This window comes from Hyperolius riggenbachi, chromosome 5 (assembly GCF_040937935.1).
Source record: "Hyperolius riggenbachi isolate aHypRig1 chromosome 5, aHypRig1.pri, whole genome shotgun sequence".
NCBI lineage: Eukaryota > Metazoa > Chordata > Amphibia > Anura > Hyperoliidae > Hyperolius > Hyperolius riggenbachi.
This window is the reverse complement of record NC_090650.1, coordinates 84,696,869-84,841,047: the sequence shown is the minus strand read 5'-3', so window position 1 is coordinate 84,841,047 and position 144,179 is coordinate 84,696,869. Positions and strand designations below refer to the sequence as shown.

The window sequence follows — 144,179 nt, the reverse complement described above, 5'->3', positions numbered from 1 at the left end:
TCGCGGTAAAATCACTTGCGCAAAGTGCTCCCGTTTTGCCTTTTTAGATGTGAACGGGGCCTAAGATCGATTTTTACCATTAAAAATACTCTTATTTTCTCAGTTCATAGTGAAAAAGCGGGGCTGATTGCAGGTAAACGGCGAGGGACTTACACATGCCTATGGGGTTGGTGGAAGCCCCGGGTAAATATGGATTATTGCATTTTATTCAGCTCTGGTACACTTTAACCCATTCGCGTTCCGTCGTTTTCACGTCAGAAATGTTCACCTCCCATTCATTAGCCTATAACTTTATCACTACTTATCACAATGCACTGATCTATATCTTGTTTTTTCCGCCACCAATTAGGCTTTCTTTGGGGGGTACATTTTGCTAAGAAGTACACAAAGAGAATGCTGTGCACCTTCCTTTTGTATGTTTATTCCTTCCATCCTTCAGCCAACAACCAGCGTAAATGACATATAGAAAGACAGTGCTGTCAAACCTGGATCGATGGGGGTGCCGAGGTGAGCAGGGAAGAGGTGACCGGGGGATGTATGGACAGCACTACAGCCGTTTCACGCCGTCTGGCGCTTGTTCACGTGCGTGTGTCCGATCATGAACATTTTGCTAAGAGCCACTTTACTGTAAATGCATTTTAACAGGAAGAATAAGAAAAAAAAATGGAAAAATTCATTATTTCTCAGTTTTCAGCCATTATAGTTTTAAAATAATACATGCCTCCATAATTAAAACACTCGTATTGTATTTGCCCATATGTCCCGGTTATTACACAGTTAAAATTATGTCCCTATCACAATGTATGGCGACAATATTTTATTTGGAAATAAAGGTGCATTTTTTCCATTTTGCCTCTATCACTATTTAAAAGTTTAAAATAAAAAAATAAAAAAAAAAAATATAGAAATATTTCATCTTTACATTGATATTTAAAAAGTTTAGACCCTTAGGTAAATATTTACATGGTTTTTTTTGTTTTTTATTGTAATGTTTTTTTTTTATAGTAAACATTTTATTTGGGTAGTTTTGGGAGGGTGGGAGGTAAACAATAGATTTGTAATATAAATGTGTGTTAATTTTATTTTTTTTTCTTTCAGGTGTAGTATTACTTTTTGGCCACAAGATGGCGGCCATGAGTTTGTTTACATGACGTCACTAAGCGTAGCACACGCTTAGAGTGACGCATCGGGGAGGGAACAGCCAGAAAAAGCACAGCTTCCGAGAGAAGCTGTCGCTTTTTCAGCAGGGGAGAGGAATCCGTGATCGGGCACCATAGCCCGATACACTGATTCCGTGGCTACCGAATCCGCGGCCGGGAGTGCGCGTGCACACGCGCGGTAGCGCGCATGGTCCCTGGGCGTAGAAACTATGTCCAGGAACCAAAATAGGTTAACCACTTGAGGACCAACGCTTTACCCCCCTTAAGGACTAGCGCTATATTCTGTGATCTGTGCTGGGTGGGCTCTGCAGCCCCCAGCACAGATCAGGTAGCAGGCAGAGCGACCAGATCGCCCCCCTTTTTTCCCCCCTATGGGGATGATGTGCAGGGGGGGGTCTGATCGCTCCTGCCTGCGGTTTGCGGGGGGGGGGGCACCTCAAAGCCCCCCTCCGCGGCGACATTCCCTCCCTCTCCTACCTCCCTTCCCCGGAGATCAGAGGCTGCACAGGAACGGATCTGTCCTGTGCAGCCTCTAACAGGCTCCTGCCTGTCATGTGACAGCGATCCCCGGCCGCTGATTGGCCGGGGATCACTGATCTGGTACAACGCTGCTACTGTTAGCAGCGTTGTACGAATGTAAACAAAGCAGATTATTTCCGCTTGTGTTTACATTTAGCCTGCGAGCCGCGATCGGCGGCCCGCAGGTTATTCACGGAGCCCCCCGCCGTGAATTGACAGGAAGCAGCCGCTCGCGCGAGCGGCTGCTTTCTTATTAATTAGCCTGCAGCCGGCAACGCAGAACTGCGTCGCTGGTCCTGCAGCTGCCACTTTGCCGACGCGCGGTATGAGTGCGCGGTCGGCAAGTGGTTAAGCAACTGATAATTTGCCCAGTCTGTCTGAGCAGAACACAAGATTAAAGGCCCATTCACGCTCAACCAAACTACCTGAATGTCATCCGATTTTGGTCTGTTGGACAAGCGACTGATAACAGGAGGTTTACCCGATCTATCCAGCAGATAAACTCGCACGACTGTCGGGCTGATATGGTGCAGTTGACCACGTGTGTACAACGTTGTTTGAACAATGTACTTATTTTTAATGTGGCCATATTGTGCAGTCCGTCGTTTCACTTGCACGTGCAGTATGTAAATGAGTTGGTCGTTCAGTTGGTTAGTGTGCAGAAAATACTTAAGTTGTTAACAAAAAAGTTTGTCGTGGGGTCGGTCATGCATTTTGTTGGATGTGTGTACGTACCTTGAGACAATAGACCAGGCATGGGCAATCTTGGCCCTCCAGCTGTTGAGGAACTACAAGTCCCACAATGCATTGCAGGAGTCTGACAGCCACAGTCGTGACTCAAAGGCAAATGTATTGTGGGATTTGTAGTTCCTTAACAGCTGGAGGGCCATGTTTGCCCATGCCTGCAATAGACAGATAGTTGCTGCTGTGTAATGCCTGGTACACACAATGCAATTATCTTGTCAGATCGATTTTGAGATCAATACCGACATGCCTGAGATTATCAGATGAGAAATTTCCTGCCGATTTGATGGGAAAATTGCATCATATGTTCCAGGCATAAAGGTAGCACACACAATGGTCAACAGATATGCCCAAAAGATAGACGCTAGATCACTCTCTGACTGAAATGCAATGGAGGGGGGGGGGGGGGTCAATTTCTGGCACACATCACAAATACATTTTGAATAGATTTCAGCAACTTGTATGCAGATGGCCAATAGAGAATGCTGGAATTTATTTTAGTTGGGCGAGGTTAAGTAGCAGCCCAGTATTCTTCCCAGGCTCTTTGAGCTGGGTGCTCCACCTTGGCTGCCATCGGCTTGCCTCCTCATTCTCCTCCTGTGCTGTAAGCAGAGTTGTGCAGAGAAGAACCAACCCTACATTGCCCCTTCCTGCCCCACCCATCTACATTTTCATGCCACACAGTTGGAAAAAAATTCTGGGGAGACCACTGCAGCCGTGAAATCAAAAAGTGAGGCTAGGAACACACCAGTCAGAAACAATAGCGTTTTTGCCACCAATGAAAGTCTATGGGCCACATGTAAAATATGTGCATTTTACTTTTTTTTTTATATATATACCGTATATACTCACATATAAGCCGACCAGCGTATAAGCCGAGGTACCCACTTTTCCCTCATAAACCAGGAAAAAGTGATTGACTCGCATATAAGCTCCCTACCCAGTATAGCCCCTTCAACAGTAGCTTGATGCGCCCCCAGTGCAAGTCAGCCCCTCTCCCCATAGCCAGATGTGTCCCAAGAAAGATAAAGCTGTGTCCCTGTTCAATGCCCCGCTAACACATTGCTGGCATGCTCCGCTCCACAAGCCAGGGGACACAGGTAGTCTTGAGCAGCGCACTCTGCACACCATGTTGCAGGGGATGGGGAGCACAGAAACAGCAGGGAGCCAGCTGGCAAGAGCAGGATCACTAGTGCACAATACTTACGCTCTTCTGGCAGTAACAAAAACTGCTCCACCAACCATTCTGCTCCACTGACTCGTATATAAGCCGAAGGGGTAACTTTTCAGCACATTTTTTGTGCTGAAAAATTAGGCTTATGTGCGAGTATATAATATATAAAACGCACAAACGCATGTAAAACGCACATTATGTATTTCAGCGGAGGTGCAGAGGACTTCCTGGAGCAAAAAAAGCATCAGACCTGGAAGCTCTTCCACAGGAGGCAGGATCACAAGCAAATGGCGAGATCTTGGGAATTGATTAACAACAGCCAGCTTAATTTGTAATAGGGTATAAAATGGCCATCACTGTATGGCTGGCAGATGAATGTGCTGCATGCAGGGTTTTAATAAATAACCATACCGACTAATGACCTGTGTTCCAAAGGGTAGCATTATTAATTGTACAATAATGGAAAGGGTGAGGTCATTCTTCAAACAAATGCAACTCTCCAAATAACGTAATAGAATGAGCTTAGAATTTGTCATTTTTTTTAAGTTGGGTTGCAGCAGGAATCAGTGAGGGAAGGAGAGCTACAAAGTCAAACATGAGGGGAATGGAAGATCACATGACCTGGAGAGCAGCACCACAGAAGAGAGACCACACAACATGCCTGATTAATGTATGACAAACTACATGGTGGGGATATGCTGAAAACAAAAAGCCGAAGGTTCTTCAAAAACAGAATTTCAGCTTTAGTATAACAAAAGGGAGAGGAAATCAAATACTCACCCAGGAAGGTTCCCAATGATCCTCTTCATTCTGCAGGTGTCATTTGTGTCGCACCCCTGTAGAAGCGGTAGCACTCTTACAAGTCAGCCACTGCATCCTGTGCCTTAAGAGTGATAAGAGGATACAGGTAATGGCTCTGATGGACAATCCATCAGGGCTGTAGAGGCAGAGTCATGGAGTCTGAAGCAATGATTGGGCACCTGGAGACTGCCAATCCTACCTAATAATATGCAAATGTCTCTGCATACCATGTCTGTGTCAGTGCTTTTCCCATTATGCGCATGTGCAGGGATGCAGAGACACTGCCGAGAGCTGGGGGAATGACACGCAGCAGAGGAGGATGGGTCCAGAAGGGGGGCTGGCGTGTGCATGCGCGTGAAAGGAAGAGAGAGAGTAGTCAGGGGGGAGGGGCTCCCACAGCCTAGCGCCCTTTTTTTTTTTTTTTAAGCGGGCCTTAGGCTTAGCGCCGAATTGTAATAAAATACATTATGTTAAAATTTGCTGTTTCACAAGTAGTTAAATAAAATACTGGTGTAACAATAAAACCCAGTGCATAGGCTATTACAGCTGTAATATGATTAAACAAGTTTCAGAACGCACTGCTGCGCTACGCATTAGTGAACCCAACAGACAGTGCTGTGTATGTTATCTACTTGCGTATCGCACGCCGATGCATGTAGTGGAAATCAGATCAATAATGCGGCAGTGTGTTAAAGCCCCAAGTACTGGTTTATTTACTTTGGTTTACCACGATGCTGTTAGGGAATAAAATTAGCATCTGCCAATGAAAATTCATTTTTCTTTTCCCCAGTGCCACCCAGGAAGCCAACTCTAGTAAGATTTTCAAGTGAGCAAGGTTCACATGAGCAGAAAAAGCAAATAGAGGTTTTCCTCACCCTTCATAGGCTGTCCATATCTGTAAGCTGCCAGCATGTCCCGGACATTAGTGTGGTGCACTAATAACATGTTAAAGTTGGTACACACATGCCATTAGTGTCTCCAGGGCAACACTGTGGAGACTGATAGCCATACTGGCACGTCACAGTGGGCAGGGTAAAGGAGGGGAACAATGCACTAATGAGATTATGCAGTACTATAGATTGTTCTAAGTACTGGGGCAGCGTTATGCCTCAGATGAGTTTCATGTAGCAGGTGTATGAGGCTTTAGATGCACATTGACATAGTAATACAGTATCATTATGGTGTTATGTGAGGAAGCAAGGGGTCACATGCCTGATGGATGATAATGGCAGGAAGATAAAAAGAAGCAGTGTTCTCCCCAGAATTTTTTTTCCAGCCGGGTGGCATGAAAAAGTAGGCGGGTGGGGCTATGTGAGAGAATGCAGGGCCGGTGCTTCTGTGTGCAACTCTTCTTACAGCATAGGAGGAGGTGAACTGATGACAGCCGGGTACAGCACCTGACTAAAAGGGCCTGGGGAGAACACTGAGAAGCATGTGCAGAAGACAGGATGTATAAGGAAGTGCGACAACAAAGAACTCCCTAAATAAACATGGCTGCACCCACAAGGGCTTGAGGCAGTGGAAGAATGCCAAGAATGTGCTAGAAATGATGGCTGGCTGCACGTGTGGGCTATGGAGATGGGCAAGATAAGGTGCCGAATAAGAACATCTTTATCTAGGACACACAGGCAAGTGTGTAAAGACCACTAGCCTAAAGCCCCCTACACACACTGGATAAACCTCTGCTGAGTGGATAGTTTTAGGCCCTCCCAGTTAGAAATGTAGAATTTGTACAGCTGCCTCACAACATGTTTTGGCGATTGTGGTAGATTGCTAAATGACTATTAACGAATCATAGTCTTTTCTGTCCCCTGCACCACAGCAGGCCAATTTCTTATTTGCTGCACAGAATTCCTCTTCCCCTCTCCACAGAACAGCATACATCAGGGGTCCCCAACCTTTTCCGGCCCGGGACCGCTTTCCGACCAAATGTTTCTCCGGAGACCCGGGGGGGGGGGGGGGGTTGTTGGGGAGAAGGCGCAGGAAGGGGGTGCTAGTGGATAGTGTCGTGCGCGGCGGGTTACGGGGGAGGGGGGGCGGCGGTATGCAGCGGCATAGCTAGTATAGTTTCCCCAGTATAGGGAGTACAGTTGCCCCAGTATGGCTAATGTAGCGCCCCAGTATGGCTAATACAGCGCCCCAGTATGGCTAATACAGCGCCCCAGTATGGCTAATACAGCGCCCCAGTATGGCTAATACAGCGCCCCAGTATGGCTAATACAGCGCCCCAGTATGGCTAGTACAGCGCCCCAGTATGGCTAGTATAGTGCCCCAGTATAACTAGTATAGTGCCCCAGTATAACTAGTATAGTGCCCCAGTATAACTAGTATAGTGCCCAGTATAACTAGTATAGTGCCCAGTATAGCTAGTATAGTGCCCAGTATGGGTAGGTAGTGCCCCAGTATAGCTTGTAGTAGTAGCGGGGGGGGGGGGGGGGGGGTAGAAAGAGGACAGACCCGCGGCGCAGCTGCAAACGCCCCACGGACCGGCAGTGGGTCGCGGTCCAGGGGTTGGGGACCCCTGGCATACATCACTCTATATAGCCAAGTAGCATGTCTGTACTATTCCCCAAATATTCACCTTAAAGCAAACCTGAACTGAAAATTACAAGCAAAAACAAACATACACACGTCATACTTGCCTCCCGCATAGTCTACTCATCAATCTCTTTCTCCTCTCCTGTGTCCTGTTTGTCCACTGGGATCAATGTAAATCTCCATCCTTCATTTTGAAAATGGCTATTTCCCCATAACAGCTTCCTGGTCAGCACACTGTTAAAGAGATTCTGTAACGAAAAAAGTTCCCCTGGGGGATACTAACTTCAGTAGGGGGAAGCCTCTGGACCCCATCGAGACTTTCCCCGTCGTCCTGTGTCCCACGGTGGTCTCGCTGCAGCCCACGGAATGCACAGGCGACAACTGTCGGACTGTGCAATATTTACCTTTTCTGTCTCCAGCGGGGGCGCAGTTGCGGCTCTTCCCCCAGAGATAGGCGAAAAAAGCCGATCTCCGTCGGGTCCGCTCTACTGCGCAGGGGCAGGAGACTTGCGCCTGCGCAGTAGAGCAGCCCAACAGCGATCGGCTATTTCCGCCTATCTCCGAGCAGAGAGCCGATACTGCGCCTGCGCTGGAGCCGGGAAGGTAGATATTTACATCGCTGTTGTTCGGGGAGCTTTATCGCCGCCACCGTGGGACACTAGAGGACAGGGGAAGCCTCAATAGGATCCGGAGGCTTCCCCCACCCAAGGCGAGTACCCCCAGGGGAAATTTTTTCGTTACAGATTTTCTTTAAACTGTAACACTGTCCACTTGAGCCATTATCCACTTGAGCCACTTGAAACAAACATTACCTTGCACATCAGTTGTCCTTTCAGTTATAACTGACGGCAACTGATATATTTCAGTTCTGACAAAATGTTGTCAGAACTGAAAGGAATCATTGGAAGAAGAAAATGGTGAGCTTTTGAGTGGAACTGATGGTGAGGTAAGTATGTAATACTAATTTGCAGCTACACCATGTGTTTATTTTAAAGGACAACTGTAGGAAGGTTGCCATGTTTTTTTTTTCCTTTTGTGCAATACCAGTTGCCTGGCTGTCCTGCTGATCCTCTGTATCTAATACTTTTAGCCATAGACCCTGAACAAGCATAGAGCAGATCAGATGATTCAGACTTTAATGTCGGAACTGACAAGATTAGCTGCATGCTGGTTCCCGGTGTTATGCAGACATTACTGCATCCAAATATATCAACAGGGCTGCCAGGCATCTAGTATTGCACAAAAGTGGAAAAAAACATAGCAGCCTCCCTACAGTTGTCCTTTAAATACATTTTTCCTGGTTCAGGTTCACTTTAAAGACCGATTCACAATCATGAAGGGTAAATGAAAGGGAGTGTACCCATCAAGCATGAGTCTACATTACATAAACTAAGTTTAGATATACAATTTTTATAAATAGATAGGTTCACAGTGCTGCATTACGTCATAACGCAGGTTGTTCAACGTAGAAAATACATTATGAAGTAAATGCATCGGACAGAATGCATGCGGCGCAATGTGAGTCAACAGCCTGTGGTATAATGCAGATTCTGCTTTGCGTTTGTGCAAATATATGCACTGACGCACTCTATACTTGTCTATGGTAACGCTGACATGTGTTAATAGTTGCGTTGCTAGTTGCGTTGCATCACACTATTTTATAGTAGTCATTAAATATGCGCACATCTGTTTTTTTTCTTTTAATGCAGAGCTTTATACTTTCAAATGCGTGAAACACACATCTATGGAGCAATTTTCCCTTCTCATTCCTCTGTTACACTGCATGCCACCGCAACTACATTACATCCTACTTTGAATAGCATTTTAACTCCGCTGTGTGGCAATGCATTGCGCTTCTCCACTGTGAACCTATCCTGAGGAGGCTGCCCCAGTACCTAGTTTACTAGGACACCAAGTATATTCTACCTCATCCATGTAATAGAAGGCTGAATTCACAGTGGTCAGTTGCATAATGCACATGTTAAAATAAACGTGAACTGCAATGGAGACTAGGCATATACTTTAATACAAAGCCTGCATGTGGCGTTAGAATAACGCCATCAGTTACAACGCAGAGGTGTGAACAACCTGATAGGATTATAAGGGCAGTGAGTTGACATGCAGAATTATTCTGCAACGCAACTGATGCACTGTAAAGAAGGCCTGGGGGGGTAGCAGATTTTGAATACTATGGACAGATTGTGTAGATAAGCTCTCACACTCTATGGAAGTGGTATAATTGGCCAATCAAGGCTGGATTTGTTTACAGACTTTGGCATGAACAGCAAATAGCAGTACACACCACTGTCTCTCCCTGAATTATAGGAAATAAACCACAATGGCCTCGATTCATAAAGCATTTCCGCATGAGGAAATGCAGAAAGCCGCTCGCTTTACCGACCACACAGCAAAATATGTATTCATAAAGGCTTTTTCCGCATGAAAAGCCGACATCCACGAGCAGAGTGATCAATCACCGCCTTGCGCGGTGATTATCACAGCAAAAGTAACAAATGTCAATTCATAAAGATTAGAGGTAGCGGTATGCGGACGGGTATTACCGCTACCTCTGATGTGGCGAGAAGCGTGCGGAATCCGTTGCAGTGAATGGGACAGACCTCCCAAGCAGCTGCAGAGAGAACACCGCACGGAGGGATTCCGCCTGCTTCTCCGGCTTCCGCATGTCTCCCGACAGCCTAACGCCTGCCTACAGCGGAGTATCTCCGCACGCCTGTCACAACAGGAAACATTTTTATGAATTAACACCCTGAAGGCGGAAATACCGACAGCGGTGTTTCCCCGCTCCACTTTCCCCGCTCGCAGGCTCTTTTATGAATCGAGGCCAATGCCATTGCTGGTTGGAAATATTGGAGGCTGAGTGGTTACATGAAAAATAAGCAATTAAGATAAATATTGCCGCTACTTCAGACAACAGTTTGGCGGTGAGGAGCCGAAGCCTGGGGATGGCCTTTAAAGAGAACCCGAGGTGGGTTTGAAGAAAATTATCTGCATACAGATGCTGGATCTGCCTATACAGCCCAGCCTCTGTTGCTATCTCAAACCCCCCTAAGGTCCCCCTGCACTCTGCAATCCCTCATAAATCACAGACGAGCTGCTGACAAACAGCTGGTCAGAGCTGGCTGTGTTTATCTCTATAGTGTCAGTCTGCTGCTCTCCCCGCCTCCTGCAGAACTCCAGTCCCCACCTGCATCCCTTGCCTCCCTGCTGATTGGAGGGAAGGGACGGGGGCAGGGACCGGAGCTATGCAGGAGGCGGAGGAGCAGCTGAGACTGACACTACAGATGTAAACACAGCCTCACAGCACGGCTGTGATTTATGAGGGATTGCAGAGTGCAGGGGGGGACCTTAGGGGGGTTTGGGATAGCAACAGAGGCTGGGCTGTATAGGCAGATCCAGCCTCTGTATGCAGATAACATTCTTTAAACACACCTCGGGTTCTCTTTAAAGTGGATAAAAACACTTTAGCAATACGCAAAGAACTCATGCTGGGAATACACAATGAGATTTTGCAGTAGATTTACTGTCCAATCGTTTTTCCAATCAATTTTGCGATCAATTTCCATTCACTTCTATGAGAAATCTATCAGAAAAATGATCGCAAAAATCAGATCAGACCTGTGGGAAATTATGGAACCATCTATCTGCCAAAAAATGTCATAGTGTATTCCCAGCATCAGATTACATTAGTGCCTGCATCTCTACTAAGCAGATGTTGGAGGTTTGACAAATCTTGCCTCTCACCCCATCTATTTGTGCTCCATCTGCTGTATTCGTGAAGAGGCCAGAGGATGATATCAGTGGTATCACGCTCAAGGTGGCCACACACCATACAATTTTTTAAATATATGTTCAATTCAAGATTTGCAATCAATTTTTATGACTGATTGTGACATTTCAAAAATATGACCAACATACCACACGTGATCAATTTTGCCCCAATTATAATAAAAATGATTAAAAACTGAGAAAATTGGTAGGGTATGTATATTAATTCACACACACACACACAACCTCTGAATATGTTTTGATGTTCATATAGTTATGTTTTGACATTGAATTGTTTGTGAACATGAGTGATACTCACAAAACCTGCCTTACACTATGTCCTCTGACACTTTGTTTTCAGCTGTATGCTCCTTTTTGATTGGCCTGATGAAGCGGGATTGAGCCCGTGAAACGCGTTGCCTATTTTACTGTGGAGTATAAATAAATTGTTGTTTGACTGTTGATGCCACAGTCCTTCCTTTGTTTGCTTTGTCTGCATGGATGGGATAGGCTCACCACTGCCCCATCGGTTTTAAGCTCATTTAAGTGACTTTTATTCTATTGGCGCCTCTGGAAAGCTTACACACACACACACACACACACACACACACACACACACACACAGAAAAACTGAAGAAAATTTTCCAGCATACCAGATCGATAAAACAAACAAAAAAAAAAAAAGTTATTGTTTTAGGCTAGTTACACACCAGGACGTTGCGTTTAGGGGACATTATAGGGCACATAACATGCCCCTAACGCAACGCCTGGTGCTCTCTGGTGTGGAAGTTGGAGTGAGCCGCATTGTGCAGCTCACTCTGGCGTTCGTGATGCGTACTCTTGAACGCATGCGGCATCACGTGGTCCCGCCCGGCCAATCGCCGCACAGAGCGGCCGCTCCAGGAAGTAAACACTGCACGTCACTGAGTGCAGTGAATATTAATTAGCCATGTGCCTGGCCGCTCTCCCCTCCTCCCCAACATGACTGAGTATGTGCAAACAGTCTAACATGGCTTAGCCGCGTAGAACGCACAGCATGCAGCACTTTGCTGCGTTACAATGTAATGCAACGTGGGCAGTGTGAACAGCCCACTTGTGTTACATTGCTGTGCGTTGGGGGAGCGTTACAGGCGCACTAACGTGCGCCTGTAACGTCCCTGTGTGCAAGAAGCCTTATCGAATTGCCGTAAAATTGGATCATTTTAGTGCATCGTGTGTGTGTGTGTGGCCACCATTACAGTTAATGGGATCCACTGAGACTCAGAGGCAGATTGTTTGAACAAGCACCAAACACAAGGACTGGTCTCAAAATCCTAGAATGTAACAGTGAGTAAAGCTAGCCAAACACCGATTTTTACCTGTAGATTCAATCACACTAATCAAAACTGCCAGTCATCAAAGATGCAACGAGCTGAACCGATCGTAATTTCCATTGATTTGTGGCAAAAATGGATTGAAATGACAATTGGACGGTTAATATCAGTGGGACGTGACGGTAGATTGACGGCCCATAGCCTTGCACTGTATCAAATAGGGGTTTGATCCCTCTCGGATCAGATGTACATCAGAGAGCGACTTATCTGTTTGCTACAATGGGTAGAAATCTAAACAGGCATGGCTACTTTTACACTATTTGTACAGGGAAATAGTAAAGGAATAAAAGTTTGTCAAAAGCCTAGTCCCGGTTATCCAGGACTCAACCAACAAGCACAAATCTCTGGCAGTACTCAGTGGTGAAGACCAACTTCTTATGCTGGGAATACACGGTTCGTTTTAAAGGTTATTAGATAGTTCGATAGATCATTTCCAACATGTCCAATCTCCCTTTCGATCCTTTCGCCGCTCGATTTCAGATAGAAGTGAATGGAAAAAGATAAGAAAAACGCGCTGAAGATAAAAGAATCATCTGCAGAATCGAGCAGCAAAAAAAAAAAAAAAAAACGAGAGGAGAATCGAGCTCCAGAAAGGAACCGTGTATTCCCAGCATTAAGCAGTTTGTGGGCTTTGCTGAGCTTACACTGGGTTCCATAGCTCTCCTAAGGATAATAGCCTTTCAGTTACTGTATTTTAATATTTAAAGGGAGTCTGAAGCGATTTTAAAAACAAAAAAAACATACCCAAGGAGAGGAAAGGCTCTGGGTCCTATAGAGCCTTCCCGTTCTCACGGTCCCCGCAGGTTCCCCTGTTAGTCTACAATCGATCACACTTATCCGGCATCAGCCGATCCCTGCTGGATAGCTGAGACCCCTTATTCATCTATTTTTCATATTTTATCATTGCTCTTTTCAGCACTACTGCAGGGTACCGTAACTGAACCACAGATGAAGTTTTTGTACTTACAGTTTAAGCTCTGTAGTGGAGAATTACTGTTGTATGCACTGTAATAGGAATGTGAGCTAAGAACGTATATAAACAAGAGTCCATGCTGAATACTTGAGAAGCTTACAACTCAGACTATTTGGCAAACATCTGTTATGTCAAAAAGTACATAACATATGTGAAGAGTCATTGTAAAAACACATTACATCTCAAGAGATGAGAACCTTAAGAGGTCACCAGCTGTGTTTTAATGCTAGAGTTTTACTCCTTATAACATTGGGGGGGGGGAATAAAGTAAGGAAATAGAAATGCAGTAGGTTGTTGAGTCAATTCAGAAGCATTCCACAATAGCCTTCTAGTAATCAGTAAAGCAGTATTTTTCTGCACACAAAGCCTCGTAGTTATCATTGCCAAGTTTAATTTAGGACTAGTCTACATGGATCTTTGAAATCAATGGGTTCACTGCCTGATAGAGTATAGGGCTGGCTGGCAGTGGCATGGTGCTTGAACAACCCTTTTTATAAACAAGAGTGGATGGCAACTGCCTGCCAAAAATCATGTACAGCGTTTATTCACCCATGGTAACCACACTGCCTGTCAACCACTATCACACATAGGGCTGTGGTGTCAGTACAAAAATCATCTGACTTCAGTTTATGAAACCACCGACTGCAGGTACCCAAAATTGCTCCGACTCCTCTGTAGTTATCGGCTGCCTTGGCCGGGTTTAATCTAGCATGTGTACGTAACTGAACTCATTACGGACTTGTCACAGTCCAATACAACTCCTCTCCATCTCAAACACTCCTCCACTTTTATTGTCATAATGTCAACCTCAGCATACATCGCACCACCACACTGCCCCTTATTTTCTTCGTCTGAACAAGTGTCTAAACCACCACCCTGTGCCCAATAGGAGTAATGTAGGACAATTATCTGGTGCTGAATCTACCCACTCCATCAGCACAACCTGATACATTTCTCAGAAGGAAGTGGCAAGTTTACTTAAAATGATCTGCTAAAAGTCTATGATCAGCAACATTTGACAGTTCATCTCCTGGATCTAAATCTTTATTTCGCCAAGCACCACTGGGTCGTGCCCGGAATTGGGCTTGGCACATACAGGGTACAAGTATAGGATAGGACACCAAAATACAGAATATATCAGAAGGAACAGAACACATGCTGAGAAAAAACAAAAAAGACCAAATTACTTACGGTAACGTCTTTTCCAGTAGTCGCGAAGACAGCACCCCTAATGAGACTTGTCTCCCTCCAACACACGGACAGGAATCTGCAAAAGATTTAAATTTGCATAATAGGCGGCCCCAGTATATAAGGCATTAGTCATCAATTACCTTCAGTTCTATACAAAAGACACGGACACCGTAATAATGCTCATATAATCTTTAATCTCTTTTTTCTTTTTTTTTTTTTTTTTTTTACCCAGGGTGGGTTGTAGGGGTGCTGTCTTCGCGACTACTGGAAAAGACGTTACCGTAAGTAATTTGGTCTTTCCCAGTACGTCAGCTCAGACAGCACCCCTAATGAGACGATATACACGATATATAAATTCAGGGAGGGACTACAGCCTGCAGAACTTTTCTGCCAAAGGATAGGTCAGAATTAGCCAAAACATTAAGCCTATAGTGCTTCACGAACGTGTTCTGGCTGGACCAGGTTGCTGCCCTGCATATCTGCTCTATCGAGGCTCCTGCCCTCTCTGCCCATGAAGTTGATACAGCTCTCGTGGAATGTGCTTTTACTGGGAAGGACAGCCGCCTGCCCTGTATTTGATAAGCTTCAGTAATCGCTTGTTTGATCCATCTTGCAAGCGTTGGTTTAGAAGCTTTACTTCCCCTGGCATTCCCTGAGAAGATTACAAACATTGCCTCGGTCTTCCTCCAGGATTTAGTCCTTTCCAGGTATTGAAGCAAGCATCTTCGAACATCTAAACAATGAAGCGTCCTTTCTTTGTCATTCGCTGGATTATCACAAAAGGAAGGAATGAACAATTCTTGCGATCTGTGAAACTTAGATACTACTTTAGGCAAAAAGGCAATGTCCAATCGCAGGGTGATCCTATCCTCTGAGACCACACAATACGGCTCTTTTATGGATAGGGCCTGCAACTCTCCCAATCTTCTTGCGGTTGTGATTGCCAAGAGGAATGATGTCTTTAAGGATAAAAACTTATCAGATGCTTGTTCTAAAGGTTCAAATGGAGGTTTACATAAACCTTGCAACACAATATTCAAGTCCCAAGGAGGTATCCTTGTTCTCACCACAGGCTTAATTCTCTTTAATGCCTCAAAGAAACGTATAACCAACTCCTCCTGGGCTAATCTTCTCTCCAGGAAAACGCTCAGAGCAGACGTCTGGACTTTTAGGGTGCTGGTACTGAGCCCCTTCTGGAACCCAGATTGTAAAAATTCCAGGACTGAAGCCAGGGAATTGTTGACCATTGATCTCTCAACACACCACTCATTAAAGATCTTCCAGGTTTTCTGATAGATCTGACGAGTCACCTTCTTCCTACTCTGGATTAAAGTGCCAGCCAATTCATCTGAGAAACCTCTTGCCTTTAACAATCCCCATTCAGGTTCCATGCCGTAAGATGCAGAAGCTCCGGATTTTGATGAAAGAATGGCCCCTGAGACAGAAGCTCCGGATGAGGAGGAAGATTGATTGGTTCTGATACCCTCAAGGCTTGAAGTAACGTGAACCAGGGTCTTTTTGGCCAGAATGGCGCAATCAGAATAACACGTGCTTGGTCCTGTATAATCTTGTTCAAAACCCTGGATAACAGCGGTATTGGAGGAAACGCATACATCAAATGGAAGCCCCAATTCACTGAGAAGGCGTCCACTGCCCAAGGATTGTCCTTCGGGTGGAGGGAACAGAATTTCCGACACCTGGCATTCTCCTTCCTTGCGAATAAGTCTATCTCCGGACATCCCCAATGAGATGTAATTTCCCGAAGAATCTGAGGATTGACTGACCATTCGTTCTGATCCAAAGCTTCCCGACTTAACAAGTCTGCCAGGTGATTTGAGGTCCCTTTCAAGTGGACTGCCCTCAACGATTCCAGATTTGCTTCCGCCCATCTGAGAATGCGACCCGATTGGCACCACAGCAGGTGACTCCTTGTTCCTCCTTGACGGTTCACATAAGCCACCACACTGCTGTTGTCTGATCTTATTAGAACATGATGGCCCTGGATCTGGCTGCTGAAAAACTGTAAGGCCTGCCATACTGCTTCGAGCTCCCTGCTGTTGGAGGAGCTTGATTTCATCTGGTTTGACCACTGACCCTGAGCTGGTCGAAAGTCCATGTGGGCCCCCCATCCCCACGCACTGGCATCCGTCGTTATCGTCGTCTGAGATGGATAATTCCAGAGACGACCCACGGATAGATGCTTCTTGATCTGCCACCACATCAAGGATACCTTGATACTGTGAGGAATCATCACCGCCTTGTCTAGGGAACTTGATCTCCTGTTCCAGTTCTTTAGAATCCACACTTGTAATTCCCTTGAGTGCAGCTGGCCCCACTGAACTGCCGGGAATGAGGCTGTTAAGTGACCCAATGTGGCCATGGCCCTTCTCAGCGAGACTGATCTTGATTTCTGAAAAGAAAGAACAGTATTTAGTATAGAAGAAATCTTCTTATCAGTCAGAAAAATTCTTTCATTAACAGTGTCAATGTTGAACCCTAGATATTCCATAGATTGACAAGGGGTCAGAGAGGATTTCTCCCAGTTGACAAGCCAACCCAGGGACTGAAGGAATGAGAGACATGAGTCCAAATGGGCATACAGTAACCTCTCAGAGGAACCCCAAAGCAATAAGTCATCCAAATAGGCAATAACATTAACAGACTTCAGTCTTAGAACTGCTAAGACCTCTGACATGACTTTAGTAAACAACCAGGGCGCAGAGGATAGCCCGAAAGGAAGAGCATTAAATTGAAAATGTCTTACCTTTCCGTCCAACTGGACTGCAAATCTGAGGAATTGCTGAGAGGAGAGATGAATGGGAATATGCAGGTACGCATCTTTCAGATCCAGAGATGCAAGGAAACTGTCCTTCTGTAAAAGATGAATCACAGAAATAATGTTGTTCATTCTGAACTTCCTGTACTTTACTGACTTGTTTAGACCTTTTAAGTTGAGAATGAAGCGAAAGCCTCCTTGTGACTTTGGAACAAGAAATACTGGAGAGTAAAACCCCCGGCCCCTTTGACATGAGGGGACCTCCCGAATTACCCTTTTGAGAAGCAAGGATTTTACTTCGGCCTGAAGGGCTAGTTGTTTTGTATGTCCTAATGGCAGAGGAGTGACAAAGAACTTTTGGGGAGGTAACATTTCGAACTCTATTCTGTATCCTTCCAGGACAATGTGCAGAAGCCATGGGTTTGTGAAGTACTGATGCCATATTTCGTAAAAGTGGGCTAACCTCCCTCCCACTGGAAGCCTGATGTCATTGTTTTGTAGTCTTGCTAGTTGAGGGGGGATTGGGCTTCCCTCTCTGGTTTCTGTAAGGAGCCCACCTCTTTCTGGAGGTGGTGGGGCGCTCATTGGATTCTGACTTTGGGGGCCCCCGAAAGGACCGTTTGTATTGAAAGGACCTTCTCTTAGTGGGGAAGTTTTTCTTAGTGTCAGCGGTTCTATCTAAGGTCTCATCAAGTTTTGACCCAAACAAAAGACCCCCTTCACAGGGAATACCACAAAGTCTTGATTTAGAGGAATTATCACCCCCCCAAGTCTTTACCCAAACCCCTCTTCTAGCGGAATTTACTAAAGCAGTTGTTCTTGCAGTTAATTTCACAGTGTCATCAGCAGCATCAGTGAGATAGTCCGTAGCATTAAACAGATTTGGGAAATCATTAAGTATCTCCTCTCTCGGTACACCTGAGGCAATCTTGGATTGTACATCCAAGAGCCATGTTTTCAAAGATCTCCCTACTGCGGTGGAAGCCACTGCCGGCTTAAATGTTAATGACGATGATTCCCAGGCTCTACGAAGGATATTGTCCATCTTCTTGTCAATGGGATCCCTAAGATTGCCAAAATCTTCAAACAACAAGTCAGTCTTCCTTGAAACCCTTGATAATGACGGATCTAGCTTAGGCGGAGGTCCCCAAAAAACCTGGTCATCCGGACTAAAAGGATAGCGACTAGACATAGATCTAGGCCAAAAGGCTCTTCTCTCAGGACTATCCCATTCTCTCTTAATCACGGACTTCAGAGAGGAATGGACAGGAATAAATTGAGATTGGGGATCCGTCAAACTTTCATACATCTGATCAAGGGCTGTCAAGGATCTCTGCTCAGCCTTTATACCCATTGTTTTATGCATGGCAGCAATAAAGTCTTTCATAAGCTCAGGAGAGAAGGCAAACCTATGTGGTCTGCTTCCCTTAATCACTGTCTCCTCCTCAGAAATTTCCTCAAATGCAGAAATCTCTCCTTCTGAAAGTTCAGATTCACCCAAATCTTCCCCCGACCTCTTTCTCTTAGTTCCCAGAGGAATAGGAAGGGCGGCACCTGATCCAGCTGGCGACATAGCAGCAGCAGGAGGATTCGTAACAACTATTCCAGACATGCTTGCAATAGGATCCCCAGGCAACACAACAGGCACAGTAGAAATATTAGAGGTAGAAGCAGTGCTCATAGCCGAATCCTTTATCTCCTTAATAGCAGAAGACATCTCTGCTCTCATCCAGCCCATTAAGTCTTTAAACACAGCAGGAGACTCATTCTTTACAATCTTATCAGTGCAATATTGGCATAATTTCTTAGAGGAGGTAGAAGAGATGCGATTGTTGCAGATAGCACATTTCTTCTCAACCTTGGTGTCTGTGCGCTTGTCCTGACTGGAGTGCGCACTCGATTTATCAGATCTTTTGGGCTAAAACACAAACAAACAAATCTAAATTAGCCAAGAACCCCCATGAAATAAGTCATAGAAAAAACTAGCTAAGCAGTGTGCATATAACCACTTGCCAGAGGGGTTTCGGAGCCAGACTCCACAGATAATGCTGGAGAGGGTCCTACAGCGTCCTCCATGATCCCAGCTTACAACACATCTGAGACCAGGATTTGAGAGGCTAAAATACCTGCTCCTGAAGAATTTGCATAATCCCCAGCTGAAGCAGCTCACCGCCGCGGCCCCTGCCGCCTGCTGCACTTCCGGGTCACGTGGGACGCCAGCGTCGTGACCACTTCCGGATTTCCGCATCGGAAGTTTCCATTGCGTGCCCCTGCACGCATAAAGACGCCGCCTTCCTAGGAGAAGCCTCCTAAGTGCTGCCAGGCTCCACACCGCTCCCCCTGAAGCGGACTGCCCAGGAAAACCTCCGCAACAGAGCCCCAGCCGCCTGACTAGATGGCTCCCTGGAGACCTCTCACTCCTTCACGTCCGGACAGGAAACTAGAACTGAAGGTAATTGATGACTAATGCCTTATATACTGGGGCCGCCTATTATGCAAATTTAAATCTTTTGCAGATTCCTGTCCGTGTGTTGGAGGGAGACAAGTCTCATTAGGGGTGCTGTCTGAGCTGACGTACTGGGAAACACATACGTTTCAACAAGGACACAAGGAAAGAGGAGGAGCAAATTAATCTGGAATTCAGAGCGGACAGGAAATTTTTACAAGCCAGTTTCATGTGATTCAACAATCACAGCTAAACTAGAAAGAAAACAAAAAAATAAGCTCTAGTTGTCACTGCAATGGAGCGGAAACTGGAAATGTAGGCACCCGCAAGCAGCGGAAGTTTGGGCGACGCCATAGGTGCCCAATGAAACATTGTTAAACAGGGGACTCCCGAATTGTACAGAGCGCAATAATTTCCCCTGCTTAGTAACATTTCAATGGGCGCTTATGGCATCAACCTTTCCACTGTATTTGCAGCAGCAGGGATGGTTAAGGTTATCCGTGTGGGGTGGTGAAAATACCCCTCAACTGGATATTTAACATACTTTTAATCCTGATTTACGTGTAGTGCAGTGACATATGTCAGGACACCATCCGCACCCCCTGTGGCCCCCAATATGCTCAGCCATGATCTCCAACTAAGCAGAACGTTGAATATGGGCGGGGAGGAAGTGGCATTTCCCCTGCCTTAGCCCATCCCTAAGAACGCCCCCATTAATAGTTCCCAATATCACTATGTGTAACAGCACATCGCAAGAGAGCTGAGATTAAGGCTTAGAACGAAGCTGTATCATATCATGTTGTGCATAATATAGCAGCCATTTGAATGTGTATCACAAGGAAGTCATATTTTTTCATTTGTATGTCTGCTGTGCACTATAGCATATATGCATGTCTGTTAAAAAGCCAGCTGGCTTTGGGGTATAACTGGGCACCAGGCTGGAGGAAGCTGCTAATTTGATTGTCTGTGTGGCAGTGTAAAGTACATTTGCATTCAGTTTCCTCTGGACACTGCGGCCTCCAGCAAGGAAACAGATAATTAGATAACGACCCACTCTTTTGCCCTGAATCTGCTGAAAAGTTGTTGCATTGCTTTGAACTTTGTATGCATATAAACAGCTACCTGTGTTCTCAATATACAATCGGACTGACAATCTGAAAAGTTCAAAAGTGGGACAGAAAACCCATGAAATTTGCATGTCACCGCAAGCCCAGATGTGACAGGGGGCTCTGCAGAAGGTGTTGTCACAATCTGTGGAAATTGCATTAATTTTGGGACTGAACATTAAGTGCCCCGGGCAACAAATCGGCCTATAAGAGCCAGCATAGAACACTCAAACCTTGTAGTTCCCTGGAGATAGCAAAGGAGCTAGAACTGCCATGGTCCAACCAGAACTGCGTGCTCCTCACAAACAACGCTCTGATCTGTACGCTGTTAACGTTTTATATCCGTTTTTATTTTGTTTATGAGCAAACTGTCTTGTTGTGTGTCTTTATAATTTTTGTTTTATTAAATCTTTTGTATATTTACCTTTCTGCACTGTTCCACTTTTTTCTGGAATATTAAATATTTATTTAATAAGTTACACTTCTGATGTACTACCAAAAACTCAGTCTTGGAGAGACTGCAGTGTAATTTGCGTTACAAGTTCAGTGTCTGAATTGTGCCTTGCTACTGTGTGATTGTATTGTGTGTGTGGCGTTCCCGTATTTTGGCCTAAGCGCAAAGCTGACCCAAATACGAAAACGCTGGACTGAGTACAGACCACTCGACAGCAGAGTGGGAATTGTTGAAGTGTCTAGCAGCAGCTAGTGGTGGCAGTGAGAAGTGGGGTGACAGCCTTGTGTTAGCTTGAATAAGGCTGCTTCCCCTTGTGATCTGGTCAAACCCCTGGTCGAGAACTATTCCTGCAGGCGTGCTGTGGGGCCGGTTCCTGACAGTCCATTATCGTTTTTTGCTCAATCTCCCTAAGCCCACAAGTCACAGCTTCCTATGCTGTGTGCCATTGCACTCAGTGATTATGGGAACCATCAGTGGGGAGATGAAATGCTACTTCCACAGTGCTCATATTGATGTTGATATTGATGTTCTGCTCAGTTCAAGATTATAGCTGAACCACAGGGGGCGCTGGAAGGTGCGGCTGGTGCTGTGACATATGTCACAGCACCACACGTAAATCAGGATTAAAAGTATGTTAAATAATATCCAGTTCTGGGGTACTATAAGGTTAGCCGTGCTGGGGAGGTGGTTAAAGAGACTCCGTAACAAAAATTGCATCCTGTTTTTTATCATCCTACAAGTTCCAAAAGCTATTCTAATGTGTTCTGGCTTACTGCAGCACGTTCTACTATCACCATCTCTGTAATAAATCAACTTATCTCTCTCTTGTCAGACTTGTCAGCCTGTGTCTGGAAGGCTGCCAAGTTCTTCAGTGTTGTGGTTCTGTGATGCATCTCCCCCCTCCAGGCCCCTCTCTGCACACTGCTGTGTGTTATTTAGATTAGTGCAGCTTCTCTCTGCTCTATTATCTTTTACAAGCTGGATAAATCCTCCTCTGAGCTGGCTGGGCTTTCACATACTGAGGAATTACATACAGGCAGAGCTGTCTGCACTCTGCAGGAAGAAACAGCCTGACACTTCAGTGGAAGATAGCTGCAGGGGGAAAGAAACACACACATCTCTTGAGATTCAAAAGGAAGGGTGTATACAGCCTGCTTGTGTATGAATGTATTTTCTATGTGTGGACATACTGTACATCAACCTACTTCCTGTTTTGGTGGCCATTTTGTTTGTTTATAAACAAACTTTTTAAAACTGTTTTTAACCACTTTTAATGCGGCGGGGAGCGGCAAAATTGTGACAAAGGGTAATAGGAGATGTCCCCTAACGCACTGGTATGTTTACTTTTGTGCGATTTTAACAATACAGATTCTCTTTAAGGTTATGCATCATTAGTCTGAGGGTTCAGTGAGCTAATAGGCTTAGGTTTAGCTGTAGTCAAATATTGGTATTTAGTACCAATATTTTAGTATCCTCCCCCCCCCCCCCCCCTTAACAGTAGAATGTAGGTAAATTCACTGATATTCTACCATCGGCTTTTCAAGGCGCCCATATTTCCAGGTGCCCTTTTTTGACATATGCAGCCTTGATTACCTGACTTTTGTCCAAAATTGTATGGAACGGTTTAATAAGGTTAATAAAGGGGTTCTTTCGCAAATAAGGAAAAAAATAAAAAGTGGTTTATGCATAAACTATCAAACATCCTTCTAAAATAGTGTAAAAAGTTTTTTTTTTAAATGAATGGTTTTATCAATACAACATGTAATGTAAACAGTGACGTTTGAAGGACTGGGAGGCTAATCCATATGTTAGGGGTGTTTTTGTTTTTTTTAACTTTCATTTACAACCATAACTGCTGCCTACATAGTTTTCAGGGGTATAACCCCCTTCTAGCAGGTATCACCATTGTAGCCCTAACAGCTATAACAGCTGAGCTCTGCTGAGCTGCTCAATGTGTTTACATTGTTGCTAGGCAACCAGACCCAGTGCAGAGACTCGTTTTGTGAAGAGAGTCATAAGCTGCTGGTAGAATCAGTCCCATCTACACCATGATTATTTGTCAGATTCGATTCAATTTGATTCGATTCAATTTGATTTGATTCAATATGACATGTCTGATTCATGATTCAATTAAATTTGAATCAAATTGAATCGAATCATGAATCGGACATGTCAGATTGAATCAAATCAATGAATCAAATCATATTGAATCGAATCTGACAAAGAATCATATGGTGTAGATGGGACTGATTCTCCCAGGAGCTTATGACTCTTTTCACAAACAAGTCTCTGCATCGGGGTCTGGTTGCCTAGCAACAATTTAAACACATTCAGCGGCTCAGCAGAGCTCAGTGGTTAGGGCTATAACAGCGATTTCTGCTAGAAGTGGGTTATACCACTGAAAACTAAGTAGTCAGCAGTTATGGTTGTAAAGAGAAAGTAAAAAAAAAGAAAAAAAAAAAAAAAGAAAACACCCCTAACCAATGGATTAGCCTCCCAGCCTTCATCCCTCACTATGTACAATACATGTTGTATTGATGAAACCATTCATTTTTAAAAAAAAAACTTTTTACACTATTTTAGAAGGATGTTTAATAGTTTATGCATAAACCACTTTTTATTTTTTCCCTCATTCACGAAAGAACCCCTTTAAATATTTTCAAACCAACACAGTTAAACATTGCATCACTATTAGAAGGAAAATTAAGTTCAACCTATACTCTGCAGCTGTAACATTTTCTAGGTCATCCGTTGTGAAACACTTCGCACCTCCATATTTAGTTACAATTCCTAGAGACACTTCTAAGAAAGCATATGAGAACTCCAGGCAAACCGCTATACATACATCTTGCTTACATTACATGGCCAAAAGTATCTGGACGAGTCCAATGAATGGATTTGGTTATTTCAGCCACACCCATTAATTGCAAGGGCATAAGAACAACAACACTGGCGAGCAATCTTCTTACACTTTTACAGTAAAACGAGTCATAAGTAATATGTGTTTAAAGTGAGTGTAAAGGCTGGAAAGAAAAAAAAAAAAGGAAAAGGGCAGATACTTACCTATGGAGAGGGAATACTCTGGATCCTGTAAAGCCTTTCCAGTCCTTTTTTTGCTTCCCTCGTTCCAGCGTTGTCACCGCTGTTATGTGTACTCCGCCAACTGGTTGAATACACGTCTGTGAGCTCGGGAGGCTTCGGACGCACTCGTGTCACCGAGTGCTTCTAACAGGAGGCTCGGTACTGCACTTGGGGGGGGCTTTACAGCTCACTTTAAAGCCCACCACAGAATATCAGATGGGCTTCAGATCAGGTAGATAGGCAATACCTCACGTCCACAATCAGTGCGAGAGGTCCCATCTTTGGACAGCTGTAACCTATTAGCTGCCCTATGCGCATTATCTTGAGATAGTTAATGCGCGCCAGGGCATCTAACAGCACATACCGTTTAGTTGCCCAATGCAGCTATGCAGAGAGACACAGGGCTTTTTCCATTACCCCTCTTCCACCACCAGGCAGCGCTGCAACGCTGACACCATCCCCTGGATTATGATCACATCATACCACATGATCGGAACTCCAAAGAGGATGCTGGGAGTGCAGCACTGCAGTTGGAGGAGAGGAGAAGCCGATCCAGCCATCCCTTATCAGGCAAGTATGACAGCTCCCTGCGCTGCTCTGCACACCCTGCCAGACTGGAGAAGGCAAACCTCCCTGGCAAGAAGAAAAAAGAAAAAGCTTGAGTCCCCAGGGAGAAAGGGGCTAACATAACAAAAAAAAAAAAAAAACAACTCAACACTATTATACCTCATGGATATCGGTCATTTTCTCTGGCAGGGAGCACCATTCATATCTGCTGACATCTAAAAATCAACTGAATGTCCATCAACCCTCTCTTTCAGCTGCCACTACTGCTCAACGCAATATAAAGCTATTGGGAATGCCACTAGAGCTCCAAATATGCCTACACCCCACCAATAGTCATCTGAAATCAATCCGCTCTGCCAAATCAACACTTCAGTCATAATATCGATTGGTTGTACCCTATCTTGCAAAAAATTTTAAATCCTGCATCAATGCAGAATTATTTGCATCTCATTAACCATCCGTCGTTAATATCTGAAGCTTAATCTGTTAAAACTGTTTGTAATGCCTGGTACACACCATGCAATCTCCCATCAGATAGATGGTTCGAAAGATCATTTCCGACAGATCCAATCAGATTTCTGATCGTTTTACTGATCGATTTTCTGATCACTTCTATGCAAATCGATCAGTAATCAGATAGGACCTGTCGGAAATTATCTATTTGACCCATCTATCGGATAGGAAATTGCATGGTGTCCTAGGATGCCACGTTTCCAATAAATCAGTTAAAATTTCTGGCCTTATCAATCAGTTTTCCCACCATGAAGTGGAAACACCCAAGAGCAACAATGGGCAATTGAAACTCTATGGAGGGGGCGGAGGGCCAATTGGTAAGCATACAATGGAGAGGTCGTGGGTGAATAGGAGAACAATGTCCCCAAGTTGATTCACCTCATGGAAGCCTCGCCAAAGTATCAGAGGGGGATCAGAAGCCACTGTACATGGGTGTTTGGCAGTGGCAGTCCCGACTGAGTAAAAAAAACTATATTGAGAATCAATATGAGCACAAGCACTGTTCATTATAGACACCTTAAACTTGATTTCTCAGGCTGAGCAGCTGTAATCAGACAAAGTTACCATGCAACATGCTAAGCACCATATGGAGTGATGGAAAGCTCATGATACTGAACTAATGGAGTAGCTGCAATGGAGTTTCTGGAAGTGATAAATCATGCCTAACTCTCTGGCAATCTGCTAATGAACACACACTGGCAAATGATGCCACTTGCCTGGGTGCATGCATGGTGTTAACTGGAACGTTAGGCAGTAGATAATGGTCTGGGCTGTGTATTCATGCTTTTGGCCAGGTCTGTACTAAACAAAGGGATATTTTAAAGGATACCGGAGGTGACATGATGAGATAGACGTGTAATGTACAGTGCTTAGCACACAAATAACTATGCTGTGTTCCTTTTTTTCTTTCTCTGCCTGAAAAAGAGTTACCGTAGACATCAGCTATGTAAGTGGCAGTTACTATCTAGGTCAAGACTACAGTGTGACCCTCACTGATAAATTACAACTATAATGCTGGGTACACACAATAAGTTTTTCCGCTCGATTCGCTTATCTTCCGCTCGTTTTTCCTATCTTTTTCCATCCACTTCTATGAGAACTCGACCCTAAAAATGATTGGAAGGAATATTGGACATGTCGGAAATTATCTATTGAACCCATTTATCAATCGGAAAAAGGTATGGTGCGCCCCAAGCATTAAACACTTTCTTAGCAGGAAATGGCTTCTGAGAGCAGGAAAGAGATAAAAAGGATCAATAGTTCATAGACTTTAGCTCTGGCATACTTCAATGAATATGTCATTGAGCAAAAACAATAAAAACTTGATGTAGATTTAAATATAAAATAAAAAAAAAAACTGTGGAATATATTAAAAATGTCATTTTTAGGAGAATAAAGATAAATACAATTGTTTATGTCAGTAGATTTTCACCTTGGGTGTGCTGTAAAGTAGAATAAGTCAAAGAAAGAAAGTGATAAAGAATGTAGCAAAGCTAACGGACAAGTCATTCTTAAAGAGACACTGAAGCGAGAAAAAAAAAATATGATATAGTGAATTGGTTGTGTACTATGAATAATTAGAAGATTAGCAGCAAAGAAAATATTATCAGGTATATAGTGTTTTTTCTAACATTGCATCATTCTATAATATGTGCAAATTACACAACACTCAGCATTCAAAATGATTCTTTCAGAGCAGTCTGTGAACTAATGACCTCTCCTCTGGCAGAGAAAAAGTAAATAGTTCAGGAACAGTTGAGATAATAAAAGTCAGAAAACAGCCCTCTCCACGACTTTGAAAGTCGTAGAGCTTAATGGTTTTTTTGCATAGAGATAACAACTGGAGTTTCTTAACTCTTCCTGTACTGTAAACAATTAGACTGATGTATCTGATCTTAATGTTTTATTTCTTAGCTGTACTACACATACAAATCATAATATAAATTTTTTTCGCTTCAATGTCTCTTTAAAAAGTCTTATTAAATTACATGAAGATATTGAACATAAACCTCTCTCTCTGATGGGCTATAACTGACAAACGGAGAACCAAAACAATTTCCAGTGCAAGTGTTTACAGCCACTGCTCCTAAATGATTTATGGGGCTGCTGTTATTTAAAGGCCCACTAAAGCGAAAAATTACAGAACTGACAGGTTTTGGACTAGTCCATCTCGTCATGGGTTATTCTCAGGGTTTTCAAAAGCATTTCCTGAACGGCGGTTTGACTGCCAAAATTGTAAGACACCAGCCAGTCTCCCTACTCATTTGCACACTATTTCAGTCAGTCAGAATGACTTACTTAGCAACTGCCATTCAGGAAATGCTTTTGAAAACAAACAAAACCCTCAGAATGCCCCATGAGGGGGTGGACTAGTCCAAAACCTGTCAGTTTGGCAACTTTGCAACATGCAGCAGCCCCATTCATCACCATCTTTGTCCTTCAATCTAAGTACTCTTTCAACACAAGTTCCATTTCAGCTGCACAGAACAGAAGTCTTGTCTTTGCGTTTTCTTCTGCAAAACATATGAATTTTTTTTTCTTTGAATACAGACTGCACCCTAAAGTCTGAACACCTGTTTTCCCCCATGGAGTACAGTGAAGTAGAGTAAGTTTTGAGATTATCAATATATGAAGAAGAGATGAGGAGAAGCAGGTGGCTCACACAGCACTCAAAGCACAAAAGCAATCAGCCCAGAAATTCCACAGTGCACAAGACCAGAAGATACAGTCATCAAACTAATAGCCACACAATCATATTGACCATCGAACATCTGATGACTTGATGTACCCTTAGTTGCAAGACTAATAGAACTGCATTAGAAAGTTAGTTTTTACGCTGCGAAAGATGTCGGGGCTATATAAATACTAAATAATAATAATAGCATTTATTCAGTGTTAAAGCGTTAACCCTTTAGCATACATCAGCTGAAACAAAATAAGTACAGAATTATTGGCAAGTTCACATCCCACACTGACCAGCTGCGTGTGGTCATCTTCCAGTACTCGCGTAGCAAGGACTGTGGACAGAGGTTTATATGCAGGGTTGTACAGTTGTTAGGCTCCCTGCACACTGCAAATCCGTTTTCCGTTTCCGATTCCGTTTCCGATTTTCCTTGAATACATTCAACAGAAAAACGGATCAAAAAACGCAGCATGCAGTTAAGATTAAAAATCTGAATCGGAATCGGATGTAAAAACAGATTAAAAATCTGAATCTGAATCTGATTTGCTTGCAGTGTGCAAGAGGCCTAAGGCTTCTTGCACACTGCATGCGATTCCGATTCAGATTCCGCTTTTTAATCAGTTTTTACATCAGATTCAGATTCCGATTTGCAGTGTGCAGGGAGAAAACTGCAAATCTGAGGCTCCCTGCACACTGCAAATCCGTTTTCCGATTCCGATTCCGATTCCGTTTCCGATTCCGATTCCGATTCCGTTTCCGATTTTTCTTGAATACATTCAACAGAAAAACGGATCAAAAAACGCAGCATGCAGTTAAGATTAAAAATCTGAATCGGAATCGGATGTAAAAACAGATTAAAAATCTGAATCTGAATCTGATTTGCTTGCAGTGTGCAAGAGGCCTGAATCTGAAGTAAAAACAGATTAAAAAGCGGAATCTGAATCTGAATCGCTTGCAGTGTGCAAGAGGCCTTACAAATATCATCCGACGACTCAGTTTATAAATCCACCAACTCCAGGTACCCAAAATTGCTCAGACTCTTCGACTTCGATTCCTTAGTCGGATTCTTACTCTCTGTGGAGTTGATACAAAAATCATCAAACTCCGACTGCATTGAAACCACCAGGTTCCCAAAATTGTTCTGACTCCACAGCCCTGGGTATATGGGATGCATGCAACCATTCACAACGGCCCCTGCTCTTGCAGAAGCTCAAAGTCTGGCATCGTTTTTACAATCACACAGTGTCAGCCTGGTCAGATACCAGCATGGTTTTGGGCTGCGAGAGAAGTCCTGCACTACAAGGAAACAATCCCCTTATATTATACTATCTACATCGCAATCAAAATCATTTATATTAATGGGTACTTGAATGCAAATGCCATCCATCCCCCAATTCTTGTATGATCTCACTGCATGTATCACTATAGGAACTCATTAATGAATAACCATCAAGTTTGAGAGTCTAAAACTACGTACACACATGCGACAACGTGAACGACGAACGAACTTTTAATTGACGAAAGAACGACCTAAGTAAAGTTAGTGTTTAAATGTGTGTAACGATCCGATCGTTAGAACGTACGTTACATCACGTAAAGCAACTATTGCACTTGCGCATAAAAATGAAAAGTTGCATGGAAAAATAGCGAAATGCGCATGTCAAGCCTAGTACGAACGACCGTTTTCCAACAATGTACTACTTTTTTTTTGAAACATATTTTATTTGTTTTTTGCAGAGTTTAATGACAAACAGTCGGTAGGGTTTACATGTTCCCTACATCAGTTAGAAACCTGAGGCACCAGGTCAAGTTGTATAAAGTTTACATTACTTGCTTTAACAGTGAAGGTGCCTGATATTTACCTATCTAAAACCATAAACTCCCCCCTCCCCCTCCCGCTAAACAAGGAGAAAAACTCCCCCCCCCCCCCCCTTCCCCCTCCCTTGGTCAATCCTTTTTAGAAGGTTTATCATTAGGGTGTGTTTTAGTTGAGTTCCAAAAATTTTTTTTTTTTGTCGTGGTTTGTCTTGTACGAGAGTCCAGAGGATGTCTTTACTTTAATTTGTGATTTCCAGTCTCCCCAACGTGCCTTGTAGTTGGGCAGTGCAATACCAGTCAGTGTATTTGAAGTGATCCATGAGGTTGTTCTTTTCGGTTGAGGTAAAAGTGGCTAAGATGAAGGGTTTCCAGGTTTTGAAAAGGTGTTTGGTTCGCTTTTCCTTGTGTACCAAGGCATCTAGCTTGTCTAGGTTGAACAGGTGTGTTAATTCTTCCTTGACATCCCATATGGAGGGGTGTGCTGCGTGTATCCATTTATTGAAGATCACTTTTCTAGAGGCAATAAGGACAATGTGCGGGAATGTGCCTATGCCCTTGGCTGGGGTACTTTCACCCTCATCACATGCCTTAGGGGCTTCGTAGTAATTAAATAGCAATAGGGCCGGGTCTAGCTGGAGTTTCTGCTTGCATGTTTGTTGTATGTAGTCCAAAACTTTCAGCCAAAATGTTTTGATGTGTGGGCATGACCATACACAGTGTACTATGTCTGCATTTGGTAATTGGCATTTGGGGCATTTTGGGGTATAATGTGGTGGAGGTCTGGCATATTTAATGTTGAAAGCGTATTTCGCTCTATGGATGAATTTGAGGTGCGATTCTCTCCACTTTTCTCCTATCATCAGCTTTCTAAAGGTGCCTAGTCCTGATACTATTTTTGTTGCCATGTTTGGGTCTGACAGGTCCTTGTTCCACGCCTGGAACGAGGAGCATGTCTGTGCGGAGTTGTCCTGGCTTTGTAGGGAGGTTTGTAATTGCGATAAGGATACCCTGGTTAAGTGTGGGGCTATGAAGGTGTCAAAGGCAGTTAAGTTCACTAAGCTAGAGAGGTCTTTTAGCTTGCTGGATATAAAGGCTCTCATTTGCCCGAAGTACAGAAAATGATGAGGGGGGAGGGAGAATTTTGTTCTAGCTTCAGAGAATGTTAATATTTTGTTTCTTCTTAGTTGTATGAGCTGGCCTAACTTTATCAATCCCCTCCTCTCCCAGTCCAGAAATCCCCTGTGTGTTAGGCTAGGGGGAAACCCAGGACTGCCCCAAAAGGGCATGTATTTTGTGACCTGGTAGGGGGTTTTAAATTTTTTGCAGACCTCTTTCCAGGTGATTATTGTATCTCGCATCGTTTCGCTGTAACAATGTACTACTTTTGCTAACGATCGTCGTTGGAAAAAAATCCGCCAAGCTAGATCGTTTGTTTTTAACGATCTAGCTCGTCCGTCGTTAGACTTAATGGTCGTTGGCTGCTTTTTTTTTTAAACGATCGTCGTTTGAAACGATCGGGGAATGATCGTTTCAAACGACTATAGTCGCATGTGTGTACACACCTTTAGGGAGTCGGGATCTTCACACAAATTAATCTCCATAAACATGGGTGTAATAACTAGAAGACTATTGTATGCTTTTATCTTCCAGCACTAAGAGCTGGTGCACACTAGAGAGGTTCTGAAGCCTTTTTTTAAACCGCTTGCAGGGGGAAAACCGCTTGGCTAATGAAAATGGATGAGATGGTGCACAGCAGAGAGGCTTGTTTTTTCCACAAACGCAAACTAGGGGGCTGCAGCATTTTTTAGATTTCTGAGGCGTTTCTGCCTCAATGTTAAAGGGAATGTCCAAGCAAAATAAAAAAATGAGTTTCACTTACCTGGGGCTTCTACCAGCCCCATGCAGCCACCCTGTGCCCTCGTAGTCACTCACTGCTGCTCCAGTCCCCCCGCTGGCAGCTTGCCGACCTCGGAGGTCGGGGGCCGCATTGCGTACATTTTTACGCATTCCCGCTAGTGCAGGAACATTAACACATACATTTTTACGCGTTACTGGTTCAATGCGTAAAAATTTACGCATTGAACCAGTAACGCGTAAAAATGTATGTGTTAATGTTCCTGCACTAGCGGGAATGCGTAAAAATGTATGCAATGCGGCCCCCGACCTCCGAGGTCGGCAAGCTGCCAACGGGGGACTGGAGCAGCAGTAAATGACTACGAGGGCACAGGATGGCTGCATGGGGCTGGTAGAAGCCCCAGGTAAGTGAAACTCATTTTTTTTATTTTGCTTGAACCTTCCCTTTAAGTATAGGAAAGTGGAAAACCGCTCTGAAAAACGCTAGATCAGAGCGGTTTTCCAAGCGTTTTTTTTAAAGAAGCTGTTCAGTAACAGCTTTACTGTAACAAAATATGACATCTGCTACACAAAAACACTCAAAAAAAACGCTAGGCAGGTTTAGAAAATCTCTCTACACATGCCTAGAATCGCTCTGAAAATCTGCTTCAAAAACCTCTAGCGTTTTGCGGATCTGCTAGAGGTTATTGGTGTGCACTGGCCCATAGATAGCATTGACTTACTACACAGAGATTTATGGAAAACATAATACTGTAAGACATAAAAATAGACAAAAATGTTTAGAGCACCATACAAGGTACACTTCACAGGCAGATAAAGAATCTGATGGTACTGAAGTATTAAGCCGCATCTACACGCGTAGATGCGGCGGCGATCCGGCGGCTTCCGCGTCCCCGCACGTGCCCGCCGCGTCACCGCTTGTGCCGGATTCGATTCCCCGCTTGTCCCCGCCGGCGCCGCTTATCTTCCGCTCGATTCCCTGCCATTGTCCCCTCGCGGGGAGCAAGCAGGGAATCGGCGGAAGCAAGATCCGTCCTGTCGGATCTTATCAATCGAGCCGCATCAGCGGCTTGATTGATAAGCCCCATCGCGGCCGCATCTACGCGTGAGGATGCGGCTTTACTACCAATAAGCCCCTGATGGTGGTTCCTACATAAAATTACTGTAAAACTGACCCTGAACTCAGAAACTCCTCTCTGCTCTAAAACATAAGTGACAGCATAATAACCTTTAAAGAAAAAAACATTTCTTTGTTACAGCTGATACAAATCCTGCAATAAATATGCAGTCTGTCTGCTTCCTGCTTTGATGGAAGCAGACATAGGGTTAAAATCTTGTGATTACCAATTAGCTGCTCTGAAGTGGCAGTCAGCTGACACAGCTGAGAGATCAAATTATGGTGGCGATTAGTCACAGATGAGGGGGAATTAAACAGGCTAAACTCTCTAAATACATACAGAGTGCATTTCTCTACATTTTCCTTATATCCTTTGCAAATGTTCAAGTCCACTTTAAAGGGACACTTAAGCCAGGAATAAAAAAAATCAAATTTACTTGCCTGGGGCTTCTACCAGCCCCCTGCAGCCGTCCCATGCCCTCACAGTCACTCACGGATTCTCCGGTCCCTCGCCGCCAGCTAGTTTCGTTTTTGCTGACAGGGAGTCGGTGGGCTTTCTTCACCTACGCAGGCCTCGCCACGCATATCCTTCGTCATGTTCTTGTCCTGCACAGGCGCAGGACGCTATTGCGGACGGGAACGCTAAGAAAAATACCCGTGGCCAAGCCTGTCGGGCCTGTCAGCAAAAACTAAACTAGCTGGCGGTGGGAGACCGGAGTCACCGTGAGTGACTGAGGGCACAGAACGGCTGAAGGGGGCTGGTAGAAGCCCCAGGCAAGTAAAACTGATTTTTTTTATTCCTGGCTTAAGTGTCCCTTTAAGTAAGCTTGCAGTCTGATATTAATCTCACAATCACACAAAGGCTACTGCCCAAACATCTTATTGCTAGAGATGAACAGTTTTCATTTTCTCACTTTTATTTAAATCTAAGAGAACCTGAATTAACTGTAACTGTGTAGTCTGTATAGAAGTAGTCAGACTCCAGAGCTAATGATTAAATGACGGTGTGATTAATTTTAAAAGTTGTCAGTTAATTATCAGCTTTTGAATCTTATTAACCCCACAGAACTTTCCTGTTAAGCCCCCCGCTATTTCTTGTAATTGATCCAAAAAAAAAAGCTGACAAGATGAATTTAAGATCGCACTTCTCATCAGTATGAGTTTTGGGTTGTGAAAAGAATCTGAAGCAGCCAAGAGATGCTGAGGAAAACCGAACACAAACTTGTACTGTATTCCTAATGCCATAAAAACCCAGAACGGTACAGCTACACTATATGCTAACAACCATTATACCATGTTTGTCGTGCTACCTCTCTGGGCACCTTATACCACCCCAGCTACTTCGGTGTATATATACACACATAATCTCCTGCCTCACCCTTTACACATACGTATAGGAGTTCATTGATGAATATGCATAAGGCTTGATCACCCACTGTGTATCTCAGTACACGTGAATCAACATCACCACCGCAATAACTGGAAGGCTTCAGAATAGCAACCACACCAAATGGTTTGATCAGCCATATGCTCGCTGATCATGGCATACTGCCAGATCACACCTGTGACACCCCTTGTGCAAGGACAGAACAAAAAAACCCATTTTCCAGCAGTGGGATCCCATGCTGACCCCTAACCCTGCTAACCTGTTGTGTGTTACAGCACACTACCTGTCACACCCCATACAGTCCTGCCATTTACACATAGCCTAACACAGGCCATCAATCTGCTACAGCAGCTTATGGTAGCCATACATCTAGTGATTTTTATTCAATCGGCAACGCAATTGACCTTATTGGACAATCAACTTCAGTGTGGTTGATCTAAAGTAAATAAAACTAGTGGCCTACATACTAAAGGCGATATCCTATGCGATTCACATCCACTATTTAATCTGACCATTATAATAGTATTGAATGGTCGATCGTACAGCCAAATTGCTAGATGTCTTACTACACCAGACATACAGCTTGCCTCTTGCAGGCAATAGGAAGTACATAGAACAAAATGTTAGGGTGGGAGGGAAGAATAAGAAGGCTTTCCAGCCATGTGTAAAAGAACAGCAGCTGTAATTGTATCCATTTGTTGAAAGCTGTAAATGAGCAGGCCAGGCAAGGATTGGAGAGATTAGGACTCCCTCTAGGGCACTGGGATCCAGCTTTACTTCAGCTGTAGAGGGGATTAGACCTCAGCAGGGCATGCTGCTACTTGTAGTCCCCCAGCCCTGAGCATGTACCACACCTCAGTACTCACCAATGACCTCCTGCAGCTCATAGTCATCCCTGTTGATGGACCATGGCAGGGAGCTGGGCTCCGGCTCTGTCATGTCGCTGGCCTCCGCAGAGGGGTGGTGGTTGGATGGATATCTGTCGGGCTCAGCTGTGGCTGTGTGTGGCTTTGCAGAAGGGGCTGGTAATCCACGTCCAGAGGAAGCTCGGCTGCCAGAGGATGAGGGCGATTCCCGGAGGTCGCTATGTGCTCTCCCCCTCCCCAGTGTCTCACTCTCACTTCTTCCCCAGCACTCACATTGCCAAACTTTGCCTTTCCCTTGCCCGGCCTGCCGTACCCAGGGCCGCGTGACGTCACTGCGCGCCGGCGTCCTCTCCCCGCCGCCATGTTGTGTGGGGCAGGCAGCGACATACGTCAGAGCGTAGAGTAGCGTGGCGGTCCTAAAGCCGGATGGACTCTGCAAAATTTGGAAATTACCGCTGGCGGTAATTTAGTGGTAAAAATCTAGTATTCTATTTGGTTAGCTGTACAGTTCCATTCCAGACAGGTAAAACTGATAGAGAACTGAAACTAAACTGACAGGACTCACTGGAACAGAACTGTGAACAGTTTGGCCTCGATTCATAAAGCATTCCCGCATTCGGAAATGCTGAAAACTGCTCACTTTACCGACCACACAGCAAAATCTGTATTCATAAAGGCTTTTTCCGCATAAAAAGCCGACATTCGTGAGCAGAGTGATCAATCACCGCCTTGCGCGGTGATTATCATAGCAAAAGTAACAAATGTCAATTCATAAAGATTAGAGGTAGCGGTATGCGGACGGGTATTACCGCTACCTCTGATGTGGCGAGAAGCGTGCGGAATACATTGGAGTGAATGGGACAGACCTCCCAAGCAGCTGCAGAGAGAACACCGCACGAGGGACTCCGCCTGCTTCCCCTGTTTCCGCATGTCTCCCGACAGCCTTACGCCTGCCTACAGCGGAATATCTCCGCACGCCTGACACATCTAGCAAAATTTTTATGAATTACCACCCTGAAGGCGGAAATACCGACAGCGGTGTTTCCCCGCTCGACGTTACCTTCCCGACAGCACTTTTATGAATCGAGGCCTTTATGTGTGAACCTAGCCTAAAATGGACAGAACCACCAATAAAAAGGCGTCAGTGAGGACTACGCCTGGTAGAACATATTGCTTTTTTGTACACATTCTCCAAAATTTTCCACGTTTTCCGCATGCGGGTATTGTGGGAAAAAAAGTGCTGAAACACGCGTAACCAGGCATTAAACTTGCAATAAATATGTAGAAAAAAAGTTGCATTAAAAAATTGTCCTCCCAAAAAATTCCAGAAAACACAGCCATTTAAATCAATGGGAAGCGAAATATGTCACCTGCTACTTGTAGGTTAGAAAAAATCGGTACTTAACGCAGAAATAATGCGCCTTATTTTATTGTGAATTTGGATGTTTTGCAGAAATTACCAACTTTTGCGGTAATGTTCTGTGTCATTTGCGCACTTTTACCCCACATTTTCCACATGTGGAAAAAAAGTGGAAAGTTTTGTGAATGTTAACATGGTGTTATTTTCGTCGCAAATTTCACGTAAGCAGTTTACCGCATGCGGAAAATGATTGAGAATAGAGTCCATTGTACTTGTGAATCCAGTCCTAGAAAACATATGCAAACTGATACAAAACTGACAGGACTGGCATGGAACCGTACACTGGTGTTGTGCTCTACGAGTACTGAAGTCACTGCCAAGGGAGAATAGCGACAGGGCCGGATCTAGACTGTTGCTGCCTGAGGCAAACTTGTGTGGATGCGACCACCCTCCACACACACAGACGATTTGGAATGATCGCACAGCACCCGACAATTTACTCTAATTCAATTACTGTTCTCACATGACATGGTGAAGCTCAACACTGTCTGTGAGTCTTGTGCTCTTCTTTTTTTGCGCATCCTGGCACTTACCTGCGCGCTGCAATTGTATATAAAGCGCTCTTGCAGAGCGATTCTTTTTTCTCACTTCCTGACGTCAGTCAGGAAGTGAACTCTTTCCCCCGGAAATTAATAAATACAATGTATTTATTCATGAAAGCGCTGGGGAAATCGCTATACAAAGCGTTTTTTCAAGCGCTTTGCAATTTCCCTATACCTTTCATTGAGGCAACGTTTTGGCGAGTGGATCGTAATTGAACCGCTAAGATGTGAACACTCTCATAGGGAATCATTGCACAAGCGCTTTTAGGGCGGTTTTGAAAATCGCCTGCGCTTAAAAAAAGGCAAAAACGAAGGTATGAATAAGCCCTTACTGATGATACAAAAAAGTAAAATCCACGTGGCACATGTGTGACGCCACACAAGCGCCATTGCTATACGCGGAAGCCATGTGAGACACGAATTAAGGAAGCCGGAGGAGCTGGACACTTGCAGCGGCCGGATAGGTGATTTTAATGCATGGGCACCTGGGGGGCACATTATCATTTGGGGGGCAAGTGGGCGGGGATTTGGTTGCGTTCGTCCCTCATCCTGATATCGCTTACTGTTACCGCCATGCACCTGATCTACCACATTGGTCTGAGATTTTCCAGGTTGCTCGATCAATATGTTGATCAGGCATGCTTGTTGCGGCACTAATTTTCATCCGATGCATTACCTAATCCTTTTACCTTTTTATAGCCTAATGACTTGTGTGAGTTATCTCTGGTACAACTAATGGTGGCCACTAACGATCCAACCTTTTTCATCCAATCTTACCAGATCTATGTAGTATAAGGGTAAATTGAGTTAATATACTAAATGGATACTTCAGGCAGTTACCTTATATTACATAGAAATGGTAAGATTGGATGAAAAAGATTGGATCATTAGTGGCCACCATATGGGGTGAGATACCATGTTATCACTTCTACAGGGGTGCTATCCATCATCCTATGCATATATATTCATGGTGCAAAAATGATGAATTGTTATTGCTTTAGACACTTTCAGAGGTGTAACTATAAACCATTGCCCCCCTAGCACACTTTGGATGGGGCAACTTTACCCCCCCCCCCCCCCCCCCCCAGTGAAGACCTTTACACCCAGGGACCCAGGCCCGGTCCGCCTATGATACCAAGTAGTGTGGCAACTTCCTCAGGCGGCAGAAGTCTGGGGGCAGCACCAGGCAGAAACAGGAAGTGAAGAGAGTGCCTGGCTAACCTATACTGGGGCAACTGTTCCTAGCTACCAATACTGGGGGCACCTATACCTGGCTACTTACCTATACTGAGGGTGTTTTTGAGGGGCTCACCGCAGGTATAACATGCGGTGCAAATTGTCGGTTGCTGTGCAATTATTCCAATTCGGAGGGGAAGGGGGGGCATCCTCACCAGTTTGCCTCGGGCAGCAAAAAGCCTAGAACCAGCCCTGCAGGGACCCCTCTGCTGGAGGTCACGTAACGTGTGACCACCATGACTCCACCCATAACAAGTGTGCAATTGTATTAGACCTTTCCTTCCCCCATTCACCCCACAGTAATGATTATGCAACCCAATATTGCCATGTCCACCAAATATAGCCATTTATCCCGATACTGCCACTTTTCCATGTATGGCTATGATGGCCTCATTAATGCATGCACCTCTTTTATAGCCATGCTCCCAATATAGCTATGCTCCACCCCAGCAGCTAACCATGCCAACACCATTGAAGGAAAACTGAAACCAGAGGGATATGGAGGCTGCCATATTTATTTCCTTTTAAACAACACCAGTTGCCTGGCTGCCTTGCTGATCCTCTGCCTCTAATACTTTCAGCCATAGAACCTGAACAAGCATGCAGCAGATTAGGTGTTCCTGACATTATTGTCAGATCTGACAAGATTAGCTGCATGCTTGTTCCTGGTGTTATTCAGACACTATATTGAGCCAAATAGATCAACAGGGCTGCCAGGCAAGTGGCATTGGCAGTCTCCATATCCTTCTTACTTCAATTGTCCTGTAACGAGAACCTGAGGTGGATCTTCGGGGGGCAGATGGGACACAGAGCCATGTCCTCTGCCTAATGACATGGCTCTGTGTCCTCCAACTGCCGTTCTCTTTCCCCCCCCCCCCCCCCCGCAGCGCTATAGCCCCCGAGTTTAGCGACAAGATTTGTCGCTAACTTGGAGGTAAGCACAGGGGAGAGGAATTTCCTGTTTAGAAAGCCCGTCAGGGGCGTTCCTGCAAGGTTACCTGAGCTGCCATTGGGCAGCTCTCTCTCCCTGGTACCGCCCCCTGCCACTCCCCCGCCTCCCTGCACGGTATGAGAGACACAGTGCAGCGTCGTGAAAGTGGGCCAGTGCAGCCCACGGGAGTGGCTGTTTTTGCGGCTATCTGATCCGCTCAGCCCCGCGGATCAGATAGCCTACTTTTTTTCCCGTTTTTCAGGCCGCTTCGGGCTCTCTTTAAGAGTAATGCAGAGGTGCAGGTTGCCGTTATAGCTGTCTGTCTCAGCACACACTGCAGAGTCCTCACTCTCCCTTCTGCTTCACTCTCACAGAGGATATTTTCTTTGTGATAATTGTCTTGATTTTGCAATAATACATAATATGTAATAAAGCACATGTTGCAAATACAGTACTTCATCAATCTGGTGACTGTTAAGCATTATTTTTTAGTAGTGCGAAAAATACCTGGGAAAGGGCCTGTTTCCACTACACGCAGATTGGATGCAGAATGGATGCAGAAAAACTGACTCCAATGAATGCCTATGGGAAAATCTGCAGCAGAAGAATGGCGTTTAGTGGAAACAGGCCCATAGGCATTCATTGGAGTCAGTTTTTCTGTATCCATTCTGCATCCAATCTGCGTGTAGTGAAAATAGGCCCAAAGTCTCCTTTTATGTATTGTATAACTATGTAATATGTTGGCACCGCGGGCGTAATAATAGCCCTTGCAACCCCCGCAAGGGGGCCCAGAAGCTAAGGGGCCTGCTTCTGTGCTTACAAGCAGAACAGCAGCAGTCGAGCATTATACTTTACCTGCTTCCTGGCAGCAGGAGCGGCCCTTCTCACTCCTCTCTTCAGTGTAGCCATGTGCCGTACAGCCTATCACCTTGCGGCTCCCAAAGCCTGTCACATGACATGCAAAAACAGAAGCTGCAGGGTGATACGATGTACGGCGCAGAGGAGAGATGACGACACAGCACGCTACAGTGTAGCTTCTAGTGGGAGTAGTGGGGAGTGGAACAATGAGCTCGGACGTCACTGTTGTCGTGTGCCAGATCTTTGTGTGATACCAGTGGACACCTGTACACACGGTTGACTCTTGACCATCATTCATCATTCTAGCGTGTGTACCTAGCTTTAGAATATTAATCTTTAGGTTACTACTAAAGAGTCAGGTTTGCATTGAGCAACCCACCTTTGCTTTGGTTGTACCACGCTGTGCACTCCTCCTGCCCCAAGATTATGTAATGCTGGGGTGTCCTGTAGTCATAGAATTGTTTCTCAATCAGACCTTTTTTCTCTGGACTAGAACATGAGTAGTCATGTTGGTGGATAGCTTTAGATTAGAATATAAGAAGTCAAAACCATGTGTTTTCCCTGCATACCTCAGGGACTATTCCCACCTTAATTTCCAGTTTGTGTGACAACACTTGGACAATCTGCAGCATACTAGGAAGTGAATACAAACATGCTGTTTAGCTTGATCATAGATAAGATAAGATAAAACAAAGGTTATTTTTTGCTATGGCGTTGTAAAGCTAAATACACACTTGAGATAAAAGTCTTTGGAAAAGGAAAGATCACAAACCAATTTTACCCCCTTCCATGTAGTATGAGAGCTATACCTACAGTACACAGTCTATTCTATTAAGGTGCCCATACACTCGTCAGATTGGCAGCAGATAGATAAGAAATGCATCTGATGATCTATCTGATGCGTTTTTAGAACATTTTTTACCAGGATAGAATTCCAATAGATTTCAGTTTGAAATCTATTGAAATTTGATCTGATGGCATTTTTTTTGCCATCAGATTTCCATTAAGGCCAATGCAAACTGATAAGCAATCTCATCAGATCGACCTAAATTTTCCACCCTGCCAGTTCGATGGAAATCCATTGAAATCGATCGAAATCGGCCATCGATCGGTCGATTGGCCAACCGATTTGCAAACGATCAATCGATCGATCTATCGGGATCGATCGGTCGGCCAGAAAATCGGCTGAGTGTATGGGCCCCTTTAAGCTAAACTCCCCATCAGATAAAAATATTTGCAAGATGCTGCACACATGCAAAAGATCAGTTCTTCCAAATTCATAGTCTATGATATCTGCAGATCTCATACACACCTTGTTTAACGGACAATCATCTGCAAATCAGATTCACTAGGATGGATCTTCAGACCTGCAGAATTATGTCTGATCTGCAGATTATTTATTTATTTATTTATTGTATTTATAAAGCGCTAACATATTACGCAGCGATGAACATTAGTTTAGGTTACAGACAATATTTAGGGGTGACATATAGCAAAATGACAATACAGGAATACAAGAACGACCAGATCATGCAGCACAGTATGAGTACAAGGTAATGCTTAGTCAGTCACTGTAGGGGAGCATGGAGATTAGGCAAGTTAGGTTCACTCAGATGATAGCATGGGCTCACAGTAATGAAGGTGCATGATCAGGTAGGACACAACAGGAGGAGGACCCTGCCCAAAGGCTTACAATTTAGAGGGAGAGGTAAGGACACGAAAGGTAGGGGACCAGAGTTCAGCTGTGGGTTTAGAGCACTTGTGAGGGGTAGTAGGCCAGAGTGAAGAGGTGAGTTTTGAGGGCCTTATTGAAGATGTTGAAGGAGGGGCTGCCCTAATGGGTGGAGGTAGGGAGTTCCATAGTGTTGGAGCAGCTCTTGAGAAGTACTGGAGGCGTGCATGGGACTGGGTGATGCGGGGGGCGGTCAGGCGAAGTTCATTGGAAGAGCGGAGTGAGTGGCTAGGTGTGTACCTCTGAGTAAGATCGGAAATGTAGGTTGGACAGGTTTTGTGGACAGATTTGTAGGTCAGACACAGTATCTTGAATCTGATTCTGGACTGGACAGGAAGCCAGTGGAGGGATTCAAGGAGGGGATGTGGTAGAGCGATGGGAGCAGTGGATAATTCTGGCTGCAGCATTCATGATGGACTGCAGCGGGGCTATCCGGGTCATAGGGAGACCAGACAGAAGGGCATTGCAGTAGTCAAGTCGGGAAATTATAGGGGCATGGATGAGGAATTTGGTGGTGGCAGAGGTCAGGAAAGGGTGAATCTTACAGATGTTACAAAGGTGGAAGTTGCAGGACTTTGTGTGGTTTTGGATGTGGGGAGTGGAGAGTGCGGAGTCCAGGGTGACACCCAGACAGCGGGCTTGAGAGGTAGGGTAAAGGATAGTGTGGTTAACAGTGACATGCACATCTGGGAGGTTCATGGATGGCCGGGGTGGGAAGATCATAAATTCCGTAGTTTCAGGGACCTAGCGGACATCCAGGAGGAGATGGCTGATAGGCAGGAGGAGACCTTGTCCATGGTAGTGGTGGATATGTCAGGGGTGTGAAGGTAGATCTGGGTGTCATCTGCATACAGAAGATAGTTAATCTGTGTGACAATACTTAGACAACCAATCTACATCGAAGGCACCAGGAGAGTCAAAAGAGTGCCCAGCGTCTGCCTTCTGGGCACTACCATCTCCAAGGACCTGGAAGGCAACCCAGAGGAAAGCCCAGCAGAGGCTATTCTTCCTCCACCAACTGAAGAAGTTTAGCATGGACCAAGAGCTGCTGATGAACTTTTACACTGCCACCATTGAGTCCATCCTCTGTTCATCCATTCTAGTCTGATTTGCCTGCTCTTCCACCAGAGACAGATACAAACTTCAGGGAGTCATCAGGGTGGTAGAGAGAATGATTGGAAGACCTCTACCCTCACTTGAACTCCTCCACAACTCCAGACTATGCTCCAGGGCACTGAGGATTGCCTGCGACCCCTCCCACTCTGGTCACCACTTTTTCAGTCACTCTCTTTAGGCCACAGGTTTCGGGCTATCGCCACCAGAACTTGAGACATAGGAACTTAATTTTATGTACTTTGTACTTAATTTTAACTTGCACCAATGTAAATATTCATTAATCTGCACTCCTGTCTTATCCATTGACCTATGTGACACGGTTAGAACTGTACCGTTTACTTAAACTTCATTTGCACTCATGTTCTTAATTAATTTGTAATCCTGCTTATCCTGCTTATGCTTGTTCTGTTATCTATATTTCCTATCCCTTCTCTGAGCAATTGTATGTGCCAACCCCAATTCTGGGCACGACTCATTTGTGTTTGGCCTATAAAAATATTTCTGATTCTGATTAAACAAGGTGTGTATGAGATCTGCAGATATCATAGACTATAATTGCAATTTACAGGAACTGATCTTTTGCAGGGACTGATTTTTTTGCAGATACTGATTTTTTGCATGTGTATAGCATCTCTGTGTGCAGCATCTTGCAAAGATTTTTATCTGATGGGGAGTTCAGCTCAATAGAACAGACTGTGTAGGTATGGCTCTCATACTACATGGAAGGGGGTAAAATTGGTCTGTGATCTTTCTTTTTCCAAAGACTTTTATCTCAAGTGTGTGCTTTAATCTATTTACATCTGTGCAGGAGGCAGTCTGGCATTCATGAAGATGTCACTGACACTGGCAACTACACACTCAGTGCAAATATATAAACAAGGACAGTAGGTAGTAGACTGGTGCTGGGAATACACCATGAGCTTTTTCGGTCGATAGATGGCTCAATAATTTCCGACAGGCCTGATCAGAATCAGAATCAGAATCATTTTATTTCGCCAAGCATGAGGGGTCATGCCCGGAATTGTTTTTGGCACCATACAAATAGCTCAGGAAGAGTACATAGAGAGAGACAGGTATCAGATATATTAACATTACATTGCAACACATCGCATTCCCAGAGTGTCACTGAGGTGTCTAGTAGTTAGTCTTGTGGGCTGGTCAGCTGAGCGACCTCACCGCTCGTTGATGCTTGCTTTGATGGTAGAATGTGGAGGGAGTTAAGGAGGCTAACTGCCGAGGGGAAGAACGAGTTCCTGTGTCTCGTGGTTTTAGTGGAGATGGCTCGTAGCCTCAGTCCCAAGGGCAGAATGCTGAAGTAGCGGTGGCCTGGGTGAGAGGGATCATTTGCAATCCTCAATGCCCTAGTTTTTAGTCTTTTGTTGTGCAGTAGGGCAAGTGAGTGGAGGGGGCACCCAATGATCCTCTCTGCTGACCTGATGACCCTCTGTAGTTTGTCCCTATCATTTACAGTGGCGCCAGTATACCACACCAAGATGGAAGAGCAAAGGATCGACTCAATGGTGGCGGAGTAAAAGCTGGTTAGGATTTCTTGAGTCATGCCAAACTTTCTCAGCTGGCGGAGGAAGAAGAGTCTCTGTTGTGCTTTCCGTTGGGTGGCAGTGATGTTGGGCTTCCAGCTGAGGCTGCTGGAGATGGTGGAACCCAGAAGCCAGGCGCAGGGTACTCTGGTTACCTCATTGCCGTCAATGTAGATTGGAGGTGGGGTGGGAGCAGACTTCCCGAGGTCGATGATTAACTCAACGGTCTTTGCAGTGTTTAGCACCAGCCTGTTCTCCTTGCTCCAGTTGCAGATTATCTCCACCTGCTGACGGTACTCCTAGACATTATCCTTGGTGACAAGGCCAACGATGGTGGTGTCGTCAGCGAACTTGATGACCTTGACAGAGTCTGCCTCAGACCTGCAATTGTTCGTGCAAATGATCTGATTTCGATAATTTTTCTGATCGATTTTCTCATAAAAGTGAATGGAAATCAATCAGAAAAACAATTGAAACATCGATTGGTGAATCGATCGGCAAGTATATCTGCCAAAAAAACTCATCGCGTTTTCCCAGCATAAAAGCTCTCAGTGCACTACCCTAAAACCTGTTTTTGTTTATTTTGTTCTGTTGTTTCTGCCTAATGCTAGGTACACACGATGCAATTTTCTGACAGATTTACTGTCAGATCGACTATTTCCAACATGTCCGATCTGATTTACAATCGATTTCCCATAGAAGTGATCGGAAAATCGATCTGAAATAAGATTGGACAAGTTGGAAATAGTCGATCTGACAGTAAATCTGTCAGAAAATTGCATCCTGTGTACCTAGCATAATTGTTTATATGGCTTTTTAATTTTTGTTATACTTTGTATAAGACTAATTAAATGTGGCTTTGGGTGTGGTGGTAGCGTTGGTTCCCCGTTTCGCACATGGCTTTTTGGTAAAGTGAGGTGGCAGTATGGGCATGAAAGAGTTGGCAGCTGGCCCCTGGACAACTACCAAACCCTAGGCACCTGTCTAAGGTTTTTCTGTTGCAGGATGATTTCAATTGGTCGGCAAACCAAAAGGAAGCTCTATGTTTCCTAGTCACGGGGAGGAGTGGGGCCTTGACGAACCAGGGCAGCGGCGCCATATTTCTATGGAACAGGTTACTGTTTTACTTATAGCAGGAAGCCTAGAGGGAAAGGACACTGCTTGTTGCACTGTAGTTGCGGAAAATGCAGCAGGTCAGCATTTTGCATTTGCGGTCCGGTGCCCGTGTCGTGCATTTGCGCTCCATTTGACAGTGTAAACGCATCCTATTGATAACATAGGATGCATTTATAGTAGATTTTTGCATTTAGCTAGCTGTGCTAAACGTAGAATTTTTCCCTTTATGCCCCTTTCACACTTACCTAGGATTCCTGCATTGTGTTCCTCTCTGTTGCCACAAGGGGTCGCAAAAGCAATGCAAGGCTATGGAGCCGTGCACACTTATTGCGGCCCCTTGCAGTGCACCAGAAGTGTCTGATTGTCCGCTTGCCCAACGCAGAGACAGTGTGTTACCACCGGACTTCCACGATGGCGGAAGCAATGTAAGTCAATGGGCGACGCATACCTCTTAAAAAGGACGACGGGAGTGACGGGAATCCCGGGGGGGGGAGAGAGTGATGCTATGCATATGACCCTGTCGGAGTACTCTGCCACAGGATCATATGTTTGTATTTTTTGCATTGCGATGCAGGGGGCGGGGCATCGCACCACACACTTTAAGTGTGAAACCGGCCTTAATGTGAACAGAGCCTGGCACAGTAGCAAATGTAAGAAAGCAACAACAAACATTGAGGGCAAGCACCATCAATCAACAATGTTGAGCATAATATAGTAAAATAAATATAGGGTGTGCAGAAAGGATCGAAATACAGCATGTAATACCAGAAAAGACAAGAGATCCTATACAAAACACACCACATCACGATAATAGATTGTATATATGTTTTATTGGTACAAAAAAGGAAGAAGCTAAAACCATTTAAAAACATCAAGTAGGGAACATATTATAATGAATACAATGCCAGTAGCAACAATGACAACATATAACAAGCTCAGAACTCCAGTATGTCTTATGTTCAGAATGGTGACGTAATGGTTAGAACTCTTGCCTTGAGGCACCAGAATATCTGCAGGTATCCTGCAGCTCACAGCACTGCCCCTTTCTTTCCCTGCTACACTTGACTTTGGATGGAGCAGCAGTGTGTGTACAGTCTGGGGAACTTAAAGAGACTCTGTAACATGAAAAACATCCCCTGGGGGGTACTCACCTCGGGTGGGGGAAGCCTCGGGATCCTAATGAGGCTTCCCACGCCGTCCTCTGTCCCACGGGGGTCTCGCCGCAGCCCTCCGAACAGCCGGCGACTGTGCCGACTGTCAGTTCAATATTTACCTTTGCTGGCTCCAGCGGGGGCGCTGTGGCGACTTTCGGCACGGAAATAGATGGAAATACCCGATCTCCGTCGGGTCCGCTCTACTGCGCAGGCGCCGGAAACTTGCGCCTGCGCAGTAGAGCAGACCCGACGGCGATCGGGTATTTCCGCCTACTTCGGCGCCGACAGCCATCAGAGCGCCTGCGCAGGAGCCAGGAAGGTAAATATTGCGTCACCGCTGTACGGAGGGCTACAGCGAGACCCCCGAGGGACGCAGGACGGCGTGGGAAGCCTCATTAGGATCCTGAGGCTTCCCCCACCCGAGGTGAGTACCCCCCAGGGGCCGTTTTGTCGTTACAGTTCCTCTTTAAAGAGACACTGAAGCGAAAAAAATATATGATATAATGAATTAGTTGTGTACTATGAATAATTACTAGAAGATTAGCAGCAAAGAAAATATTCTCATATTTTTATTTTCAGGTATATAGTGTTTTTTCTAACATTGCATCATTCTCTAATATGTGCAGATTACACAACACTCTGCATTCACAATGTTTCTTTCAGAGCAGTCTGTGAACTAATGACCTCTCCTCTGGCAGAGAAAAAGAAATTTGTTCACTAACAGTTGAGATAATAAAAGTCAGAAGACAGCACGCTCCACGACTTTGAAAGTCGTAGAGCTTAATGGTTTTTTTTGCATAGAGATAACAACTGAAGTTTCTTAACTCTTCCTGTACTGGAAACAATTAGACTGATGTATCTGATCTTAATGTTTTCTTTCTTAGCTGTACTACACATACAAATCATAATATCATCATTTTTTTTTCGCTTCAGTGTCTTTAGGTTTGAGCACAGCTCTGTGCCCTGCTGTGTGAATGCTTCACTTTCCCCTTCATTAGCAATGTCGGCTGTCCTCATTATTATCTGTATCCAAACTGCTCCTGATCGATCCTGTTGTCGATCGGGAGCAGATCAGACATTTTGGAAATAATTGTCAGATCCTGTCAGTCAGATGGGAAATTGCATTATGTGTACCCAGCATGATGATCTACCATATTATTATACTGTATTGTGCGTGGCTGAGGGAGACCTTTCAGAAATTCCCCCCCCCCCCTTGAAAATCCTGGGGTTTGCCCCTGGTAAGGGAGCTTACAGAGAGGAGAGCAAGACCCATTCCCCAGCATGCTGTCTCCAACGCCAACCTGCAGCATGCACCCAAATGCCTGTAGCAGTGGCCATGGTGGCACAGCTAAGCGATTTGAGGCCAGGGGGCTTAACCTCCTTGGCGGTAACACCGTGTGTGACACGGGGTAAGCCGCCGGAGGCAGAGGCGTAGCTAGGGTTTTCAGCGCCAGGGGACAAAGACTATTAATGCGCCCCCTAAGGTGAAGGGTCGTGACCAAATGTGGGCGTGGTTATGGGTGCTCCACATTTGGTCACGCCCCTTCAAATGTACATGGAGGTTAGCAGGCTCACGCTCACCCACCCTCCCTCAGTATGTACCTTCCAGCATGTTCCAAGACAAATTCAGCAATCATGAGCCCCCCCCATCAAGACAAATTCCGCAATCATGAGCAAACATGAGGCCCCCAACATGACCAACTCAGCAATCATGAGGCCCCCAACAAGACAAATTTAGCAATCCTGAGGCCCCCAACAAGACAAATTCAGCAATCATGAGGCCCCTAACAAGACAAATTCAGCAATCATGAGGCCCCTAACAAGACAAATTCAGCGATCTTGAGGCCCCCAACAAATCATGAGGCCCCCAATAAGACAAATTCAGTAACCATGAGGCCCCCAACAAGACAAATTCAGCAGTCATGAGGCACATAAATAGACAGCATTTCACATAAATAGGCAGAATGCCCCCTTAATATGGTAGACACCTCTCACCTGGCAGCAGTTCCCCAAAATGCACTCAATCTGACAGCAGTGCTTCCCCCAAAATAGATAGCCCCAGGTCTATAGGTGTCCCCAGAATAGGTGGCCAGCAGTAGAGATGTCCCCAGAACAGGTAGCCAGGGGTAGAGATGTCCACAGAACAGGTAGTCAGGGGTATATGTGCCCAGTATATGTAGGCAGGGGTATGTGTCCCCAGTATATGTAGCCAGAGGTATATGTGCCCAGTATATGTAGCCAGGGGTATATATGCCCAGTATATGTAGCCAGGGGTATATGTACCCAGTATATGTAGTTAGGGGTATATGTGCCCAGTATATGTAGGCAGGGGTATATGTGCCCAGAGTAGATAGCCAGGGGTATATGTGCCCAGAGTAGGTAGCCAGGGGTATATGCCCAGTATATGTAGTTAGGAGTATATGTGCCCAGTATATGTAGGCAGGGGTATATGTGCCCAGAGTAGGTAGCCAGGGGTATATGTGCCCTGAGTAGGTAGCCAGGGGTATATGCCCAGTATATGTAGGCAGGGGTATATGTGCCCAGAGTAGGTAGCCAGGGGTATATGAGCCCAGAGTAGGTAGCCAGGGGTATATGTGCCCAGAGTAGGTAGCCAGGGGTATATGCCCAGTATATGTAGTTAGGGGTATATGTGCCCAGTATATGTAGGCAGGGGTATATGTGCCCAGAGTAGGTAGCCAGGGGTATATGTGCCCAGAGTAGGTAGCCAGGGGTATATGTGCCCAGAGTAGGTAGCCAGGGGTATATGCCCAGTATATGTAGTTAGGGGTATATGTGCCCAATATATGTAGGCAGGGGTATATGTGCCAAGAGTAGATAACCAGGGGTATATGTGCCCAGAGTAGGTAGCCACGGGTATATGCCCAGTATATGTAGTTAGGAGTATATGTGCCCAGTATATGTAGGCAGGGGTATATGTGCCCAGAGTAGGTAGCCAGGGGTATATGTGCCCTGAGTAGGTAGCCAGGGGTATATGTGACCAGAGTAGGTAGCCAGGGGTATATGTGCCCAGAGTAGGTAGCCAGGGGTATATGTGCCCAGAGTAGGTAGCCAGGGGTATATGCCCAGTATATGTAGGCAGGGGTATATGTGCCCATAGTAGGTAGCCAGGGGTATATGTGTCCTGAGTAGGTAGCCAGGGGTATATGTGCCCAGAGTAGGTAGCCAGGGGTATATGTGCCCAGAGTAGGTAGCCAGGGGTATATGTGCCCAGAGTAGGTAGCCAGGGGTATATGCCCAGTATATGTAGTTAGGGGTATATGTGCCCAATATATGTAGGCAGGGGTATATGTGCCCAGAGTAGGTAGGCAGGGGTATATGTGCCCAGAGTAGGTAGGCAGGGGTATATGTGCCCTGAGTAGGTAGCCAGGGGTAAATGTGCCCAGAGTAGGTAGCCAGGGGTATATGTGCCCAGAGTAGGTAGCCAGGGGTATATGTGCCCAGAGTAGGTAGCCAGGGGTATATGTGCCCAGAGTAGGTAGCCAGGGGTATGTGCCCAATATATGTAGGCAGGGGTATATGTGCCCAGAGTAGGTAGCCAGGGGTATATGTGCCCAGAGTAGGTAGCCAGGGGTATATGCCCAGTATATGTAGTTAGGGGTATATGTGCCCAATATATGTAGGCAGGGGTATATGTGCCCAGAGTAGGTAGCCAGGGGTATATGTGCCCAGAGTAGGTAGCCAGGGATATATGTCCAGTATATGTAGGCAGGGGTATATGTGCCCAGAGTAGGTAGCCAGGTCAGGTGTCCCCCTCCCCAGCAGGAGGGGAGCAGCGCAGAGAAGAGCTGCTCTCCCTCCCTCGCTGTCCCCTCCAATGTCCGGGTGGCTGGCAGCGGCGGGCGGAACTTACCTCCGTCTCGTCTCAGCGCCGGATGGATCTGCCACTACTCTGGTCTGATCCAGACCAGAGCTGCGGCTGCGCACCCGAACTTCCGGCCAGCACTGGAGCGAGACGGAGGTGAGTTCCGCCCGCCGCTGCCAGCCCAGCCACCCGGACATTGGAGGGGACAGCGAGGGAGGGAGAGAGCACCTAAGGTGAGGGAAGGAGGGGGGATATGGCCCCCCTTCCCCACCGTACGCACAGCTCTCCCTCTTCTCTGCGCTGCTCCCCTCACCCGCCGGAAAAAAACAAAAAACAAAAAAAAAAACCCGCAGCTCAGCCAGGCGGAGGGTGCCCTTGGGGACCAGGCGCCCCGGGGCACTTGTCCTACCCCGACCCCCCCTAGCTCCGCGCCTGGCCGGAGGGTGTCGCTCGGGCCCTGCTGGGCCGATTTACATAATTTTTTTTCAAACACGTGTTTGGTCTGATCCCCGCCGCCGATGCGCCGCTACCCGCCGTGGAAACAGGCCCCCCCCCCCGCATACCCCTTGCGCAGCCTGGCCAATCGCGGCCAGGCTGCTCTATGGGGTGGATCGGGATTCCCTGTGACGTCACGACGTCGGCGACTTCGATGACGTCACTCCGTTGGTTGCCATGGCGACGGGGAAGCCCTCAAGGAAATCCGGTTCAGAACGGGATTTCCTTATGGGGAAGCGGCGCTGGCGGCGATCGGTAGGTACGGGGGGGACGCCGCAGGGAGGGGGGAAGCATGTAGCTAGCGCTAGGCTAGCTACATGCTAAAAAAAATAAATAATAATTTGAAATAAACACTCCCGCAGCCGCGCAGTCGCATTTATCATACCGCCAGGGAGGTTAACAGTTACTCATTTCAGAAGGCAACCCTCTGCCAGTTGGTGCAAGAGCAATGTGGGTATTCCTATACAAATTTAAGATGTTTTTATTGGTGACCGCATGTGCACATTGGTGTAGTCACTAATTGCTTGCTCAGGAGCCCCATTAGAGTTCACTGCACAATCATTTTAGACACACATCTAGAAACCTCCTGGTTGATTTGGATGTTGAGTTCTTCTCGGTAGTGTAACCAATGTTTACTCTCATATTGATGCTGCCCACAGTTATTTGGTTGGTTCATCTAAAGTTTCCGTCCATCTTCTCATGGTATATTTTAATCACATCAGCCCCTGAACAGTGCATAAACTCTGCTCCAGGATGCTGCCACTAGGGATGGTTGCTGGGTTCCGCGGAATTGTAAATTCCGTGATTCCGGACGGAATTTGGTCAATTCCGATTCCGATGGTCGAAATTGCTATAGCTATAACGGAATTCCGCAGAAAATTTTAAAATTCCGCGGAATTCAAATTTATTTCCTCACCTAACTAATTTCTCCCTCCTCTCTCCTCCCGGAGGGAGGAGGGTCTCATCTTCTAGGGAATTGTACTATTTCAAAAGCCAGTTTACATACCGTGGCTGGGAATTGAACCCAGGTCTCAGTGTGTGGTAGGTAACTCACTTAACCACTATACCTCCAACAACACTACATGCTGAAGCCAGCCTAGCATGTACCATTATGATCAATCCAAGAGAAAAATTAGCTTTCTTAAGGATTTGTAGCATGTCAAAAGCCAACTCACATTGGCCGGGAATTGAACCCAGGTCTAGTGCTATCCTAAACATTATACCACCAACAACACACTACGGTATGTAAGATGGCTTTTGAAATAGTACAATTCTGTGGATTAAGCAAGCTAATTTTTCTCTTGGATTGATCATAATGGTACATGCTAGGCTGGCTTTAGCATGTAGTGTTGTTGGTGGTATAGTGGTTACGTGAGTTACCTACCACACGCTCAGACCTGGGTTCAATTCCCAGCCATGGCATGTAAGCTGGCTTTTGAAATAGTACAATTCCCTGGAAGATGAGACAGAGGAGGAGGAGGAGAGAGAAAAGGACCAGTTAAAAAGGTCTATGGGCTATAATATAGGACAAAGTAACTGTAGCGACTTTTTCAAATTTCCGACGGAATCCGTAATTCCGCGGAATTTCGTACAAATCCGGCGGGATTTTCATAGTGACGGAATTTAACACTGACGGAATCCGTGATTTCCGGCAGAACTGAATTTGCTCTTTCCGATAATCCCTAGCTGCCACCATTGGTTATGTAGCTGATGACCAGGCCTTTCTCAATGTCTGATAAATCCAGATTTTTTTCCCTATGATTGCTATACTGGCAGCTTGCTGACATTCCATTGCTTATTCAGGGGTGTCAAACTCAATAATGTGAGGGGCCAAAATCTAAAAGATAGTCTAAGCCAAGCTGTCTCAAATAAAGTGGCCTAACTATGGTGACCGGCGGAAGGGAAGGGGAGGGGGAGGAAGTGGTGGTGTTTGGAGATGTGTGTGTTCCCGCTCCTTCCCTGCTCCTCCCCTTCTTCAGAGTGGGGCAGTGTAATGGTTTAATATTTACCTGCTCCAGTGCTGTATTGGGTCTCCTGACAGCCATGCGCTCTGGGCTGCATACATCTGCCTCCAAGTGCATCTCATATAATCGGAAGCTTGAGTTGCTGGGAAGAATAGAAAAGACACGACCCAGCACTGGAGCAGATACATATTACACTGCTGTGTGTGTGGTGTGGTGTGTGTGTGTTTTTTACCAGCCACACAAGGGGAGTTGGATGAAAGGAGGGGGCCTTATGCTAATTTTGCAGGGGTCCCTTGGGTTGTTGCTGTACCCTGGCTCAAACTGACAGTGTTTTATCTAGAAACACAGTCATCCTTGTCATCCACTGGACAGGAACGAAGTGTTCTAGCCGAAATCACCATCGCAGTTTCTGCTGCATTTTTGGATCGTTTGCTTTCTGATGCTAAAAATAAAAACGCTGCAAAATTGCTTTTGAATAGCTTTTAAAAGTGATTTTGTAGCAACATTGTGGACGATTTCATGTGCTAAATAAAGTTTTAAAGTGAACCTGAGATGAGAGCCATACTTACCTGGTGGTTATGCGCCTGCGCAGTACAGACCCGATGACGTCGGCTACACCACGTGACCTGCACCGTGGAGCTTACATGAAGCCGACCCGGCTTCTTCAGCTGAGGACACCGGCAGTGAGCGGAGCTTCGGCGAGGGCACAGGACGGCTGCCAGGGGCTGGAGGAAGCCCCAGGTAAGTGGATTTGGATTTTTCTTTTACCTTGGATGTATCCCTTAAGCCAGCTCAGTCTCTCGCTGTTTACCCGGGTGGCTCCGGTCATCCTCAATACCGCCTGAAAGCCTGGCCGATTCACGTTTCATCGCGCATGCCCAGCCAGGCACGCTCCCCCATGAAGTAGTTGTGCAAGCGCAGAACAATCCCAGCCGCGTAAGCACAATGGGGGAGCGTGCCTGGCCGGGCTTTGGGGCAGTATTGCCGGTGACAGGAGCCACCCAGGGAGACAGCGAGGGGCTAAGCGGCCTCAAGGGGGCTACAGGAAGCCCCAGGTAAGTATGGAACCTGAGATGGCTTTCATCTCAGGTACACTTTAAGTACCTGCTGGGTTTTCCGTCAATTTCAGCTGCTTAGCCCTGCCCCCTGCACAGTAGGGCAGCAGCGCTACTCTATTTGGGAACAGAGAAGCGCCTATGACCTGTTGTACAAGGGAGCAGGGCTCAGCCCTGGCGGAAATTCACATTAGGAGACCCGGCAGTTACTTCAAACTCTTTTTAAACACAAAATAATAATTAGGAACCACTAATCGGAAGCACTATACAATTTCTGGCAGTAGATTGTACAGCACTTCAAATCGCAGTGGAAAACGCTGCACAAAGTGCATGCGCAATTGCAAGTGCAAGAACAATCTCTAGTGGGCCCCAGATCTCAGGTGAATTATCAGTGGAATGGAGTGGAGTGTTATGTGTGTTTAATGTAATTTGTACAATTCATTCTTAGGTCTAGTTAAAAGGTTATTATGGTTTACTTTAGGACCAGGGAGGTATTATTACTTTCTGCTGAGACACCTATTTATTTTAGACACAATCCTACCTATATCTGACAAAAAATATTTCAGCATAGTTTTACGGGAGGCTGTAAAGATAAGCTGTCTTCAAGTCACATTCAAAACTGGGGAGTCTAATAATATAAGTTTATTAACACTCCCACTAATCTGCCAAATAAGGAGAAAGTTCATAACACAAGGCACAGGAAGAGCCAACCTCATCAAACCCAACGATCAGGCCATTCCGACTTTCCATTTCTTTCCTGATTCCCCCCTCTAGTGGTTAAAAGCGATACTGCAACACTTGGGCCTATTTTCCACGGACTGTTGATAGGCAGTGAAATGCCTCTCAAACTCTTACAACTGGTCACTGCTGCCTGGTAACTGCTTGTTGCTGCCTGGTACCTGCTTGCTGAGCACACAGTTCAACTGTCTGTGGAAAAGAGGCCTTACTTGGTTAGCAAATCTAATATGAAAATAGACTTGTTTATTTAACTTACAGCGCTGACATCTTCCACAACACTTTACACAGCATATATTCTTGTCACTAAATGTCCTAATGTCCCATTTCTCATTCATTACGTTGTCTACCAATTCTGTCTTATTCATTATAATTGTAATTATCTGTATTACTATGTACCCCATGTTTGTTCTTACTCTGTACAGCACCACAGAATATGTTGGCGCTTTATAAATCAATAATAATAATGTCATATGTCCCTATCATAGTCTATGGCCAAATTGGGGAAAGCCAATTAACATATTCCCAGAGGAAAAACACAGGGAGTTCATGCAAACTCCATGCACATAGAGTCCTGGCCCAAATTCAAACCAGGAACCCAGCACTGGAAAAATTGTATCTGAAGAACTAATCTTATATACAACTTTCCTCATTTCTTTTCGCTTTAGGGGTTGAAAATCTACGTCTGAAATGACATGGCTGATATTTATTCAACTCCCAAATTGAGAAAAGATGACGCCATAATGTACTATACCTTACTACACTTCTTATAATTGCAAAGCCACACAGAAGTTCTATGACCCTTAATTCATTTTCATGAGACAGCCTGCAGTGTAACTGCTTAGATAAAGCACTGGTTTATGAATCTTTACTATTTAAAAAAAAACCAAAAAAACTGAGATTAATTAGGATTGGCGGTATATCTGCACACGTTTATATCATCATGGCCACAGGTCACTTCATGTATGCAAGCTTGGGTTACAAGACATATATGAAGGGATAAACCAATATCCATTTAATTAGTGAAGAACATGCTACAGTATGTGGTCATTCAGGACTATGCGCAAATTACTGTAATTATGATTAAATCCCTCAGGCAACACATATTGCATTCTACCACATTGCCATAAATAAAAACTGCATTCGCAGACATTGTTTTTTGGAAGCGAGGTAGTGATTCCCCTTACAGGATTGTGTCAGTTTTAACCACTTAATGACAAGCTGACTTATAAAAACGTCCTGCTAGAGCCTCTTAATAGCTCCAGGACATCTTTGTAAGTCAGACAGTGCTGCTGCCGCTGTGTGCGTCCACGTGCATGCGTGCACTCCCCTGTGGGTGCACGTGCGCACTCCCGTGTCTGTACGTGCCTTCCTGTGCACGTGAAAATAGTGATAAAAAAAACACCAAAGAAAAAAAACACACCTTTATTTCCAAATACTATATTGTCACCATACTTTGTACTAGGGCCATCATTGAAATCTTATAACCAGGACAAATAGGAAGATAAAATGTGTGGGTTTTATGCACAGTAGCAGTGTTTACATTAAAAAAATATAGGGGATGAAATTGGAGAAATAGTGTATTTTTTCCTTGTTTTTCTCATGGGAAAGGGGGTATCAGCTACTGATTTGGATGAAGTTCAATCCTTGGTCACGGTTTCTCTTTAAATGGACTGAAACTCTGTTCTAGGCAAGGTGGATTTCCTAGTGCAGCATGAGGATGAACTGGATGAGCTATCAAATTAGCAGGTAGAAAAAAGGAAATCCAGCACTGTCATGCTATATTATTGGCAGTGTTCATAAAGTGGCCTCGGAAGAAGTTAGGTGGCCCCCCTGCGAAACAGTCGTTAGGCTGTGTGTACCCCCTGGCCTCCACTGGTGGACCTCTCTCTCCTCATCCATGTGCCAGCCAGCAATGATCAGTACCATGACTATTTATTCAATTATAGGAATGTGTTGAACATTTGCACTCGTCAGTTTATGAATGCTGGCAATAAAATAGCATGATTTCCTTGTTTCTGCCTGCTAATTTAAAATGATCCCGAGCCAAAGCTTGAGATCAAAATCATATACTCCCTTTAAGAGAGGGAAGCATTAAGGAGCCTATTGAGGCTTTCCTGGCTTCTCAGATGTCCCCCGTCGCTGAGCGCGGCTCCCCTCCAGATCATGGCCGCGCAGTAGTACAGACTCGGAGCCCACGGCTCTGCCTTATTGTGCATGTGCGTACGCGCGGGCTCGCGTCGCCACCATACAGGTAGAAGAGCTGTGCGGCCTCGATCATCTCAGGGGGACCGTGCTCAGTGACGGGGGACATTAGAATACAGAAGGAAGGCTCAATAGGATCCTGAGGCTTCCTTCTCTTTAGGTAAGTATCTAATTTTGTTCCCAAGCTTCGACTCGGTACACTTTGAGGCCTCTTTTCCACAGACTGTTGAACTGTGTGCTCAGCAAGCAGTTACCAGACAGTAACAAGCAGTTACTAGGCAGCAGTGAGCAGTTGTGAGAGACATTTCACTGCCTAACAATCCGTGGTAAAGAGGCCTAATGCAGTGTGGCCGGCGGACGTGGAGATCTCAGCCATCTAGTACTGGCTTTCTATTTTCATCTTTCCATCCAAAGATTCCTCAGGATTTCCTGAAGTAATTAATTATACAGCAAAAAACTCCCACAAAAAAGAGTTTACACCAGGCCTCGCTTTGTCATGTATCAAAAAACTTTATTGTAGAAAAATTTACAGCAATCACAAACTGACTCAGAAGAAATCTAATAAAATCTTAAAAACACTCGGATCCCAAGGATTAGCTCAGCAGTCCCTGCATCCACACATACTTCACATCCAACCATCCATGGCATTCATCCAGTGAGAATTAGCGCTAAATGCATAAAGTGTGGCCACACATCTCTGGGGAACCTAATTGCTTCACTGTTTGCTTTAAGGAGCCACTTCTGTCAGTACAGCTTGTCTAATGGCCCATACTCACGAGGGACTTTTGTCGCCTCAACACGCGGCGCGCGCGTGTTGCGGCGACAGGTCGCCCGTGAGTATGGGCCGTCGCACACGCGCGCACCCCGAACTGTCGCCCGCCGCTCATGTCGCCATGCGATTGAAACTTTCAATCGCATGGCGACAGTCGCCGCTGCCCCCCCGCCGCAACTGTCGCTAGTCCGCGTGAGTACGCGGACTAGCGACAGCAACCTCCATGTAGGTATATGGAGCTTCCGGCGGGGGGAGGAGGAACGTCAGCGACAGCTTCCGCCTTGCCGCTGGTCCCTCTTCCGCGTGTGTACGCGGAGGGACCTGGCGAGAAGCTGTCGCCGGCCTGTCGCCCACACGCTCACGTGTGCTGGCGACAGGCCACATTTCTCGCCCGTGAGTATGGGCCATTAGCCTCATCCTACACTAACCTACACTGCCAGTGTTTAATTGGGTCATATGGACAATTCCAAAACGAATGTTAATGCAAGCTGTGCAGATCTTGAGGGATATAGTCCATTGCATGCAGGTTTGCAAAAGTCACAGTTTAGCCAGATAGTAGCATTGCGCAGCACAACAGTCCATCAATCATCAGCTGAGAGTGCAGTTTACAGAATCAGTAGGTTGACAGGTAGTTAGAGCACAAGCGTGTGTAAAGCCAGCAAAGCATCAGCAGCATGACAGCATGACATATACTCCATCTTGTTAAACGGGGATTTGCGCCCCTATGTCTTACGTGTCCCAGTCGGCTTGTGTTGGACCTGAGCTTGTGAACTTGTCAGCATACAAGGTTCGCATCCGCTATACCATCTCACTGGTAATAGTGAAGAGCCACTCGCGCTCGGTCAGCGCACCCGCATAGCAGCGGTGACGGTGGTGGAAACGCTCTCGGAGCGGTGTAGAATCAAACCAATGGACGAGGCCGGCCTCCTGTGGCTCCTCCCACCTACATGTTTCGCCCAATGGGCTTCATCAGGGTGTGGCTTAAGGAGAAGAGGGCTGGTCAGTCCTTTTTATATTCAGGCAGCGATCACCTGACCTGTTCAGAAGCGCCATCTTTGTTACTGGCAGAGATGCCCAGACTTCAGTAATGCCTTTATACATGCTTTCCGCAGGTTTCAGGGTATGTAGCAAACTTCACATATATGATATGATAGAAGGATGACCCATATCTATACTTTATATTTTCTTTTCAGGATTTTTTTGTATTTATACCTATATTTATATTGTGACTTCCAGGCTCGATTGGAAATAGGAATGACAGCGCTACAATGCCTAGATCTGCATTCATACCTGGATTCATACACCCTGACACATTTAGCCGGATCTGTGTATAAATACATTTAAAGCAATGTTCCCTTTCAAATCAGGGAATGTTTTCATCCCATATGTCTCTGGCTCGCTCCCGTCACCACCTCCAATTGGCTATGCAGCAGGTAGGGCACAGACATTATTCCATGTTATGCGCGGTGTGTACACTACCTATGGGGCCATATATATTGCCAGCGGATTTGCATAGATACAGAGAAGGCAAAAAGTATACATATATCCAAAACAGAAGAAGATAAATTAGATTCAATTAAAATTGAAACTAGCGCACACAACACCCGTCTATATATGGAGTGGGACACATTACATTTTACATCAGGCTAATATGGGTCCAGGTAGACTGAAAAATTTATCTCAGAGTTAAGGCCATTGGGAGAAAGTGTGCCCAATTTATATATCCACATAGTCTCCTTACGGAGAAGTTCCCTCTCTATACTCACTTTTCTTGCTCCTTTAGCTATAGATGTCAAGACTTTAACCAGGCTACCCTTGAAGTTTCCCCCATGATGTTGTTGATAATGGTCTCTCAACGGTCCATTATTCTCTTCATTCTTATTTTTAACATTCGACATATGCTCTAATCTAGTTTTGAACATTCTAGTAGTCATTCCAATATAATGTAGGCCACAGGGGCAGGTCACCATGTATACCACCCCCGTGGTCTCACAATTCATAAAGGTTCCAATCTTGAATTCCCGCTCATGTCTAGCATCCCAAAAAGTATCTGTCTTATGTACAAATGGACATACTTTGCACCTCCCACACCTGTGCATGCCTTTTGGAGGGGGAACAGATGCCAACCAAGTTCTTCTATCTTCTACCTGTTTTGTATTTTTAAATTCAGAAGTTACAAGTTGATCTTTTAAATTTCTCGCCCGTCTAGCTGTCATCATGGGTGCGGGGCCCACAATCTCTGCTATTTCAGATGATGCCAACAGTATTGGCCAAGCTTTCGTCAGCAGGGTTCGTAGAGTATTCCAATGGGACCCATACTGAGTAATTATTCTTTCCCCGCTAGGGGTATTTGATCCATCCCTCTTGCCAGATACGAGTAGGGTCTCGCGTTGGCGATCCCTTGCCTTTTGTAGGCATCTCCTAAGTACCCTGTGTGGGTACCCTCGTTCTCTTAGTCGTGAATATAATTCACGTGATTCTTGTGCGAATTCAATCTCAGATGAACAGTTCCTCCTTAAACGGAGGAACTGTCCATAGGGGATGTTTCTTACCAGGTGGCTGGGATGATGGCTGGTGGCGTGGAGTATGGTATTACCGGCCGTCGGTTTTCTGTATGTAGAACTACTTAGAACTTCGTTCCTGACCGCAATTTTAAGGTCCAGAAACGGGATCTCCTGTTCATCACAGACATACGTCAGCCTGATATTTTTATCATTATTATTCAATTCTTGTATGAATTCTTCTAGTTCTTCTCTACTGCCCTTCCACACCACCAGCACATCATCTATGAATCTAATCCACATCGCGACGTGGCGCCGGAATGTATTAAGTATATATACGTCCCTCCTCTCCCAGAATCCTAGATGGAGGCACGCGTACGCCGGCGCACACGCCGCTCCCATCGATGTCCCAGCCACCTGGCGATAAAACACACCTCCAAAAAGAAAATAGTTTTCTGTCAGGACCAGCCGTAGCATATCCATTATGAACCAATTGTGGTCAGTCTGAGCTGGGTAGGCCTCATCGAGGAAAAAGGATATCGCCTCGAGGCCCACCTGATGGGGAATCGACGTGTACAAAGACTCCACGTTTATCCCCACCAGGAGGGCCCCCGGGGGTACCCGCAAGCCAGAGATGACTCTTAGGACATCCCTGGTATCTTGCACATATGACGGAAGGCTCTGTACAAGCCTCTTCAATTTTTGGTCCACAAACTGTCCAATTCTTTCTGTTGGTCCTCCATTCCCCGATAAAATCGGGCGACCCGGAGGTTTTTCCTTGTTTTTATGGAGTTTGGGAATTAGGTATAAAGTGGGTCTAACATATTCCTCGATTTTCAAAAATTCGAGTTCTGCCTTTGACAGGAGGCCTTGTCTAAATGCTCCTTCCATTTTGTCATTGATTTTATCAATCAAGGGGGGAAATGGGTCCCGCTCAAGACGCTGATATACTGATCCATCATCGAGATGTCGATGCATCTCCCTTAGATAGTCATCTTCACTCCACAGGACCACATTTCCCCCCTTGTCACTTGGTTTTATGACAATACCCTTCGCCTCTTTTAGCTCCTGCAATGCTAGTTTTTCTTCCTTTGTTAGATTTTGTATTACCTTGGGGTTCAAATCTATGGTCTTTAAATCATTCGCTAATGTCTCTAAGAAGACCGATAGATATTTATTTGAGTTAAGGGGAGGCATGAATTTCGACTTTTTCTTTAATTTAGTCCGTAACGTCACATCTGTCACTGCTGTCATTCCAACCCCCAGCTCTTCATCTACATGTCCTTCATCCCATAAACTCTCCAATGCCACTAGAGCCTCGCGTTCTTCTAAACTCAGACAGTCATACTGATATTCATCATCTATATTTCCTTCCATTTGTTTTTTATCTTTGAACATTAATTTTAGATGGACTCTCCTCAAAAATAGGAGAATATCCTTATAGATGATGAACTCATCTCCTCTCTGAACGGGAGCAAAAGTAAGTCCCTTAGAGAGGAGCGATATATGTCGAGGCTCTAACGTGAAATTGGACAGATTGACCACATTGACTCCCAGCTGTTTCTGTTCTATTTGTTCTGGCTCCGCCCTCTCCTCGGCATCTCCCTCCCTGCTGCTCCCCTTATCTCCACCTCTCTTCGACTGGACCCCTTGGCTCCTTTGACTATACCTTTGTCTCTGTCCTGGTCTTCGCTTTCTTCGTCCTCCTCCTCGTCCATCTCGTCCACATCCAAAAAAGTCACCTGTTTGTCACTATCTTCATCACTACTCTGTGTATTATTTTTGTTTTTATTATCATTTTTAGGGTCTTTTTTAAGATCTTTTTTAGGGGGTGGGGCTGGGCGTCTTGGTCGACTGCCACTTCCCCTCCGCCTTGACTTGGACCGACCTCGTTTGGGTCTGAGAGATGGATCAAAGACTGTTGCTAAATTCCATTCTGTCAAATCTTTCTGAAATTTCGATTGTTTCATCTTCTTGATTGTAAATTGAGCCTTTTCTATGTATATCTTTAGATTATTATTGAGTTTCTCGAAGTCTGGATCATCTTTATGTGCATCTAATTGAACACCACTCATTTCAACCTCTTCTGATAGCTCCTCCAATTGCACCTTTTCCTCCTCTATAAACAGTCTCACAATATGGAGACCTCTCTGCAAACAGTCCTCAGACCAGATTTTCTTAAATCTTTCTGTCAATAGGTTATCTGTCGGTACTATTCTCTCACGTATTCCATGAGGGATAATCTTAGCTTTATGATAGGACTGCAAAAAAGATACATTCCATCTTCTCTTTAACTGTTTCTCTACCAAGTGGCGGTGCCCTTTGAAAAGCTGCCAGAGTGGTTCTTTATCTCTGATTGTCTTTTTATCCCCAGTAACCCCCTTTTCCGAGAAAGCACATTCAATTTCCTCCTGTAGCAGATCAGGTATCCTATACGCCATCTTTCCTCATTGACTAGTTACCACTCCTCTCCACAATTGACATTAAAAACACTGATCTCTTGGTCAGCTTGAGATTTGCTGTTTATATAAATTGAGCGGCCCCAGTAAATTGGATACCAAAAAAAATTTGGGGAGACCTTACATATGGGTTTCTAAAACCCTACCTTATTTGTATACTTATATTAGACATAGGTCTTCACATGACCAATCAATTGATTATCTATCTGCACCACACATGAACCACACTGTGTGCGCAGATGTATCAATTGCTTGCGGGCCTTAAACTCAGATACCTAGATCTGCAAAAAACTCCCACAAAAAAGAGTTTACACCAGGCCTCGCTTTGTCATGTATCAAAAAACTTTATTGTAGAAAAATTTACAGCAATCACAAACTGACTCAGAAGAAATCTAATAAAATCTTAAAAACACTCGGATCCCAAGGATTAGCTCAGCAGTCCCTGCATCCACACATACTTCACATCCAACCATCCATGGCATTCATCCAGTGAGAATTAGCGCTAAATGCATAAAGTGTGGCCACACATCTCTGGGGAACCTAATTGCTTCACTGTTTGCTTTAAGGAGCCACTTCTGTCAGTACAGCTTGTCTAAGCCTCATCCTACACTAACCTACACTGCCAGTGTTTAATTGGGTCATATGGACAATTCCAAAACGAATGTTAATGCAAGCTGTGCAGATCTTGAGGGATATAGTCCATTGCATGCAGGTTTGCAAAAGTCACAGTTTAGCCAGATAGTAGCATTGCGCAGCACAACAGTCCATCAATCATCAGCTGAGAGTGCAGTTTACAGAATCAGTAGGTTGACAGGTAGTTAGAGCACAAGCGTGTGTAAAGCCAGCAAAGCATCAGCAGCATGACAGCATGACATATACTCCATCTTGTTAAACGGGGATTTGCGCCCCTATGTCTTACGTGTCCCAGTCGGCTTGTGTTGGACCTGAGCTTGTGAACTTGTCAGCATACAAGGTTCGCATCCGCTATACCATCTCACTGGTAATAGTGAAGAGCCATTCGCGCTCGGTCAGCGCACCCGCATAGCAGCGGTGACGGTGGTGGAAACGCTCTCGGAGCGGTGTGGAATCAAAGCAATGGACGAGGCCGGCCTCCTGTGGCTCCTCCCACCTACATGTTTCGCCCAATGGGCTTCATCAGGGTGTGGCTTAAGGAGAAGAGGGCTGGTCAGTCCTTTTTATATTCAGGCAGCGATCACCTGACCTGTTCAGAAGCGCCATCTTTGTTACTGGCAGAGATGCCCAGACTTCAGTAATGCCTTTATACATGCTTTCCGCAGGTTTCAGGGTATGTAGCAAACTTCACATATATGATATGATAGAAGGATGACCCATATCTATACTTTATATTTTCTTTTCAGGATTTTTTTAATTAATTATACAAGCAGGTGGCTCATGCTATGCTCGTGCACATGACAGAAGTAAACGCACCCTCCTGTCACACGTTTCCGTCATGCCGCCACACAAGTTTCCTCCATCCCACCATCCAGGGTGGCTGGACACAGCACTGTTTACACACAACGCATCTGAATACCCATAACCAGGCATGGCACAGCTATAGTGAATCGGATGCAAATTCGCAACAGCACAGGTGCGGCGTCCGATTGGAAAATGGATGCGGCATCCCTGTGGCAGACCCCCCCCCCATCTATATAACGCACCATTTGCAACTAATTGCACCACCTTTGACACAGGAGGAGATCAGGATCCAAACCCTGCTGCTGGAACCAGTTACCTATTCAGTAAGGAGTCCTTGGGCAAGACTCTCTAACATTGCAGTGTGGCCTACTAAGCATGCCCAAAGTGGCTGCAGCACTCAAATACTTGAGTACAAATGTTAACATTATTATTTGTGACCTTCAGTGCAGACACTGCACTGCAGCAACTCTAAATAGTGCTGGTCTCATGAATAATCACGAGTGCTTACTCGTGATTCAAATGAGGCTTAATTGCCACAGGTGTGCGGCTGGATGATAAAGGGTTATTTACCCATAATGCCACCGTCCTGCCTGCGCTTCAAACAGCTTGCACGCGTCCTATTGGTCACGTTGCAAGCCTCACTACGTGCACTTCCTCCAAGCCGGAAGGAGGAAGTGCGCAGTGGTAAGGCTTGCAACGCATCCAATAGGACGTGTGCAAGCTGTTTGAAGCGCAGGCAGGACGGTGGCATTATGGGTAAATAACCGTCATCATCCAAGCGCACACCTGTGGCAATTAAGCCTCATTTGAATCACGAGTAAGCACTCGTGATTACTCATGAGCCCATCCCTGACTCTAAAACACCAAGCAGGCATAACCTGATAAAATTTTACTGGCAATTTTTATCCTGACTAAAATCCTCTAAATTTGAAAACAAAACAAAGTATCTCTTACGGTATATTAAAAAATGTATTTAGTAAAATAATCACATACGCACCATATGAAAAAAAAGAAATGGGTGCCCTATAGAAAGGCAACGTTCTTTGTATTTTCCTTAAAAATGACAACATACAAGTAAAAAAGATGAAAGAAAACTCAGCAAAGAACATACAAAACAGTTTAAAAACAAAACAAAACATAGAAGTGGTGAGAACATGGATTGCGTGATATAAACATGAGCTTCTGTGATTGGTCAGGCCCCTGGATTACAGTGATATCACCCTCCATATAAAATGAATGTGTAGCAGGAACGCAGTAGCTGCAAGTGGTGGATTAACAGCTCACAGTAGCATAATGTTAAAATAAACCTGAAGGGAAAAAAGTGTCCTAATTTTGAGTACTTACCTCAAGAGAGAAGAACCTCTGGATCCTCCAGAGACTTTTCCTGTCGCCCTCCTCCTTGCCGTTCCAGCGCTGAGACCCCTGCTAGCCCGTCAACAAGGCCTTGTTGATAGAGAATGCCTGCGTAGTGCAGGTGAGCTCTGTGGAACTTCAGGGGTTCTAGCACTGGAATGGAAGGATGGGAAGCCTCTCCTGAGGTAGTCCTAAAATTCTACCTAAGGATCTACCAGCTTCTCTCCAATATGTGAGGCCAACAGATTGTATAGATTAAAGGGCCAACAGCCTGCCTAGAACCATCCAGTGCGCCATTCTGAGCAACATGAGAAACCAGTAGGTTTGTGTAACAGTGAAGTCATTCACTAATAAGGGCCTGTCAAGTGTCCACACTCAGGCCTCTTGCACACTACATGCAATTCCGATTTTTTTATATGGTCCAATTTGTGCTTCCAATTAAATAAAGTTCTGCATGCTGCTACGTTTTTTTTAATTGGAATCAAAAATAGAATTGAAAAAAAATAAATAAAAAAAAAATCAGAATCACATGTAGTAAACTGTTAAAAATGCAGATTAAACGCATGTGCAAACATTCTATGTTGTGTGAGAGAAAAGCATTGTGGGAATCAACACAATACATTGCATTTTGATGCATTTTTTTAAATGCACACATTGAATAATTATGTGCATTTAAAAAATTGCATTATAATCGCAACTTTCATTAATAAACCCATTGTTTAATTCATTGTTTTCATTGGCTGCCAAGGGAAATTAGTCAATATTAATATTAACTCTGCTCCTGTCTTTATACCCAACAATCCCTTTCCCAATTGCTTCATGCATAACAGGAATAAAAGTGTATTTACAAGCTGACCTGAATCATGTATCTATGCTAGGAAAAGGAAACTGAGGATCCCTGAAATCAGAATAAAGTTCATTCAGACCAATGAGCTACATCCTGTCAATGTAAATCACCGCTTTGTAGATCCCCCATAAATGAGTAATGCTGGGTACACACGATGCAATTTCCTGTCCAACTGACGGGTAATCAGAGAGGAAGTTGCATCATATGTACATGTCCAAATTGCTCCTGATAGATAACGCAATAGATTTTCCCGTGATAACTTCGAAAAATCTATCCCGTTATTGAACAGGAGCAGATTGGACATGACAGAAATAATCGTCCGATTCCCTTTGATCGGAAATAGCATCGTGTGTATGCAGCATAACAGTCCCATAAACCCAAATTAAGGGATGAAGTCCACCATTTCTACAGCACAATGAAGGGGGCGGCACTGAGCGGCAGATATAAGGAGCAGCTCACTTTCACTCTGACCAAGCCCATGAAGTGGCTGCTATATAACCACTTCAGGAGCCAAGGCACAGTCTCTCATTTCTTCACAGCCCTGATGAGCTTGTCCCAGAACCAGCCCTGAATGTGGGGGTTTGCGGAGTCTTCAGAGCCCTGGCGAGCCTGTCCCAGAACCAGCTCTGTATGTGGGGGTTTGTATAGTCACACACAGTAATGAAGCGGAGGATGCTGGGAAACGGTTTCCTCATAGGTTTGTGTTTCACTGGAATAAGTCTTCTCTCACGAGCACCTGCACAGAGAAGAAATATATGATTAAGCAATGTGAAATCTTCCAGCATTGGAGATCTAAGCACAGCGTTGCCTATGAAATTGAAAATTAACTTTAGAAATGCAATAATATAATGCTTATGGATTACTGAGAATAACTGCTTCATATACATACATCTGCAGTTGAATAGCTAGTGGAGGGACTGTGTAGTCTGCCGAAAGGCAGTCCTTGCATCTCTTCAGTCTAGGAAACCGCTTCGGAAAACGGAATCACAGCCTTCCGACGAAACGCCGCAATAATCAGCCCCTCCCACTGTTCTGTCCCCGTCACAGGTTCCTCTCTCTGCCGTCCCTATGACGGCAGAACGCTGTGCGCTGGTCAGGGGCTGCTTTCATTGGCTCCTGACCCTGTCAATCAATGTAAGCCAATGGGATTGGCTTACAGTGATGACAGGGCCAGGAGCCAATGAAAACAGCACCTGACCAGTTCACAGAGCTCTTCTATTATACTGACGGCAGGGCAAGTATACTGCGGCAGGGAGAAAACGGCGAGATCTCAACTGCGTCCGTCCGCAAATGGTTAATATGCCAAATTTTGTAAGTGTTTGGACTTCTGTAGCACCTGCTCTGCATTTATAGAGTTTGGGGGGTTATTTTTTACATAAAACATGAAACATGTTAGCAGCAGGTTATATTTTTGATGGAGGAGAAACACCATGCAATTCAAGAATGTTATACATACCCGGTTGAAGACTAAGAGCAAATTTGGTCTGGAAATCACACTCTGGGCTGTCCAAATAGTCGTCAGATATGACCACCACCATCTTCCTACACCTGCAACACACACATTGCACACATCTGTTAAAGTGACACTGAAGCAAAAAAACAAAACAAAAAAACACAACAACTTATGGTATAATGAATTGAATTTGTAATACGGATAATTAATGGAACATTAGTAGCAAAGAAGAGTCATTTTTACTTTCAGTTATACAGATTTATTTTTAACATTGCATCATTCTCTAATATTTGTAGTTTAAAAACTACGCTCTGTATTTTAAACTATGAAACAGAGCAGAAGTAATGACCCTTTGAACTCTCCTGCAGTAAAACCTTAATCAAATAAGATGCTTCATATCTGCTGCTACGTGGGCCTCCCCCTTCACAAATATGGCACTGTTCACACCACACACCGTAAATACTGTAAAATGCTTCCAAGTGAATTTTGAGGTGGAAGAGACAAGCAGTTTACTTCACTAACACTGAATGGGGCCATGCTACTACACCACAGACAGCAGTTGTGCTGAGCAGTGTGCACCAGTCAGCACCACGCTACAGGTGAACCGCCCTTTCAAGTAAACCATAGACCTCGATATACAAAGATTTGATACACACCGCTGCTTCCTCTAGCCCCATAAGCACACGAGTCCCTCGCTGTCATCCCACGGTCTGCCGTAATCAGCCCCGATAACTGGTTCAGTCGCGTCAGTTGGGTCTTCTGTGCATGGGCGGACCTCCTGGACATGCGCAGTAGACCCGAACTGACACGACTGAGCTTGTTACCGGGGCTGATTGCGGCTTAACGGAGGACCATGGGAGGACGGTGAGGGACTCGGCGCTGCTTATGAGGCTGGAGGAAGCCCCGGGGAAGTAAAAAAATTATTTGTATATCGAGGTCTCTGGTACACTTTAAAGCAGAATTACACACTGTTGAATGTGTTTAGATGACTCCGATTTTGATTTATAAACTGTAATTCTATATGCACATGGAATAGTAAGAGGTAACATGGCTGGCACCGCATAACAAAGTGAAACTGCAGGCAATTCATTTTCTTTTCTAAAGGTAAATATGTACAGTATCATTTACACTGATCAATGTGATTACTTTGAGAATTTGCTGCAATTCTGAGTTTAGTTGGCCTTAAAAAAAAGATGAAGTGAGATGTAAAAAAAACAGTGCACATCAGGCTTCTTACTCAGGAGCGTAGCAATAGGGGGTGCAGAGGTAGCGACCGCATCGGGGCCCTTGGGCCAGAGGGGCCCCGAAGGGCCCTCCCTCAACTACAGTATTAGCTCTCTATTGGTCCTTTGCTCATAATTATCACTTCTATAGATACTGTGAATGGTGGTAATCACTAACAAACTGCTCCCCATCCCCTTCTTGCACCTCTGACACTGTAGTTGCCATTGGCAGGTTTTGGTGCGCAGTGGCAATTGTTATGTATAGAGTGCTTGGGGGGGCCCCACTGTAAAACTTGCATCAGGGCCCACAGCACCTTAGCTACGCCACTGTTCTTACTTCTCTACTCCCTTCTAAAATAAATGACAAAATAACGTTGCCAGAAATTTCTTTTCCATGTAGTCTTTGTCCCATATTAGTAATGCAGGTAATGGGACCATGGAGTGATGCATATGAAGGCAGAAGAATGTCACAGATTTTGTGCAGAGCTAGGAAGGCCCATGTTTACCTACCTTTTTTCTATGAGCTCACTTGTTATGGACCACAGACATGTACCAGGGAGGACGTCTCTGTCAAACACGCACAGCTTCAGGTTATGTTTAGTCTGCTCCAGCCGACAGATCATTTCCTGCACAAAGCTTATGTCCTGGGCACAATAGCAGATGAAGGCATCAAACTGCTCTGGCAGATAGCCTGCAGGTAAACAGGAGAGATGAAGCTATGAAAGCAAGAATAGGTTCCAATGCAGTCTGGAAACAGGATAGCAGAGGAAGGAGCTTGTAGTTTTGGGAAAACAATGCAAAATACACGATTGTCTGCTTACATTTTAAACCACTATTTGTTAAACTCCAGTCCAGTAAGGCAAGGTTCACACTTGCCAGATTTGCATGCAAATTCAAACTACAAGTGGGAGTGTAAGTCAATGTCAAAGTCGATTGTTTACAATAAAATGTAAGTTTCACATGCGGGGAAAACAACTCCCAACCTGCAGCATAATTTTGCATAGTGTGTTTTTTTATTGACAATCATTGAGCTACTGTGGCAAAACACATGCGTTGTAACGCAAATGAAGGGGATTAGTGTCCGAAAAAACTCGTATGGAAAAAACACATGTTTTTCCCACACAGGCAGGTGTGAAGATGGCAAAACACGTATTGATTTCTTCCCACCAATTTCCAACACTTTGGCTAAACCTAAGGCCGGTTTCACACTGCAAACTTTGATTACAAATTTGATGCACCACACCGCCCCAGTGTAAAAGTGCCCACAGGCTAGGTTCACAGTGGGAAGTTACAGCCTCAGCTATGTAGAGGGAAGGCTCTGGATCACATAGAGCACAGGTATCGAAACTCTAGTCCTCGAAGGTCATATCCATATGGAATGAGGATTGTGTTCTACATGATGGACCACATCTTTCCTGATTCTGTTCCATCAAATAACTTGAGCTGTGCCAAAAATGTGTGAGAATCTTGAAGGCTGGAGTTCAGCATCCCTGACATAGCGCCTTCTCAGTCCTCTCCCCGTGCTCTCGGTCCACCATTGGCACCCCGTGAAAAAGTTATTCAACCACCTCGTCGAAAGGCGATTTCAGGAGTCCTCGTGGAGGCTTCGGATGTACTCGTGTCCCTGAGTACTTCTGAAGAGGAGTCGGCTCGCACCAGTCTTCGGAAGCTCTTGGGAACACCGAGTGCATTCGACGTCTTTAGAAAGACACCCAAAGGTGACAAATTTGAGCAAGGGACAGCGGGGGAACAAGGGCACAGAGAGAGGACAGGAATCCTGTATGGGATCCAGAGCTTTCCCTCGACATTGGTGAGTATCTAACTTTTTTTTCCAGTTTGGCTTCATTTTGTTTTTCTTTGTTTATTGTTTAGGTAGCTTCGCATTTCCTTTACATACCACATAAAACACACTATTATAAGCAGGCTTATGTTTTGTTTTATGATGAGCAACAATGCAGAAAACGATAAAGTAATGATCTACAGCTGCTTTATATATTGGCTTCTCTAAGGAAGCATAAAAAATTCAAAAATTACAGAGCCTCTCCTGTCCGGAACATGGTTTGATTATCCATCTCTGAAAGAACACAACAAAGCTATATGATCAGTGCTGCAACTCTGCTCCCCAGCAGCTACCCAAGATTTATGCAGAAAGCAGCGCAAGCATTAATGTTGTTTATTTTACCAGTCATCAGAGTGATTGTCCGCCAATCATACTGATTAAGTATTTCTAATGAAGTCATCATTGAGTACCTGAAGGGTCGTCACGCAGTGTGATATCCTTTCCCCAGCTGCTGTCCACTGTCCCATCTTGTACTGGTGATGGCTGGCTTTGCTCTTTTTGCTTTTTCAAATACTTCTTACAGTCTTTTTCTGAAATATGGATAACACCACAATTACACAATTAACAATAACAAAAATTGCTGCATTGCTTTAGCAGCGCAAACTACATGACAGCACTGCGAGCTAAATAAACGGAGGCACGCTACACGAGGTTGTGCAGTGTAGCCTGCCTTCCTTAGTTACGTAAGCTCCTTTAAATGCCTCCCTAGTAACTTTGTTAATTACCCTAGTAGCAGCCACGCTAGTGAAGTATTGTGGTCGCAATATTTCACAACAGCGACAGGCATTTAAAGGAGCGCGTGTTGCTATGTAAGCAACGTACGTAACTAAGGAGCATGCCTCCCTTTATTTAGCTTGTGGTACGGTCATGTAGCTTGCGCCGCTATGGCAGCGCAGCTTCATAAATCAGCCACATCGTGTTCATTTACCATGCCACCAATCAGGTGGGAGTGCTGTCACCACACCGGCCAATCACAGCCGCCCGCTAACTGGTGCCGATGGTCTCCTGAGCCAATCACTGCAATGAATCAGTAGCAGTCACATCTGATAAGTCATGGCTACTGATCGAGTGTAGTGATTGGCCCAATGACGGTGCTGTGGTCCTGCCCACGAAACCATCGGCACCAGTTAACAAAAGGAGCAGCGGGATGTGACTGGCCGGTCTGGTGCCAGCACACCCACCTGATTGGTCGCGTGCCAAAGCTTCACCTCTGACTGGCCAAGGTGACAGCGAGTGTAGTGTGTGCGGACCTCTTATCTGTGGTGGTGTTGTAACATGGTACTTTCAGTGTACTGTATACTTCATGGTATAGGCCACATCGCACTTCTAATGAGTGATGAAAGACATATAGTGGGAAAGTAGCCTAACTCTACTCAAAAGTGTTTCCAACAGATGGCAAAAAGTTATGTTCACAATGAAGACCTGGCTTAAAGTGAAACTCCAACCAAGAATTGAACTTTATCCCAAATCCGTAGCTGATACCCCCTTTTACATGAGAAATCTATTCCTTTTCACAAACAGACCATCAGGGGGCTCTGTATGACTGATATTGTGGTAAAACCCCTCCCACAAGAAGCTCTGAGGAACGTGGTACTCCTTGCAATTTCCTGTCTGTGAACCTTGTTGCATTGTGGGAAATAGCAGTTTACAGCTGTTTCCAACTGCCGAAAAAAAGCATGCAGCAGCTACGTCATCTGCCAACAGTAAAAATGTCACCATGTAATAAATGTCAGAATGTAAATCAGGGATTTAAAAGTTTTTACAATGGGTAAACACTGACTAAATCATTTATACATAATTATTGTAAAAATGAAGCACTTTTTTATTACATTATTTTCACTGGAGTTCCTCTTTAAGGACCATTTATACCTATCAAAGAAGTAACATCTTTAAGATCATCCCTTTCAATCTTCTCCAGCAGCCTCAGCAGCTCCCCGACAGTGGCCTGTGAGTGCTTTTTCTGCCAGTCTTCCAGGAGGGTGAAGGTCGGGTTAGGAAATCTCTCGAAGTTCCGTATCTCCAGATAGTCATAATCCATTTCCTCTGCCAATTTAGTCCAGTTGTAAGCCACTGTTGCATCAGGGTTAAGATATAAAGACAGCCTCTGCCTGGTACTGTAGTTCAAAGCAATGAGTGGAATTGAATTGAAGCAAATATCAGCCTGATCTGATGAGGAAGCCATGTTTCCAGGCTCAGCGCACCTACAAATCCTTCTGGAAGGGCCCGTTGCCTTCAGCCCAGTCTGTACTGTACAGTAGATAATTAGCGGTGTTCACTAAATTCTCAACATTAGCTCCTTCTTCAAGAAGAATGCCTGGGAAAAATGTAGTAAGAACAAAGAAATCAAACCTAATCAGAACACTGTATGCAGAAAACAAATCTGTGAACAGCAGTTAAGTACACAACATTACATGCCTGTCTGGAGGAAACACCAGACCTCACAGTTCTCATACTGCTACTGAAAGCACAGGGATGGCAGCAAGGAATAGCAAAAACTGGAGACACCTTGTTAAAAAACAGCACCCCCATAATTGGTAATGTTAAAAGCTGCGATTAACGGCTATAAACAGTAATTTGGGTGCCCAAGTTTTATAGCCACTATTTACTGTTTACAGTTGTTAATCACGGCTTTTAACATTTCCGCCGACAGCAACAAAAATCTTGGGGATTAGGAGGCGGGTTCTGTTAAGAGTGTGGGGAGGTCCTTAGGGGTAAAGGTTAGGCAATAGGGGGGGTTAAGGTTAGGCACCAGCGTAGATTAAGGTTAGGTACCACGGGGGCAGGGGAGGGTTAGGATTTGGCACCACTGGGTGAGGGGAGAGTTATGGTGAGGCACCACCGGGGGGTCTTAGGGTTAGGCAACGGTAGAGGAAGGGTTCTGTGTGAGAGCATGTTTAGGTTATGTCATAGTAAAATATTGGTAAAGATTACCTATATTTTACTATTGTAATTTAGTAGTAAAATATTGGTAATTTTAACCAATATTCTACAAACCGCTATCTCCGGCTTCCATTTTACATATGCATGGAAATAGTACGGAGTGGGAGTGACACAGGTCCTTCTAAAAAAAATTGCATATTGTGATAAAGTTCATGATTCATCACACACAACTGAAGTAGTTCAAGTCTTTTATTGTTTTAATATTGATGATTTTGGCATACAGCTCATGAAAACCCAAAATTCCTATCTCAAAAAATTAGCATATCATGAAAAGGTTCTCTAAACGAGCTATTAACCTAATCATCTGAATCAACTAATTAACTCTAAACACCTGCAAAAGATTCCTGAGGCTTTTAAAAACTCCCAGCCTGGTTCATTACTCAAAACCGCAATCATGGGTAAGACTGCCGACCTGACTGCTGTCCAGAAGGCCATCATTGACACCCTCAAGCAAGAGGGTAAGACACAGAAAGACATTTCTGAACGAATAGGCTGTTCCCAGAGTGCTGTATCAAGGCACCTCAGTGGGAAGTCTGTGGGAAGGAAAAAGTGTGGCAGAAAACGCTGCACAATGAGAAGAGGGGACCGGACCCTGAGGAAGATTGTGGAGAAGGACCGATTCCAGACCTTGGGGGACCTGCGGAAGCAGTGGACTGAGTCTGGAGTAGAAACATCCAGAGCCACCGTGTACAGGCGTGTGCAGGAAATGGGCTACAGGTGCCGCATTCCCCAGTTCAAGCCACTTTTGAACCAGAAACAGCGGCAGGAGTGCCTGACCTGGGCTACAGGGAAGCAGCACTGGACTATTGCTCAGTGGTCCAAAGTACTTTTTTTGGATGAAAGCAACTTTTACATGTCATTCGGAAATCAAGGTGCCATAGTCTGGAGGAAGCCTGGGGAGAGGGAAATGCCAAAATGCCTGAAGTCCAGTGTCAAGTACCCACAGTCAGTGATGGTCTGGGGTGCCATGTCAGCTGCTGGTGTTGGTCCACTGTGTTTTATCAAGGGCAGGGTCAATGCAGCTAGCTATCAGGAGATTTTGGAGCACTTCATGCTTCCATCTGCTAAAAAGCTTTATGGAGATGAAGATTTCATTTTTCAGCAAGACCTGGCACCTGCACACAGTGCCAAAACCACTGGTAAATGGTTTACTGACCATGGTATTACTGTGCTCAATTGGCCTGCCAACTCTCCTGACCTGAACCCCATAGAGAATCTGTGGGATATTGTGAAGAGAAAGTTGAGAGACGCAAGACCCAACACTCCGTCATCATGAAAACCTTTGAAAGCATGGTTCTGCCCCTCCTAAAACGTTCCACTGAGGCACAGCTGGACCCATTCCAGTTTGCATACAGAGCGAACAGGTCCACCGATGACGCCATAAACATCTGCTTGGAGCTCGTTAACGAACACCTTGACAAACCAAACTCCTACGCTAGGATCCTCCTACTCGACTTCAGCTCGGCGTTTAATACCATCAGCCCCCAAATACTCCAGGATAACTTGGTTGGCCTCGGTGTCCACCCCACCCTACGCCATTGGATCACAGACTTCTTGAGCAACAGATCCCAGGCCGTCAAGCTGGACACTATCATCTCGCAGCCAAGGACCACCAACACAGGTGCCCCTCAAGGATGTGTCCTGTCCCCATTCTTATTCTCCCTATACACCAACAATTGCAGGTCCACGGGGGACTCTGTCAAAGTCATCAAGTTTGCTGATGATACAACAATAGTGGGCCTCATCTCCGGAAATGACGAGCAAGAATACCGCAAGCAGGTTGACAAAATCTGCCTCTGGTGCAGGGAAAATGGCCTAGTCCTCAATACTGCAAAAACAGTAGAGATGATCGTGGACTTTAGAAAACGTGCGGCCACCCCTCCTCCAATCTGCATCGATGGTACGGAAGTGGAAAGGGTTCCCTGCACACGCCTTCTAGGCACTACAATCTCCAAGGACCTTACTTGGAAAGCCAACACGTCCTCCACTCAGAGGAAAGCCCAGCAGAGGCTATTCTTCCTACGGCAACTGAAGAAGTTCGGGATGGCCCGGGAGCTTCTGACGAACTTCTACACAGCCACAATTGAATCTGTCCTCTGCACCTCCATCCTTGTCTGGTACGCTGGCGCCTCCGCCAGCGACAGGCACAAACTACAGAGGGTCATAAGATCAGCTGAAAAAATCATCGGGAAATCACTCCCCCCACTAGACCAACTCTACAACTCCAGACTTTGCTCCAGAGCTCTGAGGATCGTCAATGACCCGTCCCACCCAGGCTTCCGCTTCTTCCAGCGGCTCCCCCTGGGCCGGAGATTCCGATCCATCTACACCAGGACTGAAAGACACAGGAATAGCTTCTTTCCCTCAGCTGTAAACTCTTTGAACTCTACGAACTTCTTACCTGCCCCATTCAAGTAGCATTCGGTAGCACGCGACATGACTGCACTGCCGCACATCTTACACCTTACATACTTGAGCTCTAACTTGTGTCAACATGTATGGTTAATCGATGTATCTGTATTGTTTACTGTATTGTTTTTTGTACTGTATTATATTGTATGTCTTATTCCACACATAGCCCTGTACATGCCAAAACCAATTCCGGGTTCGACCCAGTCGTGCTTGGCGAAATAAATGATTCTGATTCTGGATGAGCTTAAGGCCGCTATTGATGCATCCTGGGCCTCCATAACACCTGAGCAGTGCCACAGGCTGATTGCCTCCATGCCACGCCGCATTGAAGCAGTCATTTCTGCAAAAGGATTCCCGACCAAGTATTGAGTGCATAACTGAACATAATTATATGAAGATTGACTTTTTTTGTTTTAAAAACACTTTTCTTTTATTGGTCGGATGAAATATGCTAATTTTTTGAGATAGGAATTTGGGGTTTTCATGAGCTGTATGCCAAAATCATCAATATTAAAACAATAAAAGGCGTGAACTACTTTAGTTGTGTATAATGAATCTAAAATTTATGAAAGTCTAATGTTAATCAGTACATTACAGAAAATAATGAACTTTATCACAATATGCTAAATTTGAGAAGTGTGTGTGTGTGTGTGTGTGAGAAATATCAGGAATAACAATAAAAAACAGATTTACTTACCGTTGCCCGGGGTCCCCTCCATAGCAGCTGCCAATCCGGGGAGGTCAGTGGCTATTGTGCCTGCGCCGCTTGCATTCACACACCTGTCACCAGGAGCGTTCTGAATACTGCCATCGACTGGAGTGTGACCGCGGGTCGGCAGCTGCTACAGAGGTGAGGGACACACAAGCTTCCAGGGGCTGGAGGAAGCCCCAAGTAAATTTGTTTTTTTATTATTTTGCCTGACATTTCCTTTAAGGAGACAATATTTTTGAGGGTTTTGCTGCCTCATACAACAGACAGTTTTCTGCTTCACACACACACACACACACACTTTTCAAAAAGGGCAGTACATGCTGGTCAGCTGAGCAAGCCTAAAGCCCCATCTACACGATACGATTCTTTATACGATTTGATTACGATTCTATTTACGATCCGAGTAAATCCAACATGTCCGATCAGGATTCGATTCGATTCAATTCGATTTGCCATTGCAAAACAATGGCAAATCGAATTGAATCGAATCGAATCCTGATCGGACATGTTGGATTTAATCGGATCGTAAACAGAATCGTAATCGAATCGTATAAAGAATCGTATCGTCTAGATGGGGCTTAAAGCTAGCCATTTATGTTGATAACAGCTCAATCTGACCAGCAAGCCATCAGACCAACTGAGTAGTGGTAACAGATTTTACAACACTATTCCTGATCTCAATTACCTTTAAAAAAAATCTGATCAAGAATTGACTTAACCGCTAGCTTTGTGCAATACAATGCAGTGTGGCCATCAATCGCTCACATCCCGACTCTACGAAGATTTTCTGGCATATCTTATCACAATTCTGATTAATGGACTGCCTGAAATCAGAGGTTGATTTTTTGCAAAGCAGGTTATTTCGGTGCGCGGCGCTGTGAGCACCAAAGCTGGGCGCCGTCATAGCAGCAATGCTACCTATCATTGCAACAACTCGGAGGGGGAATATTATTTAACGACATCCCGGAGCTTAGCGGCCGCAGGGAGAGCTGTCATTCGGCTCGCCCTGCGCTGAACTGCCTGGCGCTGAGACGTCGTGCACTCAATTTATTTGGCATGCAGGGAGATACCCTGAAAAAACCCCAAGTCATCTATGGCCAGCTTGAATGGCTGTAACTACCTGAGGTATGTGAGAAAAACAACCCAGGTATGACCAGCTTGAATGGCTGTCTGTGACTACCTGCATGAAAACAATAGAAACTCTGCAGGGGAAAGAAATTCAACCAGTTTCTGTATCAACACTTGCTCCAGGCAGTGTGCTGCTCATTGTCTTCCTATATTTGTCCTTCCTGGTTCTAGTGGGGGATAGTTACTCACCCAAGCCTGGCCAAACAAATACAAATCTTAAGGCCCGCACACAAGGACTGATCGTTATCGGCCGCCCCAGCCAACTTTAATCATGCGTGTGTGCCGAGCTTAAGGGCCCGTTTCCACAAGTGCTAAATTTGGCACGAATCTGCGTTTTCCTGCCGGTGAGCTCCATGGGGAAACGCTGCTCATCTTTTCAACTACTCTGCCATCCAGATCGCACTTGCCGGAGAACAGCAAAGTGCAAAATTCTGCCAGAAAGCGCCTAAATGTGAAAGGGGCCTAACTGAAGAGACCCATAGCTGCTTCTTGCTCATGGCAATATGGTCGCGACCAGTAATTTGTAAGAAATAGGTGACACAGCAGGAAACATTATCTATCCCAACAGCTGAATTAGGTTCAGTAAAGTTGTGCGAAAGCAGAGGCGGTAGCCAAAGCAAATGTCGTGCCCGAAGCCCAGAGCCCAAAGGGTCATGTTGTGCAATTTTAGGGTAAGCATTTCAGGTCCCCTACTTCTTAAAAATAAGTCCCCTCAACTAGTCTAGCACCACTTCTGTCACAGATATGTCAGATCTAAATATTGATATGATCACTCATGGATGTATGATCTGAAGTGAAAATTGTAGGGTGAGTCCCAGACTAAAAGTGACTGGCAGAATCACTCCCAAGCTGTCCCTGGTTTAAATCCTGGCCAAGACTCTGTAGGGAGTTTATAATGCTCTTTTTGCTGTTTACCTCCCCAATTCATACTGGCATGGTAATAAGCTATGGTAGAGATGTGAGCATGGAGGATGTAGTGATGGAAAGAGTTCTGAGCCGAAGTTTCATAGATCTGATGAACAGTGGCTTGTAAATATAGCAGTTTGTGGCCAGAGTGTTCCCCTCTTCACCGACCCCTCCCCCCCCCCCCCCCTTTGTCCCCAGCAAATCTTACCTCCTCCTGTAGATCAGCTCCTATGTGACACCTCACCCAGCTGTATACTCACTACACACAGAGAACTTGGCCGAGCCGGTCTCACCCACTACAAGCTGAGGGGGAGGAGGAAATACTCTTCCACTGTCCCGCAGTTAGTAAGCCAGACTCTGCTCATACTTGTTAATGTTGTTAATGATCAGACGTTACTGCACTGCATTGGTTATTGAAATTATGTTTCTGATGCACTTCAGAAAGAGTGGTGATGTATAGATTGTTTTCAAGTTTAACCCCCCCCCCGTGAGTTTGAAAGGAACAGTCCGAAAAGCAGGAAGTAAAGTGAGAAAGTTTAAGTAATGTGTGGGAAATGATGCAGATGATGATCTGTTTGTGGGAAGCAGAAAGTAGGTCCCTCCCAGGCTGTAGGTTTAGGTTACTCAATATACAGGCTCATCACATAGCTACATACTGTCTCTTGGAAACCAGATATCTAATATCACTTTCTTTCTCTTTAAAGGGACACTTAAGTCAAACAAAAAAAATGAGTTTTACTCACCTGGGGCTTCCAATAGCCCCCTGCAGCTGTCCGGTGCCCTCGCCGTCTCCCTCCGATCCTCCTGGCCCCGCCGGCAGCCACTTCCTGTTTCGGTGACAGGAGCTGACAGGCTGGGGACGCGAGTGATTCTTCGCGTTCCTGGCCACAATAGCGCCATCTATGCTGCTATAGCATATATCATATACCATATAGCAGCATAGAGGGTGCTAATGTGTCTGGGAACGCGAAGAATCACTCACGTCCCCAGCCTGTCAGCTCCTGTCACCGAAACAGGAAGTGGCTGCCGGCGGGGCCAGGAGGATCGGAGGGAGACGGCGAGGGCACCGGACAGCTGCAGGGGGCTATTGGAAGCCCTAGGTGAGTAAAACTCATTTTTTTTGTTTGACTTAAGTGTCCCTTTAAGTACTGATGTATAAATATATGTATTTCTTAAAGAAAACCTGAACTGAAAATTAAAAGTCAAAATAAACATACACAAGTCCTATTTACCTCCTGTGTAGTCTACTCCTCAATCTCTTTTTCCTCTGCTGCGTCCTGTTTGTAAACTGTGATCAATGTAATTCTCCATCCTTCATTTTGAAAATGGCCATTACACCATAACAGCTTCCTGGTCAGCACACAGTAAACTGTAACATCGCCCACTTGAGCCATAGGGAAACATGGACACATCAGTTCTCCTCTCAGCTGTAACTGACAGCAACTGATATATTTCAGTTCTGACAAAATGTTGTCAGAACTGGAAGGGATCATTGTCAGAAGAAAATGGTGAGCTTCTGAGAGGAACTGATGGCAAGGTAACTATGTAATGTTCATTTGAAGTTACCTAATGTGTTTATTTTAAATAATTTTACTCAGTACAGGTTCCCTTTAAGGACAACTGATGTGGGAGTTATATGGAGCCTGTCATACTTTTTTTTATTATTTTTGGTACTTATCCGTTAGCCGGGCGCATCCTCTAGGTGGCGACAAAACTCCACCAGAGTTACATCTTTCCCTACTATCCATGTCGGCATGGAGGGGGAATAGTAATTAGCGCCACCTGCCGGATGCGCCCGGCTAACGGATAAGTACCTTATTTTTTAATGGACGTCTGGGGCAAAATATGTAATCTGTTTTTTACTCACCTGGGACTTCTTCCAGACCTTTGCAGTGGGGAGGGACTGAGACGGCTGCGATGGGGCTGGAAGAAGCCCCAGGTGAGTAAAAAATCCTACCTAATAAAACCCCACTGTCCCTGCGTCCCTTGTCCCTGTGTCTGTGCTTTTTGCCAGCGCACATGCGCGTCACACGGACGTTACAAACAGGAGGGTAGGGGACTGCCATGTGCGCGCAGGTTGGGGAGTGCGGGAGAGCGCCCTTGGGAAAGGGGTCACGTCCCAGCCCTAGTGCCCGTTTTTTAACGGGCGGGCTAATTAGCTAGTAGATAACATATTTCACCCTAGAAGTCTATTAAACACTACCAGTTGCCTGGCAGCCCTGCTGATCTACTTGACTGGCAGAAGTGTCTGAATAACACCAGGAACAAGCATGCAGCTAATCTTGTAAGATCAGCCAATAATGTCAGAAACACCTGATTTGCTGCAGGGTATATGGCTAAAAGTATTAGAGGCAGATGAGCAGCATGACTACCAGGAAAGTGTTAATGTTTAATTGGAAATGAATATGGCAGCCTCTGTATTCCTCTCGTTACAGTTGTCCTTTAATGGCTAAAAATTGTGCTTTTTCCGGGGGTTACTGTAGACACGCAAAAGGAGAGCCGCAATATAATACAAGGATTTTTCGTAAAAATATCTTAATTAGAAGTAAAACAACTGTATCTACTTATCTTTTTTGTAAGTGAATGTGCCAGTTTCAAGAAATTGATTCACAAGATTCTCTCGGACGGATAGGAAGTTTGACAAAAACCTTACGAAACTGGCTGTGACCATTTTGCTCATGCCTACTCTCCAGCAGTTCCCTGAGTAATCTTCGGTCCATTTAGAAAATAACAGATTTCCCTGCATAAGGCCTCCTTCAAGGGGTGCAGGGGCGGTGCCAGGGAGGTGCTTTTGGGTGCTCAAGCACCCCCTAGAATTGTCCAAGCACCCCCTGGCGTGAACTGACTTCAGGTGTCTAAGGGACGCCGAGTCAGTTCACAGCGGCAGCCCGAAGCAGCAGAGCAGGGCAACGGTAAGATGGCTTCCGAAAGCCCTGCTCTGCAGACTTCGAGTCTGCAGTGCAGGGCTTCGGGCAGCCATTTTCCCATAGCCCTGCTCTCAGCGCGGGGTAATGCAGGCAGGAAGTCACGTGACGTCGGGAAGGAAGAGGATCGTGGGAGCTGCGCGCCACAAGGAGGTTGGGACAGGAGGTCTTCTGACTGTAGGTGAGTAAATGGGTTTTTCTTTTTCAACAGGTGGTGCTGATTGTGGTCAGAACTGCTGAGGATTGTGCATATTGTGGTCAGAACTGCTGAGGATTGTTCATATTGTGGTCAGATCTGCTGAGGATTGTGCATATTGTGGTCAGATCTGCTGAGGATTGTGCATATTGTGGTCAGATCTGCTGAGGATTGTGCATATTGTGGTCAGATCTGCTGAGGATTGTGTATATTGTGGTCAGATCTGCTGAGGATTGTGCATATTGTGGTCAGATCTGCTGAGGATTGTGCATATTGTGGTCAGATCTGCTGAGGATTGTGCATATTGTGGTCAGATCTGCTGAGGATTGTGCATATTGTGGTCAGATCTGCTGAGGATTGTGCATATTGTGGTCAGATCTGCTGAGGATTGTGCATATTGTGGTCAGATCTGCTGAGGATTGTGCATATTGTGGTCAGATCTGCTGAGGATTGTGCATATTGTGGTCAGATCTGCTGAGGATTGTGCATATTGTGGTCAGATCTGCTGAGGATTGTGCATATTGTGGTCAGATCTGCTGAGGATTGTGCATATTGTGGTCAGATCTGCTGAGGATTGTGCATATTGTGGTCAGATCTGCTGAGGATTGTGCATATTGTGGTCAGATCTGCTGAGGATTGTGCATATTGGGGTCATATCTGCTAACGATTGTGCATATTGGGGCAGATCTGCTGAGGATTGTGCATATTGGGGCAGATCTGCTAAAGGATGGTACATATTGGGGTAGATCTGCTGAGGATTGTGCATATTGGGGCAGATCTGCTGAGGATTGTGCAAATTGTGGTAAGATCTGCTACCGATTGTGCATATTGGGGTCAGATCTGCCAAATTATTGCACGTGTTTTTTGTTCAAATCTGCTCACATTACGTGTATTTTCTTGAGAAAACCTGCCCAATTATGTGAATTTTCTCGGGAAAGGGTCACCAAAACTTGGGCCCTCTGTCTTTGTGTTGCACTTTCAAAGGGAACCCGAGGTGAGAATAATATTGAGGCTGCCATATTTATCTCCTTTAAAACAATACCAGCTGCCTGGCTGTCGTGCTGGTCCTCTGCCTCTAATTCTTTCAACCATAGACCCTGAACAAGCATGCAGCAGGTCAGGGGTTTCTGACAATATTGTCAGAACTGATAAGATTAGCTGCATGCTTGTTTCTGGTGTAATTCAGTTCACTACTGCAGCCAAATAGATCAGCAGGGCTGCCAGGCAACTAGATTTGTTTAAAAGGAAATAAATATGGCAGCCTCCATATCACTCTCACCCCGGGTTACTTTAAATTAGTTATCTCCGCCCTCATCCGATCATGGCCACACCCATTTTTGCCACGCCCATCAGCTACCCCGGAAATTGGCCCAGCACCTGCATAGCATCCGTAAAAAAATCCTGGAGCCGCCACTGAAGGGGTGGACTGTGAATTTGCCAGGCAGATCAATGTCCTGTCTGCTGCCCGTGCAGCCGAATGACAGCGTTTGTAACACCATGCATGTCGGCACTTGACACAGAGCAGAGAACCGGTCCGTGACATGCTGCATCTGAGCACCACTGCGGTCATGCTAAGATGTGACTACATTAGGGAAAGGGGTGGGGGGCGTCTGTCCAGCAGCAGCACTGAGAGACAAGAATCTGGCCAGGGCAGCTGACAGGTGGTGCATGGCTGTGGCCACTCGCAGATGTGATTCCATGAAATGGGGGCACCTGTCCGCTGCCAATATGAGGATGGGGTGAGAGAACAGTTGACAGGCAGTAAATTCACTGCCTTCCGCTGCCCATATGAAAGAGCCCTACTTACAGGTCTGAAATGGACAGGTGCCATCACACATTTCAGTACATTCATTAAGCACCTTTTACAAAATAGGATACCAGCAGGGCCGGGCCGAGGCAGAGGCTGGAGAGGTTCCAGCCTCAGGGCGCAGTGTAGGAGGGTGCGCACAATTCATTCAGCTGTCATTCCCAATTGTGTTTGAAGCAGAAATAAATAAGAAAAGGGGATACATGACAGTGACTGCAAGCCAGATAACTAGTGATTAAGGTGTTGGGGAGGTTGGGGGCCCTGGGGCACCTATTAGTCTAATAGCAATCAGTGTGTGACGGCTGGGGCGGAGGGATGGAGGGGCGCACTTTGGGGTCTCAGCCTTGGGTGCTGAAGGACCTTGTCCCGGCTCTGGATACCAGTATTAGCTTGGATCACCTTTTGCCCTCAAATCAACATTTAATTCTTTGTGGCATGGATTGCACTAGATGTCAGCAATATTTCTTTCAGTTTTGTTTTATGCTGACTTGACTGCTTGATGCAATATTATGAGATACACAGCATGTCAGCTGCATTCATGTCAAACCTGAAGGAGCAGAGTGTTCTGTACACACAGATAGGCACCCGGTACAACAAGTTAGAACTCTTTACTGAAAAACATGTGCAGAGATAAATCATACACAATCATCAGATAATGCAGCTTACTTATGTCTGGTACACACCATGCAATTTCCCGTCAGACAGGTCGAATCAATTATTTCCGACAGGTCCAATCTGATTTCCGATCCTTTTACTGACCCCTTTTACGATCACTTCTATACAGAATCAATCAGAAATCAGATCAGACCTGTTGGAAATAATGAAATCAACCCGTCTATCAGGCTGGAAATCGCATGGTGTGTACCAGGCATTAGAACACAGAATGAATACAGGAAATCACAATACCATAGAGATCATCACAGTACATTACAGACAGTGACATCTGTGGTTGCTTTACTATACTACGGTTTAAAGGGAAGGTCCAAGCAAAATAAAAAAATGAGTTTCACTTACCTGGGGCTTCTACCAGCCCTGTGCAGCCATCCTGTGCCCTCGTAGTCTCTCACTGCTGCTCCAGTCCCCCGCTGGCAGCTTGCCGACCTCAGAGGTCGGTGGGCCGCATTGCATCCATTTTTACGCATTCCCGCTAATGCAGGAACATTAACACATACATTTTTACGCGTTACTGGTTCAATGCGTAAAAATGTAGGCATTGAACCAGTAACGCGTAAAAATGTATGTGTTAATATTCCTGCATTAGCGGGAATGCGTAAAATGTACGCAATGCGTCCCGCTGACCTCCGAGGTCGGCTAGCTGCCAGCGGGGGACTGGACCAGCAGTGAGTGACTACGAGGGCACAGGATGGCTGCATGGGGCCGGTAGAAGCCCCAAGTAAGTGAAACTCATTTTTTAAATTTTGCTTGGACCTTCCCTTTAAGTAATACTGTTCTCAGCAAGGCTTTTATTCTTTATAAAGATATTCTGTAAAATGGATTGAAACAATGCTGGCCAGCTTCCCTTCTCACTACACAGTTTTTTGGCAGTTGGACAGAACAACTGCCATTCACTAGGTGCTTTTGAAAAATAAATAAATCCCTGAGAATCCCCCATGAAGAGATAGACTAGTCCAAAACCTGACGCTTATGTCAGATTTCTACTACCTACTGTAAGTGACAGCAACGTAGTAGAAAAGTAATTTATGGCTCATTTTACTCTGGAAAAAAAACGTACTTCTTATTTGTATATGTTTGCACATATTTTAAATTTTACAATTTTTCACCATAGTGCCACTTTAAGGTTGCTATGGTTGATGCCAGCAGCAGAGCTCCATGCTATGCCTTTGATCACAATCCCCACCTGTAGAATTTAAGTCTTCTTTAAAACGATAATAAACAAAAAGAAATACACAAGTACTTGAAAGCAACATTTTATTAAAAAAAATAATGAGTATACAGTAATACATTTCATCACAGGAAAAAAAAAAGTAACAGTCCAAAAAAACTAAAATTGTTACCCAAATACCTCCATCCAGAAGAAAAACAAAAACAATAAGACCATAGGTGCTGATATAACGGCAATTCCATGACTGCCAACTACTCCTTAGACTTCCAGATCTTCTACTTTATTCTGATATGGCCCAGGTGAGGGCTGCAAACCTTTGTAGACCTCATTGTAGACAACGTTAAAAAGTTAAGGTCAAGGTTTGTTGGATCACTTATGTTCTGCACTGTTCTCCCAACTCCATAGTAAATATGTTCCAACAGCACAAAGCAAAAAGTCACATGATCGCCTAAAGGTGCGTACACACGTCAGATAAAAGTCTTTGGAAAATGAAAGATCACAGACCAATTTTACCCTCTTCCATGTAGTAGGAGAGCCATACCTACACAGTCTATTCTATGGAGCTGAAATCCCCATCAGATAAAAATCTTTGCAAGATGCTGCACACAAAGATGCTGTACACATGCAACAGATCAGTATCTGCAAAAGATCTGTTCCTGCAAAATGCATTCATAGTCTATGACATCAGCAGATCCTCATACACACCTTGTTTAAGGGCTGGTTCAGACGGACGTTTGGAGGCGTCGCGTTCGTTGGGGTCGCGGCGGCAATGCGTTCGGGCTTTCAGCAGCGTTCGCATTGCGTTCGGATGCGGTCACGTTTTTTTCTTCCCCTAGGAGGACATTACCCGTCGCGGTTAACCGCCCCTGGAAGCAACATGTAGCTTCCAGGGGCTCCTTGAACGCCAGTGAAAATCGGGACCCGAACGCCGCGTTCGTGCAAACGCACGTAAAAGCTTGGTACAAACGCTCCCATTCACTTGAATGGGAGCATTTAACGCCAAGCCCCGAACGCTGGCAGTAAACGCTCTGCAAGCTTCCATCTGAACCAGCCCTAATGGACATTCATCTGCAGATGAGACAATTATCTGCCGATCTGAAGATCCATCCTGGTGGATCTGATCTACAGATAATTGTCCGTTAAACAAGGTGTGTATGAGATCTGCAGATATCATAGACTATGAATGCATTTTGCAGGAACGGATCTTTTGCAGATACTGATCTGTTGCATGTGTACAGCATCTGTGTGTGCAGCATTTTGCAAAGATTTCTGTCTGATGGGGAGTTCAGCTCCATAGAACAGACTGTGTAGAGTATGGCTCTCATATTACATGGAAGGGGGTAAAATTGGTCTGTGATCTTTCATTTTCCAAAGACTTTTATCTGACGTGTGTGCCCACCTTTAGGCCACTCACTCACTTTGGCACTAGCAAGGCAGTCACTGGTTTGGTATGGACTCTTGGGGAGAAGTGGGGGCAGGTCCAGATCTTGCACTGGAGCCGCAGAGTGGTCATACATTCTTATTTCTGGAGAAGTAGAAATCGATTCCTCGGTTCTTGTGCTGTCTTGGTGTGTGTGATGGACCTCTCCCTCTTCTTGTTGGCGCTGCACCACTTGCCTATAATATAGACAAATTTATATAAAAATACACTGTTGATTGTATGCACATTTAATCACAAACTGGACAGTGCAGCAAACACTCGAGAGAACAAATTAGTACAGATTTTTGCAGGGTCAAAATGTAATTATTAGTTGATTTGAGTACAGGGCAACAGTACAGTACATGTGGTTCAACTGAAACAACAGTGTTCAAACAATGAGGCATATTCACTAAAATACCTCTAAAATGCCTGTGCACGGCAATTTTACCATTACATACATCAGTTACGTAGCAAGCGTTATGCAAATTACCTGCAACCTGGATTACCTAGGTAACGCGTGAGCACCACACCTTATGCAGGCAGCAATTTTATCATTTTGGTGAATATGCATGAAGACTAGAAAATAGCTGCTGCTACACTAGTGACAATGGCTGCATCACATGAGCTCACATCACATGATGCTGAAGCAGAGGTATCCCAAGGACTGATGCCATCAAAAATAGTTGTAGGAAGGGTCTAATTAACCCATTAAGGGCTCTTTTCCACGGGCAAATGAAGGCAGTGAATTTGCTGCCTGACAGCTGCTACCGTTCACCGGCTGAGCAAGGCACTTGCTGTCCTCAAACGTGACACGAGACTTTATTTTTCTTACCGGGTAAAACCACCACATGTCCGACGTAGAGAAGTTTTGGTGAATCCTGAACTGGTGGAAAGGCTGCTACACTCACGTTTCAACACATATGGGAGCCGGGAAATAGAAGCCAAACTCCAGAAATCCAAGAAAAATCCCGCTGCACCAGATGGTGGGATATTATCAAAAAAATAACTTTATTTATAATCCAGCATCAAAGTACCATACAAAAGCTCACGCGTATCGGAGCAACGGCTCCTTAACCCTCCTGGCGGTATGAAAAATTCCGCCAGGAGGCAGCGCGGCAGTTTTTTTTTTCTTTAAATTATGTAGCGAGCCCAGGGCTCGCTACATGATAGCCGCTGCTTAGCGGCATCCCCCCGCCCGCTTCGATCGCCTTCGGCGATCTCCGATCAGGAAATCCCGTTCAAAGAACGGGATTTCCTTGAGGGCTTCCCCCATCGCCATGGCGACAGGGCGGGATGACGTCAGTGACGTCGTGACGTCATTGGGAGTCCCGATCCACCCCTCGACGCTGCCTGGCACTGATTGGCCAGGCACCGCACGGGGTCTGGGGGGGCCCGCACGCCGCAACGGATAGCGGCGATCGAGCGTGGGGCGGTGGCGATCAGTGTGCTGGCGCAGCTAGCAAAGTGCTAGCTGCGTCCAGCAAAAAAAAAAAAAAATTAAGAAAATCGGCCGAGCAGGGCCGGAGAAAACCTCCTGCACGGCTTACCCCGAACTACGTTCGGGGTTACCGCCAGGAAGGTTAATCATAGCTATCTTTTTTTATAATATCCCACCATCTGGTGCAGCGGGATTTTTCTTGGATTTCTGGATTTTGGTGAATCCTGTATGGACCAGGAACACCGAAATGGGATTTAGAGAGAGACCAGGAGCCCAATGGTGCGGTATCGTTATGGTATTTAAATAATGTAGGTGTGAGTGTGTGTTATTTATATAGTACCGACATCGTCCACAGCGCTGTACAGAGTATATGGTCTTGTCACTGTTCTTCAGAGGACAATCTAATCCCTACCAGTCATATGTCTATGAGAAGGTAGATGGAGGCTGGCACTTCCAAAAATAAGCTCTTTTATTGAAAGATTAAAAGCATGTGGCTATACGTCTATGTACTGTACGTATCGTGTAGTATACTGTATGTATCATAGTCTAGGACCAATTCAGGGGGAAGCCAATTAACTTTTCTGTATGTTTTTGGATTGCTGCAGGAAACCAGAGAGCCTGGAGGAAACCCACGCAGACACGAGGAGAGAATACAAATTCCTTGCAGATAGTGCCCTGGCTAGGTTTCAAACCGATTACCAAGTGCTGCAAGGCTACGCCACTGTGCTGCCCGTACTATACTCACAAGGGTGGGTTGCAGATCCTGCAACCACCATATAGGCCTGCGGGGAATTAACCTCCCCCGCTCGGTTCTCCAGGTCCTGCTGGATACTGGATGGTAGACACTGCAAAGCTACTGGATGACTGGATAAATGGGTGGCATTGAGGCGTTCAATAACGTTCAATGTTAAAAGAGAGGTAATTGCTTACGTCTTCAGAAGATAAGGACACCAGTTAAACTGGATAATTGTTTATTCAAAAAACACACATTAGACAACTATAAACAATTATCCAGTTTAACTGGTGTCCTTATCTTCTGAAGACGTAAGCAATTACCTCTCTTTTAATATTGAACGTCATTAGAAATACTAAATCTGTATGCATTAAGCGCCTCCATTCCACCCATTTAACATGTCAAATTTGACACACGTGCTTTTACCAAACGCCTGCATTCAGCTGCATGTAATTGCAGGCAAATGCCGCTTGTGGCCGGCAGCATGAACTGTCCAACAGACATACAGTTCAACCACCCATGGAAAAAAGGCCTAAATAGGAGCTCCATCCAGTTCTATATGATTCTTTGAGCATAGGAGAGTAAGGGAAGATGACTCACAGGGGAGACAAAACGCCTGTGAAATAGCCATGTATAAGCAGCACAGGGTAATTTCTTTACCGGGGTTTGCTGACAATGCCCCATACTTAGAGTGGAACTGTAAACTGCTAAAATAATAAGAGTTTCACTTTCCTGGGGCTTCTGCCAGCCCCCTGCAGCCGACCTGTGCCCTCGCAGTCCTGGACCGATCCTCGGTTCCCCCGCCGCGGCTCACTTTTTTCCCAGTAATGGAGGTAGACTTCTAAGCCGACCTCCATTGCGCCCTGGCCATGCGTATCCTAGTACGCGTTCCTGTAGCCTGGAGTGCTCTGCGCAAGCGCAGTACAAGAAAATCTCTACTGCGCTTGCGTAGCGTGTGTTCGGCTACAGGAGCGTGAACGAAGAGCCGCGCAGCCAGTGAGCCGTGGGACCATAGCACCGGCGAGTGGCTGCGTGGGAACACTTATTTTAGCAGTTTACAGATCTGCTTTAACCACTTAAGGACCAGGGCTTTCTGCAGTGATCGGTACTGCGTGAGCTCTCCAGCCCGCAGCACCGATCAGGATTGAGCCTTGGGGATCAGACTTCCCCCCCCTTTTTTCCCCACTAGGGGGATGTCCTGCTGGGGAGGTCTGATCGCCGCCGGCTGTTTGTGATCTGCGGGGGGGGCTCTTCAAAGCCCTCCTCCGCAGCGTTTTCGGTGCTCCCTCCTTCCCCTTACCTCCCTCTCCCTCCATGGGCTGCGCAGGACGGATATCCGTCCTGCGCATTGAAGGATAGGCTTCAGCCTATCATATGCCGGCGATCCCTGGCCAATCAGAGGCCGGGGATCGCCGATCTACGTCACAGCGCTGCTGCGCAGCAGCGCCGTGTGATGTAAACAGCGGAGATTTCTTCCCCGCCTGTTTACAGTTCGCTGGCGAGCCGCGATCGGCGGCTCTCCGGATGTTCACGGAGACAGTCTCCGTGAACTGGCATGGAAAGGCCGATCGAGCGGCAGTTTCCATGCTATACCACTAATGACCCGCCGACGCCTATCGGCGTTAGGTGGTCGTTAAGTGGTTAAGGTGCGTACACACGTCCAACTTTTCCGACCAACTATCATTCAAACCTGTTGGTCGGACGACAAGTTGGACATGTGGATGCCTAAACGAAACGAAACTGATAAGAGGCGGTTTGCCCAATCCGCCGGGCAGATCTGTTGGGACGACTATTGGGCAAACTAATTTCAAGTCAGTGCGTGTGTACTAACGACTTCTAGTTGTTTGACCAACTAATAGACGTTCAAACATACAGTCCTTTGAACAGTCATTTAATCTAGTCCATTGTTCTATCCAGTCTATTGTCCATTATCACGTTGGTTAAACAACATGTAAATTAGGCTATCAGCCGCTTTGTTTGTCAGTGTGTACAGGACGTTTGATTGACTTGTTTGCACTTCAAGTCCTTCAAACGACCAGTTTAAACAACAATCAGGCATAAAGTTGGACGTGTGTATGAACCTTAAAGGTAGCCATACACTGGTCGATTTGCTATCAGATTCGACCAACAGATAGATCCCTCTCTGATCGAATCTGATCAGAGAGGGATCGTATGGCTGCCTTTACTGCAAACAGATTGTGAATCGATTTCAGCCTGAAAGCGATTCACCATCTGCTGAGCTGCCGCTGTCACCTGTCTCCCCCCCCCCCCGCATACATTACCTGAAGCCTGGTTTATACTTCCGCTGTCACTGCAGTGACACAGGAAGTTATAAACGGATGTTGTGATGCGGAGAAGATGCCGGGAGCCAGCTTCAGGTAATGTATACCTGCGTCGATCGTACGCCGCTGACGATGCACTCCCTACCCGCGGGCGATCGACGGTAATTTCCCGCACGGAGCGATAGACGGGACCGATCTATTTCGGGACGAAATAGATCGAAATTTAGCGTTTAGCGTGAACGATGTGACAGCAGATTCGATCCCAGTGATCGAATCTGCTGTCGATCGGCGGGTAATCGGCCTAGTGTATGGCCAGCTTACGGTAAGTCATTAGTCCCTTGCCTAGTAAGCTTGAGAAATTCTTTATGTAAAAATCCCTATAATGTAATTGTGTGTCTATCACACACTCCTAGGTAGAGGAAATGCAGCTGGAACGTCCCAACTGAATGCAAGGGGCACAGCTCCAATAAGTTCAAGCAAACTGATCCGGCGACAGACTTCATCTAGACAAATATGACTTATACAGCCCTGCCATTATGAAGTATAGTCACAAAATTGCAGTAAAAACTTTTGCCAGCACTTACACCAGTTATGTAGCGAGTATTGTGCAGTGCAATCAGCGTTGCCTAGGTATAGCGTGCATTGCTGGGGTAACAGGTGTTACGCTAATATCGCAATGTGTGCTACAAAACTGGCACAAGTACCACTCAAAAAATTGCAGCATGCTACCTACACACAACACTTTTCCCGCAATTGTGTGGAGATCTTCTTTAAATAGACTTTGTACTTAAAAAAGGCCCTCTGGAGGATACTTACCTGGGGAGGGGGAAGCCTCAGGGTCCCAATGAAGCCTCCCAGTTCCCTGTGCTGCCTCTCTCTCTCTCCCTCCCCCGACAAGCTATGATATATGTACCTCTCCGCGATCCTGCGCCGGGCACTAGCCGCTCTTTGTACAGGTAAGGACACATGCCTGCGCAGTAGAGCAGATTCGATCGGATTCGGCTATTTCCGGGGATACCGAATGACGAGGGAAGCCTCTGGATCCTAATGAAGCTTCCCCTGTCATTAAGTAGTAAAGTGAAGATGAAGAAGGCCAGCTGGAGAAAGTGTCAGCACGAAACCGGTGACTCGCACCGGCGGAACAGGTGAGATTATTGCTGCGTCAGTTGTAGCCTAATTGAACGCCGCTAAGGACGCACTTCCGACCCGCTGGTGATCGAGCAAAATTTTCCGCCTGAACAGATGGGCGTAAATCTATTTCGGTTGGAAATCGGTCATTTGGTCCACGTTTGCGTAATCGATTTCACAGCAGATTCAATCACAGTGATCGATTTTGCTGTCTATCGGCAGGAAATAGAGTAAATGTATGGGCAGCTTTAGAGGCAGCGGTTCAGCAGGACAGCCCAGCAACTGGTATTGCTTAAAAAATAAATATGGTAGCCTCCATATCTCTCTCGCTTCAGCTGTCCTTTAACAGAGAAATTGTGTGACTTACCGGCTTCTGATTAATATGTCGGCTCCACTCTGGGGCCGTGACCATCGGGAGTGGGTAGGTTTCTCCAAGACTTACACCGGCATGTGCAAGGGCAGAACTGCTTAATGCCCAGGGAGTATGAACATCACCACCTTTGATCTGCTGCAGTTCTGGAACCCACAATCTGATGTAGTCACCCTATAAGTAAAAGAAATGAATTGCAGTAAATATAGTGCTCTGAGCATGTAAGTTTACACAACTTCACTCCTGGAAATACAACTATAGAAAATCTTCACTCTGCGAAATGTAATTCCTCAGCCGTCTGAGGCCAGCCATACATGGGTTGATTATGCCACAATATGCCCAGCCAATAGTTACCTATACAAATGGAATTTCATTGGATGGTGATCGCTTCCTAAACCACATAGCCAACTCAATTTTGATAGATTTCAGCAGAATTCTCTCGACTATCGATGGGACATCAAGCTACGTACTGCTCAATGAAGTACAACACTATGAGCCATCAGTTCCTTACAGCTCCTGCTCCCTTGCACTGAGACTTTCCAACATGACTAATCAGACATTAGACTAATATAGTGCCCACAGTCAACCAAAAGTGAGTCAGATATGTTGGGGCAATAGATGACCAGCAAATTCCATCACAGTATTGCTAACCGTATGGCTCTAGTGCAGTGGAAGAAGCCTGACTATTGCTCGATGCTCAGGAGACACGCCAGCGTTGTGTTTGCTGGCTATGTGAGGTGTGACATTTGCAGACTGCAAGAGTTTAAAGGCTTTGAATGCAGTAGGAACCTGAAATCACCTAAGTCTGCACATCCGGATACTGGAAATATTGGAATGCTCTCTACCAGTAATTCTCTACCTGTGGTCTGCGGTCCTCTGGGGGTACATCAGCACATGTCAGGGGTTCCCCCAGGGGTCACAGACAAGATGGTGGATCTCGCCCCCCAGGAGAGGAGAAGCGGCAGGCAGCGTCCGCGGCAAGGGGCGCCGTAACTTACATAAATCGCTCTAACACACTCCTCTCGCTGCCTGGCGTCCTTTCTCCATGGTTACATGGCAGGCGACTCATGACGTCAGAGGTGCCACCGGAATTAACCATGGCAGTAGGACACATTGGCGGCGAGAGGAGGAGAGCATGGCGAGAGGAGAGCGCAGCAAGAGCAGTCAGCGCCGGAACGGGGTTATGTTAGTCTTGACAGCACTAGTACCTGCCTACCTACTGTATACTGGTGCACCTATAGCTCGCTACCTATCCTGCTGGCATTTGCACCTGGCTAACCTGTACTGGGGCACCACCTGTACCTGGCTACCTATACTGGGGCACCACCTATAGCTGGCTATCTAAACTGGGGGCACGTATGCCTGGATACCTATACTGGGGCACCTATACCCATCTAGGACACAGAGGAGGACGAGGTGACACAGGGGACAGAGGGGGACAAAAGTGGCACAGGGGAACAGAGGGGGGAGGGTGGGAAGAGGCATAGGAGGAACCGAGGTGACACAGGAGGACAAAAGAGACACAGGGAGAACAGAGATGAGACAGGGTGACATGAGCTGAGACAGAGGGAGACAAAAGAGGCACAAACTGAGGTGACACAGAGGGGGACAAAAGAGGCACAGGGAGAACAGAGGGGGACAAAAGAGAACATATTCGGGTTAAAAATGGACCTACAGTCCCTATCTCATTAGATAACAGGGGACTACCTGTATTTTACTAGTATTTGGCTCCACTTACATCAGGTCATGGTTACGCCCACTTTTTCTTCAGTAGGGGGTACATTTGCTTGGGAATGACCCACAAAGGAGTACATGTGCTGAAAAGGTTGAGAATCATTGATCTCTACTATAAGAGGATTGTGACCAGACAATTGCAAAAAAGTGACATGTGACACGAGGAGATAGGCAAATACACATATACAATACTACTAGCCCTACTAGTCCTTTTCTGTTTTCCAGAACAGCACAAGTTGTTATCTATGCAAAAGAGGTTGTCAAATTAAATCTGTTTTCCTGAAAAGTAAATATAAGCTAAAAGTCTGATATCTCTCAAGAGAGTTAATAAAGGTTTTACTGCAGTACAGTTCACAGAATCATCTCTTCTGTATATTTTTCAGCTTAAAAGGCAGCGTGTGCATTCTAAACTACAGCCATGACAGAATGATGCAATCTTAAAAATAAAGCTATAAAATTTAAAATAACAATGAGACTCTTTTCTATACCACTAACAATCTATTTATCACCATATGACACAAACTGCATTATCTCATAAGTTTATGTTCACATTAAAGCAAATCTGGCAGAAATTTCTTATGGCAGGAGAAATCCAAAGGGTCCGCACACTCAATAATGACCAAGTCCTTGTTTATTCAAAAATTGTGACAGATCCATTCCCTAATCAATGAGTCATTTTGGGCCACGTAGGGTCCCCTTTGTCAAGGTAACAGCACAGAATGGTATTGCTGTATGTCACCCCTAAATATTGCCTGTAACCTTAACTAATGTCCAGCGCTACGTAATATGTTTGCGCTTTATAGATACAACAAATAATAAATAAAATCTGAATCTTTCTCAGTTTCTTTGACTTATAAGTGCTGCAGAAAACAGGACCGTCTCCGACCCAAGTTGGGTCGAATAGCTCAGAGGATCTCTTTAGCACAGATAACTAAAAAGTTTCTTAAAGAGACACTGTAACATCAAAAATATCCCCTGGGGGGTACTCACCTCGGGTGGGGGAAGCCTCGGGATCCTAATGAGGCTTCCCACGCCGTCCTCCGTCCCTCGGGGGTCTCGCTGCAGCCCTCCGAACAGCCGCCGACAGACCCGACTGTCAATTCAATATTTACCTTTGCAGGCTCCAGCGGGGGCGCTGTGGCTGCTTTCGGCTCCGAAGTAGACAGAAATACCCGATCTCAGTCGGGTCCGCTCTACTGCGCAGGCGCCGGAGACTTGCGCCGGCGCAGTAGAGCAGACCCGACAGCGATCGGGTATTTCCGCCTACTTCGGAGCAGACAGCCGTCAGAGCACCTACGCAGGAGACGGGAAGGTAAATATTGACGTCACCGCTGTACGGAGGGCTGCAGCGAGACCCCTGAGGGACGGAGGACGGCGTGGGAAGCCTCATTAGGATCCTGAGGCTTCCCCTACCCGAGGTGAGTACCCCCAGGGGACGTTTTGACGTTACAGATTCTCTTTAACTCTTCCTATACTGGAAAACAATGAGACCATTTTCTTTGCTACTAATGTTCTATTTCTTAGCTGTACTTCACATACAATTCATTATCTTATAAGTTTATTTTTGCTTCAGGTTTCCCTTAAGTGTATCCACCAAGGGAAAATTCTTCTCAAAATTCCCCTGGAGCCATAAATCTAAGAACAATATGCAAACCTAGACTTTACCTCAGGACTTAGGCACACCTGTTCCCACACCTAGCTATGGCATGCCTGCATGTGTAGAAGGAAGATGCCAGAGCTCATAAAGTAAAGATTTGCATAAATATACTGTCATGATTTAAGCACTTCAGGGCTCTGTGGAAATGACAAACACATGGTATGTTTTCTTCTTCAAAAAAAATAAAAAAAAATAAAAAAAAATCAGTCAGGATGGGTATCTGGTATTGTACTGCATCCTCATTACCCATTATTAGGGAGGCCTCCCCTCACTGCTTGCCAGGTGATACAGGTGACTGGAGTTCTGTCTGGTGTCACAGCAGAAGAGAAAATGGAGGGATATTTAGCGAGATACCTACGTTTCCATCATAATCCAGCCCTTGTTTTATCATGTTGAACTTCCTGTTCTCTCTGGGGTCATTCCCAATGCCAGCGCTGTACAGCCAATTTCCGTAGTTACTGCAAACATCATAATCTACCTAAAAGATAAAGGAACAAAAGACACAGCTGGAGAGTTAATGCTTTTCTGTGTGTGCTTATCCATTCTGCAAATCAATCAAGCAGCACTGCAGAACCACTAACGTCAGCGGAACAGCCACCAGCTAGACAGGATCTGTCATTTTCATATCACTTTCGAGGGACATGTGACTAAACACAAGAGAAAAATGTTCCTCTATAGGTAGCCATAAAGTTAGCGATGATGGTCAGATTCAAACAAGAGAAAAATCTCTTTGATCAAATCTGAGAGAGATCTGTCAGCTGCCCATATAGCGCAGGCTGAAATCAATCAGGAATCGGCCTTGTGACATAGCATCTGCTGCCTCAATGGCTCTAAACTGCCCCCCTAATGTCATAAGTGCCTGCCAGTGTCCGCCGCTGGCTTCATCCACAATCTGTATGCACGTGCCCCATGTGGTTTCTGGCGTATACGTGGGGGTTTGTGTGATGTCACACATGCGCCTACAATACTCAAGCAACAAGGTAGGGCCTATGTACATGGATTGCGGACTTAGCCAGTGGCGGACACGGACAGGTAAAGTATACTGCATTGGGCTCCGGGGAGCACATTTGACATTAGGAGGGACAGTGCAAGGGGTTTTGTCGCTCATCATTACTGCCGCGTACAAATTTTCAACTACAATGGCCTGACATCTTGCAGCATGTCCCATCGATCAGGCATGCTCTTGTCAGCACCAATTTTCATCCCATTCGATAATAATCCATATTTCATCCGATTAGAGAATCATCGAATCGGATGGTCGATCGGCCACCAAGTCGATAGATGTATAGCCACCTTATGTCTTGTCTAACTCTAGACGAAAGATAAATATAAATCTCTAAATATTAAATGTTCAAATTATGTGTCAGCTACTTACTGTACAATGATACAGTATTGTTGCCGTTTTTCTCACTTTGTAAGCAGATAGCTAAACAGAATTCTAAGGTGCAAGGACACCGGGCGGAGAGCAACACACGGGCGTTCCGGCTACCGCTAGCTCAGTCAACCCAGCGAGGGTGATTCCAGAGGGTACCCGAAAGGACCATGAGTTAAAGGGCGGCTCTGGTTGGCAGCGTGCATCAGCATAGGCCCACTAGTTTTGTCCGTTACTTCCGGACTTCCTCAGGGCGTGGCTTCAGAGCGGTGGACCAATTTTTAACTAGGTACTGGCTCCACTCTCATCCTAGCAATTGCTGTACTCAACAAAGAGCGGGGGACCGCTCGAAACAGCGACTGTCCGTTGTGCTTTATTCTATTCAGCCATGCGATTGACACACTGATCCTCAAGTGCGTTCCGCTGTGCATCTAAGAGCTATACTTACAAAGAGCTATATTTATAGCCTGCTTTTTGTATGGGATGATGGCTGAACATTCACATTTGATGTGAATAAACAAACACCTTGAAAATCTTTACTGCTGGTTATTGCTTTTGATTGAGTTCCAAGGAAGAGGAAATGCTCAAGAGAAGTCCTGGATGTGGTACTGAGAGGAGGTCACTCTGAGGAGTGAAGTTGTTGTGACTGGGATAACACTTCATTTACCACTGTGAAAAGTAGACGGACTTCTGCTTACATCACTTATAACCTTTGTGAGATTTAAGGTGGCCATACATCTAGCGATTTTGCTGGCTGATCGACCATTCAATTCCATAATTTTATCGAATTGGATGAAAATCTGTGCTGTAACATGTCCACCCAAGCGATGATTTAATAGATTTCGGGACAAAAAAAAGACATGCTGGAAAATCTCGGTTGAAAGTGCCCGATCGGGTGCGCGGCGGTAATAGCATGCGATATCTTGTCAACCGACATACGTGACTGACCCCTGGCCACTGTGCCCCCAAGTGTAAAACATCACCCTGTGCAGGGTTTTAAATTCTCAACTGTCTGCTGCTGCAACCCCTGGCCTTCCCCGCCGTCACCCTGAGTGTGTGTGCCACGTGGCAGGAGACACCTTGTGCCACATGCTCGCGGTGAAGGCGGAGGAAGCCAGGAGTCACAGCCAGCTATAAGATGAGGGGCGTGTTACTTTTACTTTAAAGAGAACCCGAGGTGAGAGGGAAATGGAGGCTGACATGTTCATTTCCTTTTAAATAATGCCCATTGCCTGGCTGTCCTGCTGATCCTCTGCCTCTAATAGTTTAAGCCATAGACCCTGAACAAGCATGTAGATCAGATGTGTATGACAAATCTGACAAGATGAGCTGCATGCTTGTGTCAGGTGGGTGATTAACACTCTACTGACCAGAAAGATCAGCAGGACTGCCAAGCAACTGGTATGGTTTAAAAGGAAATAAATACGGCAGCTTCCATCTCACACCTCAGGTTTCTTTTAACTACCTAACAACCACATCACGCCGATGGGCGACCGTGACAGCAGCCCTAGGACCGCCTAACCCTGACTGGCGTCAAGTCCTGGAGCTGCAGTTTAGCAGGGAACGCGTGCGCATGCGCGATCGTTCCCTGCTGGTTCACGGAGCCTGCTAGCTGTGACTGTTCAGAGCCGAAAGGGGAAACTAATCCCCTTTGTTTACATTTGTACAGCGCTGCGATCTCCTGCAGCGCTGTACGAGGGACACTGGGCTGTCCCTCACAGCGGCTCGTACTGCGTGGCCTCTCATAGGCTGATGCCTATGAGAGGCGGGGAACAGTGCCGATCGCCGTCCTATGGCGATTTAGGACGGCATGGGGGGGGTTTGAGGGAGGGAAAAGCCTTCCTTCTTTCAATATAAAAAAATAAAAAAAATAAAAAAATCGCAGCAGCGATCAGAGACCTCCGCCAGAGTGTCCTATTAACAGTATTACATTAAAAGGAGGTGATATTAATTTGTGTGCTAAGTTGTAGGGCTGTGCAGCACGCTAACACAGCTGCACAGCCCTATGTTATGAAAAAGGGCATGGTCACTAGGGGGGTATAAGCCTGAGGTCCTGAAGTGGCTAAAGTCTGAATATAGGCATGCCTTTTATAGCGATTTAAGAGAATATTTTTATATCACTTAACTATAATGAAATTTTGAAAAAGGAAAGTTCCTGATTGTACCAAATAATAGCTCCTTATTTCCTCAGCAATCCTCAGCATTTCAGGCAGGATGTGAGCAGGCACCAATCAGTTTCTGAGGTTTGATAACCTAGTGGAGCAGGTAGTATCCTCTTAGCAAAAGCTACATTATTTTTTTTAACAAGCCTTTTTGATGCATAACTAAATATTATTCTATTAAGTGCATCAGAAACTACCCGAAACAGGGCTTTACTAACTTATGATAATAGCTGCTGCCAACAGGGTATACTTACCAGCAAGTATTCAAACCATTCAGCGCCCATCCTCCAGTCCATGCCGAGGTCTTTGGTGAGAAAACTGGCCACATTCTGGCGCCCCCTGTTGGACATAAATCCAGTCATTGCCAACTCCCGCATGTTGGCATCAACAAATGGAACTCCTGTGCGGCCTTCTATAGAGAGGGAAAATAACTGCGGTCAGATACCAGTATTGATCAGCGATGGATGTAGACCAGGGTCCTCAAGTACCCCCAACAGTGCATGTTTTGCAGAAAATTACAAACATTCACAGGTCATTAGTGTCTCAGCAGCGCTCATTTGCACTATTGGGGGTATTTGTGGACTAAGTTGAGAACCCCTGATGTAGACTACAGAAGACATTGTGAAGATCAGCATTCATTAATGCCCATCCTTGATATTATACTTTTTTTGTTTTTCTAAGCAGCAACCTCGGTAAGGACTGTAAGTATACACATGACATGGGACAGGAGCTGCATGGTGATTGGCTGGCTGCACGGCACTTGCAAACTGAACAGGAGGTGAAGAGAGTCCTGTATCATTGGGAGCAGGTAATGTCTAACACTCCACTCCGCTGTCTTTCTATATTAGCTAACTAGCACCCAGCCCCCCATCCATGATGGAGGGGTGGGCTGGGTGGGAGGTCAATGTATTAGGTCCCGTCTCATCCTTCACTCTAAGCTCAGGACAAAATACAAAATTTGAGCGATCAGGTGCTGATCCTTCATGATGTTCATTAAAGAGACACTTAAATTAAAAACAATAATGGTGCACAAGCCAGCCTTCTGGGGTTCTGGGGCCCCGGGCAGTGAGAGTTCCTGGGGCCCCAGGCTGGCTTGTGCACCATTATTGTTTTTAATTTTAGTGTAGATTCCCATGCAGTTTAGTTAGGAGGGGGGCAGATGAGAGGGTATATCCTGCACGCTGGTGCCCCCTGCTGGCCATATAGCCATTGTCTATATGCAACTGAAACCCTCTCCAATTACTAGCTGAGTAGCTCAGCTTCTGTTTGAATTAATCACTGCAGACTAGGTGTCATGTGTCTGTGCACTTCTTGATTGGCTTACAAGCAGCCTGCAGGCTTTATATAAGCAGCAGAGAACTGTTTGGGAAGTGAGTATCTCCTGTGTGTTTGGTAAGTCTTAGAGCAGTTGGGGACAAGCTCCTGGGTGTGGCAGGTCCAGGGCTTGGCTGTGCTCACATATGGTGTTGCATGCTGGTTCTGGGGCCCCGGGCAGTGAGAGTTCCTGGGGCCCCAGGCTGGCTTGTGCACCATTATTGTTTTTAATTTTAGTGTAGATTCCCATGCAGTTTAGTTAGGAGGGGGGCAGATGAGAGGGTATATCCTGCACGCTGGTGCCCCCTGCTGGCCATATAGCCATTGTCTATATGCAACTGAAACCCTCTCCAATTACTAGCTGAGTAGCTCAGCTTCTGTTTGAATTAATCACTGCAGACTAGGTGTCATGTGTATGTGCACTTCTTGATTGGCTTACAAGCAGCCTGCAGGCTTTATATAAGCAGCAGAGAACTGTTTGGGAAGTGAGTATCTCCTGTGTGTTTGGTAAGTCTAAAGAGACACTTAAGGCAAAAAAAAAAAAAAAGAGTTTTACTCACCTGGGGCTTCTACCAGCCCCCTGCAGCTATCCCGTGCCGTCGCAGTCTCGCTCGGAATAGCAGTATAGAGGGCGCTATTGCGGCCAGGAACGCGAGGAATCATTTGCGTTCCTAGGCCTGTCGCTGAACACGGAAGTAGCTGCCGGCGGGGACAGAAGGATCCGAGCGAGACTGCGTGGGCACGGGACAGCTTCAGGGGCTGGTAGAAGCCCCAGGTGAGTAATTTTTTTTTTTTTTAAGCCTTAAGTAACCCTTTACATCAGGTTTTCTTCAGCTGTTGTAAATCTTGCCTCTGAAAAACATCAGTATAAGAACAAATGTACCGATCAGGGAGAATCAATCACACACTTCAGCCTTCAGTTGTTCCATATTCAGCCGAAATCTGACCAGTCTGGGGACTACTGCATTGGTTTGATGTCATTAGGCTATAGGTAATTTCATTGTGTTACACAAGGACAATAAAGTGCTTGATCTTGGGTAGGGGAAGGACCAGTATACATGTAATTAAGGCGCCAGGAAATCTGGGCCCAGGGCAAAGATGAAGAATGGCTCCCACTGCTCCTGCAAAACTCCCAGCTGCATTAAGTACTATGCCCCCTCCAGGCCACCATGGGTAAGATGTAATTGGGCTATTGCTGGCGGCTGAATTACGCTTTTTTTTAATAGTAATTTGGGCTATAGTAACTCAGTCTTTTGCCAGTGTCCAAATTACTTACTGAGTGCCACTATAACCATCAAGTCTCCCAATTCCCTCCTCTTCCTGCCCCATTCACTTAATCTTACTTTTACATTTTTGATAGACTTGCTTTACAAAACAAAATGCATTGAAGGAAACACTGACCTTTCCAGGCATCAAACAGTTTTTGGTCTTTCTTCCATGGAACCTCTTTATCCTGAAGACCTAAACATTTCCATGTGTTACAAGAGAAAAAGAAGAGAATACTGTTATCACTATAAAATCATACCATAAATCACTATAAATCATAAAAAAACTGAGTGCAGAAGCACAAAGCTATAATGTACGGTAAGAAAAACCGAGGAAACATCAGCATTCCAGCGGCGTAGCTAAGGAGCTTTGGACCCCAGTGCAAGTTTTACATTGTGCCCCCCAAGCACTCTATACATAACATGTCAACAAAACCTGCCAAGGACATCCACAGTATGAGAGGTGTAAGAGAGAGAGAGAAGAATGGTCTGAACAAAATGAGAGAGTCTGAAAATAACATTGTGATGTGAATATGCAGGGTAAAGTTGTTTGGCATTAGCTTAGTGCTGACTATTTAGAACAGAAGGTATTTATCAGTTATATTGTACCATACAGAAATGGTCGATTACCTGTCAGCACTGAGTATGTGACTGAAAAGGCCTTGGCAACCATTTCATTGTACTCAATACTTCCTCTGAGGTCCGCCAACACAGAACCACAGTTTACAGGTAAACTTCGTCCTCGCTGTGGATTTCTGCATTCCTACATGAGCTACCATACAATGCAATATACTGTATACTGTAATACCATTTACATGAAATGAGTGCATGTGTACTTCCTCAGCACAGACATGCTGCCAGTTACAATTTTTTTTGTTTCCCCGCTTACAGCATTAGAGCAACTAATGTTCACATAAAACCTAGCAGGTCAATTTACTTTTATTACAGGCATTACTGTACAGCATGAGAACAGCATTTCTGTCTTGCAGCACTAGAGTCCCAGCCTGGCCACTATCTACATTGAGTTTGTATGTTCTTTCCATGCTTAGGTGGATTTTCTCCAAGTACTTCAATTTCCTCCAACACCTCAACACTCTGATAATTGGTTAGGGAGAAGACTGTTAGCTCCTCTGAAGGTGAAGGACAGGAGATGTCAGCACTATGTAAATACACAACAATAATAGTTGCAAATCCTTAGATCAGTGTTTCTCAAACCTGTCCTCCTGACTCCCCAACGGCGCATGGTTTGCAGGAAAACTCACCTACGCACAGGTGGGGTAATTAGTGGATCGGCTACATGGAATCCACTTAGCTGAGACGCTAATTATCCCACCTGTGCATAGGTGAGGCTGCCTGCAAAACATGCGCAGTTGGGGAGTCAGGAGGACAGGTTTGAGAAACACTGTCTTAAATTACTAAAGTTAGTCTAATTCTGGGAATACACGGTTCGTTTTTGAGCCAGATAGATGGCTCGATCGTTTCTACACTCAATTTGTGAATGGAAAAAGATAAGAAATACTAGCGGAAGATAGGAGAATCGACTGCAGAATCGAGCGGCGAAACGAACAGTGTATTCCCAGCATTACACTATGTGGGGGGCACAGGATCCAGAACTGTTCCATATCTCCCGGACTAGAAATCAATTGAGGAGAACAAATGTTTAACCGATTTGCAACACACACACACACACACACGTTAGCTGTGTAGCTGTCAATGTGCTGTGTTGCTATGCGGTGGGACAATGAGCAGAATCACATAGTCGGAGGAACGATGCAAGTAGTGGGATGTGGGGAGGGAGGATCAGCATCGCTGGGGTTGGATCCGCTCGACAGATCACTAGCAGGTTGGGCATCGGATCGTTGGTTGACGTACACACGCCTGATGCGGTCACTATCGGCCACCTCAGCCAATTTCAGTCAGGAATTTGTACGTGGCAGTAGGCCATTTCATAGTTGGAAACTGCTGGATTTGATGGGTCTGCCAATCAGTCTGATTGAAAAACGCAGCATGACATGTTGCATGGCTTGTGTATTCAATTGCCCCGGACTACAGAGAACTGCAATAAAAACAGCAAACGTGATCATAACTGCCCAGTTCTGATATATTCGGCTCATTTGTTACACTGTAGTTAGTTACTTTCATTTCCCCAGTGTGTGTGTGTGTGTGTGTGTTTGCATGCTCACATTACAGTGTGCTGCCCCGTGACTGTATGCCTGAACAGGAAGCATTCACGCTCCAGTGACTGAGGCCTGATGTGCTAAACTTTTCTCATTAGTTATCTGATAGATCAACAACTATCAGTAAAAATACATTTTTATAACACATTAAAAAACATGCAAAAAATCCCACTATGAGCGGTGTCCCAGTTTTGGAAGTGCGACTCCTGGAGCAATCGCAATTTGGCACTGCAGCCATTGAATGTGATCGATCCAATTGCCGGTGATCCCAAAACACTGCAGGAAACACTCCAGTGGGCTCGGAGTTTAGGGCCCGTTTCCACTATCGCGAATCTGCATGCTTTTTCTACAAGCAGATTTGCACAACCAATACAACTTACTTAGCCTGTTTCCACTTGTCAGGAAAACAGAGCGTTTTTCTGTGTAGGAAAAATCTGCACAGCAGAGCCGATTTATTCTTTTATAATTTTTTTTTTTTTTTTATTTATATATAGGGGAAACAAAGTCATGAGAAAACTCTTAACAAACGTGTATCAGGCCCTATAAAACATTACACAATGCAGTATGCTCACCTCTCAGAAAGAAGATCCTCCTCCCATATTTCAGAGCCACAAAACGGAAGTAATCTCGCCACAGCAGCTCAAAAATCACCCTAAAAAAAGGGAAATGAAAAAAGAAACAGAATCTCAATAAGTGATATGTCTTGTTCTCTAAGACTCTGCTTGCACATATAGCCTACTAGCCTTGAAATGGAAAGGGGACAGAAAAAAAATGTGCATTTTCACATCGGCTTTAAAGAGAATCTGTATTGTTAAAATCGCACAAAAGTAAACATACCAGTGCGTTAGGGGACATCTCCTATTACCCTCTGTCACAATTTCGCCGCTCCTCGCCGCATTAAAAGTGGTTAAAAACAGTTTTTAAAAGTTTGTTTATAAACAAACAAAATGGCCACCAAAACAGGAAGTAGATTGATGTACTGTATGTCCACACATAGAAAATACATCCATACACAAGCAGGCTGTATACAGCCTTCCTTTTGAATCTCAAGATCATTTGTGTGTTTCTTTCCCCCTGTTCTCATGCACTGAAGTTTCAGGCTGCTTGTTTCTTCCTACAAACAGCTTTGCCCTTGTCTGTAATTCTTCAGTATGTGAAAGCCCAGCCAGCTCAGAGGACGATTTATCCAGCTTGTAAAAGAGAAGAGAGAAGAGAGAAGCTGCTCTAATCCTAAATAACACACAGGCAGTGTGCATATAGGGGCCTGGAAGGGGGAGTTCATAGCAGAACCACAACACTGAAGAACTTGGCAGCCTTCCAGACACAGGCTGACAAGTCTGACAAGAGAGAGATAAGTTGATTTATTACAGAGATGGTGATAGTAGAACGTGCTGCAGTAAGCCAGAGCACATTAGAATAGCTTTTTGAACTTGTAGGATGATAAAAAACAGGATGCAATTTTTGTTACGGAGTCTCTTTAAAACCGGCACCCTGGGCTTCCAAGCCAGATTTAGTGCACTGGTAGTCTGGGACATGCCCCATCCCATAAGTCTGTATTGTATACTCAGCACAAGGACCAGAGGGCAAGGGGTAGTGGGGCAGTCACGTCTCTGAAAAGATTTACACCTAAATGAGAGGTTTGAGGGGAATGTTTTTAAAAGTAGCTTGTAGCTCTTTCTTGTGTGTAAGGTGGCCTAGATCATTGAATTTAACTTTAAATGAACTTATAATGTGCAGTTTTCCTCATGTTGAAACAGGGATATTACAGAGAAGAGTGACTATTTAAAGTAGCCAATCAGATTTCAGCAGTCAACATTCTAGTGTTGGTAAAGTTTATGCAGGGACTAGAGTTCTACCATTCAAAACAATCGTTCATTTCTGATGTCCATATTAGCACTTGCTGCTCTGTGCACAGCAAAAGAGACAGGCTGAATCATTCTTGGTTATAATTAAAGGGGCACTATGGCAAATATTTGTAAAAATGTAAAATATGGGCAAACATATACAAATAAGAAGTACATTTTTTTTCCAGAGTGAGCTATAAATGAGCTATAAATAAAAAGTGTTGCTGTCACTTACAGTAGGTAGTAGAAATCTGACAGAACCGACAGGTTTTGGACTAGCCCATCTCTTCATGGGGGATTCTCAGGGATTTATTTATTTTCAAAAGCACTTGGTGAATGGCAGTTGCTCTGTCCAACTGTAGCGAGCAGGGAAGCTGGCCAGCATTATTTTTTAAATCCTTTTTAGGGAATATCTTTATAAAGTATAAAAGCCTTGCTGAGAATCCCCTATGAAGAGATGGACTAGTCCAAAACCTGTCGCTTCTGTCAGATTTCTACTACCTACTGTAAGTGACAGCAACATGGGAGAAAAGTAATTTATGGCTCATTTTACTCTGGAGAAACGTACTTCTTATTTGTCTATGTTTGCATATATTTTAAATTTTACACTTTTTCACCATAGTGCCCCTTTAACTGCTTAAAGTGGACCTGAAATCTTTCACAGGAAAGCAGGGCTGTGGAGTCGGAGTCAGAGCAATTTTGGGTGCCTGGAGTCAGAGTCGGGAAAAAAATTCACCGACTCTGACTCCTAATGAATTTAAACTGTAATTAAAATAGAAAATGTGATAAAGTTTTCTATTTCTTGAGAGCGCATGCGCGCAGCGAACTGAGATGGCCGCTTGATCTCAGCGCTGCGTGACACCGGGAAGATCATTCGCTGATACCGCCGCCTCCACTGCGCTGATACCCTAGCTGTCAGCACCACTATACGGGGGAAGAGTCCCGACACACGCTGAACAATGGCCCAAAGCACCAGGCACAAAACTGGGACCAAAGGGCAGCAGAACAAGACTGGCGTGGAGGAACCTAAGATGGCGCCCGCTGCCTCCCCAGAGCATGATGCGGATATTGGCCCCACAGACGACCGGGAGGGCAACTCACAAACCCTGCTTATAGATAACCCATCCTCACCTGCGGAGCAAATCACCCTGGATGAATTAAGATCGATCATCCGAGAGGAGGTGACGGGCGCAACAAAACAACTGGGATGCGAGCTTCTACGCGAAATTAGGCTGCTGGGCCAGAGAGTCGCCGCCACGGAAAGTCGCCTAGACAAGGTAACCACAGTGCTGGAAGGACATGAAGATGATATCAGCTCTATAAAAACTGAGGTACGTGACCTGCACAACAAGTGGGAGGACTGGGAGAATAGATCCCGCAGGGAGAACATTAGAATCAGGGGAATCCCAGAAACAGTGCAAGACCTTCAAGGGTTTGTAACAGCACTTTTCCAAGAGCTCCTTCCCAGCATACCCATAGAGCAGCTGGAAATGGATCGCGTCCACAGAGCGCTTTCCCGCCCTATTGCCAACGGCCCCCCGCGGGACATTATATTGAAGCTACACCACTACCTCACTAAAGAAAAGCTTATGCAAGCCGCAAGAAACAAAACCGACCTATCCTACCAGGAACATACCTATCAACTTTACGCTGACCTTGCCCCAGCAACACTGATTAAACGCAGGGAAATGCGCCCATACCTGAAAATCCTGAGGAATAAAGAAATCCGCTACCATTGGGGCTTTCCCTTCCAGCTTATTTTTACCTGGGAAGACAAACAACATGTAGCACGCGACCTTGATGAGATTCGGGACTGCTTTCGCTCCCTTGGATTCTCCCTCCCACCACCAGAAGCTAAGGAGAAAAGCACTAAGTCGCCTGACAACGCACCTAATCAAAGCCCTGATAAATCTACCCCCCCCCAGGGAACAGAGAACCCGCATAGACCGCTCGCAGATTTTAAAGCAGCTGTCTCAAGAAGTGTTCCAGAAGGTTTCCTGAACTCGCATCCCTAAACCCAGGCTTTTGTTTTACCTCTTACTTCCACACCATTGCTCCTGGAGGCCTCTTGTTGCTGTTCTAGCAGGCCTAACAGGCATTTGCAATGGGCTCATCGGAGTTATCCATATGTTTTCGTGTGTTAAAACGTTTGCAAAATGTTCAATCCTAAACTGGCTGTTATGGTTCTGCATTACTTAAGGTTATGCCTCTTTGGCATGGAGCCAGAACTGAACCAATGCTAATATGTTCTCCCTGACCCCTGCAAGAAGCTGCAGCCCGCAGCAGACGACCGCTAGCTCCTGGATAATAAGGAGCTGCATAAGAAACTTATGTGTTATGTTACCCTTTCTTTTATTTTACCCTGGGCGCACACGCAGAGTCGCCACATGATATCACCCCCTCCCCGAGGTTTATCACACCTTAAGTGCCTTTCGTTTAAAAGGGCACCTGTTAGCATGCTAATATAATCCCTTATGCACCCCCTTCTCCCCTCCCCCCCCCTCCCTCCCTCCCCCTCTACCTACTCTTCCTAGACAGCAATTGAGGTTAATATTATAATTGTCTGTTTTTGCTAAAATCTTTATAACTTTATATGGCAATATACTACGCAGGTCACTAAAGATTATTTGTGAAGGGTGGAATGAATGTCTGGCGGACGGAATCGACCCTCCTAACCCCTTTAATAGATATACCATACCAAGCCCTACTACTAACAATGCTACACACTAGATGGCGTTAAGGTAGTCTCAATTATAACTCCATGAACCATCAACGGGCATACGGCCTCACGTAGGGCTAAACAATCTGATGGAGTGCTGCTTCCTGATGCCAGACGTTCACTCAATAATTTGATAAATGACATGTAATAACTGCCCATACCCCCATACACCTCCGGTGACTACTCACCCCACATGACCGCACTAGTACCTTACCGCCCACCTGGCCCCGCTATATTGGAAAACACTTTTATGTAACCCCTGCAGTAGCTGGGCACCCCCCCCCCCCCCCCCAATACGAGATATCACTTCTCACTCTCTCTTAGATGTCTCTCTGCTCTCTCCCCCTGTGATGCCACCTTATATCAATAGCGGTATCTAACTAATCCATATGATATATACAACCTTCCCGACACGACATGTGCTCCGCCTTTGCACCCAATGGGTACCATTCATTTGATGCCCCGTGGGAGCAAACTGATGCCTTTGCGCATCCCACCTGACATACGGAGTGCCTCCCTTTTTCTGGGGGCTCTCCTCTTTCTTTCATATCTCTCTTCTCCTCTTCACTTCCTCCTCTCTCTCTGTTTTCTTCCTATTCTCACTCTCGACACGGCTGGCTTGCCTGACCAAAATTATAATAGGGGCTTCATGATCATCGGGCAGCACTTGCAGCAAGCCCTCTGCTCCACCTACATAATATGGCAGTGAACTTAATATCTCTAAACGTCCAGGGGTTTAACTCTCCCAATAAGCGATCCAAAGCCTTCTCTTTCTTTCGAGCTAAGCATGCAGACATCATATGCCTCCAGGAGACACATCTACAGGCGTCACACACCCCTAAATATCTGCACAACACCTTCCCCCAATTTTATACTGCCAATGCTACTACGAAACAAAGAGGAATTCTTATTGCATTTAGACGCTCTGTCAACTTCATCTGTAATAAGGAAATTAAAGATACAAGCGGCAGATACCTTATCCTCCTGGGCACCATACAAGACAACGAGGTTACTGTAGTCTCTTATTACGCCCCTAACACCAATCAACTTCCCTTCCTTAGAAACCTGATGGAGCTTATATCCACGCACGCCATCGGTACGATAATTGTAGCAGGTGACTCTAACCTATGCCTTCGCCCACATCTAGATAAGGATAATCCAGCCCAAACGACACCTTCGGTGGCTGATATCCGCAACGCTAAACAATTTGAAAACCTGCTGCAGTCTGCCTCCTTGGCAGATTGCTGGAGGGAGACAAACCCTAGTAAGAGAGAGTACACCTTTTACTCTAATCCCCACAACATGCAATCCCGCATAGACCACTGCTTCATAGGCATGTCCTCACTCCCCAACCTATCAGCGGCGGGAATTATTCCTGTCCCATGGTCCGACCATAATGCTGTTTCCATCAGGCTTGCTTCAATTATCACTAGGCAACCGGCATTTAAATGGAAACTTAATCAGTCCCTTTTATCTGACCCCGCAGTTGTATCTACCATGGAAAACCACTTAAAGGAATACTTCGCTTACAATTCCGACTCAGGGGAAATATCCGACTACACTGTTTGGGAGGCACATAAAGCGGTCCTCCGCGGGCATCTTATTGGCATAGCCTCGGGCAAAAAGAAAAAAAGAGAAAACGAGACCAACTGATCTTAGAACAGGCATACACCGAGGCGGTGGAACAATACAATAGAGACCCTACCCCCAAAAATAAACAGGCCCTCTTTAAAACAGAGGAAGCTCTCAATCTTTTCCTCTCCAGTGCAGCCGAAAAAAACACCTTAGGTGGAGCAAATATAAATTTTATGTCAATTGCAACAAACCCTCTTCCATGTTTGCCCGCAGGTTGCGGCAGCTAGACCCCCACTTTAAAGCTCTTAAATTACAAACTGGCAACAACACCCACACCTGCAATCCTGTAAAAATCACTGAAATCTTCCAGAAGGGCCTTACAAAAATATACCAACAACCCCCAATGACCAAGGGCACACTTAGGAACAATATACTTAGCTCCCTTCCCCTGCCCTTGTTAGAGGAGGAGACACGCCAGAATCTAGACCGCCCCATAACTGAAGAAGAAGTTCTCCTTTCCATAAAATCACTTAAACTCAACAAGGTACCCGGCCCGGATGGCTTCTCTGCTCTCTATTATAGGAAATTTGCTAAGATTCTCTCGGTTCCCTTAACTAAAGCCTTTAATAGCATCCTAGAAGGTAATCTCCCAGGGACCGAATCACTGATGGCAGGTATTAGCATGATTCCGAAACCTGGCACAGATCCCACTATATGGTCTAATTATAGGCCTATCTCTCTACTAAATGTAGATATTAAACTATTAGCCAAAATTTTGGCAACTAGACTGAATATGGTTATCAATAACTTAGTGGGACTGGACCAGGTGGGTTTCATGCCGCGCAGGCAAGCAGGAGACAGCATCAGGAGAATTTTACACCTAATCTCCTCTGCTTCTAGAGGCGGTGCTCCCATGATGCTATTGTCTTTGGACATCCAAAAGGCATTTGACACGGTGTCATGGGAGTACCTGTTTGCCCTTCTCCAGACTTGGGGTTTTGGGCCTAATATGCTAACTTGGCTTAAGGCTCTGTGCCACTCCCCTACAGCGTACGTCCAATATAGTGGTTACAGATCTCCTATATTCCATATTCAAAGGGGCACCCGCCAGGGGTGTCCCCTCTCCCCTTTACTATTCGCTCTTGCCATGGAACCACTGGCGATCATGATTAACAGACACAAAGGGGTCGGAGGGGTGCCACTGGCGGGCCAATCCCATAAATTATGTCTATATGCCGACGACGTCATTCTCACTATCACGGACCCCCACGCCTCTATCGCTAACTTAGCTGACATACTGCTCGACTTTGAGGATATCTCTGGTCTAAAAATCAATAGTACCAAGTCTAAGGCCCTTAATGTATCCCTCTCCCCAGCAGGTGTATCCAAACTTAAAGCCTCCTGCGAATTTTCCTGGGAGCCTCTGAAGCTGAAGTATTTGGGCATATTCCTAACTAGCAATTATAAAGACATGTTTAGCGCAAATTACCCTAAACTCCTCCGTGAGATCACACAATTACTAGAATGTTGGAAGCGTTATGCTATCTCATGGATGGGTCGCATAGTCGCTACCAAAATGATTATCTTACCTAAACTGCTTTATGCCTTCAGAGTTCTACCAGTACATATCCCGCCTTCCTTCCTTAGGAGGGTGCAAGCCGCTATACTTGCATTTATATGGAAGGGCTCGGGCCCAAGAATAGCCAGAGCAACGCTGTATAGACTACAATCAGACGGGGGCCTGGGGGTCCCTAATATAGCGGAATATTATGGGGCCTCCCAGGTATCTCAACTAACAGCATGGTCTATTGAACATAATCCCCCCCTGTGGTGCACAATAGAGAGGGCACTGTGTCATCCGATCGCTCCTCGCAACCTGCTGTGGTTGTAAAAGCAACAAGGTAATAAAATAAAAGATCCAATTATTTCACACTCTTTAACAATATGGAACCAAACCAAAAAAAAGGGGAAACTTAGTGTCACCCCACCTACCCCTCCTTTCCTTTCTGGGCCACCCATCTTTCCCCCCGGGTCTGCATAATCAAATAGCGTACAAGTGGTGGCAGCAAAATAATCTTACAATAATCTACAATCTAGTCACAGACAGTACAATTAGAACATTCGCTTCATTGAAAGAACATAAGCAGATCCCTGACACCGAGCGTTTCAGATACATACAAATAGCTCATTTTATACGCAGTGTATTAAAGCATCGGTCATCACTACAAACCAGGACCCCCTTTGAGCACGCCTGTTTCACAGACCCCACATCCCCGGGCCTCATTTCAATGATCTACAAAAGTATACTCTCCCCAACCCCCCTGCCCAAGCCACAGTATGTATTGAGGTGGGAAAGAGACCTAGCTGCGACCATTGAGGTGGAGGACCTGGGTGACATCTGGAAGTTCTCCCCTAGATGCTCCATCAGTGCTTCCCTGGTTGAAACTCAATACAAGGTCCTCCTTCGGTGGTACCTAACACCGGACCGAATGGCAAAGTTCCAACCAGGAACCACTCATCTCTGCTTCAGGGGTTGCCGTCAACCAGGCACCTATTTACATATTTGGTGGCAATGCCCAAAGGCACGCAAATTTTGGATCAGGATATATCAAGTAATTTACACCATTTTCAAACAGCAAGTCCCTAAATTGCCACAAGTGGCCCTACTTGGCGTGAAGCCTCCAGATTTGTCTACCCCTAAATACAAGCTACTCCAGCACATTCTACTGGCAGCAAAAAGAGTAATAGCCCGCTCATGGAAAACCCCCACACTGGCTTTCGATACCTTTAAAGCATACCTGAGCTCCGCACTGTGCTTTGACAGGATGAAGGCCATCCTAGATGATGCCCTCTCCAAATTCGAAGCTGTTTGGCAACCCTACTTTCTCAACTATACCCACTGGATTCCGCAATATATTACAGAAGTCTAACCCCTCATGACACAGATAGTAGGCCAGCCGTGTCTCCTTCTTCTTCTTTTTTCTTTCCTCTTCTCTTTCCCTCTGTCTTTCTTCATTTCTACTTCTAATCTTCACTTCTCCTTCCTCTCCCTTTACCCTTGTTTGTCCTTGCTTATACAACCTGCTGTCCTCTAGCTGTTGATCCGCCACCTCTGCAGGCGGATCTTTAGTGAAAGGTGTCCTTTAGCAAAAAGATTGGACAAAACAGGATGCTGGTATTTGTTGCCTCGTGCTGCCAGCACCCAATTGATGTTTATGTGTGATGTAGTCGCCTAGGCGACTACTTTATCCTTCAGGCTGTACCCCTCCCTATGATATCCCCGAAGATTTGATTTATTCTGTTTTGTATAGGAAGAATATATGTCTTGACATGTATCTGGATATAATGCAAATCTTCTGTACTGTGTCTTTCCCTGTTTTCTTATGAAAAATAATAAAACTTTTTGAAAGATAAATTTTCTATTTCTCAGATAATTATCATACATAATTTATATATACAGTAATAGCTGTGCTTAGTCCACAAAAATGAAATAAACCAATTAAAATTAGTTACTTGTGCTGCTTCAATAACGCAGTCCCCGTATTTTTAAAGTCAGATATACATATCTGATTGTGACTGTACAGTATATATGGTGTGTACACAGGAATCTCTTATATATGTTACGGCCAGAACCCGAAGTTTGGCCACTTCTAGTTCTGGCCGGCCACTTCGGGTTCTGGCCGGCCAATTCGCGAAGTGCCCGCTGCGCTGCGGCCAATGTTAGAAACGGATCGTTTACTCTGATATGAATGTATCTTCTGGCCGCAGCGCAGGGGCCAAACGTATTAATTTGTTGCAATTTTAAGCCGGCGGCAATGTAACGATTCAAGCCGCCGGCTTTTTCATCTGCCTCATCTCTCTCCCTCTCTTTCTTATGGGCAGCTGGGCGGGGACACGCGTGTCCCTCCGGAGTCGTTCGTCGCGGCAGGGAAGCCTGCCGTTCTTGCAGAGCGGGTGCTGGCAGAAGCAATGTCTGCAGCCTCCCCGCTCTGCTGCCCCTGCTGCGACGAACGACTCCCGGGGGGACTCGCGTGTCCCCCCCCCCCCCCCCCCGCCGGCTGGCCATAAGAAAGAGAGGGAGAGAGATGAGGCAGATGAAAAAGCCGGCGGCTTGAATCGTTACATTGCCGCCGGCTTAAAATTGCAACAAATTAATACGTTTGGCCGCTGCGCTGCGGCCAGAAGATACATTCATATCAGAGTAAACGATCCGTTTCTAACATTGGCCGCAGCGCAGCGGGCACTTCGCGAATTGGCCGGCCAGAACCCGAAGTGGCCGGCCAGAACTAGAAGTGGCCAAACTTCGGGTTCTGGCCGTAACATATATACTAAATAACATCTATGCTGTAAGAATAAAGCCTGATGTGTAGCCGTGTCACTAATAGAATTGGTCAATGACATGGAAATCATTCCTTGTTGATGCTGATTTATGCAAATGTATGCACTCTCTTTGCTCATGAAATCAAATCACTTAATATGTTGGTAAAATTTGGTTTGGTGACTACAAATTAAAAGGGTACCGAGACGGATGAGATAGAGATATATATATATATATAGATATATATATATATATATATATATATATATATATATATATATAGAGAGAGATATATATAGATATATATATATATATATATATATATATATATATATATATATATAAATATATATATCTATATATCTATCTATATCTATCTATCTATATATATTATATATATAGCTCTCTCTCTCTCTCTCTCTCTCTCTCTCTCTCTCTCTCTCTCTCTCTCTCTCTCTCTCTCTCTCTCTCTCTCTCTCTCTCTCTCTCTCTCTCTCTCTCTCTCTCTATATATATACAGTGGTGTGAAAAACGATTTGCCCCCTTCCTGATTTCTTGTTCTTTTGCATGTTTGTCACACTTAAATGTTTCTGCTCATCAAAATCCGTTAACTGTTAGTCAAAGATAACATAATTGAACACAAAATGCAGTTTTAAATGATGGTTTTTATTATTTAGTGAGAAATTAAACTCCAAACCTACACAGCCTTGTGTGAAAAAGTGATTGCCCTCCCTTGTTAAAAAATAACTTAACTGTGGTTTATCACACCTGAGTTCAATTTCTGTAGTCACCCCTAGGCCTGATTACTGCCACACCTGTTTCAATTAAGAAATCACTAAGGGCTCGTTTCCACTATAGCGAATCCGCATGCGGGCACTGCATGCAGATTCGCATACTCAATGTTAGTGGATGGGGCTGTTTCCACGTGTGCGGCGGCGGCGTTTTTCGGTGCAGGAAAAATCTGCACGACAGGGTCGTCAGATGTCGCGTGCGGCAGGAATGCGGGCGAATCGCCGCTAATGCATTCAATAGGGAAATCGCATGCGGCTTTGTCATGCGGATTTCCCCGCGATTTCGCATGCGATTTCGCATGAAAGGCAATGGAACTTTACACAGGCAGTGACATGGTTAATTTCGCCTGGCTCCTTGCCATGCGAAATCGCATGCGAAATCGCGGGTAAATCCGCATGGGGAGACGCAGCCGCATGCGATTTCTTCAGCGGTGGAATCCAGGCGATTCCGCACCGCTACAGTGGAAACGAGCCCTTAAATAGGAGCTGACACAGAGAAGTAGACCAAAAGCACCTCAAAAGCTAGACATCATGCCAAGATCCAAAGAAATTCAGGAACAAATGAGAACAAAAGTACTGTAATTGAGATCTATCAGTTTGGTAAAGGTTATAAAGCCATTTCTAAAGCTTTGGGACTCCAGCGAACCACAGTGAGAGCCATTATCCACAAACGGCAAAAACATGGAACAGTGATGAACCTTCCCAGGAGTGGCCGACCGACCAAAATTGCCCCAAGAGCGCAGAGAAAACTCATCCAAGAGGCCACAAAAGACCCTAGGACAACATCTAAAGAACTGCAGGCCTCACTTGCCTCAATTAAGGTCAGTGTTCACTACTCCACCATAAGAAAGAGACTGGGCAAAAACAGCCTGCATGGCAGATATCCAAGGCACAAACCACTTTTAAGCAAAAAGAACATTTAGGCTCGTCTCAATTTTGCTAAAAAAAATCTCAATGATTGCCAAGACTTTTGGGAAAACACCTTGTGGACCGACGAGACAAAAGTTGAACTTTTTGGAAGGCGCGTGTTCCGTTACATCTGGCGTAGATGTAACAGCATTTCAGCAAAAGAACATCATACCAACAGTAAAATATGGTGGTGGTAGTGTGATGGTCTGGGGTTGTTTTGCTGCTTCAGGACCTGGAAGGCTTGCTGTGATAGATGGAACCATGAATTCTACTGTCTACCAAAAAATCCTGAAGGAGAATGTCCGGCCATCTGTTTGTCAACTCAAGCTGAAGCGATCTTGGGTGCTGCAGCAGGACAATGACCCAAAACACACCAGCAAATCCACCTCTGAATGGCTGAAGAAAAACAAAATGAAGACTTTGGAGTGGCCTAGTCAAAGTCCTGACCTGAATCCTATTGAGATGTTGTGGCATGACCTTAAAAAGGCGGTTCATGCTAGAAAAACCTCAAATAAAGCTGAATTACAACAATTCTGCAAAGATGAGTGGGCCAAAATTCGTCCAGAGCGCTGTAAAAGACTCGTTGCAAGTTATCGCAAATGCTTGATTGCAGTTATTGCTGCTAAGGGTGGCCCAACCAGTTATTAGGTTCAGGGGGCAATTCATTTTTCACACAGGGCCATGTAGGTTTTGAGGTTTTTTTTTTCACTAAATAATAAAAACCATCACTTAAAACTGCATTTTGTGTTCAATGATGTTATCTTTGACTAATAGTTAACGGTTTTTGATGAGCAGAAACATTTAAGTGTGACAAATATGCAAAAGAATAAGAAATCAGGAAGTGGGGCAAATAGTTTGATATGTATTGATATGTACATACATACATATCAATACAGAGCTGGGACAAGGTCCCCCAGCACCCAAGGCTGAGACACCAAAGTGCGCCCCTCTATCCCTGTCACCCGAGCCATCACACACTGATTGCTATTAGACTAAGAGGGCCCACAACCTCCCCAACACCTCAATCTCTAGTTATCTGGCTTGCAGTCACTGCCATGTATCCCCTTTTCTTATTTCTCTCTGCTTCATACACAATTAGGAAGGACAGCTGAATGAATTGTGCGCCCCCTCCTACACTGCGCCCTGAGGCTGGAGCCTCTCCAGCCTATGCATCGGCCCGGCCCTGTATCAACATGACAATAAGAATATTCCATCATAGCGGCACTTCATATAAGGATGTCAAAGCATGGCTAATATAAACCGAGGTGATCACGAATGGAACCCCCTCGGGGTCAGAACCCGTGTTCAGTAACCTCTGATATTAAGGTACTCAGAGAGTGTGCATGTCTCAAATTGTGAGCAACATGAAACATATATGAGCAGGGAAAAACAAGCATAAGAAAGTGAATATCAAAAATAACAATTACTGAAAGCATAAAGTGCAAAACATGCATGAGTTGGGATGAAACAGGCAATAGTAGTACTGTGGAGGGAGAAATGACAGGGGTATACTTAGCCAGGTTCAGGAGTGCAGACACAGGCGGTATGGAAGGACAGGAGCCCCCAGGGGACGTCTCCACCGGTATCACGGCAGTCACGCCACTTTTTCGCAGAGCGTGGGTATATCCAGCCTGGATACCAGGCTGCATAAATTTTTCGCCAAGATCTTGTAGAGATTTCCAGCACACCCCATTCTCAATGGGAATCAAGTCTGGACTCTGTGCTGGCTGACTCTGAACCAGTCTTTCAAAAATGCTTGCCATCTTGAGATATGCTCATGCCATCAAGGAAGAAATTCACTGATAGAATAACCTGATCAATCAGTAAATTCAGGTAGTCAGCTAACCTCATTCTTTGGGCACATCAGATTGCTAAATGTAGACCTGACCAATGCTGCAACCCCAGCCTATTTACTTGACTAAGGTACATCCAGTAGGTGACCATTTCTGGGGACAGGCAGTGTACTGCATGGAGTGTGTTAAGATTTAGGTGCAAAGCACAAGTGCAAAAGCTTACGGTCACATAAGCCATATGAAAATAATAAACGAATCCAGCAATAGTTTAACAGCTATTAAGGGGCCCATACACTGGTCGATTTCAGGCGTCGATTGATTCTATTTAATGAAAATCGATTCTATTGAATCAGCCGATCTATTTGCGGTTGATTTCGATCGATTTGATCTATCTGACTGGATGGAAAATCTAGGTCGATCTGCTGCTGGCAGCATATCGTTGGCCATAAAGTTGCATTGGACCTAACGGGCAAATAATGCATTTAGATTGATTTCCAATAGATTTAATTCTGAAATCTAGATTTCATTCTGAAATCTATTGGAAATCTGTTCCTAGTGTGTGGCACACATCAGATAGATTCCTGTCAGATTCGACTTGACAGGCATCTGACAAACATCTTTCTGATGGTCGAACCTGCTGCACATCTATAAGTGTATGGCCACCTTTAGTTTACTAAACATTAAGTCAGTCAGGCTAGATAACCCCTCTGCAAAACATAATCGCAAAACATGGCCAAACCTGCAGCACTGCATCAGCATAAACGTTAGATAACGCATGATATACAACTCGCAGAACTGCAGATAAACAAGATAACATTGTGCTATGTGCGGAAAGCATTTTCTGCTTAGCGTATTGAACTTCCTCTTCCAACAGCCAACTGAACAGCACAGGTATTCTGTGTAAAGGATTTGCAAAGCTTTTACCAACAGTCAGGTATTTAAAGGACAGTAATACTACGTCTCCATATTTCAGCTTATCCTCTATAATAAAACACCTGTGTCCCTGCGTCACGCTGTCCCTGTGTAGCTGGGTCCGTGCTTTTTGCTGCTGCGCACATGCATAGACCCAGCCTCACAGACACAGGAGGACGTGGACGGAGTCAGGGACCCGAGCGGGCGGCCGGGTGTGTGGCGTGTGAGCGGGCGACTGGGTGTGCGGATGGTACGCGGGCGGCCGGGTGTGCAGCGTGTGCATGCGCGGCAGAGGCGCGCGGCGGAGGTTGGCGGGCGCGTGGGTGGCAAGCACATGCGGCGAGAAACACAGACCTAGAGCCCCTTTTTTAAATGGGCTTAGGTTTGCTAGTTACAAAATAATTTATTGTAGAACAGAGATTCTCAACATTAAAGCGGATCCGAGATGAAAAACTAACTATAACAAGTAACTTGTCTATATATCTTATCTAAAGTTTAGATAGTTTACACAGTAAATCTAGCTGCAAACAGCTTCAATAGAATATGATTATTTTTTTCCTGTGATACAATGAGAGCGGCCATGTTCTGCTTGTAAACATTACACACAGGCAAGCTGCTCTGCATCTCCAGCCCTCAGGCTGTGAAAACCTCACTCCCCTCTCCTCCTCCCTTCTCCACCTCTGCCTATGAAATCTCTGGCTAGTATTGGGCTTGAGGAATGTCCTATAAACTATATGGACCTAGGTCTTGACATCACACTGTGGGAGGGCTCTCAACACTATCAGCCATACAGACTCCCTCCCTGATGATCTATTTGAGAAATGGTAAAAATGTATTGTGGGAAATGGGCTATCAGCTATTGATTGGGATGAATTTAAATCCTTTGTTATAGTTCCTCTTTAAAGTACCCCTGGGGCCAATAACAGACGAAGACCATGGTGGACTAGAAAATTACCTTTGCAGAAGTGTGCTGCAGCTGCTCGTTGTCCTTGGGGTCCCTCCGTTCCCAGTCTCCATATTCGATTAAATCCTCCAGTCGAATATGAAAACCAGGAAGCTCCCCCTAGTGCAATGCAAATGTAAGTTCCAATCCGCGCAAGCACAGAGAAAGCATGCGCCGGTTCCTGAGTGCTTTCTTTCACTGTGCAGGTGCAACTCGAAAATCACAGCTGCACACTTCAGAATAGCTGTGTGCCGCTCTGAGGAACTTCTTCCTGGCATGGGAACTACGGGGGAGGAAAAAAAAGTTTGGACCCAGAGGACAAGGAGCAGGGACTCCACACCCTGCGGTGCGGTAGATTTACCCTTGTTCAGGGGCACTTTAAATGCTGCAGGCACTACATATGTTTTCCCTGCATGCAAATTCAGAAGCAAGCTATTCATTTCAATCTGAATTCACATGCGGGAAAATGCTGCAAATCACCCCTAGTGGAAACGAGCCCTTAGGTTGGGTAGGTCATTCAGGTTTGTTTATATATGCTTTTGCATTTTTCAATTAAAAAAAAACAAACAAAACTAAAAAAACAAACAAACAACTTACTGTAATGAATTGACTACATCTAGATCAAGAGCCCCCTGTGCCAAGGAAACCTAGGTTTTAGAATACATCTCCTAGTAATTTGGAACTCCTGGGTTATGCTATAAAACACACCTTCCTTTCTGGTCTTACCCCCATTATAAAACTATAAAAAGCAGAAAAACCTCCTGGTAGATTGGAAAATACTTTTCCTGGGTGTACATTATTATTATAAACTACAGCTGAATGGTACAAGAGGAAGAGCTTTATTAGCATTAGGAAAATCAGTTAACCCTTTGCACACTCACATGCAAATCAATCATCCGGGAACCACTGCCATCCCTACATAATCTTTAGAATGGCTGCACTGTATGCTTGCACTATGCATGTTATAGGGTCAGAGTCAGGACACATACAAATTCTGGGGAGCCTCTGCAAAACATATGTGACTACAAAAGAGAAGACATCTTTTGCAACAAAGACTCCGGGTTTTAACTTAGCTGTAGGGACAGCAGTGGTTCCTGGAAGATCGATTTGCATGAAAGCATAAACATGTGAGTAAGACGAAAGGTCTTTTGTAGCCCCTTACACACTCCTAGGAGTTCTGGTTCACCATGAGCTAGCTGGGTAATCGGTAACTCATGTGAGTAAGCAAAGGGTTATCCAATTTTGTAGTTTTGTTTGCCACACCCCCTTTAGCACCTCCTTTATAACTTAAAATTAGAGGAGCTACATATTTCCTCTCAATAAGCCAGAGGCGGTGCCAACCTGAACTAAGCATGTCTAGGTTTCAGACCTATGTGATGCTTGCACCAACACAATTGTCAATGAGAAGCAAATAATTCTATGGAAATTCACACAGCTTGAAAACAGATCAAAATGAAGCAGAGGAGGGATTCAATTGGTCCTTTTTCAAACTGCATATATTTGCATTAAATAAGGTGCCTAATCCCGCATCACCCCAGAATGAATTGCTTCTCACTGACCATCCCTGTACTGCAGTGAAGCTTTGAACGCAGACAGGTACAGGTCTAGATCAAGCCCATCTGCTGTACGCAGGAGAATCAGCCTGGAGCTCTTACCAGTATGTGCTCTGATTTGCTGTCCGTTCTTTCTCATATTTCTGGATCTGCTCGAAGATATATCTGGGGGAAATGCAGCCCAAAGCAAGCCTGGAAAACAAGTAGACAAAAGCTGAGCAAAACACTGATAAATATTTCATGCTGGACAAGACATTCTACAGCTAATTCTCTCAAATATCACAATTCTACCCTCACACTAGAACTGGAAGCCAGAAGAAATGAAATATTCAAGAATAACCTGTGCCAAGTTCTTCCTTACAGTATACATCTGTGGTGTGGCTAGGATCATAGTGAAACCACAGCTATATCTCTGTGCAGCACTGTCTGTCTGGGTTTTCGTATCTGTGATATTGTACAGGATCACTGGTTACCTATCCCACAGTAAATCTGAACAATGGACAACATTACTACCTTAGAAGCACTAATATATCATTAATAGGTACATAGTCTATAATACTCTTAAGTATGCAAGACCCAGAAGCTGAGAGATCACCATGACAACTGTCATCTTTTATAGTACAAGGTTTTTGGCCAGTATGATTATTCGATGATTTTTTTTTATTTTTTTTTGTAGTAATCACTTGATCACAATCTAACTTTGAATTGATTTGTTAAAAGAAAGGTGAGATGAATAAAATTAAAGCATTTATACTCACCTGGGGCTTCCTCCAGCCCAGCCCCCCCTCACGCCGTGGGCTCTCTTGCCGTCTACCGAGCCAATCTGATCTGGCTGGCTGTCCTGGTGGTACATTTGCTCAGTTGCGCTCTGTCACAAATTAAGTCATGCATGCCCCACCTTGGCCGGGAGCATCCTGCGTCTGCTCAGTACTGAGCAGGTGCAGAAAGGGCCGCACATGCACAACAGAGCAAATATATCAAGAAAGCCAGTCAAGGAGCAGAGAGGCCCAGAGAGAAGTGAGGGAGCCCACGGCCTTGGGGCTGGAAGAAGATCCAAGTAAGTATAAATGCTTTTACTCATCTAAGGCAGTGTTTCTCAACACGTGGTTCGCGGACCCCAGGGGGTACGCGAGACCCCAGCCGGGGGTACGCAGCCAGGAGGGGGACTCAGTGCAAAACGGGGGAGCATGCTCACACATAGCGGCGGGGAGGGGGTCCACTCCCCCCTCCCTCACCTGGGCTCCCCCGTCAGCGCTTTCCCCCTCCGACACATTAACACCGGCGGCATGGTAAAAGGAACGTGGACTTACTTTCGCGTTCCACGCCGGAGATTCTTCTCTGTTAGCGATGACGCTGCTTCCTGTTTATCAGGAAGTTGCGTCACCCATGCCTGGCTATACTGGGGGGCACCCACACCTAGCTGTACTTGGGGGCACCTATACATATCTATACTGGAGGCACCCATGCCTGGCTATACTAGGGGCACCCATACCTAGCTGAACTGGGGGCACCTATACCTAGCTATACTTGGGCCACCTATACTTAGCTATACTGAAGGCACCTATACCTGGGGGAACCTATACCTAGCTATACTGGGGCCACCTATACCTTGCTATACTGAGGGCACCTATTCCTAGCTATACTGGGGCCACCTATCCTGGGGGGCACTTATACCTAGCTATACTGGGGCCACCTATACCTAGCTATACTGAGGGCACCTATACTGGGGGGCACCCATACCTAGCTATACTGGGGCCACTTATACCTAGCTATACTGAGGGCACCTATACTGGGGGGCACCCATACCTAGCTATACTGGGGGCACCTATACCTAGCTATACTGAAGGCACCTATACCTGGGGGAACCTATACCTAGCTATACTGGGGCCACCTATACCTTGCTATACTGAGGGCACCTATTCCTAGCTATACTGGGGCCACCTATCCTGGGGGGCACTTATACCTAGCTATACTGGGGCCACCTATACCTAGCTATACTGAGGGCACCTATACTGGGGGGCACCCATACCTAGCTATACTGGGGCCACTTATACCTAGCTATACTGAGGGCACCTATACTGGGGGGCACCCATACCTAGCTATACTGGGGGCACCTATACCTAGCTATACTGAAGGCACCTATACCTGGGGGAACCTATACCTAGCTATACTGGGGCCACCTATACCTTGCTATACTGAGGGCACCTATTCCTAGCTATACTGGGGCCACCTATCCTGGGGGGCACTTATACCTAGCTATACTGGGGCCACCTATACCTAGCTATACTGAGGGCACCTATACTGGGGGGCACTTATACCTAGCTATACTGGGGCCACCTATACCTAGCTATACTGAGGGCACCTATACTGGGGGGCACCCATACCTAGCTATACTGGGGGCACCTATACCTAGCTATACTTGGGCCACCTATACTTAGCTATACTGAAGGCACCTATACCTGGGGGAACCTATACCTAGCTATACTGGGGCCACCTATACCTTGCTATACTGAGGGCACCTATACCTTGCTATACTGAGGGCACCTATTCCTAGCTATACTGGGGCCACCTATCCTGGGGGGCACTTATACCTAGCTATACTGGGGCCACCTATACCTAGCTATACTGAGGGCACCTATACTGGGGGGCACCCATACCTAGCTATACTGGGGGCACCTATACCTAGCTATACTGGAGGCACACATGCCTGGCTATACTGGAGGCACCCATACCTAGCAATACTGGGGGCACCCATGGCTGGCTATACTGGGGGCACCCACACCTAGATGTACTGGGGCACCCATGCCTGGCTATACTGGGGGCACCCATGCCTAGCTATATTGGGGCCACCTATACCTAGCTATACTGAGGGCACCTATACTGGAGCAGGCACCTATACCTCGCTATCTATACTGGGGGCACCAATACCTGGGGGGTGTATACGCACGCACACACACACACACACACACACACACACACGTGCGCGCGGCACTTGGTAGGGGGTACTTGGCTCAAACTGAATTGCGATAGGGGGTACTTGGCTCGAAAAAGTTGAGAAACACTGATCTAAGGTACTCACTAAGTCTGGCTCACTGCTTAGCTAACTGTCAAACCACTTATGCTAGGTACACACGATGCAATTTTCTGTCAGATTTACTGTCAGATCGATTATTTACAACATGTCCGATCTGATTTCCGATCGATTTTTCATAGATGTGAACGGAAAATCATTAGAAAAATCGGGCATGTTGAAAATAATCGAGGTGACAGTAAATCTGTCAGAAAATGGCATTGTGTGTACCTAGCATAAGGGCTGCTTCACACTGTAAAACACAATTTTGCAATGCAATTTTTTGGTAATTGCACTTTTATGATTTCAATCAAGCAATAAAAAATGCACTTGGCGCTTTACGCTGTTAGTGTGAAAAGCTCCTAAGTGACTTTTTGAATGTTCTCTGTAAAGTGGTGGCAGAAAATGATAAGCACTAAAAGATATAAAGCAAAGATTTATTTTGCACATACCATGGAGCAAATTTGGTTGAATAATCTATTCCTATAAGTCCATTCCTTGTATCTTTATAAGAAGCAACAAGGTTCTGCAAAGAAAAAAAAAAAAAAAAAAAAAAAAAAAAGTTATATTGTAAATGTCAATGCTCCCTCTTGTGGTAGAAAAGGGAATGAGACAGGTACAAAAGAAAAACAAAAACAGAATTATGAAGGACTACAGATGGCGAATGAGATGCTACTTTTAAATTGATGCAAATTATGATAGTTTATGCAAATCTATGCAGCTTGGATTCAGACCAATCAAAATCACCAGCTACGTCAATTTCAGGCTGCATAGAGGGACATCATATTCACATAAAATTTGCATCACCACAAAATGTTAAAGAGAGTCTGAAGCGAGAATAGATCTCGCTTCAGACCTCATATATAGCAGGGGCACGTGTGCCCCTGCTAAAACGCCGCTATCCCGCGGCTTAACGGGGGTCCCTGTCCCCCCAAACCCCCTCCGTAATGCGGGGGAGCGCTTCCTGGTTGGGGCAGGGCTAACCGCCGCAGCCCTGCCCCACGCACGTCTGTCAGCGCGTATCTCCGCCTCTCCCCCGCCCCTCTCAGTCTTCCTTCACTGAGAGGGGCGGGGGAGAGGCGGCGATGCGCGTCTGATAGACGCGACTGGAGGCAGGGCTGCAGCCGTTAGCCCTGCCTCCAGGAAGAATATTACCAGCGACCATTTTCCGACCAACTTTTGCGGGGGGTGGGTTGGGGGTGAAGGGACCCCCGTTTAGCCACGGGATAGCGGCGTTTTAGCAGGGGCACACGTGCCCCTGCTATATATGAGAGCTGAAGCGAGACTTAGTCTCGCTTCAGTGTCTCTTTAAGCATCTCATTGATTATCTTAACAAAGGACATATGCAGATTTATTTATTTATTTGACTTCAGAAGTGGAAGGCCCTGCATACAATAAAATCAACCACATACTGATGCTTCATACACACTTGAGATAAAAGTCTTTGGAAAATGAAAGATCACAGACCAATTTTACCCCCTTCCATGTAGTATGAGAGCCATACTCTACAGTCTATTCTATGGAGCTGCACTCCCCATCAGATAAAATCTTTGCAGGATGCTCTACACAAAGATGCCAGTACACACTCAAAAGATCATTATCTGCAAAAGATCTGTTCCTGCAAAATGCATTCATAGTCTATGAGATCTGCAGATCCTCATACACACCTGGTTTAAAAGACTTCATCTGCATATCTGGCAATCATCTGCAAATCTGAAAATCCATCCTGGTGGATCTGATCTGCAGATGATTGTCTGTTAAACCAAGTGTGTATGAGGATCTGCAGATCTCATAGACTATGAATGCATTTTGCAGGAACAGATCTTTTGCAGATAACGATCTTTTGAATGTGTACGGGCATCTTTGTGTGCAGAATTGCAAAGATTTTATTTGATGGGGAGTGCAGCTCCATAGAATAGACTGTAGAGTATGGCTCTCATACTACATGGAAGGGGGTAAAATTGGTCTGTGATCTTGCCTTTTGCAAAGACTTTTATCTCAAGTGTGTATGAAGCATAAGTACGAAGAGTAGCAATTGTGAGTATGGAGTGTTTTTGGCACATGACGATTAAAGATACACTGAAACGTAAAAAAAAATTATGATATAATGAATTGGTTGTGTAGTACGGATAATTACTAGAACATCAGTAGCAAAGAAAATATTCTCATATTTATTTTCAGTTATATAGTGCTTTTTATAACATTGCATCATTCTCTAATATTTGCAGTTAATACACTACTCCACATTCTAAATGATTTTACAGAGCAGGCCAGTGAACTTTTGAACTGTCCTCTGGAGAGAAAAAGAAAAAATACAGTGACTGACAGTTGAGATAACAAGCTTTAGAAGACAGAGCTCTCTGCGACTTTGAAAGTTGTGGAGCTCAATGGCTCTTTTGCATAGATAACTGGAGTTTCTTAACTCTTCCTGTACTGGAACCATTAGACTTATGTCTCTGCTCCTAATGTTTTATTTCTTAGCTGTACTACACATACAAATCATAATAGTTTTTTTCGCTTCAGTGTCCAAATATCGCAATTTTTTTTAGCAATTCTGTTGAGATTTTTCTGCGATAACTCCCAAAGTGCTATACACCGGTATATCGCTTTTGGGATTGGAGATGCTGCAGTGTGAATGCTCCCATAGCGAGACACTGCACTAGCAATGTGGCGCTTGCTGGCGAGTGACAATAGCAGCACAATCGCTGAAGAATCACACACGATGTGAAACCGCCTTAAAAAAGGGAGGAGCTAGGCTTCAGGCACAATAATTACTGGCTGTCACTGGAGCCAAAAAGACTTACCGAATCCCAGAAATAGTACTGCAGCCTTCGTAAGGCCTGAGATTCCCCTCCGCTGCAAGGGAAGGCTGTTCTCGGGTCTGTTAAGGGATCTATAGGACACAAGCAATGAGAAGTAATGCAGTTATTTTCATTTAGTGAACAGCATTGATGAAACACATATCTCAGGGTTGGACTTAGGCCTGGAACCCACTGAAAACCGCAAACGCAACCGCTAGCGTTTTGTCTGAGCGGTTTGCAAGCGGATTCATGCGCGTTTTTTGGTCGTGTTTTGCAACATTGTATTTTTTTCCCCAGCGGGTGCCTAGCGTTTTGCGTTTTGATCCTGATTGGTCCTGTGAATTATTTTTCATTTTGTTACAGTGTGCTTAACCGCAAAACGCTACCAAAACCGCTCAGTTTAGGTTTTGCTGAGCGTTTCTGCTAGCGTTTCAATACTTTACATTGAAGCGCTAACGCTCCCAAAATGCTGCAGGTCCTGCGTTTGCGTTTCTGGGAAACGCAAACGCTCCTGTGGAAGTTGCCCCATCCATTAACATTAGCCCAGCGTTTTGGCAAACTGCTAGCGTATCGCAGTGCTGCCAAAACGCTGCCAAAAGCGCTCCTGTGGGTTCCAGCCCTAATGCTAGGAGGGGGCAGCGGTTACATTCCTCTGGGTCCAGACGGAACATTGCTAGCTAATAATCCCAAATAAAGCATGTTGTGCATGTAAGCTCATGCACACACAAGTGGGAGAATTTGTGTGAAATTTACACAACATGCTGTGTTGGTGGGACCTGATTTTAATACTCCGTTCGTTAAACACCCCCCTCCCCCAGTCTATATTGTTGTTATGGGTCTATGAATAAGAGCTTGCAAATGCCTTAAAAGGGGTTCTTCCGCGAATGAGGAAATAAAAAGTGGTTTATGCATAAACTATTAAACATCCTTCTAAAATAGTGTAAAAAGTTTTTTTGTTTTTTTTTTAAATGAATGGTTTCATCAATACAACATGTAATGTAATCAGTGACAGATGTCGGACTGGGAGACTAATCCATTTGTTAGGGGTGTGTTTTTTTTAACTTTCTTTTCACAACCATAACTCCTGCCTAAGTAGTTTTCAGTGGTATAGCCCACTTCTAGCAGCAATTGCGTTACAGCCCTAACGGCTGAGCTCCGCTGAGCTGCTGAATATGTGTTTACATTGTTGCTAGGCAAGGAAAGGCTGTGAAGAGACTCCTTTGTGAAAAAAAAGAGTCATAAGCTGCTGGGAGAATGAATCAGTCCCATCTACACCATATGATTCTTTGTCAGATTCGATTCAATTTGATTCGATTCAATCTGACATGTCCAATTCATGATTCAATTCAATTCGATTCAAATTGAATTGAATCATGAATCGGACATGTCAGATTGAATCAAATCAAATTGAATCGAATCTGATAAAGAATCATATGGTGTAGATAGGACTGATTCATTCTCCCAGCAGCTTATGACTCTTTTTTTCACAAAGGAGTCTCTGCACTCTCTGGTTGCCTAGCAACAATGTAAACACATATTCAGCAGCTCAGGGGAGATCAGTCAGTTAGGGCTATAACAGCGACTCCTGCTAGAAGTGGGTTATACCACTGAAAACTACTTAGGCAGGAGTTATGGTTGTGAAAAGAAAGTAAAAAAAAAAAAAAACCACCCCTAACAAGCCTCCCAGCCTTCATCCGTCACGGTTTACATTACATGTTGTATTGATGAAACCATTTGTTTTTTTAAAAAAAACTTTTTACACTGTTTTAGCAGGATGTTTAATAGTTTATGCATAAACCACTTTATTTTTTTCCTCATTCGCGGAAGAACCCCTTTAAAAAAGACTGAAAACGGCAAAAGACCAAATTCAATGTGCAGTCCGGCTATGCCCCCTATTTCTTACTTGAGTGGGAAGGATGGTGAGCAGAAACTTGGCCATGCCCAGAATGCAGTGAACAGCAGCCAGAGCCAGACCCAAGGAGGGAGATATAAAGGAGCAGTCATGTGACTGTTGACATTTTCAGCTAAATTTATGGACAAGCTTTCATTAAACTCTTAATCGAATTTTGCAAAATTAGGCCTGAGATCCACTTGCTATCGTAACTGCCATCACAATCAATAGCCTTCTTTTTGTAGCAAACGTTTTGTAAGTGACTCCGTCCCATCCAGAGGAGCATTCTGGTAACAGTGTTTCTGATTGAAAGATTGTCAGATTGAGCCAAGGTGCAGCAATAACCTACAAGACCCCCATGCCCCCCAGGGTTGCCAACTCATACCTTTAAAGGGACACCGAGCAGTGCAGAAATTATGCAAAGATGCATATCATTTTAAAGCTCTCTTTCTCCTCTTTCCAATGATATATAAACCGCTGCCATAGAAAACTAAAAGGCGTAGAGCGACGATTTAGGTGTCGCCGGAAAGAGGAGAAAGAGAGCTTTAAAATGATATCCAACTTTCCATAGTTACATTGTATTACACAGGACGACTTTTTTCTCAAAGTCAGCTGCTCCATTCAGCAGAAAAAGTCGCCCTGTGTAATACAATGTAACTATGGAAAGATGGATATCATTTTAAAGCTCTCTTTTTCCTCTTTCTGGCGACACCTAAACCATGGCCCTACGCCTTTTAGTTTTCTCTATTTTCGCGATCGAAATCACGGCCGCAGCAATTTCAATCACGAAAATAGCGAAAATTAAAAGGCGTAGGGCAGCGGATTATATATCATTGGAAAGAGGAGAAAGAGAGCTTTAAAATGCTATGCATCTTTCCATAGTTTCTGCACTGCTCGGTGTCCCTTTAAATACTGACACATCTAGGTTATACAGGGTAAATACTAAACTGCTCCACTGTGTTACTCTGCAGAATGGAGAGGAGAGCCCCCCCCCCAATCACTATAGTTACGCCACTTAGTTTGAAAAATGTTAAATAAATGTTAAATCCGGATATAAAAATTTGGCCTGCGACATAGACTATGCTTTAGATTTTGGCTTCTTCTGTGATTGAGTTAAGGTAATATACAGAATAATTTGCATGGAAACTGTGGCAGTCATTATCTACTACAATATTCTTACCTTGCTGCCCAAAGTCTTCTACTGTAGGCACAGGTCCTTCTTCCAGGCCTGGCGGAACAGGCTTCAACTTCTCTGGCATCTCAAGGGATGGCCGCACTTTGCCTTGAGTTTCTACAGCTTTTCTAAACTGGGTGTATACGTCGGGTAAGCTGCAGACACAATGAGATCACATCCACTTGTAACAATCGCTTTCAGAGATTCTTCATGCAAGATTTGTCTACAGAGCTTTTATTAAGAAGCTGAAAAGCTTTCCACTAGTCAGTGTAGACATTTCTCCACTCAAAGCCTTGCTGGTCCAATAGACCCACCAGTAGCATTCAGACTATTTCACAGCAGCAGGATTGAAAGAGGCATCCGTTTTTAAACTATGTAAAGCTTAGATGATCATCACTCAATCCAACCATCTATGGCCAGGTCAGAGAGCTTCTGCAGCAACTAGGATGAATCTTCCTAGTAACAACAATGCTCATCTGGCTTAGGCTTTCCCAATCATTGCTTACTCCAGAGTGACAGGACCTCTCCTAACTGTAATGTACAAAGGAGCGTCTAAGCTACGTACACACTTTAGATTTTAGTTGCTCTGATCTATGATTCATGATCATTTTTAGTGACCATCCAGTGTGTGTAAAAGTGCCCCCCTCCCCCCCCCCCCCCCCCCTTGCTTAAGGTGTACCTAAAGCAAAAATAAAAAATAGATACTTGCCTCAGTGGAGAGCAGCCTCCTGCAGACCTCCGTTCTAGCGTAGGGTCCCTCTTACAATATTCAACAAGACGTGTACAAGCAGATCTGCACATGCCCAACAGAACTAAGTAACTTATGCATGGCTTTTTTTATGAGCACAAGTGCTTTGTTCTTGTTCTACTGGCCATGCGTAGACCTTAATTGAGAAGAACAGCAGCGCTAAACCTTCACATCAAAGCACAATCCTTCAAGTCCCACTGTTCTGTGGGTGCACAGCACAGTACAATTTTTTTTTATTTTTTTTTGAAAAGCAGTTCAAAAATGGAGCCCGTCTACTGCACAACAATTGGTAAGTTGTCAATAGAGTTCAGCGGCACTCCATCATCAATTAGTCAGACTCATCAGGGGCCTCTGATTAGTCTAATTGTTGATGAAACACGTTGGGCGGAGCTAACCAGAGCGTGTTATCACATGGTGAGGGAAGGAGCTTTTCGATCACCCAGGCGGAAAACAGCTGAGGAGGATCAGAAGACCGGGGGGATGAGGGGCACTGCAGGAGCCCTGTCCTGATGACCACAAATATTCTTACATGCAGTTAACTCTATAGATGCTTTTGAGTTCATCCTTGATTTTAAAGTGGTATTAAAACTTTTGGTATGCTATGAGTGGATGCTCTCTTTCTTTAAAGTGATGTTTAACTGCCTTCAAGTAAAGCTGGGACACCAAACTGTCACTTTTATTTAAGTATTTATATAGCGGCGACATATTACGCAGCGCTGTACAGAGTATATTGTCTTGTCACTAACTGTCCCTCAGAGAGGCTCACAATCTATTCCCTACCATATTCATATGACTATGTATGTATCATGTAGTGCATGTATCATAGTCTAGGGCAGGGGTAGGCAACCCATGGCTCCAGAGCCGCATGCGGCTCTTATTCACCTTTGCCGCGGCTCCTAGGCCGCGGCTCAAGTAATGTGTGTCAGTGGCTGCGGCGCGCGTGTGACGTGTGCTGCTGCTGGCCGGCAGCCTATCAGAGAGGCCGCCGGACCGGTGCAGTGCGGGGCTTAGGGCGGCCATTTTCCCGTAGCCCTGCAGTGTAATGCAGGCAGGACGTGACGTTGGGAAGGAAGAGGATCGTGGGAGTTGCGCGCCACAAGGAGGTCGGGACCGGAGGAGATCGTGACAGGAGGTCTTCTGACTAGGTGAGTAAATGGGTTTTTCTTTTCATATCTGCTGAAGGATTGTGCATATTGGGTTCAGATCTGCTGAAGGATTGTGCATATGAGGGTCAGATCTGCTGAAGGATTGTGCATATTGGGGTCAGATCTGCTGAAGGATTGTGCATATTGGGGTCAGATCTGCTGAAGGATTGTGCATATTGGGGTCAGATCTGCTGAAGGATTGTGCATATTGGGGTCAGATCTGCTGAAGGATTGGGCATATTGGGGTCAGATCTGCTGAAGGATTGGGCATATTGGGGTCAGATCTGCTGAAGGATTGGGCATATTGGGGTCAGATCTGCTGAAGGATTGGGCATATTGGGGTCAGATCTGCTGAAGGATTGTGCATATTGGGGTCATATCTGCTAATGATTTGTGCATATTGGGGTCATATCTGCTAACGATTTGTGCATATTGGGGTCATATCTGCTAACAATTTGTGCATATTGGGGTCATATCTGCTAACAATTTGTGCATATTGGGGTCATATCTGCTAACGATTTGTGCATATTGGGGTCATATCTGCTAACAATTTGTGCATATTGGGGTCATATCTGCTAACAATTTGTGCATATGGGGGTCATATCTGCTAACGATTTGTGCATATTGGGGTCATATCTGCGAACAATTTGTGCATATTGGGGTCATATCTGCTAACGATTTGTGCATATTGGGGTCATATCTGCTAACGATTTGTGCATATTGGGGTCATATCTGATCCTGTATATAGCATTTAGGTAAGAAACAATATATGCAGTGTTAGATTTGTTTTATAATGGTTTTGCGGCTCCCAGTTTTTTTCTCTTTTCGGAAACGGGTCCAAGTGGCTCTTTATGTCTTAAAGGTTGCAGACCCCTGGTCTAGGGCTAATTTTTAGGGGGAAGCTAATTAACTTATCTGTATGTTTTTGAGATTAGGGAGGAAACCGGAGCGCCCGGAGGAAACAGACACAGACACGGGGAGAACATACAAACTCCTTGCAGATGCTGACCTGGCTGTTGAACAGTCACTGTGTAAAGCCTCAATTGCGCGATATCTGGTGAGCAGTGTGTATACGGGTGTGCATGAACTGATGACCCTAAAATGAGGCATTAATGCACTGTCTTTAGCATGTCTTCTTGCAAGTGCATGGAACGGACATTGATGGAGTGCTGCTAAACTTTATTGACAACTTACCAATTGTTGCACAGTATATGGTCTGCATGCGTAGACCTAACTTGCGTATGGCCAGTATGGATACTCTTGTACACAAATGGGTGTATGGCCACAAGAAGAAAAAAGGCTCCTGGGCAGCAACAGAGGGCTAGAAATGGCCCTGGGAAACTGCTGGACCAGAGGCTTCGTCACAGGTTTGCCTTTAACAAATATTGTAGTTCTCACTGTAGCTTGCAGGAGAACGTCTCCTGTTTGTCGCCCTCCCTCCCCTCTCCACAGGACAGCACAAGCTACTCAGCAGAGAGATAATCAGCAAGCCTGTTTAATGATTATGGATGAACTATCCCCTGAAACACTTACGAACCATCACGTGTACATTGAAAGGTGCAGCAATTACATTCAACCACTGAAATCAACAAGCCAGATTCTCTGGTATTGTGGACATATGTTATCTGCACGGATGGCTCTACCTGGAAATGTGCCTGAATGGAAGGTCATCCCGATGATACAATGTGGAGCCCCAGGTGGTTTGAACTTTCACTCCATGCCGTTTACAGACATCTGTGACGGACTTTTCAACGTCGAGCTCTTCCTTGGTGGCCTAAAGATACAGATACCAAATGGGAGAAGAATCAGAATTCTGTACAGCTAGGCAGATTAGGATAACCTAGTCCTCTCACTATAAAAAACATTATATAGTGTCTAGTTATCCATTACAGGTAAACTTAATGCTGGGAATACCCGGGTCGATTCTGGCACTCAGTTCTGCACCTGATCGTTTTGCCCGCTCAATTCTCTTATCTTCCGCTCGTTTTTCTTATATTTTTTCAATTAACTTAAATGGTGAATTGAGCGGCAAAACGATGGAACGGTGAACGGACATGTCGGAAATTATCTATCGAGCCCTCTTCATGGCTCAGAATCAAGCTGTGTATACCCAGCCAGGATATTACGGCTGCCTGTGTTCAAAAATTGGGCGTGGACTCGCCAAACAATTTGCTGAATTCACACTGGGAAGGGGGAGGGGCGGGACTGATTATAGTAGATATCCCCTGGCGCTATGTTGCAGAGACCTGCAGCCACCCAGTGCACAATATACTGACAGGTGGCCGTCACACATTAACCAAATACGAATGGTCATATCTCCAATCCACAAAATAAAATCCAATGTATTTAAAACTAGTTTAAACAGGTCCAGAAACCAGTACTCACATGGTGGGTCCTTGCAAAAAGGACCGTGGTGCACAAACAAACTTTCAACAATAGCGCACATAAAGTGCTAAGTGAAAATACACAGTAATTGGAAGTACAGAATTGCCCACTTCTCCAAATCGCAACCGGGTTTCATCCTTCCACCCTTGTCAGGGGACATATGAAGACCAGAAGGCCGAAACCTGGTTGGCATTTGGAGAAGTGGGCAATTCTATACTTATATTTACTGTTTATTTGTACTTAGCACTTTATGTGCACTATTGTTGAAGGTGTGTTTATGCACCAGGGTCCTATTTGCATGGACCCACAATGTGAGTATTTAAACTGGTTTTAAATACATTAGATTTTATTTTGTGGATTGGAGATATGACACTTTGTATTTGGTTTACGTGGTGACGGCCACCTGTCAGTATATTGTGCACTGGGTGGTTGCAGGTCTCTGTAACATAGCGCCAAGGGATATTTACTATTGTTCTAACAACCTTTTGGAAAAAAGGAACCTCTAGCAGCTTGAGTTATTCTACTGAGTGTGGAGTGCTTGTCTCTTTCTACCTCCACATTAAAGGGATACTGTAGGGGGGTCAGGGTAAAATGAGTTGAAGTTACCCGGGGCTTCTAATGGTCCCGCACAGACATCCTGCGCCCGTGCAGCCACTCCCCAATGCTCTGGCCCCGCCTCCGGTTCACTTCTGGAATCTCAGACTTTAAAGTCTGAAAACCACTGCGCCTGCGTTGCCGTGTCCTCGCTCCCGCTAACGTCACCAGCAGTGTACTGCGCAGGCCTAGTATGGTCTGTGCCTGCGCCATGCGCTCCTGGTGACATCAGCGAGAGCGAGGACACGGCAACGCAGGCGCAGTGGTTTTCAGACTTTAAAGTCTGAGATTCCTGAAGTGAACCGGAGGCGGGGCCAGAGCATCGGTGAGTGGCTGCACAAGCACAGGATGTCTGCGGGGGACCATTAGAAGCCCCGGGTAAGTTCAACTCATTTTCCCCCGACCCCCCTACAGTATCCCTTTAAGTGATTATGCTGGATCTGCAGATTGGCTCACCTGTCTAAATTACATGATGTATACAACAGATTTATGCCTGATACACACAATGCATTTTTCCCATCAAATCGACAGGAAATCTCCCTTCGTTTGATATTTCCAACAAGTCCAATCTGCTTCCGATCGGGGATCGATTTTGAGATCAGTACTGCACAAAATTGCTCCCTTTCTCGGTTGGAGGCAGATCGGACATGATAGAAATGAGTGAATGACAGGATAATTCCTGTCACATAGATGCGGACATTGTATAGTGTGTACTCAGCCTTAAAGTAAGCCCAAAATGAGAGGGATATGAAGGCTGCCTTATTTATTTCCTGTTAAACAATAGCAGTTGCCTGGCATCCCTGCTGATCTATAGTGTCTGAATCACACCACAAACAAGCATGCAGCTAATCTTGTCAGATCTAACAATAATGCCAGAAACACCTAATCTGCTGCATGCTTGTCAGGGTCTATGGCTTAAGTATTAAGGTGGGTACACACATCAGATAAAAAAGTCTTTAGGAAATGAAAGATCACAGACCAATTTTACCCCCTTCCATGTAGTATGAGAGCTATACCTACACAGTCCATTCTATGGAGCTGAACTCCCCATCAGATAAAAATCTTTGCAAGATGCTGCACACACAGATGCTGTACACATTCAAAAGATCTGTTCCTGCAAAATGCATTCATAGTCTGATATCTGCAGATCTCATACACACCTTGTTTAACGGACATTCATCTGCAGATCAGACAATTATCTGCTGATCTGAAGATCCATCCTGGTGGATCTGATCTGCAGATAATTGTTCGTTAAACAAGGTGTGTACGAGATCTGCAGATATCATAGACTATGAATGCATTTTGCAGGAATGGATCTTTTGCAGGAACTGATCTGTTGCATGTCTACAGCATCTTTGTGTGCAGCATCTTGCAAAGATTTTTATCTGATGGGGAGTTCAGCTCCATAGAATAGACTGTGTAGGCATGGCTCTCATACTACATGGAAGGGGGTAAAATTGGTCTGTGATCTTTCATTTTCCAAAGACTTTTATCTCAAGTGTGTACCCACCTTTAAAGGCAGAGGATCAGCAGGACAGCCAGGCAACTGGTATCGTTTAGAAGGAAATAAATATGGCAGCCTCCATATCCCTCTCACCTCGGGTTCACTTTAAGGATCTTTTCACAGGTAAGACACTTCACTTACCGGTATACATACATATAATCTGTCTGCTTGGATTTCATCTTAAAAGTTATTCCAGAATTATTTCACTGAAATATTTTACTTTAAAACCTATTTTCAGGCAAAAATAAATGTATTAACAAGGCTTTATTCCCTTCCCAGCAGACTAGCAATCATACAGTAACATTCTACAATATTAATTTAGATGGTTTAATGCCCCCTCCTCCTTCACACCATTTTCTGCCATTACTGCTTTGGAAAATATCAGGTAAGAAGGATGCACTTCTAACCTAAGCTGCATACACACGGACAGTTAATACTGCCTGGCTGCAGGATCAGAACTCGATCCCTCCAGCAACAGCAGCCGCAGCACATGACAGAGCAACATGGAGCAGGCGGGGATGAGTTTGAGAACAATAAATAGGCTTGGCCCGTGCTCGACAAAGACAGGCCACCAGCCCAGATATCTCACCAACACATCGGGGCAATGTACACACACACCCAAACCATCTAGTTTTTTGCAAGGCTTTAACTCTCTCAGCCTGTTATCTGTTATGCCTGTGACACGCTGGAGTTCTATCACAAAGGTAAATTAAAAGTGTTGCGCACAGGGTGTGCACGGCAATTTTAACATTACTCACGCCAGCCACGTGGCAAGCGTTATGCAAATAGAGCAACTCATGGTAATGCATGTGTGATACTAGCAACACGTGTGTTACCCAGGTAACGCAAGGTGTGCAATTTGCCCAATGCCTGCTACATAACTGGCACAGGTATTGCTGTGCATTACCTGCGCATGGCATTTTTAACATGCTCCCATAAATCAACCCTATACACTGTCTTATGTAGTGGAAGAGGGAAGCAAAGGCAAGACAATCTGTCCATACACTTTAAAGTGGACCTGATCTCTTGCACAGGTGAGAAGGAAAACAAAGAAATCCACCCTGTGTGTGTTTCACAGAGAACAGCCTGTCTAATTCTCCCTTTTCTGCAAGTAATAAGCCAGTGTAATTTTAGCTCTTAGGTATCTGCCGAGTTATAAGCTAATACGTAAACACAGGAGGTTAGCCCTTTCTCTGCTCCCAGGAAGTAACTACACTACAGCATTTCTGTAGGAGCTCTATAAGCTGTAACAAGTTAATGATTTTCTTTAAAGTTTATTATGCTGTTGCTTATCTTTTAGAGCAGAGAGGAAGTTTTGAGTTCAGCTCTGCTTTAAATGCGATTCAGAAGGGCACATACCTCTTCTTGGAATACCACTGCAGACACTGAACCCAACTGCTTGATAAGATCTCCAATGACTCCTTCTGGGTGTCCTCGCCTCAATAGCAGATTACTGTAAAAATATTATAATGCAAATAAGTAATATGCAAACATAACTTATAAAATGAAATGGAAAAGGAAATGTGTAGCTGCTGTCAGTAAACTCCCATATTATGTATCTTGTAGTTTTATTACAGGTATTGGAAGAAGTACTAACTGACTACAGCTCTGTATTACCCCCATTCCCTCGATATAAGTGTAAAGGTGCGTACACACATGCGACTATAGTCGTTTGAAGCAATCGTTCCCCAATCATTTAAAACGACGATCGTTTAAAAAAAAGCAGCCAACGACCATTAAGTCTAACGACGGACGAGCTAGATCGTTAAAAACGAACTATCTAGCTTGGCGGATTTTTTCCAACGGCGATCGTTTGCAAAAGTAGTAGTACATCGTTGGAAAACGGTCGTTCGTACTAGGCTTGACATGCACTTTTCGCTAGTTCTCCAAGGAACTTTTCATTTTTATGTGCAAGCGGCAAGCGCAATGTTCGTTCGAATGATCAGAACGTTACACACTTTTAAAAACTAACTTTACTTAGGTCGTTCTTTCATCAATTAAAAGTTCGTTCGTCGTTCACAACGAACGATCATTGTCGCATGTGTGTACGTAGCTTTAGCCTTTTTGCTCACCTTCCTCTTTTCTTTAGGGTGGCACGCAAATCCTGCACACTCTCCAACAGGAACTTCAATCGATGAGGCCCAGTTTTGGGAAAATTGTAATAATGTGTCCCCACATAATGTCTTGGGTCGAAGCAGTACAGGGGGATAATGTGATCAGCATTCCTGCTTGCCCACAACAGCACCTACAACACACAAACAATGACATCACGTTATAACTGCTTTCTTATGGTGCCCATACACGATACAATAAAAACGTTCGATTTTCCCGTTTATTCAATCTAAATGATCGAATTGAATGAAAGTTGCAAATATTTTTATTTTTTTTTCGATCAAGAAATTCGAACGATTATCCCGTTTTTTCGGGAAAAATGATCGGACATGCTGGAAAAATCTTTATATTCGATCTAACAGAATAATCGAACTAAAATATCTAATTGAAAAATTGTACCATGTATGGCCACCTTTAGTTTTACTAATTTAAAATAGCCAAACATCTAGCAATTCTGATTCAACCGACTAAGCAATTGACTTTATTGGGCAATCAACTTCAGTGTGGTTGATCGAAAGTCGATCGACGGGTGGACTACACACTACAAGCAATATCCTATGCAATTCACTTTCACTAATCAATCTGACCAAATGTTGTGACTCCATGCTCTGCATTTAAAAGTGTCGAATGATATGCAAACAGTAGCCAATTCCCGTGCAAACGACCGATATCTTCCATTGGTTGATTCAACATGATATCGGCCACTTTCCATCAATCGGGCATATTGGAACAGACTCAATTCAATAAAATGATTGCATTGAATAGCCAGTCATAGAGCCTTGTCACTACTTGTAAAGCCACCTTTCCACAACATGGAGTTACTTAACTTGGTATTGTTTTGAAATTACTTTTGGAGTCACTTTTCACTCCAATTTTTTTACATTGATGAGATTTGTAGAGAATTGTCCCCATATTCCTCCTGATGTGGTGCAGACATTTTCTCTACTAGCAGAATAAAACAATGTGAAATTTCATGAGACTTGAGAGTCGATTTTCCGATCAATTTTCCATAGCAGTAAACCGAAAATCTATCAGAAATCAGATTGGACCTGTTGGAAATCTGGCAGTAAATCCGACAGAAAATCTCATTGTGTATTCCTAGCATTAGCCTTCAAATAGGTTATAATAATCAACAAGCCCACATTATTTAGCCGAATATAAACACTTCATGTTGTAGAGGGCACCATGATTGGAAAACTGTTCCCTATGAGGTTTCTTGCTGCCTCACCTTAACCATTTAAGCCTTTTGGGCATATAGTATATGTCTAAAAGGCTGCATGTGCGCTCCTTGCACGCGTGTTTCAGGGCCGTGGTTTGTTAGCCCAGGGATCAATGAATCGGGACATGGTGCCCGATCATTGATCACTTTCCATGGCAGAAAAAGCGACGGCTTCTCTCGGAAGCCTCGCTTTTTCTGCCTCTTATGTCCCCCCTTACGCTTAGAGCAGTGGTCCTCAAACTAAGGCCCGCGGGCCAAATGTGGCCCCCTGAGGCTTTTTAACCGGCCCCCCACACACAAAATATATTATAGATGCGGTTAGCTACATCTTTAAATATTGGTGGTCCGCATATAGAATGAAGCCAGAAAGCAGTAATTCGCTGGTTTCCAATCAAATTCCACATCAGGTGACACTGTTGTCCAATTGGACTGAAGGTTGTCACCTTAGTGTGCATCACTGTCTGGCCCGCAAAGACTTCTATGTATACTTCGGCCCCCCAGCAGTCTGAAGTATGTTGACCCGGCCCTCGACGCAAAACGTTTGGGGACCCTTGGCTTAGAGTGTCGTAATGTAAACAAACTCATGGTTGCCATCTTGTGGCCAAATAGTAAAACTACATCTATATGTAAAAAAAACAAACAAACACATATTCATATAAAAAATTACTATTTACATCCCACCTTCCTAAAAATACCCAAATAAAATGTTTAATAAAATTGAAGAAAAAAAAATAAGTAAATATTTACCTAAGGCCCCGTTTACACTTAATCAGTTGGTACACTTTTTTCTTCTTCTTCATAGCAGTGCATTGTGAAAAAGATTTCAGTTAAAATGCGAAGTGTGAAAGGTGCCATAGGAAAACATGGGACTTTACTTTGAAAATTAGTTGACCTTTCAGTTACCGTATAACTGAGAGCAACTGATTAAGTGTAAACGGGGCCTGAGTGTCTAAACTTTTTAAATATTCATGTAAAGATGAAATATTTCTATTTTTATTTTTTTTTAAGTTTGTAAATAGTGGATGCAAAATGGAAAAAATGCACTTTTATTTCCAAATAAAATATTGTCGCCATACATTGTGATAGGGACATAATTTAAATGGTGTAATACCCGGGACTATTAGGCAAATAGTACAATACGTGGGTTTTAACTATGGAGGCATGTATTATTTTAAAACTATAATGGCCGAAGACTGAGAAATAATGAATTTTTTCCGTTTTTTTTCTTAATATTCCTGTTAAAATGTATTTATAAAAAAATTATTCTTAGCAAAATGTACCACCCAAAGAAAGCCTGATTGGTGGCAGAAAAAAGAAGATATAGATTAATTGTGATAATTAGTGATAAAGTTATTAGCGAATGAATGGGAGGTGAAAATTGCTCTGTTGCAAAAAGGTGCGTACACACGCACTACTATAGAGAACGACGGGTCCGTCAGACCCTCCCGCCGGGCGGGTGTTCGCCCGACAGTAGTGCGTGTGTACAGTCTGTTAGACAGACTGATAAGCCTTATCAGTCTGCAGACAGACTGTACACACACGCACTACTGTCGGGAGAAAGCCCGCCCAACGGGAGGGTCTGACGGACCCGTCGTTCTCTATAGTAGTGCGTGTGTACGCACCTTAAGGTCAAAAATCCCCGCGGGCTGAAATGGTTAATTGACCCTTTAAGTAGACTAGCACCCACAGCTGCAGAGCATACATGGGTGTGCACATCAGACAGCCCTTAATGGATACCTAAGCGATAAATATTTTTCAAAAAGGTGTGTGTGTGTGTGCGCGTGTGTGCCTACCACATTTCCCGTGCCCCTGCGTCTCCATCAAAGTACCGTACTTCCTGGTTGGCACGGTCAATGCCCTCCGAACCGGGCATACTACGCTGCACCCAGGGCCGGGCCGAGGCATAGGCTGGAGAGGCTCCAGCCTCAGGGCGCAGTGTAGGAGGGGGCGCAGAATTCATTCAGCTGTCATTCCTAATTGTGTTTGAAGCAGAAAGAAATAAGAAAAGGGGATACATAGCAGTGACTGCAAGCCAGGTAACTAGATATTAAGGTGTTGGGGAGGTTGTGGGCCCTGTGGCGCTTCTTAGACTAATAGCAATCAGTGTGTGACGGCTGGGGTGGCAGGGATGGAGGGGTGCACTTTGGTGTCTCAGCCTTGGGTGCTGGAGGACCTTGTCCCGGCTGTGGCTGCACCATGCGCAGTATGTCCACTTGGGTGCCTTATGACCGCACTTACGTCATATGGGGTCACCGGGGAGCACAAGTCAGAGGACACCAATCACGCCGACCAGGAAGTACAGAACTTGAGGGTTCTCAATGGCTGATTCAAGCAACTACCCTCTTTTTAGTAGTTGTTTTTTTGTTTGTTTAACTCATCTTAGTAGATGAAGGCCAAAATATTTTATACAAGTTACTATGAAACAAAAAAAATACTATGAAACACAACTCAGTGAAAGAAAACACAGTGCACGTGTATCCCCAGTGAGGTGACCCCTCCCTCCTCTTACACAAGCCTGCTAGCACCATCCACTCATTGTATAACCAGCTCGATGTACAGCATTCTACAACCAGCTGCTATATACATTGCCAGCTCTGTATTGTGGCACTATATAACCAGCTTCACACACGTGCATTGTATAACCAGCTGAATACATGAGCATTGTATATCCAGCTGTATATTCAGCATATAACCAGCTGTATATTCAGCATTGTATATCCAGCTCGGCTGTATATTCAGCATTGTATAACCAGCTTTATATACAGCATTGTATAACCAGCTCTATATACAGCATTGTATAACTAGGGAACCAACAGTTTTTTATGCAGTAAGTTTGTATAGCCTGCTGTAGGCAGTTCCATTGAACAATCATCTACCTCGTTGTCATGAAATCGCAGATCATTCCTCAGCAGGCAGATGATCACTTTCGCTGCCGTAGACATGTTCCAATCTCACTTCCAAATATCTTCCTCCTCCCCAATGACTGAATCGTCCCGCCCATGACAGTGACAACAGCCAGTCCTCCTTCCTTCCGTGCACTAAGCTGCAGTGCAGAGAATGACCACCAGGGGTCCTCCTCACACCAAATCTCACATAAACTGAATGCAACCAATTATACCTTGGGAAGTGCTAGTAGTTCAGTCTTCCATTTGTTAATGCATATGCAGTATGTAGTAAACTTTTTTGATTTAGTAATGAACAAAAGTTTTCGCAATACATATATTTAGATTAATTGTCTGGCTTCTGGCAGGTTGCAGTCTATAGTTACTTGTCGCCAAGAGAATGGAGTTCCATTCCCAGACCCAGCCCACCTCCGCCAACTGCCAACTGTGATTCAAGACCAGCACTGCAACTTTTTTTTTCTTAAAGTGAACCCAACGTAAGAGTGATATGGAGGCTGCCATATTCATTATTAATACCAGTTGCCTGGCAGCCCTGCTCGTCGGCTGCAGTAGAGGCTGAATCACACCAGAAACAAGCATGCAGCTAATCTTGTCAGTTCTGACAATATTGTCAGAAACATCTGA

General features: G+C 45.1%; 3 protein-coding genes and 1 long non-coding RNA gene across 5 annotated transcripts in view; 1 reads left to right on the top strand and 3 right to left on the bottom strand.

The window, feature by feature from the left end:
- The window catches only part of LOC137518292 (uncharacterized), a 31,307-nt gene extending 27,291 nt beyond the window's left edge, over positions 1-4,016 (top strand). The window contains exon 2 of the long non-coding RNA XR_011020778.1: positions 3,806-4,016. This is a non-coding gene — a long non-coding RNA (uncharacterized lncRNA). The remainder of the gene's footprint in view (positions 1-3,805) is intronic.
- The window catches only part of OXSR1 (oxidative stress responsive kinase 1), a 191,544-nt gene extending 156,274 nt beyond the window's left edge, over positions 1-35,270 (bottom strand). The window contains exon 1 of one of the 2 annotated variants that reach the window (XM_068235944.1): positions 34,928-35,270. In XM_068235944.1, the coding sequence (XP_068092045.1) occupies positions 34,928-35,000 (73 nt within the window). In that variant the 5' untranslated portion in view covers positions 35,001-35,270. Of the gene's footprint in view, positions 1-485; positions 602-34,927 lie in introns of those variants that run through there. The other variant, XM_068235947.1, reaches the window with a different exon arrangement.
- Positions 35,271-64,972: 29,702 nt separating this feature from the next.
- Positions 64,973-79,191, bottom strand: MYD88 (MYD88 innate immune signal transduction adaptor). Its single transcript, XM_068235943.1, has 6 exons — positions 79,039-79,191; positions 72,602-73,046; positions 71,143-71,262; positions 69,403-69,583; positions 67,673-67,764; positions 64,973-66,952 (listed from the first exon to the last, which is right to left on the bottom strand). The coding sequence occupies exons 2-6, from the start codon at positions 72,912-72,914 to the stop codon at positions 66,750-66,752; spliced, it is 909 nt and encodes a 302-aa protein (XP_068092044.1). The 5' UTR covers positions 72,915-73,046; positions 79,039-79,191; the 3' UTR covers positions 64,973-66,749.
- A 7,794-nt stretch (positions 79,192-86,985) lies between these two features.
- LOC137519656 (cryptochrome DASH) lies at positions 86,986-143,656 on the bottom strand. Its single transcript, XM_068238627.1, has 14 exons — positions 143,529-143,656; positions 139,394-139,566; positions 138,681-138,774; positions 134,482-134,612; positions 130,952-131,100; positions 127,884-127,972; positions 125,532-125,605; positions 122,112-122,201; positions 105,225-105,304; positions 102,612-102,671; positions 100,151-100,308; positions 96,721-96,840; positions 92,969-93,145; positions 86,986-87,217 (listed from the first exon to the last, which is right to left on the bottom strand). The coding sequence occupies exons 1-14, from the start codon at positions 143,592-143,594 to the stop codon at positions 87,110-87,112; spliced, it is 1,569 nt and encodes a 522-aa protein (XP_068094728.1). The 5' UTR covers positions 143,595-143,656; the 3' UTR covers positions 86,986-87,109.
- Between the last annotated feature and the right edge of the window lie 523 nt (positions 143,657-144,179).

Bases quoted from the DNA above. Each gene is read 5' to 3' on its own strand.
- MYD88 (XM_068235943.1), bottom strand. From the start codon at position 72,914: ATGGCTTCCTCATCAGATCAGGCTGATATTTGCTTCAATTCAATTCCA. The intron at 67,765-69,402 runs GTAGGTAAACAT...TGTGTGTTGCAG, and splicing joins AGTGAGCTCATAGAAAAAAG to GTGTAGGAAGATGGTGGTGG. The intron at 66,953-67,672 runs GTATGTATAACA...TTCTCTGTGCAG, and splicing joins TGCTCTTAGTCTTCAACCGG to GTGCTCGTGAGAGAAGACTT.
- LOC137519656 (XM_068238627.1), bottom strand. From the start codon at position 143,594: ATGTCTACGGCAGCGAAAGTGATCATCTGCCTGCTGAGGAATGATCTG. The intron at 131,101-134,481 runs GTAGAGCCATCC...TTGTGTCTGCAG, and splicing joins CCATTCAGGCACATTTCCAG to CTTACCCGACGTATACACCC. The intron at 96,841-100,150 runs GTAAGTATACCC...TTTATCTTTTAG, and splicing joins AATGGTTTGAATACTTGCTG to GTAGATTATGATGTTTGCAG.